At 41.3% G+C, this 144,179-nt stretch overlaps 4 protein-coding genes across 5 annotated transcripts in view; 3 read left to right on the top strand and 1 right to left on the bottom strand.

Moving 5' to 3' along the window:
- Nucleotides 1-21,903, top strand: part of her6 (hairy-related 6) — a 58,816-nt gene extending 36,913 nt beyond the window's left edge. For both annotated transcript variants that reach the window (XM_067596782.1, XM_067596783.1), the window contains exons 3-6: nt 19,748-20,389; nt 20,570-20,665; nt 20,791-20,878; nt 21,060-21,903. In XM_067596782.1, the coding sequence (XP_067452883.1) occupies nt 20,282-20,389; nt 20,570-20,665; nt 20,791-20,878; nt 21,060-21,601 (834 nt within the window). In that variant the 5' untranslated portion in view covers nt 19,748-20,281 and the 3' untranslated portion in view covers nt 21,602-21,903. The remainder of the gene's footprint in view (nt 1-19,747; nt 20,390-20,569; nt 20,666-20,790; nt 20,879-21,059) is intronic.
- A 67,425-nt stretch (nt 21,904-89,328) lies between these two features.
- LOC137187691 (uncharacterized protein C2orf72) lies at nt 89,329-92,578 on the top strand. The gene is made up of 3 exons (XM_067596775.1): nt 89,329-90,222; nt 90,929-91,042; nt 91,691-92,578. The coding sequence occupies exons 1-3, from the start codon at nt 89,445-89,447 to the stop codon at nt 91,786-91,788; spliced, it is 990 nt and encodes a 329-aa protein (XP_067452876.1). The 5' UTR covers nt 89,329-89,444; the 3' UTR covers nt 91,789-92,578.
- A 2,192-nt stretch (nt 92,579-94,770) lies between these two features.
- On the top strand, nt 94,771-137,205 carry psmd1 (proteasome 26S subunit, non-ATPase 1). The gene is made up of 25 exons (XM_067596773.1): nt 94,771-94,948; nt 96,168-96,211; nt 96,915-96,988; nt 97,267-97,436; nt 97,686-97,894; nt 98,245-98,388; nt 99,270-99,496; nt 100,038-100,098; nt 100,212-100,340; nt 100,503-100,591; nt 100,712-100,790; nt 100,896-101,069; nt 101,308-101,419; nt 101,747-101,943; nt 102,394-102,489; nt 103,120-103,184; nt 118,246-118,360; nt 122,587-122,703; nt 124,072-124,174; nt 128,649-128,818; nt 130,932-131,024; nt 131,405-131,491; nt 132,717-132,884; nt 134,775-134,940; nt 137,026-137,205. The coding sequence occupies exons 1-24, from the start codon at nt 94,933-94,935 to the stop codon at nt 134,919-134,921; spliced, it is 2,886 nt and encodes a 961-aa protein (XP_067452874.1). The 5' UTR covers nt 94,771-94,932; the 3' UTR covers nt 134,922-134,940; nt 137,026-137,205.
- On the bottom strand, nt 104,479-114,312 carry htr2b (5-hydroxytryptamine (serotonin) receptor 2B, G protein-coupled). The gene is made up of 4 exons (XM_067596772.1): nt 112,708-114,312; nt 111,525-112,156; nt 107,578-107,778; nt 104,479-106,310 (listed from the first exon to the last, which is right to left on the bottom strand). Exons 2-4 carry the CDS (start codon nt 111,781-111,783, stop codon nt 105,361-105,363), a joined length of 1,410 nt encoding a protein of 469 aa, XP_067452873.1. The 5' UTR covers nt 111,784-112,156; nt 112,708-114,312; the 3' UTR covers nt 104,479-105,360.
- Nucleotides 137,206-144,179: the final 6,974 nt, after the last annotated feature.

The raw sequence follows: 144,179 nt of genomic DNA, 5'->3' as shown, positions 1-144,179 counted from the left end.
TGTGTGTATGTGTTTGAGGCCAGAGAGGTCAGCTGGACTGATGAGCCAGGTCAGTTGAGATAGGAAGGGATGGGTGGGAATGAACACTGGAGTTTTGGTGCGTGTGTGTGAGAAAACACTTTTCTGTGTGATGCTGTAGTACAAGCTGGTCTAGGTGTGTTTTGGTAGTTCAGTGCCTCTCATCTTTTGCAAGTTTTATGTGTATGTTTTTTTCAATGGAGACATCAGGAGGACAGCTGCTGAACAGCTTAATGTGCTAATAAAAGAAAATGAATGATATGATGGAGGTGTTATTCAGAGGAGCTGGAGGCTGCTTTTAGAAATCACCTGTACGTTCGTTCTCATGTCAGAGATCGAGCCATTTTTAATGAGTGCATCAATTCTTTCTGCGACAGACAATAAAACATCCATAAAGATAAAGAACTACACATACTGCCTCTGTATATAACCATCTGTTGCAGCATTGTAAAGGTTAAGTTAAAGTGTATTTCTATATATCTATATATTGTGTGTGTGTGTGCGTGTGTGTACATATGTTAATCCTCTGTTTGACAGACGAACATCTGTCATGACACGCTGCCTTACCTTTCTTTGATTAGTGTGTGCTTTTTTTAAAATTTATTTAAGTGCAATTAACTTTATGTGCTACAGGGCAATCTTCATGGCAAACATAAAAGCAGACATTAAAGATAAAAAAAAAGTAACCTCGTCAGAAGTGTTAATCTCCTCTTTTTTGGTTGTCAGGTAAATCGTTTCTGTGTGTCATTTGGTTTGTGTGAGTGTGTAAGTCAATGAGTGCAGGAGTGTGTTGGTGAGTGAAAGTGAACGCTCATGTTTGTATGTTGGGGCCCCACCCAAACGGTGAGTTGGAAAATCAGGGTTACCCCATTGTACCCGAGAGGCGACTGTTTCCCACTGATGTCTGATGTTTTTCAAGGCAGACGAAATGCTCTTTTGTTTCCAGATGACTTGCCGGCACAAAAATGTCTGTCCTGTTCAGCCATCTCCACGCGCAGATAGCCATGGCGCAGTGAAGGCAAAGGAATAACACACACACACACACACACATATGAGTCTTTAGTTTGGGGGACGCGGATGAGGAGCGCTTTGATGTTTCCTCAAGATGTTTTGTTCGGCTTGGCGGACGCCATGCACCACAAAACCGTTCTCCCCCCTGTGTGTGAAGGCAGGGGATTAGCAGTTCCTGGAGTCCTTCTAATGAAGCCTTTTTGATGTGAGGGCCCAATTACCGTACGGGGGCCTAGAGAAAGGGCGGGGTGTGTGTTCATGTCGGGGGGGAGGGGGGTGAGGGTCCATCCACTGCGACAGCTCCAATGACCTCGCCATCCACCCCTTGACTCTACATTACCCCATTCTCTCTAGTTTGGGGTTAAACTAGGGAATGGGGCCTGTTTCTCCATCCCTCCTACCCCATTTAGCGTTAGTATGCAAAAGTTTTTATGTTTAAAGTCTGAAATGAATATTTACAAGTCAAATTCAAAATATATGATTTGTATCATCACATTTTCTATAAGCTACATATGAGGACATGTCATAATGCTGGGATGCATTATGTAGCCTTGATCTTATCAAATTCTGTATTTGGCAACATGTAACTTTGTAGCTTCAGCACACAACCATAGAGTCTCAGCAAAGACATCCAGCTGCTCATTTCACAGCTGTGAAGTTTCAGCTTGTATACTTTGGATGCATTGTTACTTAAAGATAAAGAAAATGTAACGTATTTTTTGTGAGAATGTGGAGGTTGGACGTGCACTGATACTTATCTGTTGCTAGTTTAAGGTAAGTAAATCCCGCTGCCCAGATGTTTCATTAAAAAAATGCAAGGGGCTGTCTGGATGGGACATGTTGATATATAACACTGGAAAGTTATCGCAGCCACAATCATGAGGTAAATAGTAGAAATACACAGTTCACATTAACAGTAATCTACAACAAATGTGCACTTGCTCCTATTTCACTGGCTGTCCGGTGTCAGATGTCAGATGACATTGCATTGCGGTGCAGAGGAGTTGAGCAAGGTTCCACTTTTTTGCCAGGTGACGCTGCATGTTTTTTGCTCGATCTCAGGGTGCAGATGCATTGTTCTCATTGAAATAAATGAGGAAGCTGCGTTTCTTGATGTTGTGTTAATGTTGGTCTGAATACGCCCTTAGTAGGAAGTCACTCACCACAGGCAAGATTGTAAGTGTATGGAATGAAAGAGATGAAGGGCAAAAAGAAAGTGCTGAAATGTTCTCCCGTCATTCAGGCCCATATCTGAACAAGAGTAAATATTTGGCTTGTGGGTAGGGAAGAGGTTGGATATGTTGGCACAGGGAGTCTGGCGGATGTGCTGCGTGTGCATGCTGATTGCAGTGAGTGAACATGTAGTGCATGTGCACATGACTGTCTGTGTGTACAGTATAGGGACAATTGCAAGGTTTGTATAAGCAGAGTGTGAGCATGTAATCATAAACATGCGCGTGTTTCTGCAAGGTTGTGTGTGTGTGTAAGAATGTATGTTTTTTTCCAGTAGGAATCATTTCTCTACATGTGAGAATATTTGTATGTGTGTGTCTGCGTGTGTAGCCATTTTGAAAGTATTTTAAGAAAGTCTTATTCCACTTTGTTGAGTCTTTAACAGCTGTGGTTAACAGAGACAGCACAACAAGAATTGGACTGAGAAACATTTTTTCTAATATTGATAAGCTGTGTACAAACTATTTCTGTCGCGTATAATAAAGTGTGATAAAGGTGTTAATAGGAAATTTATCTCCTAGATGGACTACATAATATAATTCAATGCTAATGTGATGAGCATGTCAGGCAATGCTGATACTGACCTATTGGGTGCATCTCTTTAAACTATGATAACCCTAACCTCATCTGAACCTCATTATATCCTCTTTAAAGTAAAATGATGACCAATATAATGCTGTCCAAATAAAATATGAACAACATCTGTGCTGTTATACACATAATCAGTTTCAAATGAGGTCAACTCAAACAACAAACAAAATCTGTTTCTGCTCACTCATTGTATCTACTTTTATGTAAGGACTGTCACGACATAAACGGTAAACAAGGGACTATCCCACCAGTCAGAGATTACTCATCGTCTGCCTGGATGATGTCTGGGAATCAGGATCTCACTCAGCACCAGACTGTCCTGTTTTTACCACTATGATCATGCCAATGATGGCTGATTTCATCAGCTCAGTCTGAATGATGGATGAACTGACCTCATGCAAACAACAAGTCACACTGTCATACCTCAAATGTTATGTATGTATGTCTGTGGGTCACTTTATGTGAAAGAGTGACTGAAACATAAGTTAGAGTAGCAGAGTGGAGCAATGTGTTTATCTTTTACTGCTTCTACTCATTGTATATTCAACATTATACTTTTTATTCCACTATGTTTATCTGACAGCTATAGTAACTACATTTCAGATTTCCAGATTTTCCATTTAAAAATATCAAAAGTGTATAAAATACAATGTATTGGTTTAGATTAAACCACATTTTTGGATTGTGATCCAAAAACTACAAAAGTATTTTTTGGACCCTTTGTCATGTTTCAGAGGTGAACTGATCAAGTTTAAGAGATGTAAAAGTATCCAATATTTCACAGAAAATGCAAAGATTATAGAACAGTCCCCAAAAAAATGAACACATATTTGTGTTGCAGATCTTCTCTGATTCATTAATCATCTCACAACCTCCTGCCTGACCCCTATGTTGGGGACCACTGGGATAAACCACTAACTGTATCAAAAATAATCAAAACTAGCTCCACCTCACAACACAGTAAACATTGTAAAAGGCTGCTTACACACTAATGCATCGGGATTAACAATCTAAGTGGTAGAGCAGTAGATGAGGATTTGTAGTGGTATTCATATCCTGAAAAGCAAGAAAATATTGTAAACACATTATAGATGCCACATGCTGCATGTGAAGTGTGTTACAGTACCATGAATTCATTAATTCTTAGAGTGGGTGGCCCTATGGGGGTCAAATCTGGCTGAAAGGAGCAGTCTGTAGGGTGAGTGATTTCACAAGCAAAGACAAGAGAGGAAGTAGATGACACACACTCAGTGGCATGGCTGTATTAGGTCACTTGGGGTTATGGTGGTCAAAGAGGATGTGTTTATGTGTGTGTGTGGGTGTGTGTGGATGGGTGGTGGGGGGGCTGCTGCGTGCCAACAGGGTCCTGTTTGCATCTCCGGAGAGGCCCTGAGAAGCAAGATCTTATCTGGCGCGTGCCTCTGCCGCTGTTTCCCACACTCTGCATGCTCCATTGCCAGGAGGGGGGTGAGGGGGGAACTTATGATTATGTGTGTGTGTGTGTGTGTGTGTGTCAGCAGGGGTCCCATCCTGTCAACTTTACGCTGTTTTGACTGCCATGACATAATGTGCTTCAATACAGTGGACCCCCCTTCCCTCCACACACACACACACACACACACACACACACAAGCACACACATTTTTTTCTGTCTTTTTTCTTTCTTCTTCAAAGGTTCCGCACATCAACAAGGGCCTCCTTTTCTGTGAATGTCGCATATTTGGCTTTTCATCAGTGCCCCCACTCCTCTTTTTTTTTTCTTAAGACCTGCACCCCTCCCTGTCTTTTCCGTCGCCTATGTTTTTCACTTTGATTGGGGCTTTGCTAAGGATTAGGACCCCCCCACTCCCTGTCTATTACCACCCTAGCCTGCTTTTCTTATGGTGTTTGCTATGAATGAGAAGTGGTGAACCATTATAGAACATATTGCAGAGATTAAATGATGACCTTGCTAGTCTGCCTGAATGCAGCATCTTTTACTAACAGTACATTTGACAGGACACAAACACACAAAACACTCATACATGTTCACACACTCACAAGCACTCTCTGTCGTCTTAATACAGGTGCCTTTTGATTTTAATTTTCATCCTGTTTTTGTTTGTATATGACCCAAGATCGCTGGTTGATTTTGGTATATTGTATTTAAAGGTGTACTGGCTTCATATGTTGGACACAGACACAGTCACAAATAGTAACAAGAGGTAACTGTTTGAAATGTTTACCAACTAGGCCAGAATTCATAATGAACACTCAATATACTGTATTGAAGGGGAAAAGAGACTAAGCATCAGTAAACACTGTATTTTCATCGGCCTGAAATGATCTTGCCTGTTGCATATTTAATTTAGTTTAATTATTATTCATCATCTTAACAATTTGCAGATGTGCAGCCTGTAAAATCTTCTACTTTGTATTCAAATCAGCAGCTACTGTATATCTGTGGTTTGCCCATATTTAGCATGCATACATGTATTCCAGTTTGCATGTGTGCGATTAAGTGTTTGTGTGGGTGCCCATGTGGGTTTTGGACAAGCTTCTAGAGGTTAGCTGAAGAAAGCCTGGCAGATTTCAGAGAGTCACACCAGGTCGAACCTCGAGCCCTCTTACATCCACCGCCACTGCTTCAAGGTTAGGAATCTGATGTGTGTGTGTGTATGTGTGTGTGTGTGTGTGTGTGTGTTTTGCAGCCGCCCCCACAGCTGGGAAAAGATCGATGCAGCCTCCACCAGCAGGCTCCTGGCCCCCGGCTGCTACTGTCTGAGAATGAGAGGCGGCGGGGGGATAGGGGGTGGTGGGATGGGGGTGAAGGGGTGGGGGGGGGGTGGATGGAATGAGTGAGTAGCAGAGGGAGGGATGAGGGAACAAAATGAGAGGTGAGGAAGGAGGGAGGAGACAAAATATGCCCATGCTGGCTGACTCACTCCCTCCTTACCTCCCTCCCTTACTCACAAACACACATATGCTTTCTCCCCCGAGTACACACAAGCATTCACACACACACATACACACACACACTCATAAACACACTCCTCTCCTTTCTCTGCCAAGCGCTCCTGTGCCCCTGCTCATCTGCGTGGGGGGCCCTGCAGGCAGTCTGGGCCCTTACGTGCCCTCTCTTTACACACACACAGATGTACACACACACACACAGGCACACAGAGGAGTTGATGTGTAAGACACGCTCTGATCCTGCATGCTGATGATGAAAGACAGGCAGCCGGGCTCCTGTCTTAGTGCCAGAGGGCAAGACCTGAGAGGAACCCGCGGATTCTTGATCTTCCTCCTCCTCCTCTGTCTTCATCACTGTTGAAATAATTTGAATTTCAGCACAGTTTTATTGCGCTTACTCTTTTCCTCTCTCATCTTAAAAGGCATCTAGCCAGGTTCCTCTGTTTTCCATTGAACCGGATTTGAATGACAAAACCAATTAGCAGGTCTCAAGTTGAGGTCTCCAAGTTGACGCTTTAATGGAAATAAGCAAGAAAAGCGGTTGTTTGCTTGTGCAGAAACTGAGAAGCAGTCTAATGAACATTTCCTATATGTGCGTGATTCTGTATTGCTCATAATGCCTCGCTCTGCGTGGTGCAATGCTTCATGTTTTTACGTGCATTGCCCCCAGCCTCACACCTGGCTTGGCAGGAGCTCTGGTCCCACCCCTCTTCCTCTTGTTCCTACATTAAACCCCCCACCTCCAGCTCTGCCTCCATACACCCATGAGAGGGAAGGACAGCACAAGACCTCTTTTGGGTTCTTCAATCACATAAACAGCACTCAGAGGTCTGAATGAAACCTGTTGCCCACATTCCAGCGCAGTTTAGAGAGAGGATGTATCACATGTGTGGATGGTGCAGATGGCCTGGGTGATGAAGGCATAAATTAGCCTGTGCAAGGAAGGGAGATCCCCCATTGTTCTGATGGATTGCACACACACACACACACACACACACACACACACACACACACATACACACTTGCTCACGACCCTCTGAGTCGGGCTCAAGCAGGAAGATCACACACTGTCTGTCACAGCCTCTCAAATCAGGCTGCCCAGAGCTTCCTGTAATCCCTCCTCTGTAACATTAATTATAAACTGGTGCTTTGTGCCCCGCGGACCAACCGTGACTTTCCCAGGACAATTAAAGTTACTCAGTAGAAGAAGGGGGATTGGGTAGAAAAGAAGGGAAAGGGGATCAGGGAGTGAGTCAGAGGATTTGACTAGAACTGCGTCTGAGAGCGCTGAAATGAGGCAATGGGTGAGATGAGAGTGGGAGTTTGGGGCCGGGCGTACAGGATGTCTAACTTCAGTTGGAGCAGGGATAAGTCATAGGCACTGGAGCTTTTATATTGTTCTGTAAGTGAGGCTTTTAGCATAAGCTTCGGCCCGAGAGTTGAGGGCTGAACAAGGTAGGGTCTGGGTGGGCAAATGCCTGGCCTGGGCGGGTGCGGATTAGCTGCCATCTCAGGGGAGTGATTGGCCAATGTGTGGGAAACATGTCCCTGTTGTACTTCTCCACCCCAATAATTCATGAATGTAATAAAAATGTATAAAGTATCCAAATATGGTGACACATTATTGCAAATGAAAGCTGTTCTAGCAGGAATGCAAGATCATTACTGCCCTTCTCTTGCTAAACTCAGTCAACTGCTGGCTCACATGAATCGTATGAAAAAAAAAAACATCTTGATGCAGCTCTTTAAGGCTTTTTAAAAGAAATAGTTCAAAGTGTCATAAATTGAATAGTCATTTTTTGCTGTGGCAAAATGTCTTTTTTGGCCCAAGAGAGGCCCTGTGACCTGCAGTTGCGTCTCTGGCTACCACACTAAAATCATTGCACAGTACAGCACTATCCCTGGGGGCTGGCAATAATTGCCTGAATATCTCTCCTACTGGTCACTGACCTTTAACAGGCCACCGAATCACTAAATCCTGTTTGACTGGCTTTTTACTTCCTGCCAAGCATGACTCCCTCTGCTGAGGGCACCTGCGTTGCGCTGTGCCTACAACAGGTGGGAAAAAAAGCGTAAAATATGCTCCCGAATGGAGAAAAATCCCATTTCAGAATGAGGCTGTGTCCCTGCCCTGCCCTGCCCTTTGCCTTCCTCATAGCCCCGAGAAGACTCCACTGCAATGGCTCACTGAGCCAAAGGCAAACCCTTTCAAGTTGCTCCTGATGTGTTTGCAACAAGAGGGTTGATTTCTAGATAAGTAGAGGCAGGACAGTTATCAGGCTAGCCAGTGAAGTGGTTCATTTGACAGATGTTGTTATCCCAAATGGATCTGATAGGCTGCTGTTTAATCCTGTTAAGTCACCTTGCTCCAGGACATGAGCCCAGCTTCCTCAGTGACGCCCTTTCTCTGAACCCTTGACCCCTCACTGTGGCTAGCGAGGTGAATTATGTATGATGAGGAATGGCCTCACCACTGTCTCCAACAAATCACATGTATACATGCAATAAATATGCGTTAATAATTCACATTCAATAGCAACATTCAGTACCAATGCTGAAAAGGACTGTGACTGTCATATAGGGCAGCAGAAAGCAAGGATGAGAGGGTGGAGATGGCGGCTGCTTGTTTGCATTGTGTCTCTGTTCTAACCTTAATCAAGTGTTTTAAATAGTCTAACCTAAACCATAGCTTAACCTTACTCTAGTTGCCATGCAAGCTAAATGTGGTTTCATGAAACCATAAACAATGTTTGAGTAGTTGGAAAGATCTGCTCCAGAACTTTAAGATTACACATTCAGTACAGCAGCCAACAAGTGTCTATCAAGGAGTTTTCACTGTTTTGAAAAATCAATAATTTATCCGCTCACATGTTGTCCATATGGATAAACAAATTATGAACTGGAAAGAGAAAATGAAGGACTGAAGAATGAAGTCAGAGACAATGCAGCAGGATACAGAGAGAGCGGAAGAACACACACACCCTGCAATCCACGCTAAGAGTGCCACAGGCAGGATAGCAGCATAAAAACAATTGAGAATATCTTCTTACTTGGCTAAAGAGAGCAAGGACAGGTAATGCCTCTGTCCACAGAAATATTTTAGAACTGTAAACAAGGCCTTGGAATAATATTACCGCTTTCTTAGTTGCTTTTGTTTACAAGAGGGAGAGTACAGCTTTTTGTGTTTGTCCTCTTTACATTTAAAGAAAATGCCGGTGGTCATTGTTGTTCTTAAAGTTTTTTTTCTTTATCTTTTGACCCTTTTGGAGTTAAGCAGTGCATCAATTCAGTAGCGTAATAAGAGGTGTTGTTCTACATAGGATAATAGTTAAAGGAATAGTCTTCCCCAAAATGAAAATGCAAGTTCACCCCCTCTCACCCTATATGCAACTGAACTTGGAAGGGACACCAAACACACGGTGAGTTAAGCCACTTCAATCTATAACCTGCTGTGTTGTCTTGCAATGTTTAATTGTGTTTCAGAATTTCAACAGAGTAAATAATGTCAGAATATTATTTCAGGGTGAACTATGCCTTTAAGAGGGTCCCCCACATAATACTATCAGCCTCTCAAGAACTTAGACATGTTGATGCAGCCAGTTTACTTTACCCCTGTAGGTGGTGCATTTAAGGTGGCTTAAAGGAATTTCTTATCCAATATGGATTAAGTTGAGTGGAAAGGTGTATGAGGTTAATAGAAGTAGTCAGCACGGTGCAGCTCTGTGTTGACTGAATAAAGATTATGTACAGTAGATATCATTCTCTTCATTGTTAGACCATGCTGTGAAGCAAGTAGCACCTCTAATGGCCCTTGAGGAACTGTGGTGAGCAAACCAGCCCTTTTAAATCACTGAAATCAATGCTGCAGCAGCAACACTTGACTCCAGCCCAACCACTTACATGTCAATGGCCTTTCCCATAATCCTTTGCCCAGTGATGACTGCGTGCAGGCTTGAGTGGGTGGAGCAAGCCCCCAGGAAGTGCACCAGGAAGGCTTTGAAGCCAATTTGACATAGTGGCCAAACCCAGTGATTACAACTTGCGGATCCGACGGGCCCAAAAAGCACTTTTCCTGCAAACAATCATGGGAAAATGAGCAGCTGTAAAATGGGGGATACGTTTTTTTGAGCATCACAACCCTCACGAAATGACTTATTTCAGAATCAGAATTTGATCCATTTGGTCTGATAACATCTTAAAAGTCTAGAAAAGCCGCACGCTTGAATGATTTTATCCCCATTCAAGTTAGCGGAGGGCTAAACTGGAAGTTAGTTTGTTCAGCTGGCAGAAGTCTCTGATGCACATGTGGTCGGAAGGCAGGATATAAAAATATCAACATCTAAATATTACATTCAGATTGTTTCAATTTGAACCAGAAAGATAGTAATGCGCATCAGTTTTGGCTGGTAGCAACCTGGCTAACTGTTAGCTCACCTATGCAAGCTAATGTTACCTTACTTCCATGGTGGAAAAATGCTACTCTAAAAAGCAAATATACATTTTAATATCATCATAATAATAAAGCTGTAGTAGCAGACTAGTGAAAACTGAGTAAACTTTAAAACTTTCCATGTTGGATGTAGCACCTTTTAATGTGTAATGTGTAATTTGTACCTTTTTGCACAGCCATTTAATTAAAAAGAAAAAAAAAATGCAGGCATCGGCAGCAGGGCTCTCTCTGATGACATCACAATCACTGATTGGCTGATGCAGCTGTTGTCCCAGGGTTATCATACTAAATTGGTCTCAGGACAACAACAATGTGGCAAAATTGGGACATGCCTCCAACGCTGTATCCAGTTTTCTTAATACATTGGTGGGGTGGAGAAAACAAACTGATTGCTGAAACCAGTGTGACGCTGAGGGTTGTAGCCAGCAGGACAATCTTACAGCAGCATTAGTTAGCTCATCTCCTCGTTGAAAGCTGATACTTTCTGATGGGAAAGAATGGAGCTTGACATGGGTGTGGCAGTAAGGCTGAATTTACACCAAATCAGGTATTGCAGCAAAAACGCCAGTCCTCCAATTCATTTGAATGGGGGTAATGCTTTTAGGTTGTGGGCGTGGGGGCTGCAGGGGCGCCACAGCGGCCTGCGGTGAGAAAGTTGAACCAGAATCAACTTTTGGAGAAACGCAACCCGAGGCCACGCTGCAGTGGCCAATCACAGCTGGCGATCAGATTGATCAGAGTCATACAACCCTGCCATGATGAAGGACAAAGACGTTACTAGAATGAAGGGAGGCCATTTCTCTTTGTCGGATAATGTTAAAAGTAATGTTAGGCTTTGCTGATGGAAAAAGAGAGAGAGAGGGAGCACAAGCGAGCTGAGAGCACCAGCAAGAGAAAGAGAGAGAGAGAGAGGGCAGCGGAGGTCGAGCGAGCTAGAGAGTGAATAAAGAGAGCGAGAAAGCAGGTGAATGAGAGAAATATAACGTTATTTTCTGATTGTTTCACGGCAGTTGCAAATAAACACACCCACATCCCCGCACACTTCTGCACAACCCTGCTGAGGTGCGCCGCAACGCCTGATTTAGTCTAAGGATAGAATATGGCCTAAGGAGAGGTGAGGGGGCAGATAGGGTGTTAAAATGACAGAGCGAGAGACTGTGGAGGGGATGGGGGCAGCAAGGTGAAACCTAGAATGTGGCAGTGATGATCTCATACCTGTGCATATGTGTGTGTGTGTGTGTGTGTCTGAGAGAGAGAGAGAAGTCTCAGAGAGGATTCGGTTCAAAGCCCCTTGAGGCCCCATCAGTAGTGATGTCATGGGAAACTATTACAAAGCCCATCCCGGCTGTTTGTAAACTCTCTCCATTTCCTCGTCGAAATCTGAGGGCCACATGAAAGCCTCCGTTTTGAACTGCAGAATAAAAACTCAGCATGTCTGAGGGCAATCTACTGTAACATTACCAGACCGGAGTAAAAAGTACTGAGTGAAAATGTACTCCAACTTGGACAAGATGTAAATCATTACTTTTTCTTTGATGTTCTTCCGATCTCTTCCCCTCGGTCTCTGTCTCCCTCTCGTCTTCATTACTTATCATTTCTCTTGACCGTAAACATTGTGAACTGATCCCCGCTGCTATCCTGCAGGAGCATGGGGCCCCTCTCTGCGGCGCGTTGAAAACAGATCAACTTGGAGGAGCTGGGAACATGAAAGGAGGGAGCTAACTACAGGGGATAAACGCATTCCTCTGCAACCCGGCCTGCTACTGCTGCTGCTGCTGCTGGCTGGTGGCAGTGCAGGGGAGCTCGCAGCAAGAAGCATTGTTGCCACAAAGCGAGGTGGAGGGGGGCAGCTGAATATCCCTGAGCTCCCTCAGATCTCACAGGCAGCAAGCAGCACTTGACCTTTCCAGCACTAAAGGAATATGACAGCCGTGAAGCCGACAGAGAGAATAGGGAGAGAGGCAAAGAGGGGGTGCGAGAGGCAAGAGACAAAAGCCACACAAAGTGCAGGCTGCCACCAAAACAGTTAGTTTGCAATCAACGTCAGTCATCCCTCCTGTCGGGACAGTTTGATTTCCACTTTTCAAATGAGGCGTTTATTTTTGGCCTGATAACAGGGCTCGCTAAATTGAAATTGGCAGCTCGACAATCTACAGATAATAGTCAACTACGCAGGAGATCATGTGAACAGCCCTTTCTTTCACTTTACTTGAGCCCCCACCCTCTCTCTCCTGTCGAAGACGAGAAAGGAGGAAATGAGGGAGGGAGAGAGAGAGAAAAAGGGCTAATCTTAGTCACAATCAGAGGAGGCTGAGAAGGCAAAAAAGGGCCCAAAAATGAAGGGAAGGAGAGGAAAAAAAGGGGGGGGTACGCTGAGGAAAAAAATAGAGTAATGTCCCGGTGATCAGGAGGAGGGCTTGAGGGGTGGTGGGGTGGGGGTGTACAGGAGAGGTGAGGATAGAAAGAGAAAAGGAGGGAAGGAGGGAATTTCTTTAATGTTTCTGGCAGCAGACCAGCTGAGGTCTCAAGGTTATCCTGGCTTTGCAAACTCCCACGGGAAAGGTGGAGTGCTGAGGGCCGAAGGGGGGGATATGGGGGCTTGAGGTGGAAGAGAGGAGGGAGAGATGGCTGCCCTTTTTCTCCAGGAGGGAGGCTAATGCTCTGGGGGAGGGTAATCCTCAGGCCCTCATGTCTGATAAGGTTGGCCTTGGCCCAGGTAGGAGGACAAAAAGGGCTCCGAGGCCTCCCAGGGCATCCTCGCAGACAGCTCCGCCCTCTGCCAGGTTAGCACATAAGGAAATCTTGGAAATTTCATGAATTATTACTCAAGACATTAAGTTATAATTACATTTGATTGATAACAATGTAATACCATATTGGTTCCCATGGCGAAACTTTCTTTTAGCATTTTTCCCTCCAGGGAGGTCAAAGGTCAGCTGCTGTACAGAACAGCTGCTCTTGATCTGGTTAAGTTTAACATCTTGCTTAAGAACACTTGGCTGTCTGACACAGGGCATGAACCTTACCATCATTTTATACTGCTGTGTTGATTTATTTATGAATATGTATTTGTTGTAAGATCAGGCTTTTCCTCTTGCTCTTTATTTCATTTTTCATTCACAAATACATCTTGCCAGTGCACATTAAAGTCCTCCTTTAACTACTCAATGTCTACAGCGAGATCATTGTCCAGAGATACAGTTGATGCAGCAGCCATTGTGACAAGACCATCCAGTCTTGAAACAAGCGATGGAAAAGATGAAACAGTTTCATCTCTCTTTCTATAACCCTTCACCTCTCCATTCCCGGACAAAGAATTCAAACTCATCACCTTTATGCAAATATGAGTAAACCCTGATTTTGACACGTTTTATCTCTTACTCTCTTACTCTGCATGTGTTTGTTTACACTAAACTAGGCCTATTAGAGATAATGATTCACAGCATCAAGCTGTCAGTTTAGGGAGCTGAGTGTGTCTATGTGTGTGTGCATGTGTGCCTGCCTCTTCAAAGGCTGGCCTTCTTATCTACAGTCAACAAACGGCTTCCTCAGGAGGAAATAGGGAGGCTTCATGCACCTGTAATTCAAATGTCCCAGTGCTCGCTGAGAGTAAACAAGTGAGATTCTCCCCCACTCAATTTTTATGTGGACTTGATGATTAATGGATCGAAAAAGAAAGGGGCAGATCTGTTCAAGGGCTCAACGAGAAACTTAATGTTTCAGCTTCAGTGTTTTCTGCTTGTGTAAAAGTGGCTTTGAGACAAATCGAAAATATCTTGTTCTAAAGACTGATCTTTGTTCCGAGCCCGGTCTTGTTTAGCCAGTGATTCTGCTCTGAGCAACTAATGGAAAACACATACTGTACATCCATACATATTTAGCCATAGGAGCAGAGCCCATCAATACATTATCAACCTCAACAAAATGTAAATATATGCCAGTGTGTATCCCGAACATCTGACCCAAATCTGATGCTATGTTATCTTTTATCTCTCCTGTAGTTCGACAGTTTAAACTCTGTATATAAATATGTCTACAGCCAGAACATCCAGTAAATGGTGGTTACGCTGCATTTGCATGAGTGGCCCTCACCCCCACCCGCACCACTACCAGCAGCAGCAGCAGCAGCAGCAGCAGCCGTATTCCCAGTTTGCTCCAGCCTCAGGCATGCTAACCAGAGACCCAGGCCAACTCACTGGTCCTCTCCCCAACCACTTCCTCTCCACTGCTGCTGGGTTTGACTCACCATGACCTCTGACCTTCGATGCTACACCGCCTCCCCCACACATGCAAATAGAGCTGGTCTGCTCCAGGAGGCATCAGAGAAAAGGAGAGGGTCGGACGGAGGGAAAGAAAAGAGAAAGAGAAGTGACGTGGATGGATGGAAGCTGAGGGAGGTGTCGGTGAGCGAAGGGGAGAGAGAGAGACCCCTAAAGGAAGTGCGAGCATCTTGGTCTCTGAAGTGGAGAGAAGTGGAGGGAGGCGGTGGCAGCCGCCTAGGGAGGCTCCAGTCTACAGCCCAGCACTGAGGCCTTAAAACATTTCTCTCTCTGTTTTAGCCAGCCAAAACGGACCCCAGCGCCTGTGTCTGCGAGGCTTACAGTGACCCACGCTGATCTTTTCTGTATGTGTGTGTGTGTGTACGAGAAAAAACAAGCGTGAGTACATTCACTGTACTTATTGTTTTCTTTGCTCCCAGGCTGCTCCAGGCACCTCGGTTTGTGTGTGTGTGTGTGTGTGTGTGAGTGTGTGTGCAAGGGGAGGTAAGCGATGTGTGCGGCTGTATCTGGAGAGCTTCCAAACTCCCTCATCTCCTCTCTTCTCTCCTCCTTCTGTTCTCTCTGCTTGGAGGATCTGTCAGTTCTCCTTCTCTCTCTTTGTGCCTGCTTTGATCCTGCTCTCCAAGCCTTGGCTGGCCTCGCTAACAGCAGCTGAGCACAGGTCCTACTCCACTCCCACTAATAACACACATTTATGACACACTCGCGCACACACACACACGCACTCTCACTCGCTGCTCCACTTACTCCCTCTCTCACACACTCCAAAATCGGTAACGATTGGCTCTGCTATCATTTAGCGCTTTCTGTAAGTTGTCAGACCTTATCGCTTTCTCACAGCCCTTTGTTTGCTGTAACCCTGTGCTCACACTGTGAGCAACTCGGTTGACGGGTCACTCTATTCCAGCTGATTGTGGATGGTGCTGGAGCCTCTAAATACAATCATATAATGGTTTCTTGTAGATGCAGTATGTTTTTATGTTTTATGTTTTTAATAGGAGAATCAGATCATTTTGCTTATTTGAAATTTCTTATCACAGTGTCGCTTTGTTTTGAAGAATTAAAGGATTTATGATGTACGGCAAAGATTTACGATTGAAAGATTTATTGCATGCTACCATGTAGCATCTTTATCGCACATACTATGTTCAGCGTTTCTCACCAAGACACATTTTGTGAACATCGAGGCCTAACTTTGCTGCATTTCCTACCTTATAAAAGATTTATATACGGTTATTGTTTTGACATCTACACTATTTTTCTTATCAGCTTGTGGTTTTTCATCATCTTTTTTTACTGGCACATTGCTTCTTTTTTGGAGTACATTACCACTAACATCTGTTACTGCCCTCTGCAGTCAGCAGAAATGTGAATCATGTCACACATCTGCTGGTTTTGTCTATGTGCATCTTCGTGTGCATGCTGGTAGAACACAGTACACACACAATACACTCAATCCTCCTTAGTACTGGGTACCTTTGAGCTGTACCAATTAAATAAAAATTATAAAAGTACAGAAGCAACCCTTTGCCAAGCACCTTTATTCCTGTAGTAATTCAAGTAAAGTTCAAGATAAATGGAAATCTCTGAATGTTTATTATGAGCCACTTATCTATTTTGCAGTTTCCAAGCAGAACTGCAAAGTTCATTGGCTGTTGACAAGCAGTGACAGTGCACACACTGGCCACTCATCTCTGATAGAGATGAACTTCTGGTGACTTGTTGAACATGCTTATCACACTGTGAACTGCTGGATAAGTCAGTCAGATAGTCAGCCACTGTGTGGCAGCCTCTTGGGAAAGCAGGCTGCGTCAACACAGTGCCACCCTCAGTTTGGCAGTGGCAGCCACATGACACCTCAAGGCTGGCCTTGATACAGCCTGCCTGTCTGCCCGCTTACTTCCCACTCTTCTTGCCAGCCATTAACGAAGCTTAAATGTCAGCATAGGCATTTAAGCTTCACCCCCAACTCCTCACCCCACTGAACACACACACATAGACACACACAACCTTGTCACCCTTGTGGCACTAGGAGTGCCCGTTGGCAGCAGTACTGTTCGCCAATGGCTTACACATTAATGCATGAGCAGTGGGTGACAGCAGGCCAGATTGTTTTGTAAGCGCAATATCTCACACTTTCACACACACTTTAGCCCCACAATCTCTCTGCCTAATTGCATTATTGCAGTGTGTGGAGGTCCATGGTCGATAGGGCTCAATAAAGATATGAGCCCTGGGAAAGACTGGGAGCGGTGGAATGAGAAAAGAGGAAGAGGGAGATAAATGGGGGAGGGAGGTGGGGAGGGATGATATAAATAAAGAGATAAAAAGGGGAGAGAGGATAAGATCAAGAGGGATAAGGGTTGGTGCATGGGACAGGGGAAGGGATCATAGGTAAAGGAATGTGAGAATTTGGAGAGTGAGGGCTGGGTGTCCCAAATATAAAATGTAAAATAATAACAGTTGTTTGTTTTCCTGTCTACTGGCCAGACAATTGTCATCTTTTGCTTTTCATCAGTAAAGTATCTCTGAACATCATGTGATCAAAAGCTTTCACAACAGAGAGCCATGCTCCCTGAGTCGGCCTGTTTCCCACAGATTTCTTGTGATAGAGGAGTTGACACATAGCAACAGGTAACACTCGGGGGACTGACGGCAGCCAGGTGCGCCCGATAAGATGTTAAACTCAGGGAAAGGGAGGGACCGACAAACCCAAGGCTCCATGACTCAGTTCACCACCGGAGACCTCTTGCAACATGAGCGTGAGAAAGTCATTCGGGCGGAGAGTGTTACACTCTGTCTGCTTCACATCAATACATTTGTTTTGGGACTCTGTCAGTGTCATTGTGCAGGGAAAAATGACTCAGGTGTGCAGTTCACAACAATGAGACATGTCAGTGATGTGTTTGACAGAGGCAGTATTGTTGTGCATGATATTTAGGATTATATGGTTTAGGTGCATGTACAGACCAGCCTCCCTCTTGCCAAAAGCTAAGTTTGCAATTACACACAAGACACGTGTGTGGTTTCACTGATGTCTCCACATGCCAGTTACTCATTCTGACATTATAGCTTATAGAGTGTAAATCTTATTGTAATCCACCACATAACAAGAATTCACGTGACTTTTTAGACAGATATCTGGGTGGCATTAAGTCAATAATAGTTTCAAAGTCTTGTGAGAATAAAATGATTTCAGTGTCAGAAAAAGCACAGGTGTTAGCCTGCTGATGACAAAATTCATCCTTAAGTTGCTGGTGGTGATGTCATAGCCTATAGTTTGCAGACATTGTAATTTACCGCTGCGTGCTCAAATGCAGGCTTGGAGAAAACCTAAAACCATCTCTGCGCCTCTCTCGTGTTCAGTCGGGGAACCGGAGCTCCGTGTTGCCTATCAAATTCACGATCTTGCGGCCAGCCGCCGGCGACGCCCCGCAGATCCAGGCGGCAAGCCGGCGAGAGGAGCGCCTTCCCCTGGTCGCCTGCGCGCCACGTGTCGCGGTCTCTGCAGCAGCTGGAGGTGTGTGAGCTCAGCAGAGAGACATCCGTTGAGCTCCGTATATTCAAAAAAAAAAAAGGGTTAGTTGCTTTTAATATGAGAGAATGACATTACTTTTCCTGGTTATACTTCTCCTTACGTTGGCTCACTTTTCAATTAAAGCCTGCGGAATTACGCATGACCCATGTTCTTGTCTTCTTCATTATAATAGCGGGTATAAGCAACTTTTATACTGTTTCTCTTATAAAAAAGACAACAATATGATCAAACATAAATAATTAATGATAAAATCAGTAAACTCATCAGTCTTCTGCTGAATTTAGTGTTCGGTTTTTCTGAAATTAATATTTAAGCTATATATATACGCAGGGGTCGAGGAAACAATATGTTTATCACCTCACGGACTCTTCAAACTTAAAACACCCACAAGAGTCCTGCACTCGGTGAAATGCATTACCAAGAACGCAGGTTCAAATGAACTTCCCTGTTTGTAACCACAGGCGCACAATCTAAAAAAAAATGTTGGAGCTGCTGTCCGTCAATAAACTTATAAGACGCAATAATGGGCCCTATATCTTTCTCTCTTTACTGCGTGTCTGCTCTTACGTCTCTCCAGCTGCAATAAAGATAAGGAAATGAAATTATGACCTGAAATCTAAAAAAGCCTTGAACGCGGTGGGGCGACCATAAGCGGGGAGGAGGAGGAGAAAGAGGAGGAGGCATCGGTCTGATCGTGTGAGCTCTCCGGGCTCAGAAATATCTCTGCTCTGGCTCACATTCCGATAAGGGAGCCCGATCCAGCTCTCTCTGTAGGCGTGGTTTTCCCAGGCTTTTAAAACAGCAGCTGCTATTTACCTTCCCCTCTAATGTAAACCACCGCCGCCGCCGCCACATACCCTCCCCTCACCCCTCCACCCTCCTCCCTGGCCCGGCGGCCAAACCTCCAACCACCGCGCTCATAAAACATCCTGGCACGTGCTCCACATTCACAACACCGACAGATGATTAAATGCCAAAATTTGTACCACAGAGTTAGGAACTACAGTGGTAAATAACATGGAAATGTAATGTGCGTATTTAATTTTATTTCCTCCTCTGAGAGCAGGCTAAATTAACGTTACTTTAGGAATATAATTATTGTCTTCCTGCATGTGTCTGAAGATTGGTGTCTGTCTCCTCCTTTGGTTTTTAGTTGTCATCCAAAGTTGTTTATTTCGCCAATTTAATTTTACTATAAGTATCTGCTGGGAAGTTTTTGTTGAAATGAAAAGTGTGCCTCCTGTGCCCCCACATGACTGAAACCCCGACTGTCAGATAGCCTACCACTTCCCAGTAGTGGTGGTTTTTACACTAGAAAAGTGCTTCAGAGTTTTACTTAATTTTTTTGTTTCACTGTAAGCAGTTTTCAATTAATTTCGGAAAGCTTTTTTGCACAGCCTACAGCCTACAAGACTTAGAAGGTAACTTTGTGGAGACAAACCGAAGTGTAATCTGCTCAAGGCTGAATAAAAGTTGATTTGATTGTGTAGTGTTGCTGATGTCTGGCAAGAGAATAATAATAACATGCATATTATGTTTAGCCTATTATTAGTATAGATGTTGTATTGCTGATTGTATTTGGATTTGTAGTATTTTTAACAATTAATTTATATATACTTTCGTATTATTGTGTAATATTTTTGCTGTTATCTGTTATGTTATGTTGTCTGGTAGATTAAAAAAAAGTCCCTCAGCCCGCTCCTGGTGGCGGTGCCCAGTCAGCGGCTCCACTGTTAATATGTAAACGGTGCGATGATTGAAGACTGAAGGCAGTTTCCCCGGCTGTGCCCTGAACCCGGGCCGCGCGCCATTGGCCGCCAGCTCCAGCGGCCAAACAACCAATGGGAGGGCGCCGACCACGAGCCGTCCTCCCTCGGGCCGCGTGTCCCTCGCCCTGATTGGTGGAAAGTTACTGTGGGAAAGAAAGTTTGGGAAGTTTCACACGAGCCGTTCGCGTGCAGTGCAAGATATAAATACAAGCCACACGCAGAGAACCCAACAGAGAGACTCTGCATCCGCTCCTGATAACCGCTGCTGCTGCTTTTGCGCACCGCTCTAACGGATTTTAACTTGATACATATCTCAGGATTTTTTTTTTGTGGGAGAGGGAACTTTTGAATATCACAACCTGAAAATATTCATCATCCCTTTACCTGCACCAGTGGACCGTAATTTGCTGTGGTATTGTGGGATAATTCCGATAAAAAGATGCCTGCCGATATGATGGAAAAAACCTCCTCCTCTCCGGTTGCTGCAACCCCGGCAAGCATGAACACAACTCCCGATAAACCCAAGACAGCCTCTGAGCACAGAAAGGTTAGTATTTTTATTTATAAGCGTTTCACACTCACCGGCATCTAAAAGCAAACATCCTCAAACAATTCATGTTGACCACAGTTGTGCACAAGCTCCTCGTCCAAAGCGAGGATTTTCACTTTTACGCACGAAACAAGAGCGGATACTTAACAATTTGTCTCGTTTTGTTTGTGTCTTTAGTCATCCAAGCCAATTATGGAAAAGAGGAGAAGAGCCAGAATCAACGAGAGCTTGGGGCAGCTGAAAACCCTCATCCTGGATGCGCTCAAAAAAGATGTAAGTACTCACTTGGCATCCTGGTTATTAAAAGATTTTTTTTACCTGCAAATCAAAACTGCCACTGTCAAACAGTGAACAAGAGAGCGCGTAATCCTAACCATGTGTGTTTTCCGTCTCTTCAGAGCTCCAGACACTCCAAACTGGAGAAGGCGGACATCCTGGAGATGACGGTGAAGCATCTCCGGAACCTCCAGAGGGCTCAGATGACCGGTAAGTCGCATTTTCCGGACTAATCTGTCGCAGGACTGTGCGTTTTTGTTCATATCTGGGCTACTCTCAACAATCCTGCTTCATAATCCTGTCCAGTGCGATCGTTGATAATTTTTCAGATACAAAAGTCGGTGGATATTTGGATATCCTGACTTATTCTTCCTGTCTGTTTTTTCTACAGCTGCGCTAAATACCGACCCCACCGTCTTGGGAAAATACCGTGCCGGTTTCAGCGAGTGCATGAATGAAGTCACCCGGTTCCTCTCCACCTGCGAAGGTGTTAACACCGAGGTCAGGACGCGGCTGCTCGGCCACCTGGCCAACTGCATGACCCAGATCAACGCCATGAACTACCCCAGCCAGCATCAGCACCAACACCAGCTCCCCTCCACCGCCGGGCCAACCCACCCCTCTTTCGGCCAGTCCATGGTGCAGATCCCCAGCTCACCTCCGCAGGTCCTGCCCATGAACGCGGTGCCCTGTAAAGGGGGATCCTCGCCGGCCAATTTACCTTCAGACGCCACCAAAGTGTACGGCGGTTTCCAGATTGTGCCTGCCACAGACGGACAGTTTGCTTTCCTCATACCCAATGCGGCATTTGCGCCTAACGGCCCCGTTATTCCTGTGTATGCCAACAGCGTCAGCACGCCGGTCCCTGTGCCGGCTGCGGTTTCTCCCGGAGCCCCTTCAGGCAACACGGACTCAGTGTGGCGACCCTGGTGAAATGTGGAAAGGACCGTAAAGACTCTGAAAGTGACACTTAATAGTTCTGTTTTTGTTCAATGTTAGAAAAGTTGTTTTGAATCTGTTTTTCTTGTAAAATGGAAAGAGTATGCACTATATTTGTACAGCTAACAAGGGAGTAAAGTTCATATTGAAATGAGATTTGTATTGTGGAAGTCCGTTCACTGCATTTTTTTTTATATATTTGTCTTTTTTTACTGTGTGATGCCAAAGATATGTTCAATGCGCTTATGCTGTTCTTCGTTTTGGAAGACAAATAAATTTGTAAAGATATGAACAAATGTGCGCTTGTTTTTGCCTATTTATTTGGAAAAAGTAAACCTGATATCCTTATTGATGCGTAAGATGTTACGAATTTCAGCCTGCTAATGTAGTTTATTTAGTAGCCTACTTTTGTAGAATGTGCTTAAAAGCAAAATTGAGAGTGGTGGCACATATTTAATGAGCTACCAGAAACTTTTTCGATGCAGTCATCCCATGTATTAAGTGAGAATGACTTTCTATTGAGGTCATCTACACATGAAATCAACAAGTATTTTTTTAAACTACCTTTTGCGCGCAATGAGGAACAAAATTGATATAAAAACTCACACCAACAGCATCAGTTATCAGACTTTGTTGTAAACATAAAAAGGAAGGGTTGCTCCATCCTATGCAGTAAGGTTTATGTTTCAACCGTGCAAAAAACAGTGTGTTTAATAAGAGGCATGCATCCTACTTAAGTTTCTTTAAGAAAAACGCTGTACATGCTCACTCACTGTAAGTCACACTAGACCAGACTGCCAGTAAATTGTAGGCTAATTGTAATTCAATTATCTAAATAAGTAGTCGGGCAGGAGACAGTGGCTCTGTAATTAATCAGCACAGGAGCTAGACTATCTGCTGGTGTTGTGTTCCTCAGGCCCAGCGGTTTCATGGTGGAAGCTTTGGAGCCTTACAGAGGTCACTTACGCCATCTAGCAACGCAGAGGCGCATTGCAATCTGATTGGTATTTGGCAGATCAATGAGTGGAGCATGCATGTGTGGTTGGCTCTTATGTAAAAGAGTGCAGTCTCTTTCTTATTTAGGAGTTACTTAAGGTAACGTTGCCTGATTATTATGCCCTGATTATTGTTTTATATGTCAAGTGAAGACACAGGAGTATTTTTTGGGAAAGGTTGATGTTTCATTACTGTGAGTCAATGAGCATGTTGGTTGCTTTGCTTTGCTTTGCAGGACTTGGTGATCAAGACACAGGTCACTTAATTTAAAATAGGTCTTAAGTTTGCTTGTATTCTATAAAGCAGAATGGCCACTCGGTGCAAATGAACCAGCAGTTTCTATACATATGAGATAACTTATTAGATGAGCAGCCAACAAACAACTTGAAGTGATCAAGCCTATAAAAAAAACATTATTAGTAGGATTTCTGCTGTTCATTCAGTTTTCACTTGGCCAGCAGTATTAATCTCCTGGCAGTGTGGTGCAAAGAGGAGCTTTGGGCTGTGTCTTTAATCAGAGCTGAGGGAGTTCCTTGATGCCAAGGGGGTTGACAGCAGAAGGACACGTTAAACACCTCGCCACTGAGCCATGTGGTAGCGCTCTGCTCTGCCCAGGTGTGCGTGCCCCCTCAAGCTATCCGAGTGTGGCCCTTCTTTGAAGGGGGTGTGTGTGGGGAAGGGGTGCAGGTGTTTGCAATTATCAGTGCGCTAAGAGGCACAAAGTGTGGATAAGTGCCATCATTTTGAATTTCCATCACACCTTTTTATGGGGGGCCATGCATCCCTGTTTGATTGAAGCCATGTGTGTGCTCGTGTCTGTGTGTGCATATGTCTTGTGTGTGTGTTTGTGGAGGGTGCTGGGTGAGGACATGCCTGGCCAAAGGGCACAGTGGGTGAGGTAGTGGGGAGTTAAGTGGGAGGTGGTGGTGGTGGTGGTGGGGGGGGGGTTCATGGGAAGGCCTACCACACGGGATAACAGTCGGCCTCCTGTGAGCCAGAGCTTCTCCACACAAACACACACACACACTCACAGACACACATACACACACATAACGTTCCCACAGCATTCCAGCTGTGCTCGGACCAGTGTCGAGCTTCCTGCCCTGAGCCCCGGGGCCACAGCTGGACACAGGACGTCTGGGAGGCACGTGGTGTGACCCGGACAACACCCAGCTGCTGAGCCCTCCCACCCCGCCTCACCAACATCTTCAGCGGTTTCTTCCCCTCTGGAGAACAGCTTTACGAGCCTCTCCAATTACCCAGTGCAGTGGCCGAGCTGCCGGAGTGACCGCACACATGTCACAACACGACCGGGGGGTTAGCTGCCATGCGTGTCCATTAACTTTTCCCACACTCCGCGTGCATGCAGGGAGCGAAAGGAGGGAAAAAAAAGCCCCTCTGCTTCCTCCTTGGCTCCCTAAGTGCTACCATATGGTCCGCTCTCCCTCTCTCTCTCTTATGGTTCTTCTCTCTCTCTCGCCCTCTCTCTCTCGGCCCGTCACTGGGGCTGTCTTTGATTGCAGCCCAGACAAGCGAGAGCTTTATGATTTAAGCCCAGGGCTTGCTGTACCAAGCCCTGGACTCATTTTGAAGCCAAACTCCTCTCCCTCCCCTCCTCTCCCCCCATCCCCTTACACCGCCTCCCCCCCTCCTCTTGCAGTTGCAGGGGAAGGCTGTTTTCTGGCAGGAAATGAATAGCTCCCAGATGAGCGCAGGAACCTGAGAGGTCGTGAGAAAGAGGCGAACCCCCCTCCGCAGGCCCGGCCTGCTGCCAGCCGCCGGGGGAATGTGGGAGAGCGCCTCTCTGACACACGCATCAACCCCTCTGCCCTCCACCACACTGCCTGACTGACTGACTGCCTGCCCCTGCACTGGGCCCTGAGCCTGGAAATAGACTGATAGACAGGGCAACCGCCACCAAGCCAGGCAGCACGGCTCGTCATCCAGCCAGCAGAGCAGCCAAGCAAGGAAAGGGAAAACTGTGGGAGGGGAGAGAGAAGTGTTGGATCCATGTGGGCGGAAGTGGATCAGTGTGTGTATATAGTCTGAATCCTGACCCAAGCGTGCAATACAATGGAAAGTTAGATCTGTAATTTTAGTTTACTTTAGACTCAGATATGACCCAGAGTAGGTATTTGCACAGATTTTGTACGCAGACCTACACATGCATACGCTCACTCACATGCTCTCCTCCCTCTCTCTCCCAGAGGCTTACACTCATTCCAGAGTATACACTCACTCAGACAGGTGTTCCTTGTCAGAAGCAAAGGGTTTTTCCCTTTGGTTCCCTGTGTGCTGAACTAACATTTATTCCTCATGATGTTGACACTGTTATGGTTGGACATGGTCAGAAGTTTAGCCACAGCTGTCCAGGCGTATTTTAGGATCTTTTTTAATCATTGCTCTGCATCAACATGACATGTTGAGATCAACTAATTACGGAATGAAGGTCGGCCATTTTATTTGCCAAGTGTAACAAAGGCACAGGATTGTGTCTCAGTGATATTGGCTCAGGGACATAACAGCTAATGTAGAGCAGTGGTCCCCAACCTTTTTGGCTTGTGACCCCATAAAAAGACTCTTCATCACTGGTTATGGCCTTAGTTCAGAGATGAGTTGTCATATTTTTTGGAACATCTATATATAAGTGTGAGAGAGAGCGAGATAATGCAGATATATATATAATATAGAATGACAGATAGATACATGATTAAAGTGATTTCCTTTCCTCTGTTCATCCCTCAGGTTTTCTTGTGGTGGTACAGTGAAACCTGACCTGAGATTCAGGTCGAGGGTGTGGTGCAAAACGTACAACATAAAGCTCGCTACACACATCACTCTACATAAAAACATGTGTTTGATCATTGTGTGCATTTATGTATAAGGCTGCAGCTGTAGAGTCCAGCTCTGGTGTGAGACAGGACAAACTATTTAAAATGAGTAAAGGGGAATTTCATAGTTTCATTTGTCTTTCATGTAGCGGATGAGTGTTGTCCTTTATGCTTAAATGCAGACTTGTGCAGTCACATAAGGTTAATAAAGAAGAGATACACTACTTGGCTCATAGTTGTCATTTATTCAGAAAAACTGTCAGTCAGTGAGCTTGAAGTGATGTGTAGTTGCTCACTAAAGGGCATCCAGATCTCATGGACCTGATCTCCACTCCTCTATTATTAGTGTGTTACTCATCAGAGTTGTTCTGAGCTCTTAGCAGCGCACCCAGTGACTCAGTACCCATCTAACTCTACATAGCGTACCCCCCTTTTATGCTTCCATCTCCCAGTCTCCCTATCTTTTTCTCTCACACTCTTTCTTTGTCTCATACACACACACACACAGTTTGTGCAAGGCTCCTATGGTAACCTTTAGGCCCAATAAACAGGACAAGCTGTCTACACACAAATCCCAGTGTGCGTGCCCACTTTCCTTGGCTCACCCTGCATGGCAACAAAAACCCCACCAGAGGCTCCCACCACCAGCCCATTCAAATGTCAGCCACCTCGTTTGAAGTCGCAGACTGCTATGTAAATCCACGGTGTTTCTCACCAGCCCAGCCTCTCACACACACTCAAAAACAAGAACTCAAGCAAAGGTGGTCCTGTGATGCTGGAGGATTGTTTCTTTTATAGTCTCCAGCCTTTAGAAGTAGTCTTTTTCATTCCTATGGCCTATCCTCCCAGTTTTGGTTTGTAAACATGTTGTTGAGGGGTTTTTGGTGGATGGTTTCAGGACATGGTGACTTGAGGAGAGCAGGACATGGCAACCATACGAAGCCATCAGTTACAAAGCTGGCACATCCCCCAACTCTGGGTGGTGACAATGATGACCCCATCACACAGCGCCTTTGTATGACCTGTCCTCCAGCTACTCTGGAACCCAAGGCCAATTGAGTGGGAGGGTTTCCCCCCCTCACAGACCATCACAACAAACAAATAGACCAGGCAAACAAGTTCCCACCACACCAGCGTCCAAACAACTGCCAACGGTGACAGTTTGGTTGGTTTTGATATCACACAAAGACGTTGTTCATGAAGCACTTCTGAGCCTCTTGCTTTCATCCGTCAAAGCCAAGTTTCCCAACCTCGGGGTCAGGGCCCCCAAGAATTGTCCCCAGAGAACAAAAAACAGGAAATCCTAATAAAAATGAAATGATTGTAGTGAACATTAATACCAATAATTCAAAACATGCAAAATATAAGCACATATAATCGTACCACATTATTACTGCATTTCTAGCATGGTATTATGGTTTTCTTGGCAGTTATTCAGTGTGTGCTCAAAGAGGTTTAACACTGGTTTAGATGGTTTAGTTCAGCCAAATGAGCGTGTTTTGCTATGCTACCATATTCTTTCAACATGCTATTTTTTTATTTTTTTTTTTTGTGATTGGTGGTTGGTTAGAGATATAATTAGGTTGTGTTTGTTCCTACTGTACTGTACTTTATGATGCATTAAAAATTGGAGGGTGTTACACATGTATTTTTATACATACTGTAAGTATTGCAGCATGTGTCTTCCAGTTATTCAAGCTTTATTTATTCATGAAGATCTCTTTTGCAAGAGAGGCCTGAGAACATATTACATGTACAACGAGACAATTCAGTTACACAAAGCAGTCATCACAGACAGAGACACACTAAACAAACATTCACAAATATTATTCAAATATCAGAACTTTAAAATCATAAGATGTATAATACTGGAAATCAGTTAAAAGCGGGCACAAGGAACAAGTCTCTCAGCAACTTAAACAGCAACTTATAAATGAAACAAGGTGCAGTGTCCCTGGACTCTGTGTCTTGCTTAAGGGCACCAGCAGCTTACACCCCTGTCAAAACACCACCCTGCTTCATGATTGAAACGGTACAATTCAAACACAGGATTTTTAAAATGCTACAACTTCATGTTTTTACAATTATGCACTTCAAACAATTTAAAAACTTCTGCAGCTATTTGTCTGATCTTATCATCCCTTAAAAGCATTCAAGTGGGTCACTCTGTGCCATGGTGATCTTTTCTTCTGCATGTATAAAACTATGAGCTCTGAATCTGGTTATGTTCGGATATGTGTGTTTTCATATGGCAGGATGTTGAGAGGATTTACTTCTACTATATTTCCTGCTGTGTGTGTGCAAGCGTGCATGAATGTGTGAGACATGGTGCCTGCTCACATTGAGTCTGAGTTCACATATGTATTTCGACAGGTACGTGTAAGCATGCACACTTGCAGCTTACCAACTACTACTTTTTAACTACATCATTGTTTTTAAGTGTATTTTGTGTTTCTTTGCACATGCACATGAGGCTGAGATCAATTAACTTGGCCCAGGGAGACTTGTGAAGTGCAGCAGGAGAGTGAAACACACCCCTAACACACTCAGCTTACACGCTGTTTGGCTGTATGATCTACGAGCTCTGCCCTCGCGTGGCTGGTTTTATTTTCCTGCTTTTAACGGCCCCTCCGCGGAGGCTTGGGCCCCTCTGAGATGAAGGGAAAGAGAAACCAGATTTTTTGACCCTTGAATACATCAAACGGGTCCGGATGTCCAGCTCTTTTTCACTCTGATGGAGCTGGGATGGAGTCAGCTAGTTTGATGTCAGTAAATCAACACATTGCCTGTTGTTGTTGTAAAGTCATGATGATGGTGTTAATGATGTAATGTTAACTTCAAGGCCACACACACACACACACACACACAGGAGCATGGGATACTGAGGGAAATGTCTGCACAGACACTGATGGATTAAATCTTGGCTGTGCAAACAGTTTGTGTTTGTGTTCTTTGGTTTAATGTCTCACACTCCTGCATGGGAAATGATATCAATGTGCTCTGGAGGGAGAAACTCCTCCACAGATGAAGAATCCTGCAGAGAGGTTATGATCTGTCTGACTGTTTGGTGTGGCCGCCTTGTAGACTTTTTGTAGTACAGTCTACTGTGTTCCTATACATACTTTTTTGTATTTTTTTGTCAATATGTACATGCATTGTACATATAGAATATGGACGTTTACACAGTATACATGCGTACAAACAATAAACCTGCTAGTTCAGACCCATGATTGAAACTTTATATTTAGTTTTTTTTGTCAACAAATCACAATAAAACACAATAAATACATTTAAAATACACTGCAATACTCTTTCTCATTACACTTGTACCTGGTCAGCTACTTCAGAATTTGTACCACATGTCTTTTTGAGTCACAGTCCTCTAATGCTTGATTGTCTAGCCCAGCTTGTTGCTTTGGATGAAAGCATCTGCCAAATTACAAAATGTAAAGGTACTTATACTTAATATTTGTACTTAATGGATATTATTTTTAATCTCCACAAAAAATAAACATGAGAAAAAAGTATTTATACATGCAATTAGTATAAATCTTATTCACTCAGTTTTGATTTCCATTTTCCATTTCTATCACTGACTGGAGTTGTCATAGGACAGACATATTAAAGCCACAATCACATGTAAATAAACTTGTATGTTTCTTGCAGAGAATTGTTTTTTTTACATGACTGCTGGGATGGCATTAGTCGCTGACTCAAATAAGTAATGTGAAAAGGTTTGTGCTCTTGAATCAAGGCCTCTCAAAAAGTAGTATTAGGCAGGTGTAGCCAAGGTAAACAGTCCCATAACATAGGGAAAAAATGCCCACACACTGACAGTACACTTTAAGAAGCTCTTCAAATGCATAAAAGGAACAATTCATTACACAGCTGAATGTGACAAAGTGTGAATAAATGTGGAAGAAAAGTGAGTGTTTCGGTCAGAGGGCCATCGTCAGCAAAATTTGTCAGATGTTCCACATTTTTGACACTTTGGCATAATAATAAATTGATCCTTTTTTTGTATCTGAGGAGCCTCTTCATGCTGTATTTTCTGCAAGTAACTGTCAACTTCAACTAGGAAAATTATTAGACCTTTGGGCACACAACCCCCTTAATCTTTTTATGAAAGATTACTCTGTTTTTTTATTAATCTATGCTGTATATACCAGTCAAAAGTTTGGACACACTTTCTAACTCAAGTAAATGTGAAGGTGGGTCCAAACTTTTGACTGGTATGTGCACATTTATCCAGGGCAGCTGTGGTGACTTGTAATGCAACAAATTTTGTTATGAGACACACTAAACTCAACTCCACTTGTCTGTTTCAACCAAAGAGCCCTTAGTTCCTGTTCATCCTTTGTTTCATTAGGTTGGTTTTACTTGGGCTTAGTTTGGTCGCCGTTTGTTTCCCTGTACTTAAGTGTTTCACCACTGGGAATCATTGCATCATGTCAGCGCTCAGAGACATGAAATGGCATTATCCCACCTCCCTCTGCTCCGTCCACGCAAAAGCAGCCTAAACTGTGACGTGGACCAGCAGTTAATCCTCTTTCCCTCGTTGGAGCCAGTGGCGGGAGCCGCAGAGGAGCTGGCCACAGAGATACGACCACAAGACGCTGTAGACACAAAGCAAGCTGTGTGTGTGAGTGTGTAATTGTTTGAGGGTGTGCACAATAAAGAGTTTGTCCATGTCATTTAGAGTGTGAGTGTGTGATGGTGTGTGTGTGTGTGTGTCCTCGCTTGTCTTTCTGCCTTCCAAACACGTTGACAAAGCCCAAGTGTGGATTTATACTTCACTCAATGTGTTTTTCTATGCGTGTGTCTGTTCTGTGCCTCCCACCTCATCTGTCTGTGTAACTTCACCTTTGTGGAGTTTATTCTCAAACACTCCCACCAGATCCTGTTATCTCACCTCCGGTTTGCATCATGAATAAGACAAATGTACATTGTGTGTACATAAATTGTGTGTGTTTGTGTGCGTTAGGTTAGGGTATTGGCAAGCCTGCCTTGGTGTCTGAACTTGTAAACCCCGTTTCTCTGGGAAATGGGTCCAATGTGATTATCCCAGAAGTTGTAAAGTAGCCACCAAGAGTGGGCAGAGGAACTGAGACCTCAGAAGAATAAGTGACATGTTTCTGATTGTACTGTGTTGTGTGGTCTAATACAGAGAGCATTAGACTCTCTTTGTTTTTCTTAGGTACAGTAGCTGTATGGGAAGCTGCAGTGTGTCATCCCTGAGAGCTAAGATAAATCACTGAATGTAAAAGATGACTGACTGAGAATGACACCACGGCAACCGAACATTGCAGTGGAGCTCGTCTGTCAGGCTTTCTGGTCTTTGTTTTCATCAAAAAAGAGGAATGAAGGCAACACTTTGAAAAACACCAATTTGCTATCTACGCAATCAATCTCAGTATCTGAGGAGTTACTGGACAAATCTGCAGCGCATGATTTACACCAGGTCCCAATGCAGAAAGTAGTTTGCGGAGGTTGTGGTGAATGATGGGTTATCGTGTTTGACTGTCATACAGAAGTATTTTTTGCTTTTTGAAACATTGTACAGTAGAGAGCTGACAGAAAACGAAAGTAGAGAGAATGGGGATGACATGCAACAGAGGTTCCTCGTCAAACTGTTGACTTGCGAATAAATGATCAGCATCTAAAATCCCTACTTAACCAGGATACTCATCGTTGACCATTTGTAATTGAACCACAATCTTTGTGTTTCCTACTTCAACTAACATAACTGCCTAGTCACAGCCATACCTTAACTATAGTTCATTTACCATAACTGCAATCTTTCCCTAACCTTAACCACACCATAGCTGCAATATGCATACATTGCAGAGGGGATATTTAAAAAGTGTTGTCAGTGACTGTAATGTTGGGTATTGCAGAATCATTCAATATCAATGTTCTTGTTTGGTGATAAGGTTTGTTCAGTTTTTCAAGTCTGTCTTAAAACAATAGTCGGCTGCCCATATGAACATTCATACTGACCAGTAGAAGATCCCCTCCAAATGCACTTACAATGTAAGGGATGGGGGACACAATCCACATTCCTTTTTTAATCAAAAAGTTTATCTGAAGATAATATTGGGCTTCATTCATCCAAGTTAGTCAAATAAAGTGGATATCTTCCACAGTTAGTCTTTTTAGTAAAAAATTCCGTCTTTGTATCTTGACAGTATTTTCCTATTCAGCTGCAATGGAAGAGCAGTAAGAAAAAAGGGAATTTGGCACTAAGAAGACAGTAACTTTGGATGATACTGAATTCATTTGACTAATTTGGATGGCTGAAACCCCATATTAGCTTTAAGTTAACTTGAAAATATTTTTTTGTACAGAAGAAGAGCTGTGGATTTTGTCCCCCATCACTTACATTTAAAGTGGTGCATTATGAAGTGATCTCTTAATGGCCAGTATGAACAGGTGGAATGATTACAGCGAGAAAAACGTGTCAGTGTTCATTTGGACATCTGACTATTGTTTTAGACAGACTAGAAAAATTGTTAACCTATCCCTTAAAGTGATACTACCCCAAAAAATCTATGAAACATTCACCTGAATGTATGAAACATTCACCTGAATTAGCCTTGTAAGGTAGCTGTCAAAATGTTTTTGTTTGATAGTTTGTCAGAAACTTTTTTTTCATGGTAGAAACAAGTCAAAGCTAGAGTAATCAACTTACCCGCTGACATCCAGACAGTATTCTCTGTGTGTTCCAGACACTCATATTTTCACCACTCATATTTTGTCTCTGGCTGTAATTTACTAAAAAGATGAAGGAGGTTTGAATCTTGATTGATTGTGCTGCTGTAATGGTTTGAGGGGTTTTTTATTGATGTTTTGGTGCAACAGTGCTTTAAAACCTAGAGTCTGGCCTTCATTAGGAGAGAAGATTACTTCCACTTTTGAAATGTTCCCATCTTACAAAGCTTTTCTGCAGGTGGGGAATGATAAATGAAAGATTAAAATGGTGTCAAATGTTGATGTTTAGCCTGTGGTCTTTTGGCTTCTCACTGGTGATATTGACAACATTTACAGTATGCAAAATGAAAATGTATTGACATATTTAATCTCTAGTCTTATTCCAAATTCACTGAACTAAACTGCAAAGTAATTGTGACACTAAAGCAGTTCAACATTCCCTAACTCTGTGAACTCCATTTATGAAGACAAAAATCAAGCCGTATAGTCTGTCAAAATATACTTGTGAGTATAAACAGGCTGTGTGCATTGCGGGCAGATGCACAGACACTTCTGAAAGACTATTACTCTTCTAGCAATTTCCACAGTGCTATATTTAGGCTTCGTTGTCAGCTGATGGGGTTCTGCTGCTTTCAAGCCTTAGAGCTGCTTCATTACCACCAGGAAGAGATGTTTAACTGCACATCAGGTCTCCTTTTTTCAGTTTCATTTGTCCCATGCTTAATTGGTCCCTTATGGTCAGCTGCTTTCTTTCTTAGAATAGACATATTGTTCAAAGACTCAAGTTGAAACCTTCAGGAACATCATAATTACTCTGTCTCTGTGAACACTGAGTGGTGGAGCTGTCATAGATTTGCGGAATCAGATAATTTACATGATCCACTAATCTAAACCTGGCATGCTCGCTTCCTCCTTAACTCAGCCAATAGGCATTAGTGTGATTAGCATGTGGCATCGTGGGCTGACAGGGGCTGACGGTTTGTTCTGAAGATCGCAAAATCAACACAGCATACAGTATAATCACTCCCTCACACACACACACACATACACACACACACCTACTCACACTACGATTTTCCCACGTGTTCCACAGAGCCAGCCACCAGTTGCTGTGTGCTCTCTCTTTCCCCTGAAGCGCTGGCTGCGTGCGACCCTCCACAGACGATATCAGGGTAATTGACAGTGACTGGAAATATGCAGCATCATTGAGCCTCGACCCGTGTGACTAACAGGGTTAGGGCCTCCCCCCTTTGAGACCAACCCCTCCTTCGAAGCCATCAGTGATATTCAATTTGTGTTAAAGCTCCCTTTGAGGGGCCCCCAGGGGCCCGATTTGATTAACATATTTTATGGTGAGCCCTTGGATGTAGCTGGGAGTGCTTCAGGCCCTGTATTAATAATAGTCAGAGCCCATTATGGCTGACTATGTGACGACAGTGACAGTGAGGCCTGACAGTGGTTTATGAACGCCTCTGTAGTGAGACCCAAACAGGCAGAGAAGTGACTGGTCCTCAATGGAACGGAGATTCCTGATTTTGGCGAGGCCTCCATGTGATTGTGCAGTTTCATTGATGGCTCGGCCATGCCAGCTTGAGGATAATCAGAAGTGATTCATGTATGCGAGTCACAATGCTGCAGTGGATTGAATTTGTTTCATCTACGGTTCTCTCCATCACTTATCAGCGGAATGAACCGCACAGCAAATAAATGGAGGGTAGACAATAGCCGCCGTTTGTAAGGGCACTTTTCCCACAGTCCTATCTGTCATGAAAATGGACACACACTGACACAAGGACAAAGCGACAGACAGACGCACACTCGAACCCGACTTCCGAGAGTGTCTACAGTAAGGACATTCCTGTGCTCCACACGCCTCGATCATTGTCTGCTGCAGCCGTGCCTCAAACAAAAGAGGCGTCCTCTCTGCCTCCTCTGCCTCAATGCCACCGAGCAGTAAAATGTAACCATGTTACCCTATAAATGAGACTCCTCTCCCCTCAGTTTTTATAGCCGGTTGATGGAATCTATATGTATGAGGAGCCCTTTTCACTATCTCCAGTTAAAAACTTCAATAAATGCTTCCATGGCACAGTTTATTTCAATGGGCCAGCACAAAGGAGAGCACCCTGTAAATCAATGCTTTTGTTTAGAAAAAAATACTCCCCAATATCATTCAGCAGAAGTCTTGTGATACTCATGCTGAAACTGTAAGACCTATAGAAATCTACAAGATAATGCTTTTCTCTGTGTTTTAATTTCCCTCACACGAAGAGAGACACATAAGCAGCCTTTGAAAGGAGACTGTATAGGCTCTCATATATGGGGCAGCGAGGGAGAAATTGGCAAAAGCTAAAGTTTCGCCCTGAAAGAATGTAAAGCCCATGACAAAAGCGACTACGAGGAGAAACGGAGAACAGGTGGTCATCGCTGCGTTCCCCAGCTTCAGCCCACAGACATGAAATCAGCCAGGGGGTTTAGATTTCAGCGATAAAGACCCTGAGGTTTGTTTGCTCTTTATGTCTGCAAAGATGTGTGAAAAGATGCCGGACCTCTAACCCCTTCCCAAGTCTCCCACCAGCCTTGGGCTGGCAATAAGAGGTTAAGATTCAAGCACGCAGGAAATCGTCTGTCGGCGCTTGTTTGGGAAGGACATATTGGATATGTGGGTGGAGGACGAGGCCTTGACCTCTGTATATATCTGTAGTGTTGCTGGAGATCTTAAGGCTGTGCTTGGGAGGAAATGAATAAACAATCAAACCTGGTGGTATGTAGTTAAAAAACTGGCACGCAGTATAAAAGGGTGAAATTAAATGAAACTTTATCTTCTTTAATTATCAAGATGGCAGATTCATTCTGGATCCAAACAACGGAATACCTACCGTACAAGTACTGACTTCCTATTAAAATGAAAGAACATTTAGTATGTGTGTGTAGCACTGTTTCGAAGGGATAAGGTCTTGTATCACCTTTTAAATTATTATGTTGATTAATCTAGTAGAGCATGTTGATGGGATAAGAACCCAACTGGAATTTATGCCTAAATGACTCAATGCACTAAGTGTTTTATTAAATTTGGCAAAGAATACACAGTAATATGTGCAGTACTTGTATCTACACCCAAACCATGCTTAAGCTCAGCAACTTTCACATGAATACATCTTCTCCCCTGCTGCGATAAATACAGACCACTTTATTGTTTTTTGTAATTTTGGTGGATGTTTGATGTTCGGTGGTGCATTAACTAGCTCCATACTGTTCATATATTAAATTACAGTCACAGTTATATTACATGTTCATAATTCACATATTTCATACTTGCTAGCACACTTAATATATGTCAAGATAATAAAAAATATATTGATAAACAATTTTTTACTCTACAAGACAGATCACTGTGGTGTTTCAAAGTAAAATCAACATAAAGAAAATGAACAATGATGAAATGAGTAAAGAAACTGAATGGAGATACTGTAATACCTGCACATACAGGCTGAGACGGGCTGATCTGCCAGCCAGGGGGGCCATGCAGTGTTTAACTGTGCGTGTGTTTTACTTTCTGTCTTTGTGTGTTTGTGTGTGTGTGTGTGTGTGTAACCATGTGTGTCTTCCCCTTATCTATTTCCATCTGTGTGTGTGTGTGTGTGTGGTTTAGGGTTGTTGTAACCATAGGAGCATGATGACAGACGAGTGGAGGGAAGGGCAGGTTGGGTAATCGGGCAGCAGGCAGACCTTCAGGTGTGTGATAAAGTAGAGGTGGGGTGGAGAGGATGAAAAGGGGCATGAGTGAATTTTATGTGTGTGTGTGTGTGTGTGTGTGTGTGTGTAGCAGAGTTCTGCTTGGGTGAGCTTGAAGAATGCCCATGTGGATCCTGGCGGGGAGAGAAGGAGCTCCTTTCATCACGTGTAGCCCACTCCACCCCAATTTTTTCCTCCATCTTCCAGGGACCCACCCACCCCCCCCCCCCCTTCCCCATTTATCCCTCCTGCTCACTTCCTTCATTATTAACAGGAAACCTTTTTTTTTAAAAGAAAGTGGACGCATGCTTTCCAGCTCATTCACAATCCACCTCATCTTGCTTTTTTTCCTTTACCTCTTTCCCCTCTCTCTCTCTTCTCTAACCCTTCCCTCCCTCCCTCTCCTCTGTAGCGTGGGAGCTGTCAGTGGCGTTTGCACTGACACACACTCAGAGCCCCGGCAGCAGGCAAGTCCCTGTGCTTTAAAGGGCAGCAGCTAATTAGCCATAATGGCTTCCATTTTGTCCCGGCCTTGCGTCATGCCTTTGATTTTGTGATTGGGAGCGCCTAGGGGGGAATACCAGACAATTTTCCATGTCTAATTTGTGTTGAAGGGGAGGTGGGTGTGATAACAATGATGTCAGGGCAAAAGGAAAACCATTTTCGTGTTTTCCCACTGAGTGATATGGACTTTGTCCTTGTATTCTTGAAGTAGGTAATTAGTTCTCACGCAGTAATGGAGGGTTTGTTTCTCTTTCTGTTGGTGAAACTGTTTGAGGCTGGAAAATAAGGTGTGATGTCACGAGATGTGTGCAAATGTTATGTTCATGCTGTCAACATTTGAAACTTTTTTACAGGAAGATTTTAGCCATTGTAGCCATAATGTTAGAACTGGCTGACTGCCAAATTATCACATTGCATTTTGGGTTTTCTAATAACACCTATGCTCTTTTTGAGGGTGGTCCACCTCAGTTAAAACAAATGGACTACTTTTAATCATTAGACACTTGTAACAAGTTTTCAAGGATTTATTACATTATTGGACTGCCAGACTGCTTTGAACACAGGAAGACACAATATGTTTAAGGTTTGATGAAGTGCTTTACATGTTCAAATCCCTCAGATTTATTTCATGAAAAATTTCTGCTGAATTTAAGGAATTTTTGATCACCTTTTTTAATTTAAAAACAATCTTTAATTTTCCTTGCTGGAAAGCATCACACAGTCATCCATGAATACCAAGAATCAGGGACCATCCTGCAGGTTGAAGGGTGACCTCTGTACTAACCTGGAGAACTTCCATTTAAACCCTGAAACTGTCCCTTGCTTTCACCCCCTGCCCCCTCATTCCCCCATGGATCAGGTTGACTGGTGAACTATAGAGGCAGAACCCTTTGAATCTTCTCAACAAACACACACAAAGAGGCAAACACACATAAACACAAAAATACACACACCACTCAGGCGCTAATGGTGCTTGAAGCCCGGCACAGCACAGTTCTCCCTGGGAGAAAAAGCAAGAGAGAAAGATGAAGGGAACAAGGACAGGAGAGGCGGGGAGCGTCAGGTTCCCCCTCGGCATCTCTAAAATAGGTTTATCTCTGCCAGGGAGGTGTCTCTTTGTGTCGCCACGTCGGGGGCTGAAGAGGGAGAGGATGCAGGCAGCCAGGGTAGAGAGACAAGAACAGGCAGAGAGTGAGAGAAAAAGAGAGATAGAGGATGGGGGGGGGGGTTTGAGCCTTCACTGGGATGGGACCACCTGCGTCGCCTCCTTTGCTGGGAGATTATGCGGGCACACAAAGGAGGGCAGGGGCACTGAGGGAGCCCAGCGTCAGGAGAGTGAGCAGCGTGGAAAGTGGAGCTGGCGTGTGTGCCAGGGGTCTGCCACATACTGTACCACCACCCCCTTACCCTCCCCACCACATGTCCTCACAACTGCCTCCCGCAGGCTGTTGTCTCTCAGGATACCTCCGCTCCCCCTTCTTCTCCCGCCTCAGTCTCTACCATATTGTTAAAATAGTGTCAGATGTGGATGCAGTTTGTTCATATTACCTGATATATTAAGTCTGGCCACTGCTCCCTTAAAAATTATGACCACTGCTTAATTGTGTGAACATAAAGTTTATTGATGGACACTCAAATGTTCGGTTTTGAGAAGTATCCGCACACTAAAAAGCCTGTTTGGCAGAAAAGTTAGCTACACTTGCACTTTTAGTGGCCATCTGTCAAATCCATCAGTTCCTTGAATATCTAAAAATGCAAATGATAGAAAGATCAAACTCAAGAGACCTAATAAATAAATAAACAAATGTTCCTCCCTAGTATACGTGGTTTGTATCTGAATGCGTGGAAGAGTTTTCAGTCCAAGCAAAGCTGTAGGTAACGCGTTATCTGTGCTGGCTTCATATTTCTCATGACTTGCTGTAGGCTATTTGCATGCATGGTAAATGGCTGCAATTATATAGCACTTTTATCCAAAGCACTTTACAATGTTTCTGCCGCTCATTCAACCATTCACGCACACTCTCACCCACCAATGGCAGCAAGTTACCATGCAAGGTGCTGGCACAACCATCGGGAGCAATTTGGGGTTCAGTATCTTGCCCAAGGACACTCCGACATGCAGACAGGAGGAGTCGGAGATAGAAACACCGACCTTCTGATATGTGGACAACCAGTTCTACCACCTGAGCCACAGCCTCATGGATATTAAAGGTCAGCAAATTCCAACATGTATGTTTCGAGTGGATACACTGAGCACAGAGGGTGTGGAGTTCCTACATATGCACATTTCCTACAGGTTTCATGCCTCACAAGTTGATTTTGACACCCTTGTGCAGCTGCTGCTCTTTTTCTGATCTTTCCTATTTTGTATTTGAATCTCCTTCACCTCAGAAGCTCAGAGATGCCTGAACCGAAACTTATTTTTCTACTTAGTTTCAACTTTAGCATAATCTGACTGTCAGTCCTTTTGTGTATTTAACCATCTAAAGTCATTATTAAATTATAATTATATTATAATATTATTATTATTGTACTATGCTCACCACAAGTGTAATCATTGCTGTAGTAGCCTTGAATCAAATCCCAGAATCTGATGTTACTTTCTTTTATGCTACTGCAGGTAGTTTTCAACTGTAGCTGCCTAATCTGGAGTATTGAGAAAACAATAATACTACCAGGAAGAGGTTATTTTCCTGTTATTCGTAGAAGGAAACTGCATTGTCAGCAACAAACTAGTTTTTCCCACCAGCTCTGTTACTCGGTTTGTCTTTCAGTCTCTTTCCTCATTGATCTGCAATTCATCCATCACTGTACTATGTGAAGTTGATACATTGTGGTTAAACTACCACAGCCCCTCCTCCTTGATGTTGGGGATGGTCCCACAGCTGTGAACCATGGTCCCCAGCGTGGATGTTACCATCAATGATTGGTCAGTTCCCATTGTTTCAGGCACTGTCACTGGTCAAGATTAATAGCTGTTTCTGGTTAATTATTCCAGGCCTGGGTATTGGTCTGCAGATGAACCTCAGCTAACCCCCAACTTCTCCATCAACGTACAATGACTTCATTTGGACTTCCCCATTCAGTGCAGCCAGCCCTTAAATCTAATAATTGCCAAGTTCCTTTTGTCTTTTTGCTGATGCGGGCTATTAGCAGAGCAGCAAGAGCATCTTGGGCCAGGTCTGGGCCATGCCATTTTTGATGGAACTGTAACAGTCTCGCCCCCCCCTCCCCTCTTGTTGTCCTTCTTCTTCTTCCCAAGAGGTCTGTGAGGAACCCGCAGACCTCAGCAAATTCTCAGCCTAAGGTGAAGAAGAGAACAGAGAGAGAAGGAGAACAGAGGGGGACCGACCACAGAGGCAACCTGTGCTTCTCAAGGTCTGGCTGAATGGGGATTTTTAGGTATTCATTGTGGCCCTCTCTTTCACCAGCTCTCTATTCTTCAAAGTGTTGGCGGAGCCCTGGCTTGGCGTGGGTCTAAGCTCGCATCCTTCCCAGCAAGAGCTCTGCAGGCCACACTGATGTTCTAATCATAACCCAATAGCAGCACCTTTGTGTGGAGCGTTGGGAGAACTGAGGACTGGCTTCCTGCTGCTCACAATCCCTTTGTCCCACTGGAAGGTGCCGCAGCCAGGATTAAAGCTGGTCACAATAGAGGTCACCCCGAAATCTATCCCTCGCTCTCTCCGGTGCTGTGTCTGCAGGGCGCTAACAGTGCAAAGAGGTTGTGTTTCTGAGTGTATTTCAATGTATTTAAGCTAAACATTTAACTGGTATTATTAACCATAGTAACTTACAGAGGGTGGGTGGTTATGTGATTGCTCATTCCCGAGAACAATTCAAAATATGGCTGGTGCAAACTGAAAACTAGGTTATAAGACAGAATTTAGGACATGTGTTTGTTTATGTGGAGGTGGTTTTGTGTGTGAGTGCAATGGTTTTGGTCTATTAATATGTCTGCAGCAGTGCAATCATGTATGCCCGTGAGTGTGAATACTTAGTGTAAGAGGTGTATGTAAATTCACACATCTGAAAATGCAGCCACAAGTCGCCACAGGTACATTAAATACAATAAACTGGCTATTAGATTAACTGTATTGAAGACTGATCCTAATTTGGTATTTAAGTAAATTCCCCTAAAATTTTCATATAAATAAATATCTATTTTGCAGTATCCTTTTGATGATGTCACACAGCAGTATATTTTACAGTCATAAAAACCTTTATGTTTTCTGAACAGAATCTTGCAGATTAAAGTGACATTAAAATGCAGTGACACTCACTAATTTCTGCCTCTGTGCAGAAGCCTCAGACAATGAAGTGACTAGACAAACTCTAGAGAATACAGCTGTTCTCCCCCCACACTGTCTCCATTTTCCCTACAGACTCACAGATATGTCAAAAATAGGTGAAACAACCTATGATGACACTACTACATTTGCACTAGTGAAACCATTTGCTAGAGAGACAACAGGAAGATACATTTCACTGTATAATATACAGTTATCAAAAAGAATGGGTTTTTTATTACAATTTTTGAGGCTGTAGTTTGTGGTGACATTTGTTTAGGATCACAAGGGACGAAACTATAATGCAAGCCAACACCACAAACAATTCCCGATGAAAAAATAGTTTATCAAAGCCTCTCTGAGATGGTTCTACAAAAAAAGAATCATTGAAAGTTTCACAAAGGTAGTATTTATTGCTAAAACATTGTATTGGATTGCATTATGTTGCACAGGTGTTACGCTTTTTGTGCTGAACACCTGCATTTGCCATCAGTTTCATCAACAGTGACAGTTGACTGAATTAACTGCATGTAGACTCAAAACATACAGAAAACATACACAAGTAACTGTGTTGACATTTAATATCTACATGTCCATTTGTTCAGGAATTAAAAATAACAGCTTTTTTTGATTTGGTTGACTGCCATGCATGTTTAATAATTCTATTAGCCTTTTAAAAGGTCTTATAATTCAGGCTTTTTCTTAACGTACAGAGAGCCATGTAATCCTTCAGTTGAAGTTAAGCATAGAAATAACTAAAATTGTCAGTGTTCACTCAAGTGTGGTGAAATTAAATCTCCACCCCTAATGAGACATAAGTCAGTTATCTTTATAGTTTGTCCGAGTTTTCTGACAATTCCTCTTAAACGCTTGTGTAGTGGCCATCCCCCGTGACACTGACAAAGTGTGTGATCATAATGATGACCCTGAGGATGAGCCCACATTCCTCTCCCTAGCACACTCCCTCTCTCTCTCATCTCCACCATGCAGACCCCCAGCCGTCATGTAATAAATGTTTAGTGCCATAATCAATTTGCAATGCTTGGGGAGCATCTCTCTTGATTTAGCCTGTAAAAAAAGGGGAAAGAGAGAGAGAAAAGGATGAGGCAGAACACAGAGGACAAGAAGGATCCCTGTGAATGTGGCGAGAGTGCGAGGCGAGGATGAGGGAACAGGGGGGGCTATTAGAGAAAAGACTTCCCGTGGCGTAAATAGTATTCATGGATGACAGAGTGGTCATGGAGGATAGACGAGGGTCCTCTTCTCTGTGGAGCTCGAGCTGACTCATTCTCCGCCTGGCTTTTCTTTTACTGACGTGGCTCGCCAAGGGGCTCTTTTGTGCCCTAGCAGCAGGTAGCAATGGAGTGGCAGGTCAACTCTCGGTCCAACACAACCACCCCCTTCTCCCACTGACTCCTGCTGAGTGTTTCTATGTGCAAAAGGGAAAGCGTAAGATTGTGCATGTGTGTGTGTGTGTGTGTTGGTCTGTGTGATAGGAGAGGGGAGTTCATAGCAAATCACAAATGTAATTTCTTTAAACATAGACTACCATCTTTGACGCATATTCTCAGTTTAGTTCTGTGTTAAAACCTTTTAATTGGATCTTTTTGGATCTAATGCACTCACCTTACTGTGTGTGAGAGTTTACTATCAGCGATTGCTGTGGGAAAAAATATTCAAATCCATTTAAGATTTGTTTTAGATTTTCAGAAAACAAACAATTCTTGACCCGTGCTACCAGATCATCATTGACCCAGAGCAGCCATAGCTTTTATATTGTAGGGTTTCTAGCTGCTTGGATGCTTTTTGTCCTGGACATTTTTCTCTTTCTCTCCCCATGCTAACTCTAACAGTTTTCCCAGTGGGTGGTTCACTCGTCCACAGGGCTGCCGAATGGAGTTGCCCACATAGCACGAAGCCTAATCGAATAACCGCCCCAGCGTGGTGCCCAGCGTGAGTGTCGTCCCCAGAGGGGAGCTTGACCAGAGGCTGCAGGTACCTTTCATTGTCGCCTGGCAGGCCGGCTCCTTTCTCTAACATCCCGCTGCTAGAAATTTGTTGTCCCCCTCTGGGTGTCTTTTTGAGAGTGTCAGCTGTGGGGCCCCTGATGGGAGATTTGTTGATATGATAACTCGATTAGACTACAGGATAGATGACATGGTGGCAGCAGGCCAGTCAGCAGCACACAGGGAGGTGCTGACTCCTCTGCTTAACTTCTCCTCAGGAGCCCAGTGCTCAGCACCTGCCCTTGCCTAATCAGCCTCACTGCCCAGGATGGTGGCCAGAGGAAAGGTTGAGGTCAGGGCCTGTTTAGATGTGAAGGATGGTACAGCCTGACATTGGCCTGTAGCTCCTTAGCATCCAAAGGACTCTCACTCCTTTAATGGCTAGAATGTCTCTCAGGGTCAACACACAGGAAAGGCATCTGAAACATCTTAAGTGTCTCTCAAAGAGTCCTCCATTGAAAAATCCTGAGCAAAAGCAGACAGTTGCTCAATTAACTTTCTGTTTAGGTCTATTATGTAAGTAATTACTGTTGTAATTCTCTATCATGTGAGGTAGGCCTTGGGGATTTTTTTTACCACTGGTAAGTAAAAGGCTGCACAGTTTCTACTTGAGTTTGTTGTGGAAGGTATTTACAGTAATTAGGCGTGAAAATTATTTTAACATTCATGTTTCCAGATCACCGCCCAGGAGTCTTGTGATCTTGTTCTGCATGTCATCTCTCTACAATGCTGTTATCAATGGCAATTCAGCTACTTTTCACCGTTGAAATCAGATGGTATAAAATTCTCCAGGGTTTCATTAGCAAGGATCGCAGGGGCCCTCAAACTTTCCTCACAGGTTTTCAGCACTGTTAGGACATCCAAAAACACTTTCGGTTGCACAATACCTTCTCTGTATCTCCTCCAGGTTATTCACTGCACGGTGCACTGGGGCCACTCAAGTCAATTAAGTTCACATCTCCACTTTGGCCAAACAAGGGATTGTGGCGATATGAGGAGCGCTAAAGACCAACAGGAGCCTCCCCTTCCCAGCCCAGGCATTGAGGAGCAGCAAAAAGGACACCAAACAAAGGGCGGCCCCTCTGTGTCTCAATGACTCCTCTCTTTGTTGCCTTCTTGGGCCCTATAAAGGAAGAGGGACGCTCTTGTTTGCCCAGGAGGTGGTTTAATGGCCCCGGGTAGAACAATGGCACCACATTCAAGCCATCCAGAGGGGCTCATTATATGGGGCTGTCCCAAAGCACAGGGTCCCTGGACGTTCCCACTGGAGCACTGGGTGAATGGTGGCGATGGGCGGGGCGGGCCAGGGAGGGCATACAGGGGGGAGAAAGGAGACCATTGAGGTGACAAGCAGGTTCCATCTGCCCCCAGTGCCTCCTCACCTTGCACCACGGCAGCTAGGGGCCTCTCCGTGCACAAAGGGCAAATTTAGTGTGTCGGGGTGGCTTAAAACGCTCACTTTAGAAGAGACTATTGAGGGAAATATCAACACTGTAGACCACGCAATGGTGCATTCAGCCTCTCCTGCCCCCTTCCCATTGACCGAGTTCCTTTTCCTTTCAGCTCTTTTCTCCTTTTGGCTCCATTCAAGTCCCACTTCTCTCATCTCCCAAACTCTTCAGTCCAGGCCATTTTTCCCATACCTTGCAAAGGGGCGGATGACAAGAATTAAGTTAGTTCTGGCCCAGCCCAAAGGTTTTGTCCTCTCTGAGCTGTGGCAGGTAGCTGTGGCCAGGATGAGCCGGATCATCAATCACTAGCCAATCCTCTATTGGGATCTGACACAGGCACCAAGGACCTCAGATGTCAAAAGACAGCACAGATAGGATGGCACTTCACTAACTGAAGGGTTTTGTAGCTTGTGGCAGTTGGTGCACATGGGTGATGTCTGGCAAAATTAGTGTTATGGAATGTAAATTTAATCCATTAAAGAAAGAACCCAACCTTGGTACTCTGTATTTATTTTTATGGTTCTTCATAGCTCTTTCATAACTCCAGTCAGCTTTCTACCTTTATGTCTCTACATATCTCTCTTTGGAGGTAACCCCATTTATGACTCAGATGACAGTATCATCATGGAGATGTAGAGGGGTGCTTACATCAAGTGGTTACATCATGTGATATAGACTATACTACAATAGTACAGCAGGCTAAACCTACCTAGATTATAATTAAGCTAAACATAATTCGTGTTTTTCAAATATTGGCCTCCAATTAACTTGAATGTACCACTGCAGCTCATCATCATCAAGTGCTATGCATGTTTCATTCAGTTTCATACTTTTTGAATACAGTAAATTAGTTATGTTTTTTGTCAAAAAGCTTCACAAATAAACTTTCTCATATTCAGAACACACAAAATAAAGGTAATTGTCACAACATACTCACAATGGACAAACACTCACTATACAAAGCAAGCTTTTGAATTTTCTACATCCAGGGAAGTTTGATTTAACTCATTCTTTGTACTCATTTATACACATTCACATGTGGAAGCTGTCCAGTAAAACAACTGTATTCTATTTTTAGTAACTCAGCAGCTAAACAGCATCAGCTGGGGACAGAGATCCCAAGGCACTTAGTTAGTTAATGAGGAGCGTTTTCTTTAATCATTGATCTTTTCAAAAACAGTCCAGAGATGCAAACTATTGACATTGACTACTGCTACCTAGTTTTTTTCAGAAGGTGGGTACTGAGGTTGTTTGGATAACTGGTAGAAAATACAATGGTATTCACTCTGTCCAAAACTGACCTGATGATCACCTTCAAATATAACATCAAAGAGACAAAACTCCTGTTTTCAAACCCAGTGTAAAAGTAGGTTTATGTAGTGACTGAAAATCTAATTCCTTGAAATAACTGATAATTATTGCATAAACAGTCTTTCTTTGTGTAAAACGAAATCTAAATCACAAAATCCAACTCCTCTTACACCTGCTGTTCACATACACATTATTATTTCGAAGTTTTAAAAAACTTTGTAAATTGCTCTCATTCTAATTTTTCCATGATCACTTTTTAAGTCAGATAACTATTATCAAGATGCCACAATTTTGACCTTTTCCAATTTATTATTGGTTGTTTTCAGTGTTTGTGATGATTATGATATTGTCAGATGCCTAAAATGTAAAACAGTTCAATGATTTGGCCCTTTTCCACTCATAGTTCTTTAGAGGCCTCCGTCTCTTTGATTGAACTGAAGCACATTATCTAAATTCTCATCAGAGATGACATATATGTCCATCACTCGCTCTCAGACACATATGAAGTCTATTCAGTGTTAATTTTTTTCATGGGCCTTTAACGATGAAAACGATGATTAAGAGGTCCAAAATAATTTCTCAGGACCCTTAAGGTTAAGGCCATGGGAACTGCAGTTGCAAATGAATCGACACAATCGTCCATGTCTAAGAGCATATGCATAGGCCTGAGAAAGGCTCTCACTTTGCGGTTTGTCTGAGGGACAAGGCCTCCATGGTCACCACACCACTCCTAGCCATAGTCTCCAGGACCACATCTCCCAGACACCCCGCTGAGCAGCTAGCAGCTAGCGCCGGAGCTCCCACTGGGCAAACTCAGCAGGGGCCGTGGGCGGCGGGCAGGCTCCCCAGGGGCCAGATTGTACCCATTTTGCACCAGGCCTTTGTGGTCTATGTGTCTGCATATGTGTGTGTGCTCTAGTATGTACATTTTTGCACATATACTCAAGAATATGTATGTGTGTTTGGGCATCTGTATGTTTTCCTATTTAGCCCTATGAGTCTGAGTAGGAGGAAGATGTTTTGCACCAGATGCCTTTGCTCCCAGAACTCTTAGCGGGGTGCCAGTGAAGTCCCGCTGGGCCACCACAGTAGGAACATACATCTCGCTGCAGGGGAAGGCCATCGCCCTAATGATGAGACACATCAGTCTTCCTCTCAGCCTGGCCTGACATGCCCAAGTATGTTGTTCATGCGGTGGTATATCCATGGTGAAAGAATGCATATGGTAGGGGTGCTTTATCAAGCCCTGTGGGAACCTGTGTTCACTCTCAGCGGTGGAGAGTATTTAAAGACTGTTCAGCGCAGTTGGCGCAGTTTATTCGCTTGGCAGGAGGTTGTGATCTCATTTCCAGTGCCTGGTTTCCCTCCTGTGAGTGCAATTGTATAATTAAATATCCACAGTTTTTTCACAATCATTGCACTTAAATAAAATGGATTTTGAATGTTATTGATAGGATTTGTGGTTTCTTCCAAACATCTAATCATTTGTCATACCTCTGGTGGTTTGAGCAGAACTAAGTCTGAGGGCTTTGTAACTTGTAACCAAAATACAGAAAAAAATACAGAGGTAAGGAGGAATAAAACAGCCTGAAGTATTGGTGTGGAATTTTGGTTTCAGAGAGCCTTATGAAGGAAACGGGTAAAACAGGGTGGCAGGTGTACTTTGAAATCGCCTACGAAGGTGTCGCAGTCTTCAAGCATAGAACATAGCTGTTTTTGGTATTTCAGTGATGATACCAGCGAGATTCTGCTTCCTTCCAAAAAGGAGAATAGGACATCAGAGGTCACTCTGTTCTGCCTCGCTAGCACACATCTCCCCCACTTTGCTTTCAACATCTCCATTACTGGGAGCTATTCGCTGCTGCAGATTATATAATGACAAGCATTTTACTTCTGGAGCTAAAGCACATCAGAAAATGAAGCAAACAGAGGAGAGGGAGATAGAGGAGCAGAGAGAAGCGCACAGAGTAAAAAGATAGAGCCCATGCGTGGCCATGGAGGTTGTTTTTGCATGAAAGGCTGCTTCTCATTCTCTCTTTCTTTCTTTGTCTCTATCTCCCTCTCTCTTTCTTTCTTGCTTGCTGTGTGGAGAGCGAGTGGTGCTTCGCTTGCCTCCAGCCAGGAGGTAAAACTGAACTGCAGAGCCAAGCTGCCAAATGATGAAAGACTCTGGCATCCAGGGATGCTATGAGCCTGGACCAAGAGCTCAGAGCGAGAGAAAATGCTCGCTTTTCAACTTAACACTTTTTTCCTAGTACATTTCTTCTCTCTTGCTTTTTTTGGTGTCGGTTTTTCCATCATCAGGGTGAACGTTTTTTTTTTTTTTTGTCTGTCTTTTTTTTATGAGCGCTTGCACCACAGCCTTGGAGCAAGAGCTCCTCGTGGGAGATGGGTGGATGGAAGTAATGAGGAGGAGGAGGGCAAAAGAATGGGCAGAGAATTGAGTGTTGATGTGTGTGTGTATGAATTGTGGGGATACAGGGATGCAGCCTGAACGTGGGTGTGCAGTTTTTCTTATTGCTGTCAATACTACTATGCCCCCCATCCCAATCACGTTTAAACACAGTGATTTAAATAGAAATAGATAGGAATGAAACTACAAAGTCTTCAGTTTTCCCCCAATTTTACTGCCACATCAACCCATTCATAATAATTTTCCAAAAATACACAGGAGATACTGTGGATAAATAGCATTTCTTTCCTCTATTTACAGGATGCGGATATTCAGAATTACAAAAACTGCAACAAAGATGGGTAATTTGAAAGACAGAATTTGCAGTCCAGATATACTAAATACAGTATTTGTGTTATATCCCTGTTGTAATTTCAACGTGTTTCATGATTTTTGAGACTATTCCACTTGCTCTATTATTGTTTTCATCTATGCTCAGCTGCAGTTCAGGACAGATGATTTAACCTCTTTGGAGCTTTGTTATTTGCCTCATGTTGCTTTGAAAACTCACATATCAAACTGCAGATTGCAGATGTCTTCATGGCAACTGGCATTCAACATAATGGTAATATGTGATACGGTAATATGTGCCACGTTTGCAGCAGGTTTCTGAATTGGAGTCTAAGTCCTTATGAAGTAGCCATCCTCCTGTGTATTTCTAAGTACTTGTGTGAACCATTGTTCATGGCATCCATCTATATATGAAACTGCTGTTGTGATATTTGTGACTTCATAAATGGAAATTTTCAGACAGCATGGAACTCACTTACCTTTGTTGTCTGCTCCTTTCCGCCATACCAGCATGGCATTGAACTGATTAGAACACATAATCACAAACCTTTTTTGGCATCATTGCCTGTAAAGAGACACAGAAAACACAGGGAATGGGAGAATGGTAATGATGTGCAATAAAGGTCACTGGTAGGAGTTGAACTGGGTACATAGCGATTTGATTTATATGGTATGCATCATAACTACTAGACCACCAATATGCCCTATCACTCATTCATTTATTAATGAAAACAAGACTGAGTTTTTTAGAGACGTTTTTGTTGTCAGCAGTGGTGTTCTTCAAGTGATCCCATCCCCCTCCACAAAGCCACCCTGTTCAACCAGTAGGAGCTGCTCCTGCAGTCACTAGGACATGATCCCTCACTGGCTTCCCACTGGAACGCACAGCCAAGTTGGGGGTATGGCACCATGAACTATCTAATGCACTGAGACATTCCTAATTTTTAGAAGCCCTGCTGCCACTGATACAAGAATAGAATAAATATGTGATTGCAATGGATGTGACAAAAAGCTAAACATCTAGTGTTGAATTGACTAAAATGAAACTTTAACAAAACCAAAAACTGATAACCAACAAATAAATAATGAGCATTTTAACTGTTCCAAATTTCACACTGTAGAGAGCATTCTCCCACTCTTCTCCATTTGGTGCGAGTGACTGAGTGGCCCAGCACATTGAATATGAGTATGTGTTTGTTTGAGAGACTATGTGTGCACACCGTGGCTGAATTCAACCACAAACACAGAGGAATCCCCTGATTCTCAGGTCAGGCTGCGAGCGCCCTGCCAAGACTCTGGTTCCCTACCATAATCCTGTCTCAAACAGAGAGGATATGTGATGCAAGGTGTCAGCAACACCATCAAGATTGTATTTTTCTGTCTTTACAGTAAAGCTACTCCCTTCAAAATTCCATCCAGGGGTGTAATCCTCCATCTTACACCATTCCCTCTATTCATCACGCTTCATTTTTCATCACTGTGTGAAGAAGGGAAGGTGAGGAAACTGGAGGAAAGACTTTACTGTGTTTGTATGTGCAACAAAGAGAATGTCGCCAGCAACACAATCAGAGACGGGGCTCAGAGAGGGAGTTGGAGCAGAAAACACTGTGTGAATATATGTGTGTCTATGCCGTCTGTGAGTAAGCCCGTCTACAGCTCCATGTTTCCTCAGTCTGATATAGTCTGCTGCATTTGTTCATCCACACATGTACTACAGTAAGTATAAGTGTGTGTGTGTGTGTGGTGCCTTCGTACATGCACACATGTACGACAGTAAATATAGGTGTGTGTGTGCGTGTGCGTGCGCGCGTGTGTGTGTGTGTGTGTGGTGAATGCATAAAAAGGAAAAAAGCTCCAAGCAGTGGCCAGAGTCCAGATCCAAAACAAAATCAGTCTCATTTGTGGAAGCTGGATGAGGTGGTGGTGGTGATAGAGGGTCTGCATACTGTGTGTATGTGTGTGTGTGTGTGTGTGTGTGTGTGTGTGTGTGTGTGTGTGTGTGTGTGTATATTTATGTGTATTTAGAGTGAGTAGTGAGGGATAAGGTGGGTGGGAGGGGGAGAGCTGTAACCCAGGCCTGTTTATGTACCACACTATGTCGGTGGGGAGGCCTTAAATTGGAGCCATGCTGCAGGGGATTAGGCCCGCACTGCAAAAAATATCCATCTTAACAAGACTTTTAGTCTTGTATCCAGTCTGGAGAGCAAATTTTATTTTAAAGAAGTGGTAAATTCTCCCAGTAGGAGAAGAAATGCAGCTTCCACTGTAGATTCAGTAGTTTTCAGTAACAACTGGGAAAAAAATGACTATTTTCAGAAGTACAAAAAGACAAAATAATACCCGCTCACAGCTACCCTGTTCCCAGTTCTTTTATTCTATGTGGACATGATGTTCACATTCCATGTATAATAAAAGAATAACTGGTAATTAGATAGTAGTGTAGTAGTGGCAGGTATTATTATGCCTTTTTGTGCCACTTTTATTATCCAGCACCTGCAAAGATTTTATATATGTGTATGTACCTCCATTTGCCTTTTTCAGATGTTGACCCAAAATAAGTTTGTTTGCATTGGAAACAAATCAAAATCACGTTTTTCACTTTGATACAGTACTAGATGTCGCAAAAGCAGCATTGAGACCAGGAAGGATTTCAGTTTGATTTTCCCCACCTGGCAAGAAAACTTACTGTCAAGGTTCTCCTGAGCAAGGCACTAGTCCCTTAACTGCTTGAGTGGCACTGCTCATTACAAGTTCAGTCGTCCTAATGGTCACCTCCCACATGTGAATGTGTCTATCTTTGTGCATATGAAGCTAATTATTTCTGGAAAGGTATAAATGTCATCAACTTTCACTGGTCAATAAAAGTTAAATCAAGGATATGCTGATGGCTTGGTGGTGTGAGGTACATACCATGTAACCACATCAATCTAAGTATGTCATATGATGTCCTCCCCATTTGTCTTAACAGCTTTCCTGTTTCTCTCAATTTATATCATGCCCCAAAAATGCTGAATGTTAGTTTCACTGGGTAAGCTCTTCGAGTTGGATGGGGCTTGGGGAAGCAAGCTGAGGTGGATGGGTCAAATAATGTGTTCATGGGATTGGGAAACGGCCAGTCAGTCACCCAGCCAGCCAGCGCAGGCCAAGACGGATCAGTGCAGCCCTCCATGTGTGGCGGATGTTTTCCACAAGCCGAGCAGCCAGCTTGGCCGCAGCTGTCCAAACCGCAGGCCCTGGGAGAAGATGAGGAGGGGGCGGGAGGGCTGGGGAAAGAGGAAGGAGGCTCAGGGGGGCAGTAGGGAGGGTGGCGGGCTTGGCAAAGGTCAGACAGGCTGAGGCAGCCGGGAGTGTGGGAACTGTCCGGGAAGGCATGTGCGAAATGCTCCGAGACGAGGTATCATCTTACAGCCAGACCGCCTGAGGGAGAGGAGCGCTGTGTGCCTGCATGTGTAAGTGTTTGTGCGTGTGTGTGTGCGTGTGTGTGTGTGTGTTTATGCCTTCTGCATGCCTCTGTGCATGTGAATGTGTGTGTACATTTAGGAGGTTATTGTGACTCATGGGAAAAGAGGGTGAGCATTTTGATATTAAAAGACGGGGAGTGAAGGGGGGAAAATGGACTGAAGCATGGAAAGAAGAGGAAATAACTCTGAACCCCCCCCCCCCCCCAGTCTTACACACACACGCACACACACACACACAGACACACACAGCTGTGAACATTCCTGCTGTTGAATAGGGTTGTCTTTGAGTGCAAGTCATGTCAGCACTAAATGCTGTGTGCCGAGGTATGTAGCACATGTGTGTAACATGATTTCATGTCAGGGGAGCACTGACAATCTTAACTGCCCCGTCACTGAGAAATTAGCCTGCTGCACCATTAATATTGTTGTGGTTTTCTAGTAATGCATGGCGTGTGCAGCTAAACCCTGTGTATGTTATAAATTGCTGTGGAGAGTCTCAGCGAGCTCCTCAAAGCTGCAGCAGTCAGATTCCCTCACGTTTTGGGGGAAACTAGCGTCATAATGATCCGTGTTTGTCTGCCGCCGAGATACACTGATGGTTTTAATGAAACACAGACATCCTCAGTTGAACTTTTGTTGCACTCAAAACTGGGATGAGAAGTTTCCACTCACAAATGCACGTGTACACACACCCTGGCAGTGGTAGTCTGGCAAGTCTGGCTTGGCTTGGCTGAGAGCATCAGACTCATACACCAAGCAGGTGAGGTGAAGTCTGATCCTGCTGTGTAGGTGTCTCAGCATGCAATCCTCTTGCTACCCCCATCACCCCCTCCCCTCCAAAACACACACCCAACCATCTTCTTCCTCATGTCTCAGGTCCTCCTCCTCAGAAAAACTCTGAAACAGCCAAACAAACCCACACCTCAGCTGGATGGAGTTTCATACACCATCTCAACTTTCTGTGTGTGCGTCTTACTGTCATAACAGCAAGTGTGTGTGTGTGTGTGTGTGTGTGTGTGTGTGTGTGTACTGCTAAGTCCCATCTTTGTCTGCTCCTCCTGCTCCCATCTTTCACAGGGCCAGGCCTTTGAAGAAGCCTAATCCGGGTTATTTGCTTTCCCATGCTTGTGTCAGGTCCTGCTCTGAATTGACTGTGGAAAATACTCTCTAGTCTGCCGGCCGCTCCCTCTGTCCCTGATTTATCTGAATAGGATGTGGCCGATGGGCGTATATAAAGCGGGCTGAATGGTGAGTAAATATGATCTCACCGCCACTCTTTTTATCCACAAGGCAACACTCTCACTGTTGCTCAAAAACCTTTATGTAGCTTGACATCCATTCAGGGCTTGTTTCATTCAGCCTGGCTCAATGAGAGGTCCCCAAAGAACACTATGCTCACAATGGGGCCTAGTTCATTACAGTAAATAACAGTGGCAGCCGCCACATTGTTTCCGCAATGCAAGTTGATTTAGCACACTTAAACGGGTAATTGTTTTTAGGCCCAGTGAAGCTTCCTCTCTGGGTAGGAAACCAAACACGGCCCCCAGTACATGGTGCCACCCTACCCCTCTTTCTCCCCCTATCCCTTTTTCTCTCTCTCTCCTGTGGTAGGAAGCATGGAAGGAGGGAACAAGGAGGTTTAAAGCTGTTTTACAGGGAGAAAGATGAACTGCTGGGAGCAAAGAGAAAGTTGTGTCGGTTAACAAGCGTGCATGTTGCCTGTTTGAGATGAGAGAGAAAGTGCGTGTGGGAAGTGATAGCATGTGTCCAATATATCCAAATATATCCTGTATGTATGTATAACATGTGGCGCCTACATTATTTGTGTCTACATTTGGTGACATACATGCATATTAAAGTGTACACAAATGTCCCATATCACTGCACAAGACATAGCTTTCACGTATGTGTGTGTGCGTGTGTTTCTCTGGATGTTTCACAGACAGTCAATCTCCCCCAGTGTAGTTCCCTGGCGTTACGTACTAGTCATCCCTCTCCCACAGTCACGCGATGGACGTCTGTGGGCGCCTGCCAAGGCCTCTGCGGCCTCCACAAAGCCGTGTGGCGTTTTCTGCTCCCAGGGGCCCTCGCAGCTCCAGCCTGTCTTGCTCCAGCCCGGCCTCGGTGCACCATGTTTATGTCCTGTGTAATTGCAGACCTCAGCCTGAGCAGGAGGCCAGCGTCTGTCAAAATAGCCGTGTGTTCCCTTCAAGCAAGGCCTTAATCACATCAACTCCCGCAGTCAGACCGCGTTTCCCACAACCCCCTGCCTGACTAGGCTGGGGGCCCCCAGGCCTGCTGATTGGATAGAGGGGAAATGACATGGAATTTCCACTACGAGCTATACAACCACCTTTCATCCACACCAAAACTATAGCTGCAGCAGTCCAATAAGTCAGAGCACACACACATGCACACATAACATGCACAAAAATCCAAACACATTATTTCTCTTTCACAACCCCTAACCAGCCGTGGGGCCCTTGCTTGGTACCACACCTTGAGCAGGCAGCCGTGAAACGGGGGCTCTGTCTGGGAACTTTTGGCAGACCTGATGGAAACAGCAAAAGCGTGGTCCTTGTTAGCTCTGATGACGCTAGCTAGCTCACCGTCTTTGGGGAGCACGCTCGGCTGTTGCCACTGCACTGCCAAGATGCTGGGAAGGGAAAGGTGAAACATAACCAGGTCTCGGGCCAAGGACTGAAGTAGAAGAGATGTACGTAGCCTGCTAAGCCAATTATATCTTCATAAACCCATTATTTAATAATTAGTTAAAAGGAACATCTCACCCCAGACAACATCTCTTCTCTTGTTACAGTATCAGCAACTATCCGCTTGTTAAGTTGTGGCACACTGATCTAACGATAATACTGTTTCCGGATCCAAGCCTCTGCTGCATTGGCTGAGGCTCTCGTCTTTTCAACATGCCACAATGCTGTGTCCCTTGTTGTTTGATTAAATCTGAATTAAAAAAAACCTTCAATTGTAATTCTACCGCTTTTCTTGCAATAAGTAGGAGAAGAGAAAATGGCTGCAATTGATAAGGTAAGGTACAATTCTTAAATGAATGATGAAAAACAAAGTTTGGCGCCAGTGGGTGCTAGGTTAGCTAATGCTAACATTAGCACTGGCAAACCAGATCTTTATGGGTTTTATAGGTGTTTCTTGCTATGAACCCACATCTTCGTGTTTTAGTTGTCAGCACTTTTTCAGTACTGCCCATCTTTTTTAGCCCTTGTCTGACCAACAATCCTGACAACCAAAACACAAAGATGTGGGTACATAGCAAGAAAAACCCTATAAAACCCACAGCCTACATCAGGGGTATCCGCTTTTGCTAGTGGGTGCTAACGTTAGCTAGGTTAGCTAATCCCTTGATCAACCCTGACAAGCTTCAGCCGCTTGATAACAAATTAATTAGAATCAGGTGTGTTAAGAGTGGGGAGTAGGGTGATCGGACGTCCCGAAAAATTTGGGACAGTCCCAAGTTACAAGCAGTTGTCCCAAATCCCGAATCCTGTCCTGTTTGTGCCAAAAATTAATCGATATGAACAAGCTAAAAACGAGAGCTGTGTGTATGCTGAGACTCGACTGGACTTGAGACTTGAAGGCAAAAATGCTTAGGAGACCTGACTTGGTGACATAGTAATATTGAAAAATACTGCACTGAACATAGTGTGTCTTTTGGAGCACTGCCAAATTGTCATAAATAATTAATAACATGATGGAGATACATGCAACAAGCTGCTGTTTTTTCTGGAATAAAATGTAGAAGACTCTAAATTCTAATGAGAAAACTCTTTCTCCAAATTATCAATTAGGCTAGTCTACATTAATTAGTAGGTCAATAGTTTTTTTTTACTCTCTGAATTTGTGAACATATTCTTATCAAATCACTTAGGCTTTAGGCTATAATTCCTGCTTTTAGTTATTTAAAAAAATGTCCTGCTTGTTTTTGTAAAATATTTAAAAGTATTGTTGATGTGTTTTCACTTGTCTGTTGTACTGATTAGACTATCATGACAAACGTATTGTTGATGTAATTCAACTTTTAAAGCACAGGAGGGAGAGTGAGCCGACACTGCAGGAGGAATTTGTTATAAAAATATCTAAAAAATGTGTTTGTAAGCTCCTACAGTTTAATGACAATCATAGTTGCTGAAAAGGCATTTAAAATGACTGTAACATACCTGTCACCTGTGTATAATGGTTCATGTGTCTTGTAAACACAGGACATTGTGCTTCATATCATCCTCAGAGCCAATCTATCTATCTCTCTATTTTATCCATCTGTACTTGATCTTCATAATATTAATAACAAATTATCAGACTCTGGATAAAGAACAGAACTAGAGCAACTGTGAGGTCCCAGCTCATTGTTGTCCAAAATAGCTAAAAAAAAACAGTGTTTGCTTGCAGTTTTTCACCCCTTGATTCACAATTTCCCAAGACAAGCTGAAATGAAGATGACAGACTCAGAGGTTTTTGACTGTCCACCTGCACCATGCAGCACTTGTTAAATTTGCATTGATCCACGTAACGTAACTGACTCCAGTGCGCCGTTTGTTTTATGATCCTTGCACACTGGTACAATATATCCAGGCTTGATGAGGAAAAATGGTGAGTTTATCCTCCATCCAAAGCTGTATTCAACTTGTTTGATAAACAAATATACAATACATTATTTTGTTTTTCCATTTTTCATGTGAATTAAAGTACAGAAATCCATGTGCTTTTCCCATCTTCGTCTTCAAATTGGCAATTGGAATAGAAATTAAACCAAAACCAGTAAACAACTTGTTTTTTGCTCTTATTGTTATATCTGTATTATCTGCCCCTACTGCATCTCTACAAAAGCATATACATTGGCTGTGCTTGCCATAGCCTAGATAGACTAACAAGATAAATCAGGATCTAATGGTAATTAATGTTCTGTGTTCTTCTACACATCCAAAAGGTCACACACAGTCCGGGTTCAGTCAGTGAAATTGTTTGAAGTAGGCTAAAGCAGCCTCCGTCCTCCTGATATATCTCCATCAGAGCTGTCTAAACACTTTTATTTCAGACCTAAATGTTGTGATTTTATGTATACATACAGTTTAGTAAATTAACAAAGAAAACATTTGGATATGTCTGCATTTATTCATCTATGTTCAATAAATGTGATGCATTGATACATTCTACTTTGGGAAAAGGAAATTTGGTAAAATAATTTAAAATGACTTCCAAGAAATGTTTTCCAAGATTTTGAATGACTGGTGCAAATATATAAGGTGCAGTGGCAGCGTGTCTCTTTGAGCATCTGACTGACAAGTCTACCTCATGATGCTTTTGCAACATCATGTGTGCCATGCTAAATTCTTCTACTTTGCTCCTCATCCAGCTGTGTGTTCTTGTACAGGACAATTCCTGAAAAGGGTTAGGGTTAGGGTTAGGGTCAGGACTCCATGAATACTTCAACCAGTCCTAAGATGTCCTCATTTTCTGTACTATACTTGTGAAATCCAAGTGGATAAGATATCCCTATTTCTTGGTCAACTTTATCCATTAGTTCTCTAAGGACTCCAAGGTACTTGCTAATCCTCAGTCAGGTTTGAACCTACACCCTTTAAGAACGATTTTAAGAAATTATGAATCTGCTCTAGCTGAATATCTAGAGGAATGTCCCTGCCCTTTCCTCCCTTTCCATTGAAAAACGTGTTCCAGGTTAGTGAATGTGCCATTTTAGGTGACAAAGTGGCCTTGAGCTGCACTGTGAGAAGCAGTACTGTACTGTATGCATAGTGAGTGTGCCCGTAGGTCTTGTAGTATAATTAAGCCTCCCTGTATAGGTGCATGAGCCTTTCTCCATTCACCTCTTTTATTGCATCTTGCATGTCAACTAAGAATAACCCAAACCTGAGCCTTGCGTCTGAGCGTTCCTTCACATAGTCTGAAGCACTCTGAGTACTTGACTCTGTCATAGGGGTATCATGTGTTGGGGCATGTGCATTCTTCTCATAATTTAACTGTGACTTGGAATATGTGTACACCTTCTCACAACCTGCTGCCCTACATTGAAACTTTGCCTTCTCTGATGGCTCCCTAAGACCATCTGCTCCATCAAGGTCTTTAAACATAGCAAAGGAGTCTATGAACTCTGCAACTGTCCTTTGCAGACATCTCCTTTTCTCTTCCTCTATGCCCTGTATCACCTCGTCAGGTATCAGACCATCTGCAACATCTGTGGAAATATGTAAACAACATTGTGTCATAAATCTTGTGCCTGTTTGTGGGTATTACATAGATGAACATTGGTTTGCATGACATAATTTAATTTAGTTAAAGGGGTAGTTCACCCATAATAAATTTGAACTGTATTTTGTCCCAGCCTTCTGTGTAATTGATTTCCCTAGGAAGATTTTCTTATGTACAAAACATGCTGTGATTTCTAAATGGTTAATCCAATATTGATGACACTGCTCATTGTGTAGGCATGTGTCAGCATCTTTCAGGCCCAACTGCTTCATTGCAGCTGCCAGGAGTGCTGCTGTATCTTTCTTGACCAACTCCTTATAGGGGTGGCAGGCTTTATGTGGTCCAGCCTTGTCATTACTGCATTTAATCTTGTTCATGTTGGATCACAGTGCCCCATGGTACCGAGCTTGTCCTTCTTTGAAGAATATCCCATGGTAGATCTGAAGAATCACATAGTACACAATTAGATAACTGTAACGAGTGTTACAGACAGCAACATGGTAAACAACTAAAATTTCAAAAGCCAGGATGCAGCATGCATAGAACAGTTAGCAATTTACTTCTTTAATTCAACTTGTTGAACTCGCTGAACTTGAACCTGAACTTTTTTTTTAAAAATCAAAAAATCATTATTACATAATATTACATTTTCAGGGGCATTTTGCCCTTTGCCTTCCTACAGCTCACTTTGTACAAGTTTCTGACAGCATGCCAGTCAAGAAACATGAATATCAGGTCTTCCAGTCTATCTTTCTTACTGGCACCATCTGCAAGGCCCACTAGACATTCCAACTATTTCCGCAAGTAAGCCTGTCGCCTCTAACTGAAATTGGAGTAAATCCATCTGGGGAATTTGGCATATACATATACCAAGCAAATTGTGAAATGCAACAGTTGAATAATGAACAGATTACTTTCACATTACATTGATAATATGGTTGCCGATGTTTAACAACTTACTCTTTCTGTATGTGCTGCAGAATGTGAACAAGATCTCCTGTAACATTCTCATTCTTTAAAAGCAGTCCCATTGGATGCTGATATCAGAGAAAGAGAGGGAGGGGAGATGAGGAGTGAGGAGAGAGAAACATATGAGATCAAATACTTTTTTTTATTTGGGCTTTGTAAAAATTTGATGAGGATATGTAGCCTATTTCCACTTACTGAGGTGGATGGCTTCAACATGTGATCTGAATACTGATGTTGTATGTGATGAACTACCTCTGAGGAGAAGGGCTCGAATGCTGCCAGATGTTTGGTTATAATCCTGCTGGCAAGAACTATGAAGTCCCTACGCCTTAGTGTCTGGGTCTCGACATCAGCCAGAGAGTTTGAAAGGTCATAGTCCTTGAGATTGTTGACTGGCTTTTCGTCACTGAGATGATGCGATGGGATTCTGTCCTCCACTACAACATGGTGGGTCCAGTGAATGGCTTTATTGCAGTTTCTAGTTGTTTGATGGTGTACATGTACGAAGAAACTCAGATTGTCAAATATGACAGAATAAGAGGGTGGTATGGTGGGTTGGAGGGTAGGAGTTGGGAGAGTTGCCATTGCTGTGTTGCCCTCCTTATAGACAGCATTTGGTGGAGTGGAGTAGATATCGGGAAGGTTTATGTTGCTGTGTTGCCCTCTTCACAGACAGCAGGTGGTTAAGTAGGGTGTGGAGGAGACAATGGGAGGGTTGGTGTTATGTCATCCTCATACAATGTGATTTCTGGCAAACCTACACCCAGGTCTGACACCTCGGAGTCCAACAACTGGCACTGAAAAATGGCATCTGGAGTAGTCAGGTTTCATATGCTCTCCTGTGCTGTGGCTCATGTTTTTATGTCAACCTTTAGCTATTGTAGCTCTTCTCCACAGAGCTTTGCCATGCTATGTTGTTTGAGGACGGCATTGGCATGTGTGGTGGTGATCCCCATCCTGCTTAGACGTCCAAAGACTGCCTTCTTGGCACAACTGTAATGCAGTACACTGTTGACATAGTATGCAATGGTTGAAAGATAGATTTCCCTCCCTCAAAGGGCAATTGCAGCAGCAGCAAAGGCATGGTTGGGTTGCATTCCAGATATCATGCAGATCACAGGGAACTTGAATGGCGCCATCCACTCCATATCCTCCCAAAGGTTGTGTAAAGAGAAATTCTTCAGTTCTTCTGGCAAACTCTTCCACAGCATGAAACCTTCACTTCAATGGCAGAGATGTCAGAGTCACATCTATGCCTCTCTGTGTTTGTCTTACTGGGGTACTTGATGGACACCCAAAAGGAAGGAATAAAATAAAGACAGATTTTTCAATATGATTATATGGTCACAGTTATTTTACAATGACAGTAACATAATAGCCTATAATCAGGGTCGTAGTGGGGGGTGAACCCAAGTAAGAGTTTACTCATCTATTTTCAGATCAACTGTATCAATCAATGAGGGGGAAACAATGTGGGTAAACTACCCACCCTTGTATTTACCACTACACCCCTGCCTATAATATGAATAATAATAATATATATATATTTATATAATAATAAATTAATTCATATAATTAGATTACCAGTAATGCATTAACAAAAATTTAACAGAGCGAATGGAAGCAGAGCAGAAAACAAGGAGGCTTCGTACTAAAATATGAGCAAATATACTTAAAACAGAGGGAATAAAGGCCTCACTCTAATATAAGCCTGCTTCCAATAAAGGCCTGTTGCCGTCTTCAGTTGAGATAAATAAAGGCCTCGGCCACTATTTGAGGAAATACAGTATGCAGCCACCTCGACCACCAAGAAACCAAGAATAATGCTGTGTTCACATGGATTCAGTTAGACAGTTCGGCAGTAACAGCTCTTTTAGGATGACACAGGGAAGAGAAAAGACAACAGGTCAAGGGAAAGGCAGCTAACATTAGTTCAATAATATAACATTACAAACTTTCCATATATTTCCATATATTTTTCCATATATTTCCTGGAATTCTGCACAGCTCTGTTAGTCAGCTGCCTTATGTCAGCTTTTTGACAAAATCTCAGTAAGATTTTTATATTTTATAAATCTATGGTGACCAGAATTGTGCTGGTGGTGTTGCCCTAGTTGAAACTCTTGCCATCTCTATTGATGCTGTTCCCGACAGCTATAGGCAGGAAGATCAGCTTAGAGGATTGCCAGTTATTTCCCATCTAACTGAGGCAGAGTTGATGAATAAAGAGCTGACCAATCTATAAAGCATGTCCTTTCTCAGATTGAGCATGGAGAGAAACCACCTCTCAACTTGATAAGCAAACTACTTGATCTCCCCCTCCTGCTGAGAGAGATAAATAACCTTAAGGTCCTCAACAACATCTTTTACAGATGTCAAGTAGGATTTCAAATATCCCACCAGTAGTGTACCACTTTGTATTGCCAGCCAAGCTTTGTAACACAGTTCTGACCAGCCTGCACAACTATATGGGTCACATGGGGGTTGACTGTACATTGGATCTCATAAGGACCAGATTCTACTGGCCAAGAATGACTTTGGATGTTGAGAGGAAAGTGAAAAACTGTTGCAGGTGTGTGGCAGGTGTGTACGTTGCTTGAGAGAGCTGCACAAGCTCTTGTGGGATGCTTGGGGGATCCCAGAAAATCTACATAGCAATCAGGTACAAGATTTTGAATCCCAATAAAGTAACTCTGTGAGGTGGCTGGCATACACAAAGTGAAAACAACCCCATACCATCCCAGGGGCAACCCTGTTTGAGCCATGTAATTGCACTCTAATGGACATGATAGGTACTCTTCAGAAGCAAGAGAAGTCTCACTGGCGTGATTTTGTGAAATCCCCTCGTTGAAATCATCCCAGTCTACTGGTATGTGAGTGAACCTCCAAATGCTCAGGTTTCCAGATTTTCAACAGTCCATGAGAGTCCAGTGCAGCCTGATCCAAGTATGTCTACAGTGCAGGATACACAACATACTGAACCTCCAGATTCCTTTCGCTGTGCCAATATTAGCAACTCTGTTTCAAACTCTGTGTTGGCTGAAAGCGTACATATAGGCTGGAATTTAACTGTGCTGATCTGTTGGGAGATGCAGTGACTTGAACTGTTCAGTGGTGAATAAGAAGATGTCTGTCAGCTGTTAATAAAAATGTAACCTGTTGAAAAACAAGGAGCAGAAAAGTCCGCTAGCAGTTAGGCTAATTTATACAACCTAAAATGCCATAGATTTATGCTAACAATTTTAGCATGTGGTATGTGGAGGAAAACCACAATTCTTTTGTCTGTGAACCATGTGAGTTTCATGAATGATAAATGTTACTGCTGTTAAGCCATGGATTGTGCAGATTTTTGGTATAATTTTAAAGCACATTCTACTTCACAGCTTATTTTAATTTGTGCAATCTGTGTTTTCCTTGAAGCCTCAGTGGTTCACAGTGTATATGATGTGCCTAATGTAATAAGGATTTGATGGGTGTAATTCTAAACCTTCAAGTCAAGGTTATTTTTGGTTGCCAAGTATTTTAAGTAATGTTACACTGAATTTGAGATTTGGAAAATATATTTGTTGTACAGCAGAGCCAATTGAAAATATGATTTGAATTATAGGTTGTATTAATACCTGGTGATATTTCACGTCAGAAGTTATATATAACCTATACTGAAAAGTGTGTGAATGTAACTGTATGGGTGTGTGACCTTTCTATAGGTCAGTTTTTGGTAAATGGAGGGCTTGGTGACAAGTCCGATGCCAAGGAGAGCATCCACTGAAGAATAGAGATTCCAGTTAACTAGATGGCAAGCCAGTCTACAGTTCCTGAAAGAGGAACTGCGCAAACTGTTGCCTTCTGAAGATGGATTTCCTTTCTTACTTCCTTGTGTGGTAGGACAGACATAAACTCTGACACAAATTTGGGCCCCAATGATCAATCTACTAACTGAACTTAATGACTGAACTCGGTCAAAAAGTGTCTTTGTTTTGTTTTTGTGCAAACTTTATTATTTTAGTTTGTTATTTTGGTTAAACTGTGTTGAGGCCAGATGGAAAATGTCTGAAATGCTGTTGTTGTTTATCAATACACCTGTTCATGCAAACATACTGGTGTTGAAACCTCCTTACTGCTTTTCAAAATCTCAGGCTCCTGTCGTCCTAGTCTTTCTGACATTGGTCCATATTTACCTCATTGATAAGTATTGAAGCGTAATCGGGGTTACAAGAGCATAAGAAGTGGGGAAAATTTCTGAGTGCTTAAATCCCTTCACATCCACCCAGGAATCAGGGAATCCAACTCACATTCTGCCCATACAAACCCAGCCCCTGTGACACTCCTGGAATGCTGAGGCTTTTTTTTCTTCTTCACCAATTTAGGTAATTACCGCAGCGGTCACGGTGCTCAGAACAGAGACCGTGACCCTGGGCGGTGCACAGTGACAGCTCGTGTAGCTCAGGCAGTGCTCTGCTTTGTGCTGCCGAAACCAGACCTGCCGACAAATTCATCACTGACTTCTCTGCAACGGTCCATGGTTATTATGCCTGCCGACTGGTGTATTGTGTCACATCGGGGATACCCAACATTCCCATGGAGTGTGTTGGAATGTTTGTTTGTGTGCATCGTATAATGATGACACATCATCTATTGTGCGTCATGTGAAATATTCTGGCCAGCTATTCATTTGTATTTTCTTATTTGGTTTTTGCTTCAATTAAAGGGAGACATGTTTTAGTGAAATTTGGAGCAATTTGTCTATTTGGACAGAATTTACATTTGGGTTGTTGGTCAATACTGATGTTTATCACAGAATATATGACAAGGTAAGTTCCTTACAGATATAACAGGAATCCTCCCAAGCTGTTTCAGACTCTATCAGGGCTAGGGATAGGTATAGAGAACCAGTACTAAATTGGTACTAGTTCCTGACTGGTCAATACTGAAATACTGATAAGCTCCTGGACAAATGGTGCTGCTATCGGTATTTATGTAATGTTAATTCATTCTAACATAGCTGGCGTAGTCGGCAGTAATGCACCAAATTATGGAGAGTAGTATCAATAAGAGTAGTGATAAGTATCAGTATTGATAAGCAGTATCAGTATCAATATTGGTATTGATAAAATCCTAATGATATCCATCCCTAATCAGGGCTGCTTCGATCATTTTAGACCTGTTTCATAATGTATAAAATCTGGACAACAAATCAAACAAAAGTAGAACATTTTTTAAATGAAGCTGGTGCTTCCAGGTTTGATAAAGACCTGCTGCAGCCAAGGTGTCCTCAACTGTAAGGATGATGTTTAGGCAGGAAAAACTCACAATATAATTTAGTGTGATAAATAATTGTCTTCTAGTCTTATATTGTATTTTCATTTGAGATTCAAGAAAAGGTTATCTAGAAAATTTCTCTGTTTATGCATAATGCAACCCTATTTCTAAATCTGTAAAGATTTAAAAACCCCTGTAATCTAAATTTGGCTTCTCACATGATTTCATGCCAATTATTTCTTGTGTACAAAGTCTCCCAAAGGCGCAAGCAAACCTTAATAACCAAGATATAGTAGTAAACTCTCTGTGGTTGAACATATTCTGTTCTCGTTTTTGCCTCCAGGTATGAACAGCCATAGCAGTTAGAGCTATCTTTAACATCTTTGCTGTGTCATCAAGTGCTAAATAAGCAAGGCTGCTTTTTGTTTGTATTTTTGCAGACAGCTTGTGTCTTGTTTTTTTACGCAGTGAGAGTAGGTTGTATTTGGCTCAAATGAAATAATCAAATTTGACAATTTGCTGTTTGCAACAAGAATATTAGAGAGTCAGTGAATTTAGTGGATAACTGGGACATGGGCATTAATACTGAAAGGCTAAATGAATTTACCATTTATAGAGCAGAAAGTGAATGAACATTTATGCATTCTCTCTCTCGTGTATGTGTAGGTCACCACATCCATTTTTATCAGGCTCCTAGTAGACTAGACTACATTCTTCTGGCAGTGCTGAGAGAAGCAAGTTAGACTTCAACCCAGATACAGGCGGTGGCACACGGCGGGGGTGTACAGTGTCAGAGGTTTCAGTGTAGTCTGATATCACCCTTACATCAAGTGGTACTGACGTAAACCTTATATTAGCCCTTACAACAGCCACCCATAATAATCTTCAAAGGCACCGGTGGTGGTATGTCTGAAGTCCATCACACACGCATGCTCCCGACCCCGTGGCGGGTCCCACAACCCTCCGTCTGTGTGGGGTTCAGGTTGCACCGTGTCCAGTAAAGATCCTGTTTCACTGCAGGTGTTCCATCAAAGTGCTGGCTGGTGCACTTCTGGACTCACACTCTGGCACCGTTAAATGCCTGACTGGCTGCAAAGACCCAGCCAGTCATTAGACTGCACGCGTGTGCCGGGGCACGACGATGGGTCTCCGCTGCAACACATCTGAGCCTTGTGGCCAGAGGTGTCATCCAGGGGATTCACTCAGACTCCTCAAGGGCCCTCCTCCCTCCTCCTTCCTCCTCTCCTCCTCTTCCTTTTTGTTCCCCAGTGCTTGTAATTGAAAATGTATTTATTGCAGGGCCAGAGGCTGGACTGAGGAGAGGGAGTCGCTGCAGCTTATGAAGATGCGGCTGAGGTGAGGGCCGCAGGGTTTGGCTCCTCTTCAGCACCACCAACTCACTCACACAGTCAATTTTTTTTTCTTTTTCTTTTTTGGCTGCTCTCTTTGTTTACTGCGCCCTCACATACTTCTCCCTTCTAACTCCTCTCTGTTTGCTCATCTTTTCTTTCAGTGTCTTGCCTTTCATTTCTGTCTCTTTTATCCTTTGTCTCTCTTTATCATTCTTGATTGAGCGTGTATAAGGTCCATTTCAAATGCAAATGGTGCCGCTCAGATTGATACAAGTTATGTGCTGCCAATAGCAATTTGTTCAAAGGAAAGCTTTGTCCATTTTACATCCATAGTTTTTGTCATTATTGTTGAGAGTCTCTGAAGTTTGTCCTTAATGAAGCTCATAAACACCTAAAAAATTAAAAGTGAAATCAAATTTATGTGTTTGCATCCTTTACATAATGGGCTGTAAAATTTGCTTTGTAGGAAAATTTGTTTCATTTCAAGTAGCTTTGTTTGGATTATTTTCAAAGCGTTCTGTGTTGTACATTTTCACAGCAAACGCCACGAAAACCAGTGACATAACTTCAAATGATACCTAGGTTTATTTAAGAAAATACAAATACTTCTTTACCTCTTGATGTTGGATGGCTTCATTCTAAGAAACCTTTGTTCAATAAACAATCTGTATGAACTCAACAGGAGTCGAGAAAAACAGATGAAATTGAGGGACTTTTTTGTCTTATATTCCTTAACTTTTATTTAACTTATATCTTATTTTTTTCTACTTACACTTAGGGGAGATTTCCCTGAAAAAATGTACTTTTGGAGGAAATATTTTTTTACCAACCTTGAAAACAATTACTGGCTAAAACAGGCTGCTAGTTGCAATATTTTGACACTTAATAGAGAATACTTTGTCCCTGGTGTCCTCTGTGTAACTACACAATGATCTCTAGTAGCCCAAGCACTCCAGTCTTCTGCTCCCCATTAGACTGGAGCAGTGCGAGATGAAAATGGCCTTTCCCTCAGCAGACCTCTTGAGGGGCCCTCATAAAGCGTGATTATCTTTTACGAGTTCCCCTTTCATTCCCAGGTCTGGCTCGTTGAGAAGAGCAGTGCAGCCACTGGGCCTCCCTGCTTTATCAGACCTTTGGATGGGGAGGAAGGGGGGGAGTGAGAGGTGAGGAGAGGTGAATGAGGTGCTGGGAACTTTCTCCCCCAAATCCTCACTGTGTTTTTGCAGGCGCTTGGTAGAAAGATGTAATCTCAAACATATGTCATATGGGTTTTGGTTCAGAATGCATTGCACTTGTAGATTATGCCCACAGTAGTGATTTCCTCCTGAATTAGATTTTTGCCAGGATGGTAAAGTCTCTCAAACATAATTGGACAGTAGCACTCCTTATAACAGGGTAGCCACCTGTTTTCAATGGTAGGGTACACTGTGATTCATAGGTGTTTTGTGTTTTATGTTTATGGCTTTTGATTAGGAAAGAGTAGAGTTACAGATATTTTACATGGAAAAATATACTCTTGTCCAAGAGTTTGAAAATATATCCTCTTGGATTTGTACCTCTGTGTACTTGTGTGGCAGGCACCAAAAAGGGACCACAGGGTATCTTTAGTATGTCCTATTACCTCTCCTTCCCTACATATGTCTCTGCTTTGAACCAATCTATCTCTAAACCAGTGAAAATCATCAGCAGCTTTGCTTAAGGCAGCACCAAAATGTGGCTCCTCTTTAACAAAAATGTAGGAACATCTGAAGGGAAGGTTGCAAAATGTGTCCCTTTTGTGGAGAGGCTCTAGGAGGGCGGATGGTGCGGGATGGCGTGAGCATGCCTTGAAATCACCCACAAAGGGATTCAAGGCACAACAGTAGCCTTTGGCTGGGGATGGTTATCACTTGCATCCGCTGCCACTGCCTCCAAGACACGCTGGCTGAAACGCCAGCACTCCTGGAATCTGTCAAACTGTCAGCTGCAACAGGAAAATAAATAGGAGGGTGAAGAGATGGAGTAAAAGTAAAGAACCTTGAAAGCACAATGGCTAACTGAAAAAAAAAAAAATCACCCCTGCAAATGTCTGATTGGTGGCTGGCCTAGGGTACGCATTTTGGCAGGCAGCAGCATGACAATAGTGTTTCTGAAATAAGATGGAGAGCCTGAGCTACGATGAAATGGTGGCTGCTAGCATTGTCTTCATAGCAATTCTTTGACTTCCCTATGACGAATCCCAGTAACACAGACACTTGGCAGACCAAAGTGGGCTGTTTTGCGCTATAGAGGGCCCCTGCACATGAGAAGCCAAAGAGAACCTTTAAAAACGAAGCAAGATGTAATGCAGCTTTTTTATGCTCATTCTGGGCCTGTGATAGCTGCAGTGGCATGGATTTGTATCCCAGCTACACTGAAAGGGCTGCTGAATTGGATGGAGCTTTAAAGTGAAGCAAGAAAGCTCTGGAAAATCGGCCCTCAAAGGCACATTTCAACTGGAAAGCGTTTCTTTTAAGCTGTCACTCCCCGGTAGTTGACAATCCTATTATGGCACCAACTTATTGTAATTAAGAGGGAAAAGAGATATATGGGCAAAAACACATTCATCAGACCATCTAAGATACAAAGAACTTTGTTGTTTTTCGGTGTTTGGGGGCAAACGAAGTGCTGAACAGCCAGATCACCTTATTTGCATTGACATGTGAGTGATGTAAATGGTATCCAGAAGCCAATTTTTCTTTCTCTGTCTCTCTCTGTCCCTCCATCCCTTCACTTGTGGGCACCACTTTAAAGAGACGTAATGGAAAATAGGTTTTATGGCTTTTATTCTCTCCCATTTTTAGAGGTCAGAGAAATGGAGCCTTCAAAAGAAAATCCTGAGGAGGTAACGATCCTTCACCTCATCAACCCTCCTGCTAAAGTCTAAATACGTTTTGCGCTGAAACTGTGCCCAAAGCCCAGTATAAAGCAGCTAGGAAGGGATTGTGAGCGGCAAGTCCATATGCTGCTATTTATTTGCCTGATAATAAGAGGATTGTGTCTCTTTCTTCTTCATTTTCTCCACAATGGGCAGCTTTTCAAGCAGGAACAGATGATAGCGGGAGTCCTTGAGAGTGACATTGGCTGCCACTGTAGTAATGGAGAGATGTCCTAAAATTTAGGACTGATGACAGTGATACAAAGCCCCCTATACATTGTGGGTAAAGAATGTGCACATGATGATATTGTACAACATAACATCTTAATCTTAAGTGACTGTCCTCTCTAGGAGCAATGAGGCCTGACCTTTGAACTTTGTTTTCCTGTCATGCTCCCACACGACGATGATTGGGACCGTAACACTTAAATAAACATAGATTTTATTAATCAAAACTTTAAACCTGAGAATTGTTTTGCACTTTATTTAACATGTCAGAGTATATGGCTGGTAAGGTCAGGGGTAATAGTCTTGTAGGCTCTTCATGATTTTTAGCATATATATCTTAACATCTGATACTCCCCTATATGTCTTTGATCTCCATTCTCTGCTCCCTCTCATGGACCTGTCTTGTGTTACAAATGAAGGCGCTGAGGGGGTCAGAATATCAAGGGCCAGACTGCTGACATACAAATACATAGAGATACTCCTTTAGTGTTTCTCCACACCTCCAGCAGCTGTGTTTTAGGGCCATCACTCATCCTCCAAGAGTCTGTCTATAGAGACTCAGCAGCTGTGTCACAAATCCCCTCACCGTCATAATTGTTCAGTGGAGAATTGTCCATATTATCTTCATTTAAAGGTTTTCACATATATTTTAATCACTTTTTGTTAAATTAAGGCAATGGCAAACATGAGCTTGTTGGATCTTGTGATTATTCTGCTTTTGAATGTATTAAATAATGAAAATAGACAAAAAATTATTGGCAATTACAGTATGTGACTGAATTATAAATTACATCTATGGGGCAGATATTGCTTAATCCTTTCCTCATAGAGCAACACTATCTCATAGGAATAATTTTGTTACTTTACTTACTTCCATTATTCCGTATTATGTTCAGTGGGAACATTTTTTCCAGTAATGGAGACATTTTTTGGAGACAGGGTTGCATAGAGCCACAAAGTGCAAAACAGGGCAATAAATGTACAAACATAAATCTACTTTTATAAGTGAAGCAAACAAGGTGGGGTCAATTCGCTATCAGAAGTTCCTGTTTAAAATTACATGTATGGTAAGCAAACAATCCAGTCTAACTGTACCTTAAGTCTTAAGCGTATAAATACAACCAGCTGTTCTGATAATAATGATGAATTACAATATGGTTGCTAAAGAGTGTGTTAAGCCATACAAACTTTTTTACAATTCACACATACTCACATCTACCATGTCTCCTAGACATGATGTTAATGTGCAACTAAATTGTTTTCCCAATTACATTGCTGTGGCAAATGTAATCACTACCTGGATTATATTCACAGGTAACCTTTTTTGAATGAATGAAGCACTACATTCATATATCACTCTGAAGTCAAAGGGAGGAGGTAAGGGTGGGTGGAGGGCATACAAGATGCCACAGTCCTGGGTTTGCAGCCTGAGTCCCGTGTGTGGTTAGGTTTAGGCAACGAAAGCACTTTGGGTATGGTTAGTGCAAGATTGTGGTGTGCCTTAAATGTTATGCTTCAAATCACTGTGGATTTTTTCTGTATTAAACCAAGACCAATCTTTCCCTAACCTTAACCAAGTGCTGCCTGTGCCTAAATATAACCATAAAAAGTCTACAAGGGGGCAACAAGGTACTACCTTTTCTCTGAACATTTCACTCATGCATTCATAATCAACATTTTTGCAATTTGCCAAATATGTTAATTAACAACATTTTCTCATTATGTTGAGAGAAAATGTAATTCTGCCAGCATTACATTTCTAGCAAAACATATTTGCCATTGCAATTCAGTTGCACATTCTAGGAGACAGGCTTGCTCACATACACCAAAACCCTCACCTAACCCCAGCTTTCTCTAGTCTTATATCTACACATAACCATTATAAGTCTTAGGCCTTAACCAACCTTCTACTCTACTGGCCAATCACAGTTCTTCAGTCTGTAACTCTCAAGTATCCCATGTGTGCTTCTGTTAGGGCGCCCAGAGTTTCAAGCAGTGCCCCTGCACATGCACTCGCACTTAAAAAACACAAACACACAGGTAGTATTTCACACCAGGAGGCTAGCTGGCTCGACACCCCCTCTGTGCCTGTGATTTTGGCCTCAGTGATTTACATTGTGTGTGAAAGAGGGCGGCTGGCTGTGTCTTAATGCAGAGCACCGCGAGGGAGGGAGAAGTGGCCCGTAATGAATTGGTGTTAATGAGCTGTTAACTCTGCTCCAGCCCAAAGCACCATAGTAACCCCTGCTGCTTGGCTTCCAAGACAACACAAATATATACAATCTCACACCCACACACACACACATATGCACAGTGGAATGCAGACATTTGCTGAGAAAGAAATTTTTCAGCGTAAACGCCAGTAGTCAAAGTGTACATTCAGACGTCACGTCACCCACAGACACACAGCCTCTCCCACACACACTCACTCATACACATGTTCATTGTCACGGGTGCGCATGTACGTGCACACATACTTGCATGAGCACCCACGCACATGCACACACTCTCCATCCCAGCACATATTCAGTCAATCGGCCTCTAACTCCCAGGCTAAACAGGCCCCCGGCTCAGAGGCAGTAAATCTTCCTCATGCTGACATGTACTTGTGGATGGCGTACACCCAGCCGAGCTATTGAGCAGATCAGACTCAAATAACATTTGCAAATAATTCTCAGTGTTTGTTTTTCCCTAATGGAGAGCCGGGCGGACAGGATTTACTACATTTCAAATAAGTTCAAGTGTCAGACACCGACAGAAAAGTATTTTAATTTCCTATACCTAAACTATTTATTTTTGGATGTATTGGGATATAAGGGTATCATACATGTACAGTATTTTTCTTTATTATAAAACAATCAGTCCCTCAACTTCTTTGTGTGCTGACCATTTTAACAACAACAACACTCTTTGCATAATGACCAGCACTGAATTCCAACTATTTGTTGGGCAGTCCCACAAAATTGCCCAGTATGAGCCTGATGACGCTTCATCATCAGTACAGTAACTACTAGTGCACCTTTTCAGTGATTTTATACTTTGAGGTCCAGTTTTATTTTGCTGTTAGTTGTAAACTGTCAGCTGCCACTTCTTCTTTGTTTCTCACTAAGAGTGGTTCACCTCATTTTTAAAAGTGTGCTTCTCTGCCTCCAAAAAAAAGTAGTTTTCACTTTTCGCCAGCCTTCAGTTGACTTTTGTGTAAGCTGAAAAAAGGCAGAATGATGTGAATGAATCCTCATCCCTAGTCACTGCTTGTTAGCCTTGACAAGTGTTTATGAAATGTTTGTGAAAATACCTTATGAAGACATGCCGCCCTCTCATAAAACCTGAGGCACTTTGGTGGCACTGTTGGAGATATGTTGCCTTCCACATTTTAACAGCAAAAAAGAAACATGAACAACACAAGTCTGAATGTCTAACAGTGTTTTGTTCAGCCAGTCCTCAATAGTGGTGTATCTGTGTAACTGCCTAAAAAGGAGGGAATCACAGTACATCATTAGTTGTCTATAGGTTTTTGGACAAATGTAATTAGCATCACTTGGAAAATAAATAACTGTTCAGGCAGGATCCCAGCCTGCCTTCTGCCAGGAGGACAAAGGCGCTCTCTCTGTACCCGCACAACACTGACTAGGAGCAAATCATCCTAGTGCTGATGCTGAGCCTGATAAGCCTGCTCTAGCTCTACACTTCCTCACACAGTCTCACACACACACACACATGCATATATACAGTCCTGCCGCCCGCTGCCTGTTTCTGAGAAACCAAATACCGAGGGGGGAAAAAAAAGAGATCTGTGTTTTCAGTGTTTGACTCACCTGAGGGTGTGTGTGTGTTTGTGGTTTAATGTGTGTGTGAGAGCATTCTGCTGTTCTGAATGTGCATGTCTATGAACAAATGTGTGCCCCCACTTTAAGCTTGTTGGAGGTAAGAGGCCAATTAATGGAGGATGCTGTTAAGTGATTTTAGAGGCTTCGCTGGAGATTTAAGGGAAGGAAGAAAGATGGCCGCCCGCAAGGTGCTTTAATAGTCCCTGACAGCGCTAGTGCTTTATAGCTAGCAGCTGGTCCAGGTGTTAGCCTCTGCCTGAGCACACATGCACATACACACTGCCTGCCTCATTAAGGTCGGCCCTAACAGGAGAGCTCTTGCGGTTTAGAGCTGAGTCTGACGCAGAGTGTATTTGCAGCCTGTGTGAACGCACATTAAACTGCTAGCTTGCCTGGAAGGGGAAGAAAACATGAGTGGAGGGAGAGATTGGGTTGGTTGTCATGCTCAGGCATTCAAATTGCCATTTGTTGTGGCATATAAAATACCCCCAGAAACAACTGCCACGTTTATAGTTTCTCTTCCCAACGCCAGACAGAGTTTTACAGTCCGATGTTTACAGTCATCACGACCACCAAATTTGTGTTGTTGTGTACGTGACCTTTTACTGAGTTGTCTTTTTTTCTCCTTTCTCAACAAGCCTGGGGTGTATTACATTAGCATGAGCACTGACCATGTTTTTACTATGTGGTGTTTAACACATGCTGCGAGTACGTGGACGTCCACACCCTAAATTCCCCAGATAATTAAATTGGGAGGGGGCTGTTGCTGTGTCATGAAAAAAATTGATTTATTCTTTTTCTTTTTGTAATCTCTTAATTCTCTAAACTAGACAACAAAAAATTCCAATGAGTCACTTGGATGAAAAGCAGTTGGTGCAGTTCATTGAAACACTGATTAGATGTGTATTAGGGGCACCTCATCAGCAGGCTGTTCCCAACAGGACCATATCATCGTAGGGAGGCTTTGGAGTGTTGGCCAAGTGTGTGTGTCTGTGTGAGTGTGCTGGGGGAACCTCCACATGCAATAATTGTAATTTGGCAATAAGTAGCTTAACCAACGAGGGGAAGTAAAGGGAGCAGGGTGCTGGAAATAAGCAGCACCATGGGGGAAGAAATACAAGAGATTATCAGTTTGGAGGGCACTCCTCCTCACCCCCCGCTAGGGCACTCTCTTACCCTCACCGAGGCCAACATTCACCTCAGGTCAGCCATATCTAATGTTACTGGACCTCTCCTGGTACAGGGTTATGAAACAAAGGTGTACCTCCCATTCATGTCCTTTGCTCTCTCCACAGGTCTGCTAATGAACATTACAGACTGGTTCACTGAGAAGCTAAAGATGCTCGCCGCTGGTATTCATTCCCCCACCCCCCCGCGGTTTCCCATGAGGACAACGATCCTCAAAGAAAGTGTTTTCTTTTACAAGCCTTTCACTTTTTGGAGTGTATCACCCATGTAACAGGAAATGGGATGTCCCACCTTAACTGTTACTAGGCCATTTTGTGTGTGTGTGTGTGTGTGTGTGTGCGCGCACACGTATTTATTAGTGTTGAGGCTACACTCAAGCACACATTACCTTTTTTTCTTTGCTTCTTAAGTGTCACTGATCTGATGTTTTTTTTCAGTGTGAACAGAGAAAACTGAATGAAGCAACATTTCTTCAATCTTGACTATAAGTATAAGATTAGAATAGATACCTTCATTCGTTCACCTCAGAGTCATGTCACAATTTTGCGTCCCCTACAGCTTGACTGTTATTCTCAAACCACATGCTCCTCCGTATGAAGGTGACAGTAAGTAGGAGGATAAGGAGAGAGCAGTGCTTTAACCATTTTCTGTTGTCTGGTTATATGCTGATTATTTTATCACCAATTTACCCAATAATGATAATATTAAAAGAGCTGCTGTATAGCCCACGTTGGATTCCATTCACATTCACGCAGTTCCCATTATGTGCAATATAGGGCACATGTTTTAATTCACACTAACTGACACAAAAAATTCCCATTTCCCTATAAATGAAGCATAATGTGAAAAAAAGATGTTTAGAGATATTTGATTGATCTGTACGATCAAATATTGAGCATCATATAATTGAACTGAACATTTGTAGGGATCATGGGCATTGTTTTGTCTGAAGCAGAGCTTGCAAAAGGTCATTAAGAGCTGAGTTTACAATAAGAAGAGGCCTGCTGATCCTAGCTCAATTTTAAGTCATCTTGCAACAAATTCCTCTGCCTGCCCAGGATCATCTTAGTCCCAGTATTGATATACCATTCTTGATTTATTGCCCAGTGTGATGCAATGCTTTTTTTTTCAAAAATATAGGCTGTTTAAAGTCGTCCAGTATGTCTCACAGTAAAGATGCTGAGTGTACAAACTAAACTTTGTCTGCTCAGACTCATACCGAAGTTGTGCTTTGATCTCAACATGAATGTGTCTATTTGTGTCCCTTTAAAAACTTCTGACAGGAAGTCCAACCAGGGTTATACATTTGTTGAGGCAGTGAATTTTCGGGATGTGGTTTTTCTGGAGGATTTAGATCTCAGATGATAGTTAGCCAGACTGTCTTTGTTTGTCATTAGACCTTTTCTTTGATGGTTTTTGAATGCTACGTGTTTCTGCATTCAGACGTGAAACTGGATACTTATCCGAGCCAAGTTGAAAGCATTTAATGATATCACAATATTATGATAATCTGACCAAAAACATATGCCACTGAGGAAACAGCAGAAGTATGAGACTGGTAGATCGGCAGGCAGTGCCACTTTAACTTTAATAGTCCAGAGATATTACAGCCTATGTGCTACTGTACATTTTGGCAAGACAAAAGACAGTCTGCAGATACTTCACCACAGGCATGTCTCCCTATATGTAACTGCATGTGTGGGCGTGTGTCTGGATGCAGTATATAGAGGGGAAGCATGGTTTGGCGAAGCCCTTGCAGACATGCAGGAACATGACACATAGTTCCTCCTGCGTATCCTCACAAACCACAATGAAGCTGCATTAATGATAAGCACCTGGATTCCCACAGGCTCCCAGTTAGGTCCAATTGGTGGTAACTGATAAATTGGGATGAGTGGGAGTTAGACTGCAAGGCCCAGTGAATGAACCCTTTTCACATCTAGATGCAAAAGAGAGCCTAAAGAGAGAGATGAAGAGATCCTTTATACTGGCAGTGTGTTCACATGAGAGGAGACCACACGCTTGAGAGAGAATGAGATAGAAAAAGAGAGAGAGGGACAGTGTCTTTCCCAGACAGCCCATGAGAATCCAATACACTCCCACGCGTCTGGGATTGTGTGTGGCCACCACACACACACATGCTACACGCCACATGTGTCCGTGTTCATCCCCTCCTCGTAACATCAACCCTTCGCTCTCTCAATCCGGGCCACACTCCCCGCCGACTTTGATGCGTTTTTTTCTCGATGTGTACGACAATAATCTTTTTCACCCCTCCAAAAGAGCGGGCCATGGGAAGAAAGGCCCTGCTCTCGAGGCTTTGCTTCATCTTTTGCCCTGGCTCTCCAGCGAGACAAAATCGCTTCGCCGGCACCACAGTGCGGTTCAACTGCAGCTGAAAAGAGACGGGGACCAAATCCCTCTCATACACAACAAAACAACACTGTAGCCTTTTCAGTGTGACTGCCCACAAGGAAAGGGCCTTTTCTGTCTGTGGCGGACACAGTGTCTATCTATCTATCCACTCCCCACAGATGTTGACACTGTTTGTTGCGGGTTAAGATGCCCTCTAAAGACCATTGTTCCCCTTGTATCTTCTCTGTTATTGAGTTTTTCCTCTCTTTCCAGGCAAGGGCCGGAGGTAGAGAGGGACGAAAGCGGTGAAAGACCTCCGGATGGCAGTCAGCGCTCCAGGGGGCCTCTCTGCCCAGAGAGACCCCACCAAAGGGCTTCATTGTGGGTAGCAGCAGGCAGCCACTGAGGGCTGTATGCTGGAAGTATTGTGTTGCTGGATAGACCCGAGTCCCTCTCCAGAACAGGGTCAAAGGTTAGCCCCCCTGTGGACTGCTCCATACCTGCCCTGCCCTGTCTCCCCCTTCCACTCTCGCAGGCCCAGGGACACACAGTCACATACAATGGAAACCAATCAACACGCTACTAAGGAGACTCTTAAGATTGAGAGGTAGCAGAGCGGAGAGACTAATTCAGTGCACTCTCCACTTTTCGATGAATAGGTAATTCAATTAATGGGCCCATGAGAGGGAATAACGAGCAAGGCAGGTCAGAGGCTCCTCTCTGCAGTTTACAAGGCCACGTCTCAGCACTTCAGCAGGATAAAAATCTTATCGCAGACTCAAAACAAAAACCTTTGATGACATCTCAGCTATCGTCATTGTTGATGTGGGTGTGAGTCATAAGGTGGCGTGTGTACGTGTGTGTGTGTGTGTGTGTACAGCTGACTGTGTGGCTCTGCATGTGTGGATATGTAAGTAAGTCCGCTTTTGGACGCAACGGGATGGTGAAAGAGCATGTCAAACATTTGGATCTATGCTGAGCCAGATCCCGCCCCTATCGCCTTATCTTGACACCCCTGTGCATGCAGGGAATGCTTGCTCTCATGCCTCCATGCACCGTCAGCTCTTCAAACACGAACACGCAGCTCTGCTTATTAGACAGCCCCTCTGCGTGCGGACTAACTGTGGAATACAAAATTGGACTCCCTGAAAAATGTAATTAATCTTGCGTTGTCGTATTCTTAATGCATGTCGGCCTTTTTTTTTTTGGATGTCATTGATTTCTTTAACTGATTGTAAAGCACTGTGTATCACTGTTTTGGAAAGGTTAATGGGATTAGAATAATGAAAATAAGGGGAAATACATACAATATTATTGTGATTGTTGTCAGTGTTTGGTGATTAAATTTCAACTGTGGATTTATCACGTAATGGTTTTCTCGAGATACAGTCTTTTGCAACAGCATTTCATTTTCTGTGTATTTGTATGAGATGTTTTGTTCATATATTAATTTATTGTATTTATTGATCCATAATTGTGATAATGTTATTCATGAAAATTGAACAGAACTCCCTCTTACTTTTTTAGGGGACCTTTCCAACAGGTTATATCACTGCCATATAATATCATAATTAGAAGTAGTAGTCTACTATCGATTATAACTTTAAAACAGTTCACATTTTTAAGTTGGTTTTATCAGCTGTTAACACACTTGAGTGATTCAGCTGGACAAATGGAGGCTGAAGAATACAGAAAGTGCTCTTTTCTGAGTCTATTTATTTATAGAGCACACTTAAAAACAACAAACGTTGACCAAAGTGCTTTACAGAGAGACTAACTTAAGGGATTATTTAATGTGTAGTGTTTATGACAGAGGATTGGTGCCGGTAGTCATCACTGATTGGTGCTGTCACTGGTGATATATGAGTGTGCAGCGGCATCTCTGACCTCAGATTAACAGTACATTAACCCTCTTTCTAGGCGAGGCCAGCATGCCTCTTAAACCCTGACCCCCTGTCCCCTCACACCACCACAGGGGGTCCGCAGTCGCCGCTCTCCCCTCCAAACTCTGCAAGATGCCACATTGTGTTCACCCTGGACCATTGTGTGCAGCGCTAAATAATGTGCATTCTACATCCCCCGGTTCTCATGCTGACATCCAGTGGATGTCCAGGGCTGGAGGGCTCCTGTTGAGACTTGTAGTGTCCAGTTTGAGCGCCGCCCCTGGAGGGGAGCTTGACCAGGAGCTGCAGGTAGCTTTCATAGCTGCCTGGCAAGCCGGCTCCTTCCCCCAGTGTCCTGCTGCTAGAAATTTGTTGTCCCCCTCTGAGTGTCTTTTTGGGAGTGTCAACCGTGGGGCCCCTGATGAGAGATTTGTTGATATGATAACTCGATTAGGCTCCAGGATGGATGACATTTTGGCAGAGAGCCAGTCAGCAGCACCCAGGGAGGCACTGACTCGTCTCCTTAACCTCTCCTTGGGAGGCAGCAATTAGTGGTAGTAATTGGTGAATTAGCAGTGTTGCTACATGTATTCTCTGCTTCATTCTCACCTCCTTTTGGATGTGGGTAGAGTAAAAGCCAGGCAACTGAGCACCTGTTAAATCACCATCTTTTACAGTCAATAGGTCTGCCTCAGTACATTCACCTTTTTGCGTTCCATCCATGGCATCATTTTTCCACTGTGCACCTCTGAAAACACAAAGTGACTTTCCAGACATTTTGTTGCTGATGGGAAGGCTGCCTTTTCTTATTTCTAACTGACGCTGTTCATTATGCGGCTCCATGTTTGCAGTTCAGAAACGATAATTCAATTAATGCAGCCAAGGCCTGCGTTTCAAAATCTGGCCTTTTTGTCTGAGAGATTTGCATTATAAAACTCTTCCACACAGCTGAAGGTCCTCACAGCTAAAGGAACGTTTTATGCTTTTAAAATGTTAAGATGGCAAAATTAAATATACACTCTCAAACAAGGTTGTTACCTTGACAACGGCATGTCCCCATTGTTTTCTCATGTAAATGTTTCATAACTGCACAATGTCAGTTCATCACAAAATACAAAGGCAGAGTCTGTTCAAATTTTAAAAAAATAAATCAAGTTCAAAAATTTAAATCTTTAGATGACTATATGTTTTGTTGCCTGACATCACAGGGAATGATAAAGGAGATGATTTCTACATTAAAGGTCTGATGGAAACATACAAAATATTGTCATGAGTGAAAGTCTCACAGCCAAAGAAATGTCACATTTTGCTGTTTAAAAACTGCTGAAATTGTGACATAAAAGTCACTTTGGACCTGGTTTTTGTGCAACGCTCCCACTGTCCAATCAGAAATGGACAGAGATCATTTATTATTCATGTGATTTATTTTAGTCAGCATAAACTCTTGATGATTAGTCTGGCAAAACTACAAGAGATATGAAACAATGAAGGCGGAAAAATAATTTCTCATTATGACATGGAGTTTTGGCAAATGTTGCTTTTTAAATAATTTCATAGATATTTGATATCACTGATGTTAGTAAGAAGAATTTGCTAAGGAGGATGATACAGATGAATAAATACCTCTAAACGCCAGAGTTCAGACATAAGTCTAATTAATCATTACTGAAAACTAAGAAATCTCATACTGTATGTACAGTTATCTACATACATTTGGGGTTAGTTTTTTTCCTTCTCTACAAATTCCTTTAGAGTTTTTAGTATTTCGCAGTTAAAGTGATGCAGACTACAAGATAGTCCAGAAGAGCAGCCAAAGAAAAATCTTACAGGCCCTTTTCTAGCAGTTTAATTACCTCATCTCATCTTCCACTCGGGTCTGTGAAGCTTGTTGACTCTGCTGACCTTTGACCCGGCATGCACTGTGAGTTTAGTCTGACGTATTCAAGGTGTTACCATCTGTGTCCCCCCCACCACCCTCTACCCCCACCCCTCATCTCTCTCTGGACAAGTCTGCTGTGTTTAAACCCACTGAGCTGGAAAAGTTGCTTACAGTGGACTGTTTGTTTGTCTTTGTAAGTGTCTCAGCCCTGGAGAAAGGACGGCTAGAGGAGTCGCAGGGCTCCTGGAGGACACTTGTCTTTTCTCTCTCTCGCTCCAGAGGGCTGAGGTTCTCTGCACCTACGAGTTAACTTGTAACTCAATGACCTCTGACTCTATGCGTATCTAAACAGAACAATAGCTGTTTCCAAACTTTACTTGTATGTTTGTGTGTGTTTGTGCGTGTGTGTGTGTGTGCTTCTATGTGACAGTTGGAAACTCTAATTGAATTTAGGGCTGAAACCATTTTTATAATATCAACATAACCCATATCAATGTACATTAAGACTCAAAAACATAACACACAACACAACACAACACAAAACTGTCCAGAAAAGTCCAGCCCCACCCTATACTGTGTACCCTTGTCTTATCCTCGTCTATTCCAGAGAACAATGTCCTTTTATTACTGTATTGTATGTTTCAACAGCAAGCTGATCCAGGAAAGGCCTCCACAAGTTTATGAACTCCTGGACATTTCCTTTGAGTACAGAGTTAGTTTTTTTCAAATGGAAACACATTAAAAACTTCTCTATACCACACTGTGACAGTAGGAGGAGCGTCCTTAATTCATTTCAACAGAACACATTTTCTTTCCAAAAGTAGCGGTTTATCAAGTAGTTTATGTTTCACAGAAGGAAGTGATGCACTTTTAGAAGGTAGACTCAACAAAAAGAGACCTGGTTCTTTCTTAATTGTAATTTTAAAAATATTACTAACTTCTTTGGCTATCCAATCCCAAAACCATGAAAATAATTCCCTTGTTCTTTCTGACATTTAACACATAGAGGTGATAGTTTACAATCCATTTTATTTAGATTAACTGGGGTTATGTGTAATCTATGAAAAATTTTATATTGAATTTTCCTTAATTTATAGCTGGTACCAGGTCCTTAAATATAAGGATTTCCTGGCTTTATTTGTCATATATGACAGTATATGAAATATCTTTGGAAACAAGCAACCTGAAGATGTCACTTTGGGCTTTAGGAAACTGTTATGTTCACTATTCACATTTTGTAGACCCACTGCATTAACTGAAAAAAATATCTGCAGATTAATTGGAAATTAAAATAATTGTTAGTTGCAGCCCTAATTTATGCAAAAACATTTTTTTTCATTACAAAAAATAAATATATGTAATGAATACTACAAATCTAAAAGCACATATTTACATGCTTTATATTATGGAACACATAAATGAAAACCTAGGCCAGATCAGTTGTATATATCAGTTTACCATGTATTTAATGCAATAATCTTTAGATATGAAACAGTTTATAACCGTTTAGGGTGCATTTATAGGAGCATGGGATCTCTTTTAGCTGGTACACCCAGTGATAAAATAAAACACAGAAGGGAGATGATGAAAAATACTGTGACAAAATTAAATGCTTAAGCACATAAAAGCGAGTATGAAAATGGTATAGAAGGGAGAATGCAAATGAGAAGAAAACAGCTGGTCTTATAAAAACATTAAGACAAATTAAACAAATGAATAATGATGCCAATTTTGCACAGAACTCTTAAAATTAAGAACCAAGAAAAATAACCCTCTCCTCAGCTTGGCAGCATTTTTGAGGTAATCTAATGGTTTTGAAAGCATTTCAATAACCCAGGGGTCGTAGAATTTTCTGAACCCACAGAATAAACTACCAACATTTTATGGCAAGAACTTCTAACCAAGAAGTTACACGAGGTTGCAGCATTACATTTTTTTTTTTTTTTTGCAATGATTAGTTCCAGTCTGTCTGTGCAATAATGCCTAGCTTGTTTAAACACCCCAAAATGTATTTTAATGTGACTGAAGTGGACTAAACAGGTGTAATCAGTGAGGTATCAGAGCTTTTACATGGATTCATTAGGTCAGGTCTATTTCAGGAAGCATGAGAAGGGAAGATGTGTGTGTCAGCCTCTACTTGATCAATCCTCCCAATTAGCAGGGGTGCTGCAGGGGTGACTAGGGTTGTCTGGGGCTTCCAAGCAGTACAGGGCCTTTCAGAACCACGAGACAAAACTGTACTTAATTAGATGCATGGTGTTAAGTGCATCTGATCTAAGAAGATGTCAAAGATCCAAGAATATAGTAGTAGAGTAGCGGCCCTGCCAGCAAATGTTCAAGTGTAAATCCACCACTCTTATTTATTTTGCAGCCATTTGCATGCCTGAACTTTCCCCAAACAGCCAAGGCATTCACTGTCATCCTGCTGACGTGTGACTGACACTCTACACAGACCGTTAAATTGAGGAACATTGTTTCAAGAGAACTTCAGTGACGTCTGTGTGGTTTGAATCTTTTCTGACGATCACTGTACAAATCAACAGCTACACCAGCTAAACCGTGTCCCAAAGTCTTAACAGATGGCGCTGCGGTGTCCACGCTGACTGATGTGTCATCCTGTAGTAATGACACCACAAACAAGATGTGTTGGCCCAGACTCTGAGCGCACATCCAATTTATCCATATTCATCATTCCTGCTCTCGAAGGAATTTGCTTTGTTTCGACATGCTGATAGTGAGTGAATATTCTGTTCCTCTCTGGCATTCATTTAGTCCTACAGAACATTGTGGTGTTGGTGATGAATTTCACAACACACAGTACATGATGCTGCTTGGGTGGCAGTAACAGGAACTTGGCCAGGCTTTGCTCTGTGATTTAGAGGAGACGAGTTATAAATATCACTCTCGATAGGAAGACACTGCCACCTAGTGGGCAAAAGCCTGCACAAGCTTTTACTGCTGTAGAGTGCAATTATTATACAATTCTGCCATCTAAAGGCTATTTTTGAACTGCTCATGATGAAACAGGAGGAGCAGCTACTGTTTGACTGGAGAATATTTGATTCAAAGATCTGCAAAGGTTGATCTTTCTTGTCACTACATCAGTGTTCATACACTGGTCTTTTACACTGAAAATCATCACTGTAAAAGAGTTTGTTTGTTTGGTATTAAAGTGATTGCATAATTGATTAAAAAATGTTCTCTATTTACTAACTTTAGAGAAGTAATGGAACCAAATTGCAGACATTTCAAATGAATCTGAATTTTTAACTGCGTAACCACACAACAACAAAAATTCACTTTTACAGTCATTTTGGGAAAGGTTATGTTTTCTGTGACAGATTTTATTAAGGAAAAAATATACTATAGCAAACACACGAAACACTACAGTATGGTTTATGCACTTCAGCAATGTAGAGGGATGAAAATATAAAATAATGAAAAACTGACGAGTTCATTTTTAGTAAAGTAGAGAACCATAACATTATATTAAGGGATGTGTGCATACGTCAAGGGATGGTTAAGAGGTGTTTGTCTCAGAAAGTATCTCTTCTTTTACTATTAAATCCTCAGCTGTCTGTTTTCAAATCTGAGCACAACTTTAAACCATTCAAAACTCAGCATTTTATTTTATTTAGTCAATAGGTATTTTATAGAGTGGGTAGTATGTGGTATTTTATATTTTAATTTGTCTATTTTGTCCACTCTCCTTGTATATTTTATCTGGTGTCTTTGTTTTAATTTATTTTGATTGTATTTGATTTTATTTTCTTTGATTGTGAAGCACTTTGTGACTGGTGTCTGTGAAGAGTGCTATATAAATAAACTTTGCTTGCTTGCTTGCTAGAGTGCTTCACAAATGTACAATAGCAATGCACTTGTGTTACTGCAGCACTATAATGTTAGTTAAAACTTTAAAAGTCAGTGATAAGATGAAGCTGTAGCCTGGTTAGGTACCTTATTATTCTTTCAATGATGAAATGTCTAAAATCAGTAACTGTAAAATTGCACCTGTTAGACCTCCTCTATACCACAACCATTAGGTGCACTTTGTTTTCCTGAAGAGGATTTTACTAGGATGCATGTTTTATTCTGCAGTAAAAGTGCTGGATTTCTTTTGTGATACTGGAATACTGTTAACATAGAACAATAAACATTTTCTGAATTTTGAGCTTTTAATCCTAAAGTTAAAGATTAACTTTGATGTTTTTGACAACCATTCAGTCATTGTCAAACACTTATCATAAAGTTTACAGGCATAAGAAAACTTTCCCCCCAAATCTGTATCTGCTTTTACTGCAGTGCCCTCTTGTGGAAGAGCTCTATAACTACATGCTTGTCTAACCATTAAGCAAATCCCCCATTCATACATTCCCATAAACATACACTATGTAAAGTAAGGTGAGGAGTGTAGTACAGATTATCTATGGATATAATCTCTTTTACTACAGCTGCTAGACAGCTGTGTCACTTGAACCTTAATAGATGTAATTTCTTGAGACATGCTTGAATTACTGATGCTGCCGTATTTCTTGGGGGGACATTTTCAATAATTTGCCCCTTGGCTGCTGGCAACGACTGTATTCTCCAAAATTTTGAAAGCAAGGAAGGACAAGACCCTGGTAGACCCTAACTTAGTCTTCATATTATAGAGTACATAGAGTTTTGCCCTGTTGATTTTCATGCTATGTTGTCATGTGAATAGGGATCTATATAACTTTGAAGAGTTACAGTCAAATAAAATTAAACATTTTCTTCTGTTTTTTCCCCCACCCCACTGCACCCCTACCTCACTGTCATGCACACATACAAATACGTAAAGTTGATGGTATTATTATCATATTCTAAAAATGTGTATAATCTTAATATCATATTGTTTAATTGTAAAGCAAGTGCAGACTTTGGTCGTAGCACAGAGATGCATTCTTCAGCCATCCAAGTGAGCTGTAGCATCAATAACTGCAGCCTGACTCCCACCACAAGCTAATTGATTGATTAGTTGATTTCATTCTTAAAAGGTCTGATTTAATGCTTTTTCATGTCTGAACTCTGCGTGATGAAACTAATGAATTTGAAAGGTTGTGAAGATTTTCAACAACTGCTGCAAAAAGTCATTATTCTTACTAAAGTGGGGAACTTTGCTTTCTGATTCACAGTCCATGTGCAGGATATTATTTCATCATTAGTATAATAAATCCTTTTGCTGGCATTAGTTAGTTGTACATATTGTATTATTCTTTCAAATGTTTGATGGATGTAAAACGTTCCATGTGACTGAAGTTAAACTGAATGTTTTCCTCTCTGATTATAGAACTATGTTTTTAATTTTTCATTCATTTTGACTTGTATTTACTGTGTCTTGTCTTGTCTTAATCAATGTTTCTTTTTTAAAATATTGACGACAAACAGTGCTAGTCTCATGAGCAGTTTGATTTCCAATATTCCTGTATTACAAATAAATTCTATTGCATGTTAATATTTTCCCCTACAGTATCCCACTATCCCCCCATGTCCGAGCCTTTGTGACACTTTCTTCTTTGGAGACAAAACCTGGCTGAAATGTAATACCATTACCCCAGTTCTGGTCTGTTATGCATTGTATTAAAGTAGGACACACAGTAGTAATGTTACTTCCCAGTGAGTTTTAAGTCAGCTTCTCCAGTGCTGGCTTTGCTTTTCAGCTCACTATGATGGAGAGGAAAGCTTGTTTTGGAGTTCAGCGGTGTAGAACCTGCACCAGTGTTGGGTTTGGTCGCTTGCTTTTCTTACTGCTTCTTGGGACTGAATTTGTTGGTAAGCGGTTTATACTTTTAAGAAAGAATTATCTGGAAAAAAAAAAAGAAAAGAAAAAACAGTTAAAGTACTATGTTGTATAATGCTGTTTGTCACACTTTTGTGATATTATAACATTATAACCATTATGACCATTGAATGTTAAAGACAGAATCCACCTAAAAATGTGACACTGTAATGTACCTTAAATTTTTTTGGTCAAATGGGAAAAAAATGTGTTTTGAGAAATGGAGGAGCATACTGGCAATTATTAACAAACCCAGTTACCATCAACCAGTTAGATTAATCTAAACCCAGCCTTAATTGAGAAGGAACAAGTTAACATCCTCCTCTGAAAGTTATTCTGGGAAATGGAAACTACACAGTGAGGAAAAGTGGGAAGACTACACATTAATCTGCGACACTATGGAACTAAACACCTAGAATGAAGTTAACATCATGTCATATTGTTGGACTCATTTTGTTCTTTAATAAATCTGGTTACTGTCAGCTAAATATAAAGTCAACATCAAGTACCTCCACTACTATTCCTCTTATCGGTGTGTTCCTTCTGAAGTTCAAAATTTCAAATCACTCATGTTTCAACAATGTGATCTCCAGTTTTCCACAAACAATGAGACTTCATACAGTACAATAACAGGATTAGACGTACCGGTTCGCGGTGTTTTTCTGCTGGGTTAAAGTTCACCAAACACAATGTCTCAGGTTCTCAGGGGGTTTCTGGGCCATGGAGAGAAACTGCCTCCAGGCCATCGGAAGAGCAGCCACTCCTGCAGCATTCCTTCACTACAGGTTATCAATGTTTCTGTGTACTTGCCTGAGGAGGAAATTAGGCCAGTTCATATTAGTTCATTCAAACAGCACATTCTACATTTTACTTTTTAATGATGTCAAAATCAAAATATCACAATTAAATGTGTTATTTGCTTTGTGACCTGTCCACAGCGTTGCCACTGCAGATTCCATATGAAACCAACATGACAGAAATGAACGTCCGCAGAAAAAGAAGCTCAGCCTCCGCTGCCACTAAAGAATCTGTTTTTCCATCAAATATTTTGACCACCTCTCATCTCTCTGCTCTCAGAGATCTGGTGTCAGAGAAGAAAATCTCAGGTTTGCACAATTTCAACCACAGTACCTCACTCAACTCATTACAGCATGATGAAATCAAAAACATTATCTGTGAAGGGAAGATAAGTTGACCTGGACCAAGTACTATCTGCAAATATGTTTTGTTGTTTGTTTCACTCAGGTTTCAACTGGATACAGTGCATCACTATTAATTTAGAATTTAAAAAGGTATTTCTAGGCTAGTATTTCTCCACATCCATTAATTAATTTATAACATCAAGTCAAATTTGAGTTATCTAAGCTCTTTTTTGGATTAAATAACTCAACAACTAAACTCGATAAGTGCAGTTGTCTGTGAAAGTTGCTTAAGAAAACTAAAATTACATTTGGTGAGTAAGATGGTGTAATGTATTATGAAACATTTTTTACTGGACTCAGTTCACAACCTACCAGACACTATCTGAAGTTTCCTGATACAGTAAACTCTCCTGCCTGCTACTATCTATCTGTTGACTGATATGAGCTTTTGAAGTCTCATAGACTCTGGTGCTCATACTGTTTATTTCTCTAGCTGCTACTTTGTTTGATTTCACGCTGACATCCGGTATCATGGAGAGCAACAACACACTAGATCAAAAGTGTTGTTACACTCCCTTCTATAGGTTGAAACACTGCACTAATAGTGAACTGCTGCATCACATTTGGGACAGGGACAGACCCTGCACCCTGGTAAAATCTTCAACCACAAGATGGCAGCAAAATAAAGATTTTTTTAATTATTTTATGTGTTACTTTTTTAATCTGACTGTTTCTCTGTTTCTTGTCTGGATGAAAAAGCCTAAATAGCATTCACTGTAAATTGTCTCAAGTAGAAAAGGAAGAAAGAAGAAATTAAGTGGGAAGCAGAGTACTTGTCAGCTAATGTGAAGTTTACTCGACGTCCCAGGAGTCAGACTGAGACCATCATGGGACACTAAAATCTTCTCTGAAACCTGGAAAGTAAAATACTGTTATAATAATTAATTTTCAAAGGAAGCATTGTGTTACCAAAATTGACTCTGACTTGACTGCATAACGAGTCAAATAAAAATCCTATTTATTCACTGAAAAGTGAAGTTAAAATATTGATTTTTTTTTTACAAACAAATATTTGTAATACATTTGATAATTAACTTCCATCTTATGATCTTCTGAATAGAGACACTTTTCCATCATATCAGAGACAGACAACATCACACAGGTCAAAATGTGATATTTAATATCACAAAGACCAAAAACAGTCCAGTCAAACCCAGCTTGCAATTATTATTTGGCTCAGGTCTGAATAAAAGCTTTCAAGACAATTGCTTGTGTTATTTCATTTGCAACAATGATGACATTTTTAACAACTATTTCAGTTGATGTTACTGATAATAATGGCTTGTTTTTATGTTATGACTGTGGCGCAATTCATATCAGAACTTTCTTTTTTTTTTTGGCAGTTCGCTTAGGTTTCCGTGTCTCTCTCACTGGTCCAAGTGAGCTCCTTGACCATCAGCTGCTCCTCTCCCTGAACAAAGAGGTCAGTAGATTAACTCCAACACACCTGCACAACTTTGTAGGCATTGAAACATATTGTGCATTTAAAATGGTTGAAACTGTAAAAAGGAAATAGATATTAACTACTACAGATATATCTTTAGAAAGAGCCGCTGCAGCTTTCACTTGTGGCACTTGCTCATCTAAGTCAAAAAGTGTTGTCCGTAGTGAGGATAGATATGATCAACTATAATTAAAGTCATTATTGGTAAATATACATATATATATATATTTAAATAATATTGACAAAAACATCATTGTTTATTTTGCTTTTAAGTGATGTTTGATGTTAAATACCCAAAGGTGCAGTTCACCCTTGAGTTGAACTGCAATGACATGATGAAGCAAGTACGTGAAGCCAAACAACAAACACACCACCCAACTTATCAATGTTCAACCAGTCTAAAGGTCAAATGCCAAAACCTCTATACTGGTTTTGGTCAGACAGTTCCAGTTTATGATTTATTCAACAGTAAACAATGTGGCAATCCCACACAGACTCGGCAGGTGAAGTTATTTGATTTGTAAAACAGCTCATAAAGTCAGTGGCATTTCAGACTGACAGCACTCTTTAATTAAGGAACAGGCATGGGTGGATTAACGGATTAGCGTCACAGGAACTCAGCAGCCTGTTGATGTAGTGGAGGGTTCAAGGGTGAAAGGCATTTTTCATCTTACAAAGGAGTCAAGCATTGCTTAAGCTATTTTAATAATTATGTAGAAGAAGTGGGTAAGACAAATGTTGAAGTTGATGCTTATGACTGTCATCTCTTTGTTTCCTTTTGTCTTTGAGAAGGCAGGAATATACAACACTGGAGGGAAGGCAGGACTCTTTTCCATGCGAATATTGGAAATCAAGAAAGTGACCTCTGCACCCTGAGATTTCATCATCCCAGAGCCTCTTTAATTATTTATGAGAATTCATATAAAAATAACCGTACTATGTCCTCTTGAAGCACATGGTATTGCTGTCATATAATTTTGTTTCACTGTGTTTTTTTTTATTGTCAAATGATATTTTTTTGTTTAGCTTTCCATTAAAGATTAACTTCATTATCTCCCTAACATGCCTGTGTTGCTTGCAGTTTAAGCCCCCAACAGTTGGCCCCGCCTATTAAACGAAACAGCCAATAGAAATATGCGCTGAGCCTTAATCCCCACCCTCCCCATTGGTCTTCCTGCTGACCGTGAGTTTTCTGCACTCTGCCGGCTAGGAAGGTGATAGTGAATGGCTTGACGGCTCATTATGCGTAAAGGGATCCGCGCAGCCGTAATTGCGCAACGATGGCAGACTCGGCGTCCCCGGAGGACACGCTGCCCGAGGAGGAAAGGGAGTTTCAGAAGATTATTGCTTTGATCGGAGGTAAAGAGAGGATCTATTTGGTCAGCGACGCCTGTAAAAGTAAAGACGTGGTTGAGGATGAAGCCGCAATACTGCAGGAGTTCATGCGTGACATGTTCCACATCAGCAGCCTTCCGGACAGCAGTGAGCAGCGCCCTACACCCCCCTCAGGCAGTCACGACGATACTGGAAGTGGAAACCACGCTTGCTCCAAAAAAGAGACTGTTAAAAGTAATGAAATACCACTAACAGTTAGGCCCGAGGATTTGGATTTGAGAGTGAGACCGGCTGGAGAGGACACGGTGAAGGAGAAGCGGCCGGTGCGCAATGGCAACGCTCAGAAAACAGCAACGAGGGGGGCAAACATTTACAGCCTCAAGCGAGCGATAGACTCTCCTGTCATCATGTTCATCTTCAGACAGTCATTCATCAGCAAAACTTCCAACGAAGTGTGCTTAAAAGAGATTTTGAAGGACGTAAAGGCACGTACGAAACGTGCCAGAATCGCCCGACCAGCTCTGGTTGGATTAATACGCACCAGACAGGAGAGCGCCGAGACTCATCAGTGTGCGCAACTCCTGGAGCGTCTGATCCGCTCAGTATTCCACAAACATTCACCAGGGACAATATGGGTTGGCTGTTTCATTCCGAAGACAGATGACAAAATGCTCAGCATCAAGAAAAACACCTGCAAAGTTATATATTCATCTCAAACAGCAGGTGTAATAAAAGACATTTTCCATGTTCATAAAGTGGTTTTTCACGTAACCATCCAGAGCAAAACTTATTTACTCCTTGCAATTAGTGTAGCCATTGTAGACGATTGTGAAATTTAGGAAACATGCAGATTTTGTACTCAAGGACATGTCAGCGGGGCAGATGCTGGTCAACATGAAGTCTGAACCCTGCTGTCTTTAACCAAGGCACCATGCAGCTTTGAGAGCGCATAAAATATTACACAGCCAAAATGACAAAGAACATGAGAATGTCACTTTTTAAAAGGATAGGCCTACTGTACAGACATTACAAAAAGCTATGAAGCTACAAGCTATCTAGAAAATGCCTTAGGACATGAAAATTCACATGATGAGGCCACCATAAACATAGAGAACTCAGTAAAAGTATCTAAATGAATATAACATAGTAATTATACAGATACCATTGTAGATAAAATACCTTTGCAGATGGTCCCTGGAAACTCACTAATGAGTACTAACAGCAGAAATATTACACGAACACTATAATGATTTGAATTGGTGCACCTCGTTAATGTAGGTCAATCCATGACATTCACAAGACCACATTTTTGCACACATTTTATTCCCAGGCAAGGCTGCAAAGACCCGGGAACAAAAGGAGTATTCATGAAACAAGAAAACCCTTAGATAAGCTGCCAAATTGTTAAATGCTTGTTATTGCTTTTCAGATAATACCAGGAATAGAGGGGAGCCGCTTTTCTGGCCATTCCAATGTTTGTCCTGGCCTCAGAGAAGAGGGGCTAGAGAGCAGGCCAACAGCTCTCCAACCAGCAGGCAAAGAGGTAGCAGCACCATCCCCAAAGTTCAGTCTGAATGAGATGAATACAGACGTTTTCATTCCCACAAGATCTTTTCTTTTCTGCATCCATTTCATACACCAGCTTTAGCCCTGTTCAGGGTTCACAGGCAGCTGGAGCTTATCCCAGGTTAGACAACATGGTCAAAAGGCAGGCTACACCCTGTACAGGCTGCCAGTCCATCACAAAGCCAACAGGCAGAAAGGGATATTCACACATTCACACTTTAAAGGCTTCTCTTTCTTCTCTTCAGACTTTCAGTGTATACAGGATGTTGAATTTTGGGAAAACAGTGACTTACTTTTTTCAGAACTTTAGAAATTATTTTGATCCATCACCATCTGTCCTTTGACAAGTCGTAATGTATATTTAACAAGTTAAGTTGGGAAATTTAGGAAATTAATTACCGAAGATTTATTGCAAAAATAACCTCTGGAATGGATTCACCAGCTTGACCCTATACACAACTGTGTTATTCGTATAGTATTTATGTGAAATTGGCACTGGCACCGTATTTTAAGGACTACAACATGTTGTACACTACATGCATAGAGAGCAGAGACGTAGCTGAAATTAAATCATTTTATTCATTTTATTAACACAGTAAGTAACAGCGTTTTAATTGTTTTTCAGGTGACAGTGGAAGTGTAGAGGAGGGTATTCCTTTGAAAATCAGTTCCCCTTCTGCTGGACCTCATGTGGACAAAGAGTCAGCTGGAGGAGACAGCTGATGTCATGACCTGTCGCTGCAGGCAAATCACTGTAGACAATACTGTTTTTACTGTGAAGAGATGAAGAGCCCCTCTATGTGAGGTGGGGTTTCTTCATGGTGCTCGATATTCCCACTGCTGAGCCAACGTCATTCTTGACCTGAAGGAATATGTTGTTAAATAATGAAATCTCTTGCCATCTTTCTGATTTATACATTGTACAAAAGTTAGTCACAAAGGGATTTACTTTGTACATGTAGACTGTTTACCAGAGCAATATCACATTGTTTAAAACCACTCTTTTCTTCTTTTGAGAACTTTAGTTAGAGAATTGTAAGTTATTACAGGTCGAGATAAGGCTTGGCTTGAAAGCTTATAGCATAAATACTGCTTTAACATGATGCATTGCCAACTGAACAAAATGGGCCACTGCTCTATGACCCCAGAACTTCAGAAGCTCCAAAAGTCCCAGGTTTATTGTGGGTCAACTCATTTGTGCTAATTTAATTGAGGATTTGTATGGGAACATGCACCACTAACTGACATATAAGGGAACATTTTTTAATTGGTTAACAGGGGCCCAGCAGTTCATTTTTTCTTCCAGACTGCCCAGCAAGTTAATCCAGCCAATTGTGCAATGTGAATCTTTTCTTTTTTCACTGGCATTTATTAAGATTGTGTGCCTTAGATGAGTGCTATTAACAGCAGCATTATCTGCAATAGAACAGGAACAGTCTCTTTTTCACTTTTTATGTATTTATGTAGGCTACTGGATTGTCCATTCAAATAAATATGTGATGACACATTAAAACTTGCGTGTGCAGCTCTGTTAAAAGTGACATAATGCCAGTAATGGAGAAAATATTCAGATCCTTTACTTAAGTAAAAGTGGAAATACTGTGGTCTAAAAATACTCCATTATGAGTAAAAGTCAAAATGTTACTGTTTATATTATTATAGTATATTATGTTCTTTGTTTTTGTTATTAACAAATACATGTAAGAGCATTTTAATGTTGTAGTTTATCAATGTGGAGCTAATCTTAGATACTTTGGGTAGATCAATAGTATTAGTACAGCATCATAATGAGGGTTGCAAGTAATGATTATTTTCATTATCGATTAATCTGTTGATTATTTTCTTTAATAATTTATTAGTTGTTGGTCTGTAAAATTTCAGAAAATGGTGAAAAATGTTGATCACTGTTTCCCAGAGCCAAAGGTGATGTCTTGTTTTGTCCTGATCAACAGCCCACAATCTGAAGATATTCAGTTTACTGTCATAGTGGACTAAAGAAACCAGAAAATATTTGCATATAAGAAGCTGGAACTGAGAATTTTGAAAAAAAAAAAAAAATATTACTAAAATATTCAAGACAATTAATCAAATATCAAAATAGTTTATTATGTATTTTCTGTTGATTGACTAATTTATGAATCAACTAAACTTTGCAGATTTATTTATTATATAAGTGTATCACAAGTTTTTGTTATTATAATAATAATACATATTTCATTTATATAGCATCTTTCACGCGCATAACAGGTGAAAGTGCATAACAAATTTAAACAAAGAGCAAACAATTCAAACAACAGTTGGGCTATGAAAAAACATACTTACAATTATATTTATAAATATGTACATAAAATATAATATTAAAGCTGCAAGCAGCGTTGGTTGGGACCTCGCACTCTGGCCTGTCAGGATCAGATCATTTTGCTTTTTAAAAATGAGGGATATTTCTTACAAGTGTGGTGTGCTTTATTTTTGAAAGTTTGATTGACATGTGTAGTGTCACGTGTGTAGAGACAATAAGTAACTACAGCTGGACAAAAATACTCATATATTTGAATGGAGAGTGTGAGCTAACCCACACCTTTTTGAACATTTACTGCTTCTAGATAGTTTTAGATACAGACTTCATTTGAACTTTAAATGAGTCACGAGACTTTGACCAACAAATCTTGAATTTACATGTTTTTTTCTATCTTTTACTGTTTTTGAGATATTAGAGTCTGAGTTTTAAAGTCTTTTCTTGCTCCTCCTGTGATTTTATAATGAGTGTGTATTGCAGAATGTTTCACAGCACTGAGGGAGTGACATCACTAGGAGCAGTTGGAGAGGAGGATTTTAGAGTACGCTTTTTGTGAAATCTCCTCATAAATCCCATGACTTTGGCTAAATCTTACATTAAAAATCACAGTTTACAGTAGGAAATTTCGTGGCGAATCCATTGATACAGGTTTGAAAGTGGTCAGACTTATAGTTAGACGTTAGAAGCCTCTGTTTGACACAAAGGTCATGCCTCCCCATTGTTTTACATTGTAAGGGTGATGTGGCACTGCAACTTTGAGGGCTTATAAAATCCAAACCGTTCGAGTTATTACAAAGTTTTTAGCAACTTCTTTTCAGCACAGTGTCATAAGTCACCTATTAAAGTTTGAAGCGAATACCATTAACACCCTCGGAGGAAATAGCGTTTGTTTGGTGGCCAAAATTGGTGCAAAGTCTTATTTTGAAAGGCTAATTGCGGACTTCCTGTTGGATTTAGGTCAGGGGTGTCAGCATATGATTTGTAGGTCTTGATGAGACGAATAATTGAGTTTTGGTTTGATCTCTCTACAACATCCCTACGGGCCATGGCGGCCATTTCAGTTACATAGGTGGCGCTAGAGAGCACATTTTGGCACTTTGGGGGTTAATTTTTACATTTTATCAAATTTTTCACCAGGCCTGATGTGCGTGCCAAATTTGGTGAAATTTTGAGCATGTTTAGGGGGTCAAATTTAGAGTTTGAGTGGCATAATAATAAAGAAAGAAACAAGCAAACAAACACACGAAAAACAATAGGATCCTCGCCCTTAGGCAAGGACTACTGTTTTACAGTAGTCCTTTCTCTTTTGGGCTCGGTCCCTAATATTAAAATATGAATATATTTTTCCTTTATGTTTGTTTTTTAATCAGGCGCCAAAGAGGCCAGCCACGCCGCAGGTCCTTCAGTAGGGGACTTGCGGTAGTGGACAAAAAGAAGTTAGCAGCCGCTGCGATTGGTTCTACTGTTGTACAAATCTTTGATTTTCTTTATAAAAGCCCCTGAAATTCGCACGGAATCCCACCGTCGAAGCAGGATAATTGTGGGGTTGAGGAGGGAAAAAGGAGCCAATCATGATAACATCTGCCGGTAAGTCGTACAAAGTGGTTTTATTTTGCTAGCCGTGACTTAAACTAGCTGCCATTGATTTAGCTGAGTCACATAGCTAACTGCCATTTAGCCGTTAGCCTGTGGATGTACATCCATGTATCAGCCGGTGATCAGAAATAAAACAGCCCAAAAATGTTTTTTTATGGAAGGACGGGCGCCTCACAGTCTGTCTTTGGTGATGTAAAGATTAATTTAATCAGAGGAGGGCTGCAAAATTGTAGTTAACGCTAACAGTACATCGCATAGGAATCCAGCTATTCAGCTGTTCTTGGAGATCATGTTCATAACTACATGGAATGTAATGTCATGTTGTTAATTTGTGAATGATTCCTCGAAGAGGAACCTAAAGTTAAGAGATTCAAGAGGTTTCATTGTCACATGGACAGCAACACAGCAGATGACAACACTGAAGGCAGTGAAATTTGGCTTCTTCGAGCTCAAGTCAATTATTTATATATATATAGCACTTTTCATACACAATGGCAGTTCAAGGTGCTTAAAACATCAGCATAAAAGCAATTTATCAACATGTTAAGAAATACAAAAATACAGAAATATAACAATTAATAATGACCACCAAATCAAGCGCAAAAAATAATAATACAAATAGGATAAAAAAATACATAAAGGTGAAAAACAGTTGTCTAGCCACACACACAGTCAGGTAAGAAATTGGCTAGTCATAAGCCTGAGAAACAGGTTTTGTTTTAAATGTGGAAACAGTAATGACTTATCTCTAGTTCCAATAAGATTATATAATAAAACAATTTAAAAAAAAATACTGTAATGTTATATCCTTGCCATGTATCCTTGAAAACCTTCTACGGTTAGTGTAACATTAATTTTGCAGGACAGGTTCAGATTTGACTATATTTGACTCTGGTCTGCCTACTCTGATGCCAAATGTTTCCAATACCCTTAATTTATTACTAAGTGGCTAACATTCTTGATTTCTAAATGTGAATGGGTTTCATTAAATATGATTGGTGTCTCAGATGCAGTATTTGAATACATCAGGATTAACTTAATACATTATTTAAATTCCTTAAATTTCGTCAAAGTATTATGGGTAAGGTGTTTTAGTAATTCAACTTTTAATGTTTAAGAATAATAAGAGGTATTTCAAACTGTCGCACATGCTCTGTCACTGCAACAAAATTGAGTATAGCAAGTTGCTAACATCTCTTTTTTTCTGCAGCTGGAATTATTTCGCTCCTTGATGAGGAGGAACCACAGCTCAAGGTAAGATCTGAATGCACAGAGGTTGTAGACCAGGTGCCTGAAAATGGCAAGCAACCATACAGAGAGTCTGTCATGTCATGACAAACTCTATAAGTATAGTGTGGTTTTACTTACTGGCAAAAGCACACAAGTTATAGGACCTTAAACGTTTCACAAGGAGAAAGTGGCAAAGCCATTAGCATGTATGTAATACACAAAGCAACACTTTTGCAAATGCAACCTTAACCTCTTAAAGGGGTTGTTCTTAAGCAGATTGCTTGATTTATTGTACAACCAATTGAAGAATGGTTCCTGGAGGTTTCCTGAGAAGCCTGAAAGTGTGGGATGACGTTTTCTCTATCAGGTCCGGTAGACTCTTTGAGATTGATCTGTCTGTCCTCCATACGTCTCATTGCTTTGATTTTGTATGCAAGATGAATCACGAAGGCTGAAACCAAGAGGCTGCCATCTCTGCCCGTGTCTCTGATTGTGTCATGAAAGCAATGCAAGCTTCAGATTTTCTAATCATGGTTGTGGTCAGTTACAACTCTATTAATGTGGGACTTGTGTGATAATTACACCCAGTTTGAAGCTCAGTACTGACAACATCCTGAACACATGAGCACGGCTTATGAGAGATCTTTAACTCTTTCATGTAATAAAGTTTTACTGTTAACACAAAACATATATATTTTAATGCAACATCTCTGTTTTTTACTTGCAGGAGTTTGCTCTGCAAAAGCTAGACTTCCTTGTGAATGACTTCTGGGCTGAAATTTCAGGATCTGTTGACAAAATGTAAGTATCATTGATGAGTTCAGGAAGTAGATCTGACATAAGAATTTTATATTGAGCAGTAAACCGTTGCAATGCTGAATGTTTATCTGATGACTATAATTGAGTAGAAGGTTTTTTTTAAGCAAATCTGAGTCTCCTTTACTGCTCTGTGACAGAAACCACTCTGTTGGTCATAAAAATGGTCATTTTGATTTGAACATTGATTTTACTTCCAGTAGTAATACATTGTCTTTCTGGTGTACTTCAGTCTTTTTCATCTATATGTTTCATACTCACAGCGAGGTCCTGTATGAGGATGAGACATTTCGTAGCAGAGAATTTGCTGCCCTGGTGGCCTCTAAGGTTTTCTACCACCTTGGAGCCTTTGAGGAGTCTCTGAACTATGCTCTTGGTGCTGGAGATCTCTTCAATGTCACAGATGACTCAGAATATGTGGAGACCATCATTGGTGAGTGATAAAACACTTAATCTTATTTTTCTGACTTATTTACTTCTGTAGATGTGATACTCCGTTGTTTACTTACCAATGTGAATTAAATTACTTTAAATGGAAAAAAAGAAATGTCTTACTGTCAGCGTAAAGACTGACTTTTTAGTGGAGAAAGGCATGTAAAATAGTTTTCTGACTTGAATTATATGACTGAATACAGAAGGGAAATGGGGCCCCACTCTTTGTCCTTTTTGTGTCTGCTACTAGCCAAATGCATTGACCACTACACCAAGTTGCGGGTGGAGAATGCTGAGCTGCCCGAGGATGAGGAGAAGAAAAGCATCGACCCCCGCCTTGAAGGCATCGTCAACAAGATGTTCCTGCGTTGCCTAAATGATCACAAGTACAAGCAGGCCATCGGCATCGCCCTGGAGACCAGGCGCCTTGACATGTTTGAGAAGACCATCTTAGAATCGGTAATTAGTTCTTATCCTTCACAGCTGACCTCAGATCAGTTTGGTTAAATACTCAACAGAATAGCTAAAGTCTTATTAAAGAGTCTGGTATACTCAACAAAATTCTGTCCTTTTCCAGAATTAAATTTTAAAAAGATCTTTTGAAAATCATTTTATTCAAAAACAGGAAATGGCCAAGAATTTGTTTCGCAGCCTGACAAAATAAGTTTCCCAGTACATTACTGGTACATGCGTAATTTTCATAGAGGAGTCCAGATTTTGAATACCGGTCTTGATTGTTCAGTGTTATACCTCCCTTGTGTTGAAACACAGTGACAGTTTCATTTTCTTTTCCCTCTCCTTTTTTGCAGAATGATGTGAGTGGCCTCCTTGCCTACAGCCTGAAGGTGTGCATGTCCCTGATGCAGAACAAGAAGTTCCGTAATGAGGTGCTGCGAGTTCTGGTCAAGCTCTACATGAACTTGGAGAAGCCTGATTTCATCAATGTCTGTCAGGTAACCAGCAGATCCTCAAAAATACTTTTATGCATCATCGCCTTGACTAATCTGACCAAAACTTCTGTGTAATACATACATGTCTTTCTTGAGACAGGTTCTTTCCAATAACTTATTTGTTGTGTCTATTTAGTTTTCAATTGTCAAAAAAAATCTACAACATTAACCTTGATTACAGCACAAAAGGTTTGTTTTAGGACACATTTTTTAAAATTCTTTGATTGTTTGCAGTGTTTTTTTGTTTAAAAATATTTTTAGGGCTGCAACTAACTAACGATTATTTTCATTAACGACTAATCTGTCACTTTTTCGATAAATCGATTAGTTGTTTGGTTCATAAAATGTCGGAAAATGGTGAAAAAATGTCGATCACACTGTTTCTTAGAGCCCAAGGTGACATCTTTAAATGTTGCTTTCTTGTTTTGTCCACAACAGTCCATAACCCAGAGATATTCAGTTTACTGTCAGTTTACAGAAGATAAAAGAAACAGAAAATATTCATATTTGAAAAACTGGAATCAGAGAATTTTTTTTTTCTTAAAAAATTACTCAAAACAATTTATTGATTACCAAAATAGTCTGTGATTAATTTGGCAACTAATCAGTTGAGTAATCGTTAAAGCTTTGAATATACTTATTAGAACACAAAATTATCCCATAATTGGTAGTTGTAGATGGGTAGATGTCTATTTTATTGACTAAAGCTAAACAATACTTACCCTGAGCCATACCAACAGCTATACAGATACTTAATGTGCTAGTAACAGTTGACATCGCTTTATACCGATTATTTGTATTGCTCTACTTTCACAGCACTTTCCAAAACTGTGTCAGAATTTAACATCCCTCTTTACTTTTTTTTTCTCTTCTCCCTACTCTAGTGCCTGATATTCCTGGATGACCCACAGGCTGTTAGTGACATCTTGGAAAAGCTGGTGAAGGAGGACAACCTGCTGATGGCCTATCAGATCTGCTTTGACCTGTATGAGAGTGCCAGCCAGCAGTTCCTCTCTTCTGTCATCCAGAACCTGCGAACTGTTGGAACTCCAATCCCCGCAGTTCCTGGCTCTACAAACACAGGCACTGTGCCCACACCAGACAAAGACAGGTGGGCAGGGGACGAGAACAAGGACGCACCCCGGTGTCTTAGTTCATGCCCACAAATGCTTAGGCCTGTCACACTGCAGCCAGAACAGATGGTTCTGATTTGACCTGTATTAGCTTTCTGTACTGAATTTCTGAGAGTCTGCTAAACTACATGGTGTTCAAAGATGCTTGTCCATAATTGGTAGCAAGCATGGTGCTTTTGGCAGGAACAAAAGTAAATGTGAAGTATTATCTTGCTTAATATGTTTTGACACAGCTTCTTTAACTGATATCTGAATGAGAAGAGTTCATCTAGAATTTCACCTGAGACAAAAAAGTAGATTTCCTTTGTTTTATCATTAAAATCCTCAAGCACCAAGCTGAACATGCACTCATGTAGATATTCAGAATCTGAATATTTATTTTATGAATGAATATATGATATTTATTAAAACTGAGCTTATTTAAGATATACAAATAGTATATTATGTTACTTATGAAGTTGAGTACCTGTGATGATGTGACCCAACATTGAAGAATGTTGTTTCTTGTTTGTGTTACAGTGACGCAATGGAGACAGATGACAAGGCTGGAAGCTCCCCTGCTGGAAAGCCAGCAGAAACTGTAAGCTCTTTGGATTGTTTTTGTGATACCAGGTGCTTGTCACTTTTTCTGTGTTTCAGAGCAACTTCTATTTAATTCTCTAACAATCATATTGCTTCTCTTTGTTTTTATAGAAAGATGAGCCCAAAGACCAGAACGCCAAGATGATCAAAATCCTTAGTGGGGAGATGGCCATCGAGCTGCACCTGCAGTTCCTAATCCGAAATAACAACACAGATCTAATGATCCTCAAAAACACAAAGGTAATGCAGGCTAATGGGCCTAATGACTTAGAGAATATAAATGAATTAAACTACTGTTTACAGTCAGATGAGAAGCAGATTGTGCATCAGTTGATAAGAAAATTAACTGAATTTGCTCTTAACAGCTTCTGCTTCTATTTTTTTTTTTCTCCTTCACTTTAGGATGCAGTGCGAAATTCAGTGTGCCACACAGCCACGGTCATAGCCAACTCTTTCATGCACACGGGAACCACAAGTGACCAGTTTCTTAGGTAACTGTGCTGTAACAGAAAACATCACAACAGAAAAATATAGTCTGTTGCACAATTAACATTGCAAAATGTACTTACTACATGTGATTGTTAGACCAAAGTTTTTGTTTGTCCTTGTAGAGAAAACTTGGAATGGCTTGCAAGAGCCACCAACTGGGCAAAGTTCACAGCCACAGCAAGTCTGGGTGTCATCCACAAGGTAAACTTGTCACTATGATTGTAATACAGTGTGAAAAAACATAAATTGGATTTTATTTCAGATAGGCTTCATTTAATTTGAAATGTATTACGCTGTGTTTTTTAGGGTCACGAGAAAGAGGCACTTCAGTTAATGGCCACTTACCTGCCCAAAGACACCTCCCCCGGCTCTGCCTACCAGGAGGGAGGAGGCCTGTATGCTCTGGGACTCATCCATGCCAACCATGGCGGGGACATCATCGACTACCTGCTCAGTCAGCTCAAGAACGCCAGCAATGATGTGAGTTGGCTTTAAATGCTGGTTCATTGTCAAAAACATGTTTATATTTGAATGTGACTCACAAAATTGCTGGGTTGCAAAATTTGCCGACATCATTTGCTTTTAGTAAACAGTTCAAAGCATAATCCTACAATTTTTTTTGAGATACCGGCAGCTAGTTTATTTCATTTTGTCAGAGTTTGAATTTATGTTTCTGTGCTTCATCTCACGTGGTGTGTTTTCTTCTTCTGTTTCACAGATTGTCCGTCATGGTGGTGCTCTTGGCCTTGGTTTGGCTGCTTTGGGCACAGCTAGACAGGATGTTTATGACCTCCTCAAGTCCAACCTGTACCAGGATGATGCTGTCACTGGTGCGTAAGCCCTGGACAAATTCAAAAGTTTTGAAACGGTCCTAAACAGAAAGCTGTTCAGTACATTTTAATGACAATTACCTAAAAACTATCATTAGTATTTGTACTTCCTGCGTGTCCTTGTATAATGTCAGAAACGTAGGTAACATTTTGATTTGGGTTGCACAAAAATATGAACACAGATTAACAGCTGACTGATGAGATGCATGAACATAAATATTGTATTTCTGAAAGGATGAGGTATGGTGTATATAGAAGCAAAAAAAAGGTCAACTACATGTTAAAAGCCAACACAAGTTATGCTGACCATATCATTTGACCTCTCAGGTGAGGCTGCGGGCTTGGCCCTGGGTCTGGTCATGCTGGGCTCCAAGTCAGCTCAGGCCATCGAGGACATGGTAGGCTATGCTCAGGAGACACAGCACGAGAAGATCCTGCGTGGCCTGGCTGTGGGAATTGCTCTGGTCATGTACGGACGCATGGAGGAGGCTGATGCCCTCATTGAGAGCCTGTGCAGAGACAAGGTAAGGCTGGAATGGTCACAGAGGCCAAATCATGTACACAATGAGGTCAGAGTTGTCTTATTTTCTAAGAAAAACAAAGGCTTGTTTTGTGGCATTGGTGTAGCTAATGCATATATTAACACAATACATACGGACGGACCTGAGCTTGATTAATTCAGAGGATATTAAGTGGGGAGAGAATTCAAGAGGAATTCTCATTGTATCTCACTAGGTCGTTGCACTCAATAAACTTTGCAGTTGCAATGTGCAGTTTCAGTGTTTGATGTATTGAGTCCTGCATGTACTCATACGACCCCTGGTTGCGTGTGTTTATTTCATGTCTCCTCTGAACTCCTTGCCAGGAATCCTTAAAGAGCTAAATTTGGGAAATGACTCAAGCTATGTTGATTTGTAGTTGTGCATCCAGACACAAAGTGTCAAAGCTCTGCTTCCCTTCACTGTCTACCATAGGACCCCATCCTGCGGCGCTCTGGAATGTACACCGTGGGCATGGCTTACTGTGGCTCCGGAAACAACAAGGCCATCCGACGCCTGCTACATGTCGCTGTAAGTGTTTCTCGTAATGGCCCTCTTCACAGTACATTATTTCACTGAGAATTATCATGCTGGCAGTGAAGCAGATGCCAAGTCTGCACAACTGCAGCTGGTATCATAATTCTAATTACTTAGTTTAACATGTGGTTATGATTGTTTAAAAAAAAAAAGTATACTTTTTTCTGATGAGACTATGATTTGATGGTTAAATCATCAGACTCGCATGCAGCTTTAATGTAAGTGTTTTCCCGTTTGAGTTTGATGCTGTGGTAAAGAATTCTAAATCCATTTTGTCCAGACATCTTTTGTTGGAACCAGTGCCAATTACTAGGACTGCCTGAATTACAACACTTTATTTTAACAGGGAGAAAGTGCAAGAAAATTACACTACAGCTTAAAGATTTATGTATATGCATTTTCATTGTGCTTTCGGTGGCTTACATTTGCAATTGCAACATATATCAGAGGTGTGAACAACTTGTCCTGTAGGTGGCACCTTATACAAGCTAAAGTTATTAGATTCTGTGAATAATCCTCATACTGTGAGCCACATGAGAACTACATCATAAATGTTAATTGCAGGAGTTGAAGAGTCTCAGTATCTGCTTTGGTTATTTAACTGCTTTGTTTGTCTTAATTAAGGTGAGCGACGTGAATGATGACGTCAGAAGGGCTGCTGTCGAGTCCATTGGTTTCATCTTGTTCAGGTAAGAACCAGACTAAATTACTTGAGCTATGAACACTGTGTCTGGTTCCTCTACACCCACCAGACGCTCCTCTGTTATCAAGGTCATCAATGCCAAAATTCCTTTGATTGATCTGCCTCTAAACAAGCACACACTGATTAATGTTAATTAAACACTTATGCATTTTAGAAGGTGGCACATTTTTTTAAGAGAAAAATGCTTTTTAAATTCCTCAGAGAGTATCAGTACCGAAACTCAGAAATTATAGTGTATTGAAATTGTTCAAATTATACCCAGCCATAGAGAAAACAGTTAGTAGACATTTACCTCTGGAATAGACTTCATTGTACAGCACTGTTTCATCTCTTAGGTTGTCTTTGTTTATTGCAATTATGGCACTGAAAGTTTTTAAAATATTTTTACTATTTCCTAGGATTCATGCAAAATGAAAGAGCTAAATGGTCTTTGTTAGATAACAGCCAATAAAAAAAAAACATTCAGGTCTTCATGGAAAGTATTCCTCTTGTCAGAGGAAACTGAACGTTCTTGTCATTGTCACTCACACATTTTCTTTCCTGGCTATTTATAGAGATTTGTTACTCTTACAGCGACATGAATTTACCAATCAGAGACCAGAGCAGTTTTAAACAGAGCGCCTAGCCAGTGCACAAATATCAGGGTGTACATTTTTAAGCCCAAAAAAGGCTATGCAATATTGTGTGATCAATTGGCCTCTAGATAAACCAAGTGTAAATCTTTCCTGTGTTTAGAAAGACTTCTGAACCAGAACAATTCAAATACTGTCCTCTTTTCCAACTTCCCACTTCCTCCACACCCCCAACATGCACATTTGCGCCCAGGGAGGACAGTTTTAAGTTCAAATGTCTAATGTTTCTTTTCTTCTTATTAAATCAACTGAGTTCCTGGTCATTAAAAAGAGATGTGGTCGTTCCAAGCAAAAATAAATTGACACACACCAAACTCACATACCAAGCTTGTGGAGCCCTATCAAAATCTCAGATTTGTTGTTCCATGGAGCAAACATTTAGTTCATATTATATATACAGGTTCTAATTTAGGCAATTTTATATATTTGAAATGCAATCTGACATTTCCTCCCATGGCTATTTTAATAACCTCTAATGTTTATAGTTAATAATTCTTCAGTTGTGTTGAGTCACTTTTAAGTGACTGTATTTGCTGATCTTCTAATGCTGTGATTTACAGTGTGTTTATTTGGCTGTCCTGTTGTGCTTTGACCAACATTGGTTCATGAAAGGTTGCTGATGAAATTGAAGTACCATAAGGCTGTAGACGTACACAGTAAAAGAAAAGGGATGGTCAGAATAGATTCAGTTTTCTTTTAGTTTAGCAACACAAATATTTTATTGAACACATGTAGATTTCCATTCAATCTTGATTTTGTTTTTATTTACAGTCTTATATATAGAAACCTTTTTGAATAGTTAAAACATTTGGCAGTAATACACATACAAAAGCACTTCCCAAAGGTCCAGCAAATACAACGTATCATTTCAAGTGTGCAGTGCATTTCATGTGTTTGTTGCAGAAGATATTTGAAAGGTAGAGTTCTGGCTGTCTCAACAAAACATAAGCATGTGGTTTGAGATGGTTTATAACACATTCAGATAGCCCAAGTTAAAAGAATCAGCATAGGTATACTGCATATTGTATTCTGCATTCACAGAGTTTCCAGGTTGTCATAGCGTCTCCGTTATGTATTTTTGTCTAGTTGTCTAAATTTTGTTGACCTTTCATAGAGTGTGTTTGACCTGGTACAGGTTATCTCAAAGTTACTGTTTTACACAGCTTGAAAACTCAAACTCTCTTTTACTACCCTATCAACTGTCCTTGTATCTTTGAGAATTCACATTCTTAATGTGGCCTATTTTGGAGGCCAGTTGAATAATGTATTGACTATATCTATTCACATATGTAACAGAAGAGTTTGGCTGAGTTTGAAGAGTAGCATAGTGTTTCTGAAATGATCATAATTGATATTATAGCCCTGTTTCTCTTCTGTCTGTGTACATTACAATTGGTCAATTAGATTGAAAGTAACATCAAATTCCAATCCTGCTTTTTTAATGTTTTGTTGTGAGGCAAGAATTTTGTTTTTAAGGAAATAAAACACTTCCGAGTGCTTCCTTTGACCGGATATTTTTTTCAAGTAGCTCTAGACACAACTAACATGTTCCTCCTGCTTACGGTCTTCATTTTCAGTCAAGAGCATTGTGTCTAACACAACACCATTGGATGACTGTACAGGTGCCTTCCGGCTCCTCAGTGGACTTTGGTAGCTCACTGCTCCAATGCCATTCTTCATTCCCCGCTTCATGAACAGTTTAGAGTTTTCTGCCATGGAAGATCTGAATGAAATTCTCGTAAGGGTCCAATCTGCATTTGATGCCCTTGGGTGCCTTCCTGGCCCAGAGTTATTGTAATTGCAGGTGATGTAACGTGTGAACGCCTGCCTGAAAGTTTTGTTGAATAGGGTGTAGACCAATGGATTGATTCCTGATGACACATAACCCACCCAAACAAAGATCTCCATGAGGCGGGCGATTACATTAACATCACAGCTGGTGCATAGCACAGAGGTGATATTAGTAATGAAGAAGGGACACCACATGACTACAAACAGGAGGAAGACGATGCCTAGCACTTTTGAGGCGCGCTGCTCATTGCTCAGAGTCTGGATTGACTTCTTACCCATGGTAGACATTCTCCGAAAGGGCATGTCATCTCCTGTAGGAGAGTTTGGGGTCCCAGTATTTGGTTTTTCTTGAGTCCTGTGAAGTCTGCTGTCCAGCATGTTCAGCTGCTCAGCTTGAGGTGAGGTCACAGCCTGTTCCCTTTGAAAAACTGTGGCGATCGTTGGGTAGCTAAAACGCTGAGTCACCTTTGACCTGAGCAAATAAACCTTTTTGCGCAACACCTGGACAGTAAGAAGATAAATGATCATCATGATGGTCAAAGGGATGAAGAATGCTGCCATGGAGCCAAACATGATAAATTCCCGGAAGGTGTCTGTTTTCAACAGGCATGTGTGGTTACTGTTGAAGGTGATGTTGTTGTGAGGATGGTAGTTCTGAAGCCCCTTGATCGGAATCGGGATTGCTATACCTGGAAAATGAGAAACTTTGTTAGTATTGGCAAACATTGGCAATTTTTTTTTTTTTAAGCACTGATTGAATGGCTGATTAACTCTTGGCACTAGAATTGGTTCAACACAAATTAATATTACCCAGCTGTTTCTTTTTTTCATCTAAGAGAAAGAAATTCCTTAATTTTTTCATTCTATAGTTAGGTAGTAGTAGAAATCAATAGAAGTGTCATGAAGCAGCTGTTTCAAGAATAATAAGCAGAGGTCTGATTGTAGGATTTCATTTTTGTTTTTTAAGTTAAGTAAACTAACCATCCGTGGCCTGCATGATCCCTCTTAAATTGAGCAATAGTATACAGTCAGGGAGAAACTGTTCTGCAGTCAGCGGTGTTAAGTGCCTCTCCCTCCAATCCATCTGATCTCCCGGTTTTGCTCATGAAATGAAGCTCAAGTGGAACCAAAATCAACAGCTAAACTGACTGTGCTTTTAGTGGTCTCAGTACTGGCACTGAGCACTAGGCAATAATTCCTCAGTGAATTAGGTCAAACTTTTACCCTCCTTTTGTTAAATAACGGCAGATCAACGAACAATGGACCCCAACACTCATACGAGAGCTGTGTGGGATAAATTAAAACAGGCAAGTGTGATTCTTTCATCAAGAGGACATTCAAGCAGAATACCTACGCCTCTATGAATGCTTTATATTTTTCAAAAACTTGCTTTATCATGAAGCACCTTCTCACCTAGTGACCGATTTCATTATCTGTTCTTATGAGACCCTTTTCATGACAGACATTTTGACTTGTCAAAGCAGGAAAAGCTTTAAATGATAACATTGACAATGGCTCGATTCAGTTAATTGTCCGAGTAAGTAAGTGTTGGTGCTCTATTTCACGTCCCTAATTAGTCCAAACAGCTTGGTTGGATGCATACGCCATAGTGGCCTTTGAATAAACTCCAGCCTCTCATGAAAATTGACCTTATGACATCTTTAGTAACATCTCTAAGATGCACTGTGACCAATGCAAGTGCAATATTACTGTCCAAGCCCCTCAGACACCCCATCTCGTTCCTATATACAATGTAGTGGGTAGTGTAGCTGTTTATATAGTATCTGCTTTTATTGCATCCGGCTTGGATTCCTGAAAAAAACCAGGTCTGCCATGGGTCTTATGTCAAGAAATCTATCTGAAGGCCATCTTTCCTGAGATTAACTTTATCAATGTGCTCTAGAGTTGAGTAAAGTTTGTGTTAAGTTGAAAGGAAATCTGAATGAATGTGCTTACAAATGGATATAAGCCACACCAGTGCTATCTTGACCATCGCTTTGGCTCTGGATTTGTACTGGCTGTGTTGGATTGGCTTCTTGATGGCAATGTAGCGGTCCAGTGAAATGGCGCATAGATGCATGATGGACGCGGTGGAAAACAGCACATCCAGGAAGAGCCAAATAGGACAGAGGAAGTCCGGGAGAGGCCAGCCAGAGTCTAAAGAGAACATAAGAAGAAATGCATCCACTATGATTAGAAACTGTTGTCCTAGAGTAGTTGGGTTTTTAAAATATTATTTGTAGATAAGTTATCTGTTGTGGTCCAAACACAAGTAGTAATTCCTTTAATGCACTTTTATAATATACCCCAGTTTCTTTTCAAAAAGAACTTGGTCTTTTACTACCAGTTATGGGAGATGTACCACAATGGAAAGGGATTAGAAGTAGCACTCATGCAAAAGATTGGTGTTTGTTTATCTATGGGAGGAATGACTTTACTGGAAAAAGGAGGGTTCACTGACTGTTTATGGAGCTAAAAGCTCTTTATGTAGATGTGCCGGAGACTATGCTCAACAGTAGTGTTTATTTTCAGTTCCAGGCATAAAATTTGGCAAGTAATTGTTCTGGCCTTTGTCCCGTGACCATCACCCATTTAAAAAAAGACTGTTGGAAATATTCTTTACATAATTTTCTTTGTTTTGCCACCCTCCCCTTCGTTGCTCGTACTGCTTTCTTGTCACACTTGGAGGAATATTTGAGTCATAGTTTTGATGAGGTTTCATCTGGAAGGCTTATTCATTGACAAATACTGCACTTGTTCTCAAAGTAAACTTCTGTACCTTTCCTCTGAAATGTTGAATCCCAAGCCAAATTCAATAAACAGTGTAGCTTACAAGTTCCAAGTATCTATAGAAAGGCACATATTTTTATTCCATTTAACTGAAACTTTGAGTAAACTTTGGAGCGCTCTTGGCAATCACCACTGTATCTATTTCATATGCAAATTTAACTTCTTCTGCATTGGAGCAAGTGAGTTTGTATTAGTCTCATAGTCAAACTTCTTTCCATCAATATCAGTAATGCTTTTTTTTTTTTATGGTTTGCTTTTGAACATATCTTGTTCCACCAGCCTATAAATCGTTCCACTGAGGGTAATCGATGTCCAGTAGGTTCTGCTTACACAAGGCTTTGATCAAGACAAAATTATCTATACTTCATACAGTAATTACTCTTATTGCATTGTTTGTTGTGTTGTTTGTTGTTTGTGTTTGTTTAATGTTACTTAAGAAGAAAACTCACCATTGCACCTTTTTTTATTATTAATTTTTTTTTAGCACAGGAAAAATTCATTATAACACATGTTTGTTTGTTTTTATATATATATGTCAAGTAGAGACATGAAAACTGTGACTAATTTGTCATTGGAGTGTGTTATGAGGTGATGCCTTGCAGGTATGTCACTTTAGAAATGACACCAGTTCATCTGTTCATCTGTCTTTCATCTTTTTTTATCATCCATGAATGCATTATGTATTTAAGTTACTAGCAGTGTGTGTTCACACAGCTCACATTTTAAACAAGCAGATGTCCTACATCTTTCAAGGTGTTGCCTTTATGCTTTGAATTAATTTTCCCAGCAGATGTGGAAAAGGTCTGGCAGCGCATACAGATGTAACTGTAGTAGAAATGCACCGATATTGATAACGGATATCAGTCCGATACTGACTCAAATAGTTGGATTGGGTATCTGTAACAATGGGCTGATCTCATATCGGATACCATTATTTTAATAAATAACAGTTCAGTAGATTTATATCTATGTATTCATTTGTTACATTTTGTTTTACAAAGTTAAGAGAGCAACGTTTAAGTCGAGCTTTATTATTTCACACATAAAAGAATGATCCCAATCTCTTTCACACATTAAGGCATACAACTTATTAATTAAACACTGGTATTGGATCGGTACTCTGTATCAGCTGATACCCAAAGCATATTGGTATCAGGACTGAAAAAGTCGGATTGGTGCATCCCTAAACTGTAGTCCAGTTACATTCACGGCTTCCCTTTTCACATTTTACACTGAGGCATTTTCTTGTACTGTGTGTGCCCTCACATGTATATTGAATGCTTTATGACCCTGCAGTTAGGTTGATCTTGAGCCCATATTTTTTGTTGTAATACTTGCTGCCTTAGAGCAGTGATGTATGCTGGTAATATTGCCAGTCTAATCTGTACCGTGTAACTGTGTGCGTCTCCTGTCCTCCAGCTAGGGTTCAGTTGAAGGAACTAATCCTCCGTCTGGAAGTTTGACTGTCCACTCAGTTGATATATATCCCCATGACCTCTCCATTCTCAACTCAGTGTTCTGAGATTCATCTGTCTAACAAGGAGGTAATGATAGCTGGGTTTAAAAATATATATTTGACAATTGAAGAGTTTATTCCTAAAATGGAATTAGAAAGAAAACTCATCGATACAATCACTTTCAAACTTTTCAGTTGTGGATTAACACATCATAGCATCTCACTCCACCAGCAGCAAAAAATAAATTGTCCTATTTTGAATTAAATGGAGTTATTTGTTGGACTAATACCATATATACATTTATAACCTTCCTGCATTGGTTTTCAACTGAAGGATCAGGACTCTTTATTAGGTCTTAGATATAAATAGAGATAGAGATAAATTAAGTTTGCAAGGGCCTACATTTAAGCGATAGCTTTAAAAAAAATCATACACTTTTGTCCTTCTCAAATTTGTTTGAAGCTTTCTGCCTCTTTTGATGATATACTGCTTAAATTTTAATCTCTCAACCTTGAAACTTGCAGCCTGTGTGGAAGTGGAAGTGAGTCGTTGCCTTATCTATTGTTTAGGTTAAGCAAATTCACTATATAACGTCAAAGTTCTGCCAGTTGGGATCTTTTTTTTCTTTTCTTTTTTTAACACAGCAACACTTGGATCTGAATGTGTGGACAGCATGTAGATGAAAGTAGATAGATGCATTACAAACATACATGTAATGATAGACTGACTGCATGGCCCTTACTTATATAGCCTCTGCATTAAGCTGCGATTGACAAAAGCGGCACCCATGACCAGTTTGACTTGTGCAGGCCCTTTAGTGTAAGACATCCAGTTATGATTCAAAACTGTGATTTTTTTGATTTTTTAAATGAGAGGCAAGACAGGTGGATAGCGCCATGACAAATTATTCCATCTGTGTGTGGGTGTGAGACAGAGAGAGAGACATGATTAGGATCTGGCTCATTATCGTCCAACTGAATTAATGGGGAATGGTAGCTTAGCCGTAGCTTTGTAAGAGAATATAAGCCCAATCGTTTGAGATGTAGCTGTATTTACACAGCACTGTCACCAGAATTAAAATAAAATTATCATTTACATTCTTTTTGTTGGGTAATGAACCACCCAGACCATTAGTTCAGTCCAAGCCGTGCAACTCCTACTCTACTATGCCAGAGAAAGTAGCATGTTTATTATCCACAATCTGTTATAATATGTCATCTAGAATAATTTGTTTACAGTTACTTGCGATCGTATCTAGTGTTGTTCACAAACAATTTTTAACCTCCTTTGCTACCCGTAAGCGTGTTAGTCCATTTTTCTATGTCGATTAGTAAAGTTAATACAAGTTAAACATAGTTTTCCTATGAAATGGGGGACTTTATTTGTAGAATATCCAAACACACACTTACTCCTTGATAGGTTTTTTTACTCAGGGTTGTTTAAAACTGGTTGGCCTGTATGTGTTGAAACAGTTCAAACCCAGCTCGATAGAAGGGTAATTTTAATCATTTGGGTTCACATTTAATCAGAAAGGTGGCGTGAAATTGATCTGGGCATTGAGGACAAGGACATGTTTCTCTTTGTAGAGTCAGATATTTACTGCTATAGTGTTGCACAAGTCAGGTTTTTGATCACAAGGCCCCATGTTAAACTTACTGTAGAGAACAGTGATGAGGGCAATGGGCATCACTAGGAGTCCCACCAGTAGATCAGCCACAGCAAGCGACATCAGGAAATAGTTGGTGGCGTTCTGCAGCTTTCTCTCAAGTGACACAGCAAGAATGACCAAGATGTTACCTCCAATAGTGGGGATGATGACCATGACAATAAGCAGGGCGGCCCATTTCAGCTGAACCCCAGACGCTTCTGGTCGTGAGCCGTTAGCCTCGAGTGGAGCCGCGAATGGCTGGGACATGGTGCTGCACAGGTTACAGCGGGCCTTAGCGTGGGTCTGGGCTCTGATCTCTCTGGTGTTTGAGACTCGGTCAGCATGGTCACTGGGTCCCACAGGCAAGGGCAGAGGGTAGGGCGGGACAGCTCAGGGTCAGTGCACAGGACGCTACATCCCTTTGTGCAATATATAAACCGAACGGAATATCAGTAGAGGATCCACCGTTTGGAGGGAAGAAAAGAAAAAAACGGGTCCAACGCTACAAATTCCAATGTTGGCAATAATCCCAACCCCCACGATTAGTATTTCCACAGGGACACGCTAGTAGGGGTCCTCACTTTCCCAGGCAGTTAATAGTCTTGTCATCCATCGCATCCACTTAAAAGGACAAACAGGTCTGTTAAAGGAAAAGAAAGACCTTGTTACTCCTTTGCTTTATTTGTCTGAATGATGGCATATTAACGAGACGCTTATGGTAACAAATGAAGAGGGTCTTTCCTGTCTGATGACTATTATTGTTTCCACATCATGGCAAAGAAATTTACCAAGATGGAAAATATAAGGAGGAATAGCTTACATGCCTTTTCAGTTATAACAATGAAATATAACTATGAAACAAATTTTTATAGGAATAATTTGCAGAAAGGTTTAAATGGTCTTTCTATAACATTTCCTAAATACACACATGATTCAGTTAAAAACACGATCATTGTTTTTAAAACTTGGTACATGAATGTATGAAAATTTAAAATTCTTTGAACCCATTAAATACAGAGATTTAGTGTTAGATTAACTTAAAGCCCTCTTCAGTGTGGTTTTCGATGAAACATACACAATTGTATCACTGTCTACAGTCTTTACTTATTGTACAAGTCAACAAAATGTTAATTATTAAAAAAACAATACAGTAACAACTGGCATTAGTGTGATTTTACAAAAGTTTCTCACCTGCTTCTGAAGGTAACATCTGTTGCAAAGTTTCTCTTTGATGTTTCAACTCGAAGTATTTTTCCAAGCCGATACGTCGTAACTTTCATAAACACTAAAGCGACAGTTTGTGCTGAAAGAATAGTGCAGCTTAACACGCACACCTCTTCGTATTTTTTAACGTCCCCTATCTCATCTTTATATTTCCACCCTCCCGAAGTAAGAACATGACAAAAAAAAAAATGCCCTCCCTCAGAGGCAAAACCTAAATCTGTCTAAGTCCATGATGTGGAATTTGTTTTGCCTCCACATGTTGGAGGAACCCCCAGTCTTGCTTCGCATCACCTACCGCGATCACAGGTTTAAAACTTTCAGATGTTGTGGCTCCTCTGCCTTTCTCCCATTCCCACTTGCTGCCTCTCGTTCACAGCCACTAAACTGCCTGCACTCACCCCCGTCTAGTTGGCTCTCTCACTCTCCCCTCCCTCCCCTCCGTCTTGCCCGTGAGTCAGACTCTGTCCAAAACAGATGAATGTCTTCGCGCTGGCAACATGCCAGTGGTTCTGGGAGGTAATTTCCTTCAACACAGCCGTCCCACTGTTTATATTTGTCACTTTCTGTTCTCTCCACCATTTGAAGCTAGCAGTGGTGGGGGAGGTAGTAGTGGTGTATGGGGAGAAGTATTCTGTGTGGGAAGGTGCTCGAAAAACATACTCGAATCCTATAAGTTTTTCATTTCGTCTTCCGTGAGCTCACATTGTCAGGACAAGTATGTAATTTTAAATATAATTGTATTTTCTTGTAGACGATTAAGTTTGAAATTTAGACCACATTTGTGTTGTTTTTTTTTTTTTCTCTGAACTTCCTGTCTCAACAAGTCAAAATGTGTTTTCTGTCAGTGTGGATTCATTGTTTTGCTTTTAAAAGCAGGTGCAAGACATTAACACACGTAGAAATAAACGTTCTCTGGAGTTTACAGTAACCAGATGATGATGAGTGATTCTTCTCTTCACAAAAAAATGTGAGAAGTACAGTCAGTAACCCCCTGTGTACCCTTATGTCTTCCTGTAAAAAAAAAAAAAAAAAAAGTCTACACTCCATATATTTTAGCTGAAAGGTTTCCCTAATTTACCTCAGGTGCCAAAAACCACATACAGTAATACACAGCATGTCCTCTTTCGTCACCTGTTTCTGATTGGTTAAGTTTAATATCTTCAGTCCATTGTAGTGCTCTTCTAACTCTAATGTCTGTCAGAACAAAGTCAGTGCATTTCTAATTTGTGAAAGCTGCTGTTTAACACATAGTCCTCAAGATGACCCACAGAGATAACAGGAAAAATCTGAAAACACCCGTCCAACCTGCACTGTCTCCTTCTCATTTCTCATCAAAAGATTGGTGATTTTTTTTTTTTTCGGTGCATGGAACAGCTGAAAGTGTGCTAGTAGCAGTATGCTGACTTCGGCTCACATCACATCAAATACCTGCCACACAGGCACATTTTTCAGACCTCATCCAATCTTGCTGGCTCAGATTGCAACTTCATTTGTCAGATCTACACATTTTTCAAACAATTTGCAGTTTTTGTACTAGTAAAATTATTATTAGTACTATGTTGTATTATGGTATGTTCTTCTGGAAATTTGCATAATTTAGAAAACTTTTTTTTGTTTGTTTGATGACAAATTCGTACCAGTGCATGTGTATTTTTGTATTGTTTTTGCATTGCATTTTGCAACAAATTAAGTAATACTGTTACCAGTTTTCTTTTCCCCCCTAATGACCAGGATGCATCATACATGCTGTTTATATATCCTACCAGAATTGGATTATTATTTTGATAATTTACATCTTACTTTACATTCATCGATGTTATCATAGCCCTCTTCCATTGGCACATTTGTTGCTACTTGCAGCTTTTCTAATGTGGTTAAACAGTGGTTAATTTTTAAATTGAATTCAATGAAAGTGTTACATATAAAAGCCACACAGCATCGTGGCCTTTTTAATCCAACATTGTCCAGGTACATTCAAGATGAATTTGGGTGACTGCTTTTAACAGACAGGAAGCAAACTAAACAGATCTGCTCTCTTGCAGTGCTAGTGCATTACTTACTGCCTCAATTACATTTCATGGGTGCAAAATCCATCTATAATTTATTTAGCACAGCTGGATTCCTCCTGCCTCTTTCGCTAACCTATCAATGTATGTGTTGCTCCACAGGGCACTGCCTGACATCTGTAGACTGAGGGAGTTATTAAATTTCAGCTGTATCAGCCTCTGACATTCACACCATAATAAATGTGAGGCATGCACATATGGTTGTACAGTACATTAACCAGTAGAGCGAACACATTGTGCATTTTTGTTGCCTAGTAAGGCAGTAGTAGTAAAGTAAACATTTTCAAGAGTTAGAGCATATGTCAGAGAATATGTTAGAGCATATATGTTTCACTTTACATGTCTCACTATGACACATGTCTCTGAAACCTCGACATTTGACAAGGGCCTGAGTACAGGAGCGTAAGAATTTCATTCTTATCGGGAGCCTTTGCAAGTGTTACATTTAATCAACTTTTCAACTTTTTTTTTTTTACTATTTTCAGTATTTCAGCTCATTTTGATGTTCTTAAGCTCACCACACATTGAGGATATTCAAGTTTGGCTTGGATGCAGATGTCATTGCTTCACATCCTTTTCAAGTGAAACAAATTCTGGATATTGATTTCCATCTGAGTCTGAGGTTGAAAAGGCATTCAGGTTTTTCTCAAGCTACTGTAGTCCCTAATCGATTACAACACTTGTCATAAATTAGGTCTGTGTCTAGCCATTACAAAAGCCCTTGAACTTTTGATGGCCTGGTTCATATTTTTTTTCTGTCCTATGCTGGATAGACTGTACCCTGTGTTTTTGCGGGTATTAGAGAGCTGACAACCTCACAACCAACAACATGTGTGTTGATCAAGTAAAGTCAGTTTTATTTATGCAAAGTAAAATTACAAATTTGTCTCAGGAGACCTTAACAATGGGTCCTTATCCAAGATTGGATTGTAGGGCATCATCAGACTACCAGAATAGAATCAATTCATGCCTGTAGGTGATATTGAAAGGCGATCTAGATCTCTAAATGACTGTCATTTGTGATCAAGTCAAATCCTCCTATATGGTTGAGCTGAGCTTCTAATTCCAAACAGGCCAGTGGAGATTATGCACTAAGAACGAGCCACTATATTGATGCAGAGGACTAAACACAAAACCCAGCGAAGCTCATACTTATTTAGACATAACTTTCTGGGCTTTATTGAGGCTATTTATTGGTTCAAATCAGATGTAGCCTCTGTTTCTCCTCCTTGTTTTACATTGTGTATATTTAGGCAGTACTATTAATGGCATGTTGAATGGAGACAGAGGTACTCAGGCATCTTGGCCAACTTCTATACTTTCGTGCACTACTGAGGAATCTATATAATGTAGCGTTTTGTTTTTACTCTGTCCTACCTTCCAGTGTTTTAACTTCTATTTGTTATCTGATCCAGTCCAAGTAAATCCAGTAGGCTAGCCAGTGAAAGCAGTTATCTTAATGATAAAGCTATCATGCTGAAAGTTTAAAATGTTTATTTGCTTAACTTTGAACCACTAGGCAAATGCACAAAGTTAAACAGATGGTTTAAAGGATTAGGGCCCGGTACAGCTAAGTCATTTAGCATTCTCTTATTCTTTCCTCCTTCAATTCAGTGAGCTCTTACTTCTATGAAAGAAACAAAGGCAGCCACTTCAGTGAAGTGTTATGTGTCTGAAACAGTTGGCAAAATGTGACAATTTAGTTAAGTTGTGGCAAAACAAACCAGAGAGATTTGTGCCGCTGATTATGGTGCTCACATCTTGACTGGACCTACAAGACTCTCGATGGGGAATTCCTTTTCTTTTTTTAATCAAAAGGGCAGACCAAACCTGTCTGAGATTCAAAGGCACTGAGTAATCTCAACAATCAGTTCATCTGTCAGGCCCAGGCAGCGCTGGTGTTATCAACACCACCTTAGCTTACAGGCAAATTGTCAGATAACATTCTTGGTATAAAGCAGATTACGCCAACCCCCTGTTTTTTGTTTTTTTTGCTTTCAAATTAAATATCTCTGTTGGACAACCCAGTGCAGTTATACATTTCGAGCTATGGCACAATTGTTGTACTTTGATGTCACCTGCTGATGTAAACCTAATGCGACGGGGCTCAACATTAGTGTCACCAAGGCTGAGCCATTATCTGGCATCGACTGATTGAAGTGTGTCTCATTGTGACTTGGGAGCAAACAGATCGGCAGTTTAAAAGTGAAATAGAGTTCTCCCCCCTCTCATAAAGCCCCCATTATGTTCTCTTGAAGTGCCTAATAATTGTTTGGTTCCTATCTTGGCAGCACTTAAACACATAATTCCTTTCTTTTTATTGTGAGGTTAGAGATTCTTTTAAGACTCACTTCAGTCATATATTCTACAATACTTAGTGCACTCTATTTCAATTACTCGTATATACTCTTGTAGTACTTTCTTCCTACAATCCCATAATATTAATTTCAAATAAGTTTTTCTGTAATGAAACATTTCTTCAGAAGCACCCCTTAATGTTCTCTCTGTTGGCAAAGAAACAGTTTATACCAGAGACAGAAAAATAATCACATAGAGCCACGGCATTTGAAATTTGTATCTTGAGCCAAAGATTGGCTTAAATGGTTTGGCTTAGTGATGTCTATTCTCCATATTCCACAACAGCACCAGTGGGAAAAAAACTCCAAGGACTTGGAGAGTTTTCAGAGACATAAATCAAAGTTGCTTATTTCATGCCCATGCTTTCACTTTACTCCTTCTCTCTTTCTCTCTGTCTTCACTCTACTTTTTTTTCCCTCCAAAATCATCTAATACAGTTCCCCCAATATGTAGATGCTCTCTGCATACAGTGACCATGGCAGTTTACATCCCAGCCAGGGTGAATGCACCTGTAGCATTAAAATTAATGCCACAACGATATTAGCTTTTGGCCCTTTGTGTCACAATGAACAATTATTGCTACACTGAAACAAATCTCTGTGTGTTGGAAGATTGCCCAAAGAGGCATTCCCCACTATCGTCAGCTCAAGATAACTGTGATGATTTGGTTCATGTTGCTCTTTTGCTCAAGGCCTGAAAGCGCTTTATCTCATTAGGACCAAATCACCTCATCCATCACTTTAGCTTTTGGCTTTAATAATGAATTTTAGCCTTAAAATTCCATAGTTCATATAAGCCTTGTATACACATTTTACCAGAGAAAAAAAAAATTATCTTCATACCAAAACCAGTTGGTGACATTTATCCTCTAAACCTCTGTAATTCTTCATTAGAGAAGAACACATTGTTATCATGAACCAATGGTCCAGCGCTTAGTTACTTTTATTCTGTATGATAATCATAATAAGGGGTTCATGTTCATGCTCGTGTGTCCTCAACTCTGCAGCATTGTATGGTTCTCTTTAGTGCCTCCTCTTGGCTCAGCCTAATTTTCTCTCTTTCTCTCTCTGTCTTTGTTAAGGACCCCTGAGCAGTGTCCCAGTGTGGTGTCTCTTTTGTCCGAGAGCTACAACCCTCACGTGCGCTGTGGGGCTGCCATGGCTCTGGGTATCTGCTGTGCTGGGACAGGCAACAAGGTGAGTTTTTCTCTTAGCCTCAACCCTTTTAACTCAATAAGTGGTTACCTTACTTTGCCTTTCTCTCTCTTTAAGTGTTCTGTTAATAAAATTGTTTCACAGTGACACCCAGCCGGGGAAGCATGTACATTTTGCCCTCTGAATTGATGGTATAATTTTAATGTGAAGTAAATTTAAGTTTTATTAACAGCTTAACATTGATATTAAAATAGGGAGGAAGCTATAATAAGAGCCTATTTCAAATGAAGCAATGGTTCTGTCTTCAATTGATGTAAATGAAGGCCCAACCAGTAATTGAGAATTGACCATGCCTCCCCAGACCCATTACACTTACTGTACACAAGGGTGAACCATGTGAACCAAACCTTACATCAAATTACCACAAAAATAGACTAAAACCTGTTTTGACTCGTCCAAGATGTAAATAATGAGTTCTTCTTTAATGAGGTATCTTTGCACAAGCGCTTATTCTTTTTGGAATCAGTGCTCATAACTAGAATTAATATTCCTCATAAGGCTGTGCACAGGAAAAGCTTAGATAGCACTTTTTTCAACCACAAAAGCAGCATTTGCCCTCCTGTCCTCATTTATCCTGTGTGCTTTCTTTGTCTCATGGCATAACATGTGCGTCACTGATGCCAAGATTACCTACGCTGCACAAAGGGTTTTCCTTAACACGTCCAAGTGATGGGTCCTCTGTAAAGCTTATCTTAGATGGGCATACAAATGAGAGATGGGAGTACGGAATCACTTTAGGGGAGCAAAGGTGGTTGCTTTCCCTGGTCAGATGCAATTCTGCCATCAGAGCAAATGATACTCTGGTAAACTTGGCTTAGACAAGCTGTAATAATCTCATAATGATGCTACATGACTCCTATCTACTTTTGAACATCCACCTGCCTCAAGGCAAGGTCCATTTCCTGCCACAGTTTGATTGAAGTTTGTGCTTCATCCATGATTAAAGAATTAAGTAGCTCCTTTACTTTTTTTACATTTGCTGTAATTTGCATGGAAGGTCAGCAGAAATGATGTCAAAATTGTGGAAAGTTGTTTGGAGATTTGCTTGTAAAATGGTCCAAATTGGCACCCTGTCATCTTGTTTGGGTTCATCAAAGTCTGAAGAGGAGTTAAGAAGACAGAAGTTGGGGGTACTGCCAGTTCCTGAGTCGTCTAACTATGTGGGCTGATCAGTCTCAGGTGGCATAACCCAAGCTGAATCATGGCTCATTACACCCTGAGCCTTGAAGCACCAAACTGAATGTTTTGGACCAGGTCAGGCCAAGGCATGCTAGGGAACCGATCAGCTCCGAAGGTCTACTGCTTGGTTTTTCCAGAATAAAACCTCGAGCACATTAGACCCTTAGTGAGAGTAATGATGTCGTGACAAGAGAAGTGGGTCACCTATTTAAAGGGAGCACAAGCCTCTGCCATCATTTATACACCTTGGGCTTGAGATGTTTTTACTGGACTGGGGTTCCTAATCTATTGTATACATAAAAGAAAAAAACTGCATAGGACAGCTGTTTGACCTTTTTTCTGTCAGTAGTTTGTTTATGCTGATTTTGTGCCATAATGAAGAGCTGTTGAGCTTGTTTGGTGAAACGGATGGAAACACTATTCACCAGAGAGATATGCTGTGTAATGTTAAATAGCAAGCAGACTCATAAAATTATTTACAGTGTTTCAGAACATTGTCATATGATACAGTTTTATATGTATGTATGAAAATGGAAAATGAATCGTGGTAAAGTGTGTTCTGCCCTGTTCCGTTTATTTACACAAGCCAGTTTTTAGCAATACTGAATGTAAAGTTCACCTCAACCTGCGGAGAAAGCCTGTACGGATTAAGAGATTCTTAAGCAACCACATTATGTGTCGACCTGCTCTGCTGATTGGGTCTGACAGTAAATACCCTCAATTAAACCCCCAGACAACCTATCAGGAACAGGATGTGGTCGACTGGTGTTGGCTTTACACTCCGACTTATCATCCCAGTACATGGCTGTCTCAGCCAGCTGAGCCGAGAGCACTGATGAAACATGGTTTATTTTACCTACACTGTCATCATCCTAGTTTGTTTCTCTTTGCCTGGCGGAGCTGACGCCTCCCTCTGAGCCTGGCGGTGTGAGTTACAGCCATTACTGCTCGGTGAGAACAGAGGAGACAGCAGAAATAGAGAAGAATAGGAGGTGGTCCTCCCTCAGTCCTTCACTCACAGTGATCATAGGAGGAAACTGATTGTAGACCTTGTCATAACTGTTACTCAGTTGTCCTTGGTAACCAGATAAGGATGACACTAATGTTATTAATTTGTGTGGTCTGGTTGCCACTGTTAATAATCCTCCAGAGAACATAAATGCTCCTGTTGCATTGATGATGTGTCCTGTTGGAAATGGCAAAATATAAAATGTATGGGGAGTAAAAAGCATCAAATTATCGGTTTCATGTTAGCTTCAATCTGACACACAGAGAAACTACAGATTTCACCACTTCTACAGGACCATGACAGAATTAAGAGGTCATTATTTAATCTTTTTTAAAGCCATATCGAACACATTATCTCTCAAATTTAGTATTAGCCAGTCCATCGTTGTTACAGTACTTTTATTTTGCATTTTTAGATTAACCGCCTGTCCTCTTCCATACATTTGTGAGAGACAGAAACAAATAAACCATACTTGAATATCGCTTTTTCCCCACTGAAGTACAGTGATATAACAGCGGACATTTTTCACTCCAATTTATAACATAAGAATATGATAACGATTCTGCCAACATTTACATCTAAACTGTTGGGCTGTGGAGAAGACAGCAGTAGAACGCTGCCATTTCCTGAACTCTCAGGTCTCTCATCAGGAAGCTACGGAAGCATAACGTATTCAATTGAGAGAAAAAAATTTGCCCTGTTTTTTCTGAAATTAATGAGATGATTATCTCGGAAATTCTTAGAAAAGCTTTCAAAATCCTCACTGTGGTAATGCAGCCGTTTGAATTTCGTTGCACCTAAAGTAGTGTAATTATGGTAACGACGGCCTCCGAGAGAGGCGAAGGTCCTGTCTTTCATGTTCTTTCTGTTTTATGAACATAATGCGTTGTACTTTTTTCTCATGTTTGACCTGTTTTATTTTGCCAATAGGTTATCAGATAATTTCTAAAAATGACTGATCTAGATATCCTCTCTAACAGTATTAAAGTCGAGTCATCCCACTGAACCTGTTAGTGGAAATTCCAAACTAAAATAACCTCTTAGCTCTGTAGGCTGTCTGGTTTGTTTGTTTCATCTATTTTTGGGCTTTGATGAAATATTTTTGCCTGTCCTGAGGTGCCTGCGCAAAGTCGACAAACTATTAACAATACCATCTCTATTACTTAAAGACACAAGTATCTCTCAATGTTTCAAACCAAAACCAAAATGAAACTGGATTTAACTAAACAGGCGGAACATGTTTACTTCAAGCTCTCAAGTAGGAATGAGAGCTTCTCTTGGGATTTCGTTAGTTCAGAAAAACAGAGCAGAATGATATTTTTTCCATGAAAACCTTTCTCAGAATTTCCGACATAATTATCTCGTTAATTTAGAAAAACAGGGCAATTTTATTTATTTTTTTCTGAAGTGAATGCATTTCGCTTCTGTAGGAAACCATTCACTCTTTGTACAAAAGTTTTTTCCAGTGTGTGTGTGTGTGTGTGTTTGCTCTCAAATGGGCTTTTAGATAGTGCCTTTCTAGTGCAGCATCTTTGACAAAGATCTAGAGTAAATAATGGCCTAACTTAAATTTGAAGTAATTTACACCTGTAAAGTGAAATTGTGGCCAGTCTTGTTTTTCTTAAAATCTAAAAGAATGTGCCAAGCGGATTGCTCTCCTTCTAACTGTAATATTTTTAGTTAGGTCTTAGCTAATCAGCAAAGATGTTCACTAAACACTGCAGAGAGTGCTGTTAACAGTCCTCTAGCATCAATCTTTTTGTTCCCTCGACCATCAGGGGCTGGTTCTTATCCATAATCGAAATACATTGAAAATAATTTGATTACATTTTTAGCCCTGTCTTACATCAAAGATAAAATTTTTCCCACTCCAAATTATTTTAATATGGTCAACCATTCAATACTTTGGCAGTACATATGGCAGTAGGTGGTTATATAAAATCAGCACATGCGGCTTACTGTAAATATTCTGTATTTAAACAACATTACCAACTGCGTCTCTTTGCCTCTCCTTCTGCAGGAGGCCATCAACCTGCTGGAGCCCATGACCAATGACCCGGTAAACTATGTGAGACAGGGCGCCCTCATTGCCTCTGCCCTCATCATGATCCAGCAGACTGAAGTCACCTGTCCCAAGGTATGTTGTGCAAAATGTTTGGATTTTTCTTTACTTTTTTTGTTCTACATCCTTTTTTTGCAATGCATTTTTAGAATTTTGAATGTTTCTCGTTTATCATTAAGGAAATTGACAGTTTTGGTGCAAAATAGACTTTTGAAACAGCAAAAGCGTTTCCATTTGAATGTGAACCAGTTTGTAAAAAGATACAGAGTTAGAAAGCCTGTGTTTTGTCTCGGTGTCTGTGAAATAACAACATTTCTGTGACTCTTAAAATGATGTCTAATACCACGGAGACCAGAGCCTTTGCTGAGTAAAGAGTGAGAGGGGGGAAAAGGGGCAGACTTGACTGAAAACAGAAACATCAGGTTTGTGAAGACATAAGGAAAGAAATCTGTGTCATGGAAGACTGGAGAGTAACTAGTCCAGGCATAACTGCACGCACTCACCCTTGGAGCACCTCATGCTTTTTCATAGACGGTTAAGAAATACCAGACACATTTTCAAAGACTCCTCATCTGCACAGCAACAGTGCTTAAAGCTTAAGGCGGTATGCAGGATTGTGCAAGAGGTAGTTGAGCATCAGGAGGTATTACATCCATGACTGTTTATTTTAAAGTCCCAGTCTTTGTAATTTACAGATCTGCGTCACATTTGTAGACAGCAGTCTCAGGCCTCTAGTCTGAGGGTGGTAAATTGGCCAAATTGACCGATAAATACCTAGCATAGTGTTTACTCGAAGTTTCACTCCGGCTATCGAGATATGCCGTTAGTGACGGGACTCCCACAGGCACTGCACCATCGCCAGGTGTGTCGCAACGCTGATGTTGCTGTATCATGAAGCTTGCTGACAGTGTGCAAGTTTGACAAATGCATTACAGCTGTGACGGCCACATTCAAGTGGCAAACATATACTGTGCCTTCCTCTTTGACTGACTTTGACTGAGATGGCAAAATAAAATGCACGTACACACACACACACACACACACCCTCTGCAGGATTTTAAAGCATGAGGTGAGTCTTAAATAGTCATTGCATTCAAAGGAAGGATTCCACAAGTTGAGGCTGAACACATTCTTACTAGTTGTGTAATGGTATTTCTGGTATGGTAATTCTCTAGAACCTGGATATTTTGTTCCACTTTACAAGCAATTAACAATAATATGTTTATGTTCACATTTTGACAATTTCATTGGATTCTAAATTTCACGTTAAATAGAAAGAGACGAGAAAATAAAAATTGCAGTCCTTATTATATACTATAATTCTGAAATTTGAAGAAAATAACATGTCTCTAATCAAAACATGAATAAAATCTTGTGGTTGGGCAGTAGTGTCTCTCGATTATGAGTTGTTTTAACACATTTCCTCTTCCCTCGCTATTTTAGGTGAACCAGTTCAGACAGCTTTATGCAAAGGTGATCAACGACAAGCATGATGATGTTATGGCCAAATTCGGGGCCATCCTGGCCCAGGGAATCCTCGACGCAGGTCAGTGTACAAACAGAGGGGCACAAGGCTTGTTTTACATTTGGAAAAGAGACTGGTATTTAGAAACATGGTCTGTTAACTGGAATGACACCAGTTTGATCCCCTCACTGGGTTTATCCCTGTCTGTCACTGAGCAAGAGATCAAAGTGGTATATAACCACCTACCTCTGTGCCTTCATCCCTCAGTGGATGTGAAAAAGACCCAAATTCTTAATTACACTGTTAAACAAGTGAACAGCTCTAATTGTTAGGTGGGTTTGTGTGCGTGTGTCTTAATTTGAGTCCCTTTTACGCTCAAGCAAACACGAAGTAACCCTCTACGGCTGACCACCCGCGCACTGCGTCTCTGGAACAGATCATGCTATGGCGCATTAGCGCCTGTCGGTCCTAGTTCGGCTCAACTCCGCTCTCAGCCATATGGAGTGTCGGTGTCCCCCTGGTGATTACTGTTTGTCTGATAGTCTCTCTGTTTGTGTGTCTGTGCGGGTGTTTGTAGACACAAGCATACAGGGTGTGTTTGTGTGTGTGAGGTCCTAGAGAGCTGCACATCATCACATGGGGAGCTACACACACTCTCATACACGCAGAGCACACCCATATTCACATGTATACACAAGCCCTCAATGCAGGCAGGAGAAGAAACCCATTCTCTAGCACTAACATAAAACCCTGTGTGCTAAGCCAGAAAGAAACCAGCTATGTTTACACACCGCTGTCTAAATACACTATCAGGTGTTGCAACTTACACAAAGTGTAGCCAGTCTTAAGTATTTGCACCATTACTCGAAGGGGCGAGTGTTGTAACTCCCGAGCATTTTTCACCGGTCGCAAAATTGCTTCTCGATTAATTCCACCCCTCCCGCAGCACACTATTTGATGGTTATTGTGTTTTGAACAGATTAGCCATCTTGATGACAGGAAGGACCTAAATCATATATCAAATCAGGCACATAAATCGCAATAAACTCTGCGAACATGCCAAGATGACCCTGCGTGAGACCATCCAGACAAACCCTGACCGCTGGTGTCATTTTTCAGACTGTAGACAGACACTCCTTCCTCTCCCCCCACCCTCCTCCTCCTCCTCTTCCTCCTCCTCCTCCCCTCCAAACTCTAGCTTTCAGTGCTTACCCATGTTTCAGGACAGCTCCAGTGTGGAGCTTACAGTTTAAACACATTCAGGCAGGAAACAAACCACTCCTGTTTGAATGTCAGACATGCTGAAGCTTGTGTGGTCAGAATGTTTTAGTATTCTGGTTCTTCTAGGGAATTAGGTTTTTGAGGTGCAGGGGTAATTGTATTTAATTTGACAGGCGGAGGCGATTAGAGCTCAGTTTCATGATCATTGGTCCTTATTACTCAGGAAATGTTAGTCTCTGTCCCTCTCCATCTCACCTCTCCATGTTTAGCTCCCATTTACAGACCCTCCCTCACTAATTGACACAATCCATTAATTAGTTTTAATCAGTGGTTTCTGTCTCAGTTGTGTAATGAAACACACCATGCTCTCATCGTTCAGGATTCACAGGATTCAGACTTCGCATCTTTTCAAACCGGTACAACAAGCAGGCTGGTTGTTGATGTAGTCACAGAACACCTTTAAGGAATCACTACTATCCCCTCTGCCGTCTCTCTCACCAACTCCTTGGAATGAAAATTGCCCTGCCAAACTACGAGTTGGCAAAAACAGCAGCTCGTGGGAACCCGCTAGTCAAGTGCACTCAACCTCTTCCCAGGTTTTTAAGAGACTCTTAAGCTCCTAGTTGTGGCGCAGCAAGTAGCCTGCGTGACTCATTCTGGCCGACGCTCAATCTGTTAGACCCGAGTGGTTTCACCACTGCTTCAGATGTCAAGATATGGTCCCACTAATAAATTATTTCAGTGACCTCAGAAAAGAGAGGGAGCAAAGCAAGATAACAGCAGATGATTTAAATGGTATTGTCTGGACTTGTTTTATTTTTAGTCAGACTGCCTACTCCCTGGTAACCGACACTTCCAAAGAACCCTTTTCTTTTCATCCCCACTGAAATAACAGAGTCATCCTGGTTACCTCCTCTCACCTCTTCCTCCTCTCCCACTCCCTCTGCCTTCACTAATGCGGTCCCTCCCTACTGTTCATCCTAGAAAGGCAGAGGGCAAATGTTACACTTTTTTACTGCTTCAAGTGACACTTCAATCAGCTCCAGTGATGCACATAAATTGACCCAAATAGCTTTCTGGTAGGACACACCCTAACCCCGGTGACACCTGTCAAGTTGTACATAAATTCCCCCACACAGAGAGACATACTCTTCCTTACAAGGAAATTGGTTCACTTTTTCAGATTGGCATTACAATATCACTACATCATTTCACTTCTGTAGCAGTCGAATTATTTACTTGATCCTAATCTAACAACGTCTGTAGTCTGAAACAACGGCCTCATCAAAGAACCACTTATACAAGCAGCTTAGTTCTTAAAAGGCAAGTACGAGTGAGACAGGTGGTCCTGTCTGGTTCTCTCGTTGGAGTCATGTACAGTTCGTCTCTCATCTGTTTTACTTAGAATCATTATGTCTTAATCTGAATGAATTTGGATCACTAAACAACAACTAAAACAAACTAGCATAATTAATATTCTGTTCACTGGTTTTCATCAGCTATCATGGCTTAAGATGTTGGTCAGATGTGCTGATTATCGGCACATTTTGGTGCAACAACTTAGTTGTTAGGAAACTTCTCTCACAGCCTCATGGTCTTTCTGCAGGTCTCTGTCCTGCATCATCTTCTCTTGCATCTGACTGTTTAACCTCACCTATTGTAGGCTGAAATATTCTCTCGTCAAATATCGTTAACTGTAATATTCCTCCCATCACGGACCTCTTTGCTTTAGAAGGATGTTTTTTATTCAGCACAGCGCCGTTCTGACGATGCTGTCGGCAGCTGTTTTAATATTTTCTAATTGTTTGTCCTAAAGGGTCCCTGTTATCTCCTGCTTTTCTTAAAATTCATCTTCATTTCACGTTACACAAAGTATAGTGGGTCTAATCAGTAGAGAACTCTATTGTAAACTGTGAGGAAAATTGTCCATCTGTTGCAGGTAACAGAACATCTTCATGGATGGGTACATAAAGTCTGGATGAAAATCATTTAAAAACCTATATATGCCTATATATTAATTCTTGGTTTAAGTCAAAGTTAAAACAACAAGCCGTGTTTATAGTCCGTAACTACCTCAACATTCCTGGAAAAAGCATCTGACACACCTCCTTTGATGAAGATCAATTATTTAATCTCCGGTGCAGCTCGTATCTAGTAATCAGGCGATATATTTTAATTTAAATGCAGGATGTTGTAGACAATGCATTCCTTGGTTTAATTGGCTTCCCAGCAGGTCCAGGTAATTGAGATCCTGCCCCAGGATCAACAAATCAGACCGGCTGAAGCCAAAAGACAACCTTCTCAGGGTGGTGGCCATCCTGGTCTGTGCCCGCATTAACCTCCAGCTTACATTTTACATTTCACGCCAAGTTGAAGTGGGTTCATAATCAGCAGTGATGAGTGTCACATCAACATAAAGCTGCTTTATTCATTCAGCATATTGTGTTTTCTCAGGTCACAGCATAGTCAACATAGCTCTCATGTGTCCATATTCAAATCTAAACTGATGGTTTAGATTTTCTACCTGTTGTGAAATTGGCTTCTACTGAGCAGTATGTATTTTTAACCTTTTTATATATCAGGGATACGTAAGGATTGCTTGAGGTTTGCTGAGGTTGGCAGAGCGGTCATGCTCCTGTTCAGCACTTCTCTTGTTTGCTGAGCGTGCATGCACACACTTATTCAACCCTGACCTGATTCCCATTCATACAAAGCCTCACCATTCATAATAAACTTTATATAAGCCTCGCCATTTAGTCAAAAGTCCATCTCGCCAGTAGTTGGTACATAATGCAGCGTTAAGTCTGTTATGTCAGAGAGACAACACTACTGTAGAGCTTCTCTAAACTGGTTGCCAGCAAATTTAACAGTTTCTTTGAAGATTTTACCTACTGTATCACCAACAAGGTTTATTTCTGTCTAGCAATGTGCTTGATCCATTTTGATAACAAAATTTCGTTCTAAGTTAAATTGTTGTTCTCTAATGCACTTTCTTTATAGAAATGTGATTGTGTACCAAGTAAATGGAAAAATGCCAGTGCACAGTGCTTTGTGTCATGTGTTGAGACCGAGGCTGTATCCTTGTATACTTGTACAAATAAAGTGAAGCGAAAACTAGCTTCACGTTCAGTCTGAAGGTACTTTTTTGATCTAGCAACTTCAGTAGTTGATGCTCATTTGCTTATGGACAGACATGTCTGGGTAAATATGATATATATGTGTGTAGTGAGATTTATTTGAATAAGCTGATGTCATCTGGTGATTAACCAACATCTTTAGGCCTGTTTGTTGATACTGAAACCACCTTTAACCCTTCTGGCTTCTGTTGGTCTAGGTGGACGTAACGTGACCATCTCTCTGCAGTCCAGGACGGGTCACACTCACATGCCGTCAGTGGTGGGCCTGCTAGTCTTCACCCAGTTCTGGTTCTGGTTCCCCCTCTCCCACTTCCTGTCATTGGCCTTTACACCCACTGCTATAATCTGCCTCAACAAGGACCTCAAGGTACTAAAGTGGCTGATTTCTTTGTGATTGATGTGTCACAACAAATACTGTGTGTGTGTGTGTGTGTGTGTGTGTGTGTGTGTGTGTGTGTGTGTGTGTGTGTGTGTGTGTGTGTGTGTGCGTGCGTGTGTGTGCGTGTGTGTGCGTGCGTGTGTGTGTGTGTGCGTGTGTGTGTGTGCGTGTGTGTGTGTGATCTTTTTCCAGCATTTTAAAAAATGGCAGCTAAATTTGTCTGGTGAGTTTGCATTTGGTGCAGAAAATATAAAAAATATAACGAGGCCCTCCTGACTGTGGGCCTGCTCTGGGCCCCTTGCCACTCGCATACTGATGCCAAGGGATCAGTGTGACATATCGGGGGATCTTAAAGAAATATTAGATAGGCATTATGTCTTCACTGCTACGTGAATCAGCAGCACCTGACACCAGGGACACCAATACACTTTTGTGTATTGTGCAACCCAAGCTTTACAAGGCACTGGAGAATATACTGGGTGTAAAGCCCCAAATAATACACAAGGGATCGAGTGCAGAAGGCGAGTGGGGAACAGCAGAGTTTGATAGACTTAGTGCGGCACCATGCCAAGGCTCCCCAGCACCTGTTTAACTACACAGCACAAGCTATTACAAGCTTTGTTTATCACCTCAGGACAAAGAACATCCTTGTCACTCACCACTTGTTCTTCTTAAGTAACAATGTTTTGCTGTACAAGAGAAATTACAGCTACTAAAGCAGGCATCAAGCCACTCCACCGCCTCACTGATCATCCCGCCTCCACACTGCAGTGTAACAGCTGAATTACGAGGTGATATAAAATAAGACGTCCCCTCTGGTCACATCTTTGTACTGCTCTGTTCCACTATAGAGACGGTTTAATCATTATGTTTCAGAGCCTTGTTGTAATTCGAAGGCTCACACTAAACAGAAGGCACCTGGTGCTGCTGCGGCTGGAGATTTTCTTTTATGTTTGTCTACGTAAAGTTGACAGAGCGCTTTTTCATTTTTACATAGAGTTAAGGCAGCAGGTATTAGAAGTAACGCCTTATTAAAGAGCAACTCCCTCTTTTGCTTTTAACCGGTTAACCGGTTAAATGTACATTTAACTTTAAAACTTAACTAACCAAACAAAGCAAAGCGAGTTCTTTTTATGTTCAACCAAAATGAAGCTGTGTAGCAAGTAGAGTCTAAAACCAGCAAGTCAGTATTGAAAGTCTGACATTTGAGAAGACGTTAAGCTGCCAAATTTTGGAGCAGCTTTTGATGTGACATTTTCTTTTCTGCAAAAACAGAAGAAATGTTGTGTATCCAGTGTCTGATTTGTGCTCATCCTGAATTCACGTCTCCCTTTTAGTTCACCGTTCAGCCTGAATCTGTCTTTTTGAAATGGACAGCATAAGTTCACTTAGTATCCGAACAAACCCCCGATCAACCGGCATCTGTTACTTAATGACCTTTCTCACAGACATTCTCTTTTAGGAGTCTCTCTAAAAGAACAAAAAGTGTTTATAACTCTACTGGCTGGTTTATATCTTCTCACTGTTATTTTAACTAAGAAAAATCAACAAGTTGGAGCTGCTTGTGGGACTAAAGTTGGCTAGTAGTGGAGAGTTAAGCCCTCAGTTGATTTCAGCGTTAAATAAAGCTGTTGATAGATTTTAATTGTAAGTCTTTCTGGTTGAGCTTCACAGTTCATTCTTGACCTTGGAAACAACAGTATAACAGTCCGACCTTTAGGACCATGAGGTCTTTCTGGGTTTACTCACATGATTGTAAGTCGACACTGATCGTTGTTAAAACCTCACTACAACAATGAGGTCAGCTAAAAAATGTTAGATAAATATGTAAAACATGGTTTGTTTCCATCAAATTGAATTGGGTTTTCATTTAAACAAGATTAGGAAACTACAGCGATACGTCGTGAGTCTATGTGATGTTTACCGTCTTAGTTTAGCATATTAGCACTCGCTAATTAACTTTTAACAGAACTGAAGCCGCTGGAATTAGTTTTGCAGATATTTGGTCATCCTGACTATTATCTGGAAGGCAGATCATGAAGTTGATTTTTATTAAACATCTATAGAAATAAAGTGACCATCTTTTTGTCTTCTTCCTCAGATGCCCAAGGTGCAGTACCGCTCCAACTGTAAGCCCTCCACCTTCGCCTACCCACCAGCTCTGGAGGTTCCCAAGGAGAAAGAGAAGGAGAAGGTGAGAGCTCAGGCGCCACACAACACATCAGCTTGTTTTGCTTTCCCCTTTTTCTGAAATAATTAGTTGAGGGTAGCTGACCTCGCTTCATATTGATTTGTGAATAATTTTGAAGCCTCCTTGTCAGACTCATCATTTTCTTGCCCGTCATGTTTATTGTTTTAGCATCTCTGGCCTATTTTTCTGAGTTGCTTCATTTCACAGTCCTAGATGCTTTTGTAATTGAAGAACAAGCAGCGGTTATTTTGTGGTTGACTAGTTTTGTACGTTTCAAGCCATGTTTGTAGAAGGTCTGAGTGTCTATGGTTTTGTCTTACACTGTGGAAATGTCTCCGCTCTCTCTCTCTCTCTCCATCTCTCTCCCTCTTTCTGCATGGCAGGTATCCACTGCTGTTCTCTCCATCACAGCCAAAGCCAAGAAGAAGGAGAAGGAAAAGAAAGAAAAGGAGGAGGAGAAGATGGAAGTGGTGAGTGGAAATGCCCAGAAACCCTTTTCTTCTTCTCTACCAATAATCCTGTTTTATTTAGGATGAACACTACTTGATAAAATCACAACTACATGGCCACTTATATCCGAGGGTAGATTCATGCACACAGTCACATGGTTTGTCTTTTACTCTTTTAGAGAAGAAATAACAGTAGGTGTGTGTCAAAGTCTTCCTCTGTGTTTTCACTCTCACACACACACACCCAGTGTCCAGAGCCAGTATAACTTTCATTGGGATTTTCTCTGAGCATTAGCAGCAGCGTTTGATCCACTCTGCCACGCTACATCTCAGCTCCGGTGCTGAGAGACGAGCCTGGAAACGTCCGTCTCGCTCACATCTCAGGCCTTTTGATTTATTTGGCTTATTGTGAAGGCGGCTGAGGGGGGGAGAGGGATCCGCTCACACTGGGGTCAGGCGGTTCAGAATTCACTGGTTGTCATTTTCCGTGACAGATTTATAGAGCCGACTTTGGTTTTTGACGGTTTTGATTACAATTAGATCACCTATTTTGCCTTTTAAAGCTTGCTTGTGGTATCTTTTTATTTCTTCGCTAAATATATCAACACTAAAATATGTTGAGTGAGAATGGATGGGATGGAAATGGAGATTGACAGGGAAAAAAATATGGGATCTGATAAATATACATTTAAATATTTAAAAAAAAATGTATATTCATCATAAAAATGGTAGAAAAAAGGACTCTGTTAGTGTTGCAGAGGATGATGTACTATAGTTTGGTCTTAAATTACAAAACTAGTTTGTTACTGCCAGCTCCCTGTCCCTTTTGTTCTTGTGTGTCTTATTTTATGGGTTTCCAGTGTCTGCCTGATAGCCCAACAAATCATTTCCCAACAAGGTCGCCTGAGCAGGAGAGTACTGAGTCACAACAGAAAAAAAGGAAAACCAGAATTTATTAATAATAACTTCTACATACTGTCAAATAATGCCAGATGTGCACAAGAAAAATAGATCTCCAATGTGATGTGAATATGGTGGATTTAAACAATGATTTGCAATTTTTGTTGAATTTATTACAAGAAAGAATTTATTACAATTTTATTTATACATGAAATATAAAAAGAGAGAGGGGGAGGGGACAGTAGAAGACGGATGGAAGAAGAAGAAGACGCGGCAGCGGAATCAGTGGGGAGAACATAAAGAAAAGTAATAACGGAAAATGCTGATTATGTGTCTGCTGCGACAGGAGGTCCAGGAGGGTGAGAAGGAGAAGAAGGACGAGGAGAAGGAGAAAGAGAAGAAGAAGGAGGCGGAGCCAAACTTCCAGCTCCTCGAGAACCCGGCCAGAGTGATGCCAGCTCAGCTCAAAGTCCTCACCATGCCTGAGACCTGCCGCTACCAGCCCTTCAAACCGGTAACTAAACCCCTCTGTGTTGTCTGTGATAGTGCAGTTTAATCAGACGGGATACTATATACAGAATATGCGGTTACATTATTTAAAATTATTTATAGCACCGTTACATCAAGGAATTCTGCAGAGACATCTGAATTGCAACATTTACACACAATAATATCACCTGAACATAACTTTTTTTATGATATTTAACAATGTAAAAGTATCTCAGAGAGGAGTTTTCCCTTTAAAATAAATTGTTCAGATCAGGATTCAGCCTCTTGGTTGATTTTGGCCTGTCGAATATCTACAACTCCAGAAACTCTGCACTCTTCAGGCCTATAAACCAGACGACTGCGGTGCTGCTGTAAATGTTGACAGTTTTCCGCAGTAAATTGCAGGGCGATGCAAAGTCACCCAATCAGCGCTCACCCCAGTCTTGTTAAGATGAAGTATTGTTTGATTTTGTGTCCAGCAAGCTAAGCTCAGAGTATTACATTGTATGACTTATTGTATCAAATGCCAAAATGGTGTCTTTGCTCTGCTAAAAAAAAATTTTTTATACCACTTTCCTTTAAAGGGTTTGTTTTTCCATTCAAAGGCAGGTTGAGGAAGTGAGAAGTTTTACAGACTTATCTTGAAATCTGGTTCATGTCTGGTGGTTTGTTGAAAACTTATTATGTGGATCAGTTTGAATTAATATGAAGTTTCCTGTCTTGTCGTCAGTGATGCTGAACATCTCCACAAATTAATTATTTTAAACTCCACTTTTTTTGTTTTTTATAAATTTTTTTGAAAGACATAGAGAACACAGTCATTCAACAACTACAGTGTTTTCAGCAGCATTCAGAGGGCAAAGTATCACACATTATGTAATACAAGTACTGTACATGTGAACACGTGTGGGTGTGGTAAATGCACAAAAAAAAGAAAAATAGAAAAAAATAACAATTTAAATAACTGAATTAAAAAAACATAATAGTAAAAATAATAATGATTATTATGAGACCAGTCCCCAAAACTGCACAGTGCACTCCTTTCTGACCTTTAGTTTTAAATAAATTAACCACCTTTCCTCAGAATTTTATTTTTTATTCTTTTTTTTTTTTTTTTTTTGGTCTACACTTGTTCACTTCCTTTTCTCATCACTTAAGCTATAAAAAGTTTACAAAAGAGTGAAATATTTTTTATGGAGGCTCCATTCAGTGTGACACGTTTGGTATTTGTGGAGTGATTTAACCAGAATTTTGGATGCAGTCAAAGCCGAATTACCAAATAGGTAAAATGGGTACCGGACCCTGAGGGAAGGCCTTAAGGCTCCAGGTTCACATGTTGTGTTTGCAGTAATTTGGTTAATTGTAAATGTATTTGGTAATATTTGTGTGCACCACTAAAAGCCCCTGTATTACAGGGGCCCGAAGTAAAAATCTGCTTTGAAAGCCTTTATTATTTCAGTTCATCTTGTGCTTACATGGTGCCATTTGATTTATAAATGTGCACTTAATCAAGTTACTAACTAACATGTACATACAATATACACAGAAAGTGGGAGAAATTGTGGAGTCAATTGAGGGCCACAGCTCATTTCTGCTTTGCGTCCCCCTGGAGAGTTAATCCGACCCTGGATGTGGACAATGTTTGTTGGTTCCAGCAGGATTTTTTTTTGGTAGTGCTTTCTGCTTGGTCATTGTGGTTCCCCCAGGCCTTTACAACTGCGTAAAGGTTTTTTCAGCTATTACATAAGCATCACTGTCAACAGTGAGTAGTGAGATGTAAACAAATGAAAGTTCAACTTGTTCCGTTGACTTTGAGCGTTTGTAATTCAAACACAAATGTCAGTATAGTGGTCCTACTCAGCCCTTATTCCCTCACACCATTAGTGATTTTTCCTTCCCTCCGTGTCGCCTCCAGCTCCACACAGGTGGGATCATCATCATGAAGGACACCAGCGAGGAAGAGGAGGAGCTGGTGGAGCCCGTCTCAGCTCACGGCCCCAAAATCGAGGAGGAAGAGCAGGAGCCAGAGCCCCCCGAGCCCTTCGAGTACATCGACGAGTAGAAATGCTCTCACCGCAGCGGTATGTTCACACAAATCATTCCTCAGCCTTGTTATTCATTCATAACTTAAGCAACCTGAAGTGTCCGCTGATGTTCACTGGTCCCATTTCCCCAGTTGTTGGCACAGGAAAAACCTGCTGCTGAACTGTTTGTCCTACCTGTCCCACCTCACAGGTTCAAACTGCCAAAATGTCATAAACGTGACATTTTAAGTCAGTTATTTTTTCCTTTACAGTTATATATCAACTGAATTTCCCTCCAGCACGTCTTTAAAGTTGGAACCAGCAGACAGCGAGGCCGCAGCAGTATTATTTTCACAGCTTAAAAAATCAAACTACTGGACAGACGTACGGTAGCATGGCTGCTCACAAAGTGAAAGTACAGTCAAGGTTGCATATAAAGCCGTACCTTTCACACCCACATAGCTGTCAGGCCGTCTTCATAAGAAGTAACGTTATGTGATAACGCACAATGCAGGTCTGTGCTGTTGTTTCCAAGCCTAACCTAGTTTCACCCGTCACTAACCGTGGAATGTAAACACCTCTGCCATCTCCCGACGCCAGCGGGGAGGGTAAACCTCCTCACTGTACTCGCCAATGAAGCTGGATGCTTAATGACTCCTGGCTGCTTGTTGTTTGTGTTGGATTGGCCGCAGCCTGCCTCCCATGTTGGAGTTCGCTGTTGCGTGTGATGAGACCGATGAGGTGTCAATGACCAAATTAGGGCCTGTGTGCGCACTATGTCATCCCTTTACGAGGTTCATGTGCCGCTTGACAGATTTAAACACAGCAGAGGCTGACATCAAGGGTTAGGTGTGTACGCCAAAGGCAGCGTGACTGAGTCATTAATGAAAAGTCACGGGTTTGATGCCCTTAACAGAACAGTGTCCAGTCACTGTGTCTTTGAAATCTATTTTTACCAACACAGTCCCGGCCTACCCATACAGGTGTTTTCACTCCATCTACCTGATAAGAGCTCTTCTCAGGACTGTCTTTGTGTGTTCAGACTCATCTGTTAGCTTTGCTGCGTCTGATGGGATGAGTCAACTCACAACTTTATTGTTCTTCAAACTGTTGTTCGGTGGCATCAGGTAACTCTCACCAAACTTCAACGTTAGTAGAGATTTGATCAGACAGAATAACTGGAAACACCTGTATGTGCATGTAAACCGCCTTTAAAGGACAATCATATTTTATCAAGTCTATCTGAAGACAATAGTCCAATCACAATGAGTACAATGAATCATTTTTTTGGTCACTGTAATTGTTCCTCCTCTTCATTTGGCCTTTTCCTAAAGTGAATCCAATGTAAGGGGTGGGGAACGCTTGTTAGGTTTAAAAATGACTTCAGCACTCAACTGAAGAGGTTATCTCCTTGAGTTAGTCTTTCTTACCCTCCTTCTACGTTTGTTGCACAAGTTTCCATGACATTAAACAGTGTTGTTGCTGGCAGTGTGCGTTGGAGTGCAACAGTTATTGTTCATCAACGATCCCATCAACCTCGCTGATACAAAATGAGTCATTCTGTGCATGTGACTTGTGTTATGTAATGCTGCGTTCATGTATTCAGGTTGTATTTAGTGTAATAAACAAGTAAGCAAATAATAAGTTTACAAATTTTAAATGGTGTTCACATCAAGTCTCAGATGTCTCGATGCTTAATAATAAGTGACTGAAAACCAAACAACAGATGCCTCGAGTCAGCCAAAATCAATCAATTGAGGTAATTAAATCCAAATTTAATGGATATTGTAAAGTGTCGTCAGTGTTCAGTATTTGTAACCCTCACACGACCACGTCTTAGGTTGTCCAATGACATGAAGTCAAGTTGTGCAAGTCAACATGTCAGGTTTTTCCATCTCTACCGTTCATCCTATATGACGTGAACGTGGCAGAAGCTCTGCGTCATTAAAAGGAAAAACTCCTGCAGCTCAGTGGTCGGAGCATCGTGGGAAACCCCATTCAGAAAATTCTATTTGCAAATAGCTTAAATTCACAACAGAGCATGTTAACTTTTATAGCTTTTATTTGATCATCTTTGACTTTTCTTTCAGATATTTCATGGTAGATGGAGTTAATCTAACCAGTGTGTTTTCTTCTCCTCAGGCATCAGAAGAACTGAGATCCAGCATGTTTGTCCAGTGAATCCCCTCCGTGAATCCACCTCCCCGATCTGCTTCCTCTTTTACACATTGCTTTTCTGTTTTGACTCATCATTTATTTTACATTCTCAAATTGTATAATTTTCTGTCCGTACAATAAAAATGATATATATTGGAAGCCGGAGAGTGTGTTTGAGTGGATATTTCACCAGCCGTGCATTGAAGAATCTCTCTAATCCCGTACATTTAGACTGGTTTACATTTTCAGTACTCAGCAGCAGCTGCTACAGTCTATCTCTGTACACTGAGCTCAGTCTGCTGTATAAATACTAAACAGCACTGGGTGGCGGGGATGAGACTGTGTGCTTTCAAGCAAATAGGAACTGAGTGTCTTAAAGGTCAAAAGTCAAGAAAACCATTAGTCTATAAAATCTGCCCCTGAGTGCTACTAAGATGTGTCCGATCCACTGTAATGGGACAAAAGAAATGAACTCTAACTCAGTTTTTGGTTACTTCTACTTCAGATTGATGCAGTGACAGTTATATGAGACTCGCTGTCCACTGAAATAAGCAGTTCTGATTCTCAGAATACAATGTTAGTTGTGTGTGTTTGTTGCCTTTTCTGAGTAGAGCTCACTTGAGGATAACTTTCATAACTTTTAATTGAGCTGAACTGGCTGTGTACCGTTTTCTGTCAACACTTGTCTTTGCTTGTATTTCATTTGAAAAACTGCAGGCTGCAAAAAGCAATTTGGGGTTAAGAAGAAGAATTTTGGTCACTGACACAGAGGGCATTAACTTTTCACCGCTGTGAAAGACTTCCCTCTATTTAAAAAAAAAAAGAAACATCTCCATGCAGTGAATAGACCTGCCAAACCAGAGTTGAGTTCCATGAAAGACAAATAGAGATAAGTAAACCGTGACCTCCAGCTGATGATTATCACAAGGTAAAAATACACAAAACTCCCTGGGTGTCACCTAAAAAACATTTACTCGTAGCTTTTGACTGTATAATTGAAAAAAGTTTACAGCAAACAAAGTTGAAATTCTTTGTATCTCCAACATCAAAATGAATCAAAAAGTGATTGTTGTATTGTATTTATTGGGACCAAGTACAGTGTTAAATATAAATGTTACCATGTGATGTACTGTACCACAGTTAGCTTATAGCTAATTTTCATCTCCAGTCCCTTTAATGTCACAATTAAAACATAAAACAGCACAATAATAAACAGTACGAAGCAAAAAAAACACACAGGATACATAATACATAATACAAAGCTACATACAATAACACATCACATACACCCAAAATGTCAACTAGAAATTAATAATGTAAGCTTGTCAAATTAAAAGCAAGATTATTTGCGTTCATGAGAAGACTGTGAGATGAAATTTAAAGTCAGTGGTGACAGAGATGAGTAGTTTTTAGCAGATTTTTTTAATTTGGTTTAGAACGTACTGATGGACCTGCAGCTCTTCATATCCACTGAGTTGTAGCTTTCACAAGCTGTGTGATTAAATGGTCTGGTACAATCTTGTACAGAGGATCTAGTAGAACTGACTGAGCGAGTGTAAACAAAGTCACATAGTGGAGAAGGAGCCAAACCATTTTAAAATTTTATAAACCAGGCACGAATTTGAGAATAATTTGAAATTCTCAAAACTCAGTAAATTATATTTCTCCAGCATGCATCAGGAAAGTCCACAAAAAATATTGTTAATTTTTGGCATACACCCTGAAAATTGTTTAAAATATGCACCAAAGTGTATTTTTTACAAAATATCCAGAAGAAATAGCACAAGGTGTTTACTGATGTGAAAAGTAATTTTAACTCAACACACCAAGAAACCATCAGATGTTTTGTAAAACATCTGAAAAACCTGTATAATGCGACTGATTACCTGCATTACAGACTGTCTGGGAGTTGAAGCTGATGTCGTCAACGTCTTCATCAGAGCGGTTTTTCCAGCTTGAATCATCAGAAACTTATTTTTCTCTATTTCCTTCACTTCTGATGTTTTTTTTCCAAAGTGCATATTTCATGTTTATTTGCTTTGTTTAAGTAGTGTGATGTTGTCATGCAAGCACCCGTCTGTATTACACTTTTTTTTTTTTTTTTAATCAGAGTATCAATTTTATATTTGATTAAAAAAATCCCTTATAAGTGTTGACATCAATCCAACCATCCACCTTGTTAATAGACTCAAGACTGCAGAAGAATTTATTTTCTTTTCTTGTGGTTTTTGGTCTTTAACCCGAGATCGAGTTTATGATCAAGTGGCCGGTTTTCCCAGCCTAAGTATGATTGTATTTGGTAAATGAAGCCTCATTTGGAAAAGCGGTTTGGGAAGCCTTCAGGAGACGATAGCACAGGCGGTTTTTAGCATGACGACTGCTGGAATGCGACACGTTTAATTGTGAACGCGTAAGACTGGTGGGAAAAGGAAAGAAAATATTTAAAAAAAACGTCTGTGCTGTGAAGTTTGGGGTTGTCAGAGATGATTTGCAGCTTGTCCACTCCCATCGGTGAATCATCATGTGCACATTTTGGCCAGACATTTAGTCAGTGGTTCTGAAAGTGAGGGCCGGGGACCTTGAGTGGTTTCCAGGGGTCCCCAGCAAAAAGGAGAATAATTTATTTTCACTATATGCCATCCAGAAGTAAAACAATGACAGAATGTATTGCTGTTTTGGTCATGGGTTTCATACACTTTCTGAAATAAAACATCTAAAAGCAAAAAAAACTTATCAGATGGGAGTCTGTGGTCTCAGTTTAGGGGTCCTTGACGTGAAAAAATTTGAGAAGCACCCGTCACATTGCCAGATACACGGTCATCGAGGACTGTAGAACAACTTTATAACCTCCACGGTCTTTATTAAAACTTCACTCAAGAGGAAACACCCAGAGGAAACACTCCTCTAAGGGAGGTCTGACTTTGACCCTAATGACCAAATCCGTCTTCGTTATCACTCAGCGTGCGATCCAGTGAGTTGGAAGAGGAAGCATCTGCTGTCTGACTGGTGTGGAGCTCCAGTCTGATTGGACACATCCTAAATATAGTGACTGTTGAGTCCACAGCTGAGGGATGAACTTTCTATTACAGGATCACATTCCTGAAGATGCGGTAACACCATGTAGCCTGTTCCCCACAGGAGGGAGTGTTTAGTCCTACTGACCCCCACCTCCCCCATCCATCCTCCTCCTCCTCTCTGCTCCATATCTCCCTGTTTCCATCCACTTTTCCAGGGAAGTTGAGACAAGGTCTCTTCCAACCTTCGCTTCCCGCTCGTCCTGGTGAAGCCAGGGTGGGACAAGACTTAAATCTGTCAGTCTGTGTGTGTGGAACATCTGCCTCTGTTTGTAGCCACGTCGCATACTTCATACACTCACATTTTTCTGTGACGTAGTGGACTTCTTCCTCATATTTCTGTTTTTCTGCGAGACAAATGTACATGTGATACAAATCAGCTAGTGATGACAGAGCTTTAAAAAGATTTTTTATCACTTTCAGACTTTTCTTTACAACAAAGCATAGTTTTAAAGCTTTATGTCTACATCTAAGATGCCAGAAACCTTTTAAATGAACAGCCATGAGCTCAGTGGTGGTCCTAGACATGTTCAAGGACAGTTTTTATGGATGAAATGTTTTAAGCAATTTGAAATACTTAGGCCCACAGTTCTCAGCAGTCTGTCCACTATTTCAGTTCAGATTTAAATAACATGGATTGCCATGGAAGTTTAGTACAAATATTCATGGTTCCCAGAGGATACCACTGACTTTGGTGGTCCCCTAACCTTTCCTCTAGCGCCACCATGAGGTTGACATATGTGGATTTGAGTGAAATGTTTCAACAATTAGCCTTTTGGACGAATGTTAGAAAATTTAGTGCGGAGGTTTGTTGTCCATTTTGCGCCATTATCATGTCAATTTTTAAAAAAAAATTGTTTATGACCTAAACTAAGATGGTGGTAAACATTATACCTGCTACACATAAGCAGCAACATTAGCATGCTGATGTTAGCATTTAGCTCATTTTTGTAAATCTGCACCGTGAAAAGTCATGCTTCATTATAGGGCTGCAACTAATGATTATTTTCAATATCGATTAATCTGTTGATCATTTCCTCGATTAATCAATTAGTTGTTTGGTCTATAAAATGTCAGAAAACAGTTATTACTGTTTCCCAAAATTGAAGATGCCACCTCAAATGTTTTCTTCTGTCCCAATCAACAGTCCACAACCCAAAGATTCTTTACTATCAAACAGGACTAAAGAAAGCAGAAAATATTCACATTTTAAAACATGGAATTGGAGAATTTTGCATTTTTTCTTAAAAGATGACTCAAAGTGATTACTCAATTGTTAAAATAGTTGGCGCTTAATTTTATGACGATGAACTAATCATTTATCTGCTAAAAGTTCCTGTTTTCACTGTAAAAAACATATTTTTTCCTGCTTTTTAAGCAAATTTATGTTTTTTTACCCTTGATGGACAGTGAAGACACAAATTACATTAATCCAGTTTAAAGGATTACTGAGGGCTCATGAGGGCCAAGCAATGATTTTTATCCTCTCTTCCCTGTGCACCCAAACACACACATCGGCACCCAATGCAATTTCCTATTGTCACAATGCTGCTACATGAACCACATCACTCAGTAAAAATAATCAAGATCGGCCATCAGTGCTCAGATATTCAAATTTAGGCATTTATCTAATAATATTATCAGATAAATAATAGTAAATTATTATCTATATAGATTTACAATTAGTACTGTGTGTGTGTCGGTCAGTGTTTTGTAGTTTGAACTTGTGACCTTTCACAAACATAACCGTGAGTCTAACCTCCAGACTTGGACTTGTGCTTTTTGGGAAGTGTGAAAGAAAGATTGCAGAAATTCCCTAATGAGTGCAACTGTGAAGCACCATACAAGGCAAAGGGATCCATTGACTGTATCCAGTCATGCACACCAAGCTGTGGAGAGGAGCAGGCAACTGACCAGCAGCGACTAATGTCTGTCAGTAAACTGACAAAACAACCATCAAGAGAGGAGGAGGAAGAGGAGAGGAGGAGGAAGAGAAGGGTGATGGTTTGTGAGAGCAGACGGAGCATGTAGTCACCGTCTGTGGATTCAGTGATGGTGACTGTGTCGATGAAAGGATGGAGGGTCAACAGCGCTGTTAAAGCAAACAAGCAGACCCACCAGGGAGCTTATTGGTCAGGTCAATGAGTGTGTGGCCTGCGGACGATCGAGGTCCCAGAGAGTTTTTGGCTGGACTCGAGGGCCAGCGAGTGATGTGCTGGTGGTCCATGATAGAGCTCTGGACTCAGCAGACTGTTCTGTTGACTCCGGATGGAGGTTCACACCGAACAAACTCAAGATGTTTTTAGATTTTGGCTCAAGCGGGCTGCAGCTTGTAAATTTGCTTCTATCTCTGATAGTGAAAAGATAAAGACCTCCTACAGTACGAGGAAGCAGTGTAGAGGAGAGACTCATGTAAACACTTCTTGTGTTAATACTGGCTGAATTTTATACACTCATTGTTTTTTGTGTTGTACTTATTCCTTTTTAGTCAGTGTTCATATCACAGATTTACTTTTCTGAAATCTCACACTGCCTCTTCTGTGTCCAAAGAGCTGGAGATCATCACTGAACTGTCAGATTTCGAGATTGAACACAGTCCAGCCAAGTTGCTTCTCTTACAAAGGACAATGAATTAGTGCTGAAACTATTATTAGCAAAAAAAATATCAAACACAATTTTGATAATCAATTAATCATTTCAAGTTATTTTTTAAGTAAATGCTAAATGCTGTTTCCAGCCTCTCATATGTGAGGACTGGAGCTCAACTCAAGTTCAATTGAAGCAGAAGTCAAGTTTAAAAAGTCTAATAATGATATATCAGCCAATTTTTTTTTTTAATACAAACATAAAATAAACTTTGTCAATGAACCTCTTATTATAAGTGACAGCGTCCTACAACACACTACTTTCTCCCAAAGTTAGAACAGTTATGGTTATAATCAGAGTTTAGCAATAGTTGAGTCAAAATGTGATTTGTGGTTATTGGCTGATGTTTCCAACACTGTCAGTCAACTCTGACAAAACCACAACGACACAGTCCTGATGAAGATGAACTGAGTTATTGAGTTTTAAATTACACAGTTTACAGCTGAAATTTTTACTTATCAGTGTTCTCTGGTCAAAAAACAAGAAAACTAAACCTCAAACATATCTTTGGCTTTCTGTATAGTGTAATTTAAGTCCATAACACAAACCTTTTAAATTTCCACTGACACAAAACAGAAGAATAGCAAATCATTATTTTTAAGAAACTGGAAATTGAGAATTTTTGGCATTTTTGCTTGAAACAAAATCAACCAATGAATCGCCTCAGCTCTAAACATTTTGGGTGGTTTTGGCCTGTTGGTTGGACAAAACAAGCAATCTGGAGTCATCAACTTGGGTTCTGGGCGACTGTGGTGGCAAATTCACTATTTTCTGACATTTTAAAGATGTAACATTTACTCATAAAAAACTATCAAAAATGAGAATAATTGCATCTTGCAACCATAGAGAATGCAGTTTTTGGTTTAACTAAATTTGTGCCAAAGTTTTACAGAAATACTATACTATAGTAATATTACTATAATACTATAATTAGTGCAATCGGTGAAATATTAATCATGTGATTGCAACGGGGGAGATTCAGTAGCTTTAGTGGCACTGAAGAGTCAGTGATGCACCTACAGAAGCTGTTCAGACCCTTTTAGTGAACAGCTTCAGGAAGTACAAGTGCCATGTGCGTTCCTGTTTACCTAAACTCTGCGCTGCCCCAGTGACTAAAGTTTAGTGTGTTGACGTTCACTTGGCCCTTCTGAACCCAGATAGGGCAGCTGATGTCAAAACAGTCTGAGTAGTTATATAATGCTCTCCATCGCCGCTGGCATCCATCAGCAGCAGCTGGGCAGGACAAGTGGCAGGTCTAAGCACTGCATTTAATCCCTGAGCCGCACTTCACTGATTCATTACGTTCTTGAAGCCTCTGAGCTCTGTGCTTGAATTCCACAGCTGATGAAGAGTCTGATCTGCAGGGACATGAGTCTTTCTGGTGTTCTGGACTCGAGGTTTGAGAAACTATCCTGAGAC

Source organism: Thunnus thynnus, chromosome 8 (assembly GCF_963924715.1).
Source record: "Thunnus thynnus chromosome 8, fThuThy2.1, whole genome shotgun sequence".
Classification (NCBI taxonomy): domain Eukaryota; kingdom Metazoa; phylum Chordata; class Actinopteri; order Scombriformes; family Scombridae; genus Thunnus; species Thunnus thynnus.
Note: the sequence above shows the minus strand (reverse complement) of the source record. Positions and strands in the feature narration are given on the sequence as shown.

Bases quoted from the DNA above. Each gene is read 5' to 3' on its own strand.
- LOC137187691 (XM_067596775.1), top strand. From the start codon at position 89,445: ATGGCAGACTCGGCGTCCCCGGAGGACACGCTGCCCGAGGAGGAAAGG. The intron at 90,223-90,928 runs GTGTAATAAAAG...ATTGCTTTTCAG, and splicing joins ATATTCATCTCAAACAGCAG to ATAATACCAGGAATAGAGGG. The intron at 91,043-91,690 runs GTAGCAGCACCA...ATTGTTTTTCAG, and splicing joins TCCAACCAGCAGGCAAAGAG to GTGACAGTGGAAGTGTAGAG.
- psmd1 (XM_067596773.1), top strand. The intron at 124,175-128,648 runs GTCAGTGTACAA...CTGTTGGTCTAG, and splicing joins CCAGGGAATCCTCGACGCAG to GTGGACGTAACGTGACCATC. The intron at 131,492-132,716 runs GTGAGTGGAAAT...CTGCTGCGACAG, and splicing joins AGGAGGAGAAGATGGAAGTG to GAGGTCCAGGAGGGTGAGAA.
- htr2b (XM_067596772.1), bottom strand. From the start codon at position 111,783: ATGTCCCAGCCATTCGCGGCTCCACTCGAGGCTAACGGCTCACGACCA. The intron at 107,779-111,524 runs GTAAGTTTAACA...TGTTCTCTTTAG, and splicing joins CCTCATCACTGTTCTCTACA to ACTCTGGCTGGCCTCTCCCG. The intron at 106,311-107,577 runs GTAAGCACATTC...CTCATTTTCCAG, and splicing joins GGTGTGGCTTATATCCATTT to GTATAGCAATCCCGATTCCG.